At 50.2% G+C, this 126,535-nt stretch overlaps 2 protein-coding genes across 2 annotated transcripts; one reads left to right on the plus strand and one right to left on the minus strand.

Moving 5' to 3' along the window:
* Positions 1–3,030: 3,030 nt before the first annotated feature.
* Positions 3,031–43,469, minus strand: C3H8orf74 (chromosome 3 C8orf74 homolog). Its single transcript, XM_070506531.1, has 4 exons — positions 43,209–43,469; positions 42,280–42,511; positions 21,202–21,605; positions 3,031–18,862 (listed from the first exon to the last, which is right to left on the minus strand). Exons 1-4 carry the CDS (start codon positions 43,467–43,469, stop codon positions 18,608–18,610), a joined length of 1,152 nt encoding a protein of 383 aa, XP_070362632.1. The 3' UTR covers positions 3,031–18,607.
* A 21,764-nt stretch (positions 43,470–65,233) lies between these two features.
* On the plus strand, positions 65,234–114,964 carry RP1L1 (RP1 like 1). The gene is made up of 4 exons (XM_014852089.3): positions 65,234–65,455; positions 100,099–100,723; positions 105,129–105,270; positions 106,821–114,964. The coding sequence occupies exons 2-4, from the start codon at positions 100,118–100,120 to the stop codon at positions 111,971–111,973; spliced, it is 5,901 nt and encodes a 1,966-aa protein (XP_014707575.2). The 5' UTR covers positions 65,234–65,455; positions 100,099–100,117; the 3' UTR covers positions 111,974–114,964.
* The last annotated feature ends 11,571 nt before the right edge of the window (positions 114,965–126,535 follow it).

Genomic DNA, 126,535 nt, shown 5'->3' on the forward strand with positions numbered 1-126,535 from the left:
CGGGGGAGTGTCTGGAGAGAGCCCAGACCTGGGGGCGGGCCTGACCTTACCCCATCACTGGATTTTGACTTGGGCTTGGGGAAATCCCTGGACCTATTCTCTCATCTAGGGAGGTAGTGAATTGGTAGGCACTGGAGAAACTGTAAAGCTTCATGTGCATGTACAGGAAAGCTATTGTCTATTTTAGATTTCTTTGAACAATTTAGATTTTTCTGAGGCCTGGAAGCTGGTACTAGTTTGAAAAAGCTAGAGCCACATGTTCAGCGATTGTCACACTGGGATTGATTGTGTGGGAGAAATGAGGGGAAATGACTCCCTCAACACGGCTAAAGGGACGATAGAGGAGCCCCGTGAGTTCCCTTGTTTGGGCGCTGAGCTGGGAGCGAAGGAGACCATTCGGGTCATTTCGTTCATTCTCCCGCCTCCACTGAGGTCTGCTGTTTCATCATGCCTGGCCGGTGGTTTCTATTTGACTTGAGAATCCTCTAAAAAAGGGACTTTTCTCTCTGTAAGCTAGTCTAACAAGTTCCATTGTCAAAAGTTCTCTCTTCTACTTCACCTAAATCCTTCCTGCTTCAGTCTGTGTCCATGTCCACTTGATGCCATCTGTGGAGAGGTACACACTTAGTCCCCATCTTGCACAGGTTGTCCTCATCGCTGAAGGTGGAGGTCACACTCCTTTCCTTTTCATTATGGGACCATGTTCGAGGTGCAGGTAGGGGTTGTGGTTTCCCCCAGATCCTCTCTCAGGTCTGTGTTCCCCTTAATCAGAGGCTGGATGTGGGATGGGGAGGGAGGGGTAATGGGGAGGGAGGGGGAAGGCCTCGTGATACAAATTGTGAGGGCGGAAGGCGGGAGATTTCATCTGGGAGTGGGGGAGTGGACCCTGTGGGCACTTTTGGAATGTTCTGCATGTGGGTGTAGGGTGTAGTTGTTTCCGAGAGGTTCATACCCCTGGATCCAATGTGGGTCCCCTAGCCCTGCTCACTGTCCTTTCACTGGTCACTCATCTTCCATCCATTCAAGGGGCTGTAGGGTGGCACAGGTCTGAGACAAGGAGAGGACCCTAAAAAAGAAAAATCTTCCACTGGATTCTAGAAAGGCTGCTGGGTTCTGATGGATAAAATGTCTTTACAGCCACCAGGGGCCTCGGGGAGCCGGCTCTTGTGTCTTAGAGGTTGTGATGACGAACCCTTAGAAGTGAGGCTGTGACTCCCATGGGTGAGGAGTCGTGTGAAGAGGGCAGGGAGCGAAGGCATCCGCTTGCTCCCGCCTGTGTCTCTTCACGCTGCTTTGTTCTTATCACGTCAGAGAACCTGAGAGAGCTTCGTAGCTCCTCGGTTCCAATCCCAAGAAGTTCTATAACCCTGTTTTTCTTTGTTCCCTTCCCTGAAAGATAGAAGCACCAGCTCTGGCATCTCAGGGTGCTGCGAAGGTCAAGGCAGGCGTGTAGCATCCTTAAAGTCTGCAAGAGAGAGAATCAGAAGATGGGCTGATTTGTTCTGATGATGACCCTCAGTCTGTGGGGGTGTCCTGATGTGAACAGAGCAGCGACATGTTTGCTGGAAAGTACATTGGGCTTGGAATCAGGAGATTCTTTCCCAGCTCCACGACCTTGAAAAAAAAATCACTGGAGGTCAGAGCTGGAAGAAATGGTTATTTATCACACTGTCAGCCACCAGATTTGATGAAAACAGAAATGGAGGCCCAGAGAGGCCAGGGGATTTGCCTGAGAGCACAAAGCTGAGAACAGAAGCTGGTGGAGGGCAGTGGGTGAAGAGCAGCGAGGGGAGGGGGCCAGGTGAGACCCCTTGGGCCAAGTGGTCAGTCTGCCTTAGCAGCGCCAGCCAAGGCCGGCGGCTGGGACGGGGCTGCATGAGAGGGCCCCCCACAGCTCTCTCTGGTGGGTCGGGGGTCCCAGCTGTGGACAAGGGCTAACGGCACAGGTACAGGGATGTGGGGTGATGGGAAGAAGGGGCCCTGGGGATGCAGATGGGAGGGGAGGCAGGAGCCCTGTGGGTTAGCATGCCTTCAGGAGACTTCCTAAGAAGTTTCTGCTGCTGCTTCTTGAAGTCCAGCTGGTCTTAGTGGGCGCTGGCCCAGGAGAGCATGGCTGGGCAGGAGCTTCCCCGAGGATGCAGAGTCCCAGTGTGCGCCCATGGAGGTGGGCACATGGCCCTAGGGTTCCAAGACACTTCAGGGGACAAGTGGTGGCTTCCGAGGACCAGGATCTGGCACAGAGGGGCCCAAGGAGACCACCCGGACGTCTCTGGGCGTCAGTGCCCCTTTGTTGGGTTTTTGCCATCCCTGCCTGCCCCACCCTGTGACCAGGCTGCCTGGCCCCAGACAGGCGGCAGGCGGTCCAGGGGCACAGAGGGGCTGGGAGGTGGGGCAGCGCTCGAGGCAGCAACCCACAACCACGCTCAGCCTCCTCGTCAGTGACCAGTGGGCCGCTGGAAGACGCAGAGGAGGGCGAAGGCTCGGGAGGGGCTGGGAGGGCGGAGGAGCAGCGGGCTGCTGAGTGTTTTCCTGCCATGGGAGCTGCTGTGACCACGAGGAGGAGGATGTGGCCCGAGCCCAGTGTTTCCTGCCTGATAAGCCAGCCCCTCCCCGGGAGGCCGGGCCGGGCCCACCTTCACGAAGAGCCCTGCCTAGGGAGGGGCTGGCTGAGGAGGAAAATCACTTCTCCAGATTAGCTGGCCCAGGCCGAGCCTTCCTCCCCCACCCCGGCCCCAGCCCTCCGCGCAGCAGCCACAGGAAATGGGGCTGGGGCCCAGCACGCCCAGAGGTCCCCACCTTCAGAGCACTCAGGCTCCAGGCCCAGGCACTCCGGCCCGGCTCGGAGCCCCGGCGTCCAAGTCCCCCAGGAGCGGAAGCCGTCTTGCTCCAAAGTCAACCATTTCCAAGGAGGGCAGGGACTGCAAAGCTTTCATGTGCTTGTCAGATCTCATGCCTGGAGCTGGGGCCTAGAAAACTGGTCACTTTATTTGCATAGTCAGTCCACGCCCCAGCCCCCTCCCACCTGGCCACTGGTCCGAGGGCACAGAGTGCAGAGGGAGGTGGGCTTCGGAGGCCCCATCCCAGGCTGGCACAGAGGGAAGGGCAGGGGCTGGCCCACTGGAGACCCAGCTCCCACCCTACTCTGCCCTAATAGGCTGTGTGGCCCCCGTGAGTCCTGACCCTCTCTAAGTTTCGGCCGCAGCCTGCAACTGGAAGGGTGAGCCACATAGGAGCTAAGGGCCTCCCAGCATTCATGATTGGTGACTCAGGTCATGGACTCAGGGCACTTCTAGGAGCATCAGGGACTGTGGCCATCCCTAAAATAAGGACTGAGTTCCAGAGAAGGTAGAGGGGCTGCTCAGAGACACATTCACAGACACAAGCCCCACCAGGACTGCAGGCCACTGACACTCAGGTGAGCCTCCCGCCACAACAGCATGGCCCTGCACGGGCCCACTGCCCCGGGCATTCCACCCCCAAGCCGTGGGTGCCACCTCTTTCCCACAGCCCAGACCTGCTTCTTGACTCGCTGTAAAGGCACCCCCTCCACCCTCACTGGGGAGCTGGCTCTTGGTAAGAAGCGTGCACAAAGGGAGTATTTAACACCCAGCACAGAGAAGCACGTGCTCACCTGGGAGAAAACATTTGCCTGGGTGTGGACAGGTCCCCGAATGTGCTCAGGTAGTGTGCACGCTCCCATAGAGGAGCAGGCAGCTCCTCTCCCTGTCACAGTGGGGGCGCGTTGCTGTTGACAGAATGCTTTCGCATTTGATATTTCATGTGATCCTTGCAGCAATCCCGATGGAGGTATAATTATGCCCTTTCATGGTGGCGAGGCTGATGTTCAGGTGGGGCAAAGGGGCAGTGTAAGGTCACATCTCTGGGAGGCAGAGACGAGGACCCCGCCCATGGAGCAGAGGCAAGCTTGCTCTCCCCTGGTTCCTGCCCAGGTCCGTGGGCTGACTCCCAGCCTGCTCCTGGGTGAACATCCACCCTCCACAGCTGAGCCTGCACAGCTGGTGGGCGGCTGGGAGGAAGGTGGGGCATTCTCTGGGCAGCGAGACTGCCTGCAGCCCAGCCGATGGCACAAAGCAGCCCTCCCTCGTCGGGAGTCTCCTGGCCACGGGAGGCTTGAATATGGGAGAGGTGGGTAAAGGAAGGAAGATTGGAGTCTAGGCCTTTACATCTTATGTTCTGCAGGGCTGGCCCAGCCACTCGTCTGCTGGGTGACCTTGGGCAAGTCACTTTGCCTCTCTGGGCTTCTGTAAATTAGGAGACCTGACTTGACAGTTTCCAGGGTCTAGAATACCCTAGTTCTCTGAGCCTGTGAAAAGGGAGCAGGGAAAGAGGAGAGTTCCCCTCCTCTCTCCTCCTGGCCTCAGTGTGGGTGTGGTCTCTAGGGAGGTGGCAGAGGTGAGTGTCTCTGGGCGACGGGTCTCCCTGCACAGAGCTGGAGGGTGTGCTGGAGCTTCAGCTCCTGCATCCAGGCCCTGAACACCTCCCCTGCCCATGGCATCATCCACTCCTGCCTGCCGCCCAGCCTCTGTCACTAGGTCAGGGCATGAGGTCTCCAGACACCTGGCCTGGCTCCATTCCCATGTGTCACCATGCCCCCGCTCACCTTCTTGGAGGTCTGCCCCACTTTGCCCGTGTCGCCTGATCTCTCTCCCTCTCCCTACAGTGTGTTGGACTGAATAGGATGGAGCAAGAGGCCTTTGTCATCTGAGTCCACCCTTGGAGGTCCTCACGTAACCTGGACCCCAGGAGCACCCTCCCAGCTGGGCAGGACCTGGTGCGGAGGCAGCAGCTGGTCTCCTGAGGGAGGCTGGGCCTTTGTGGCCCATGGAGACTCCTGGACTCTGTCCTCCCAATGCCACACTACTGTCCACCCCAGGCCCTCACCACAGTCCCTCACTGGCTGTCACCCTGAGCCTCTCCCCCTCCAATCCAGCAAGAGGTTCCATAAGGTCAGCAAATGTCACCCTTTGGCTTTATCTGTTGCCTACTTGGTACTACCAATGAGGCGAAGTTCAAACTTCTCAGAGAGGCATTCAGGTCCCACTCCCCTGGCCGGCCTCTTACCCCTGATTCACTCCCCACAGCACACAGCTGTGTTCTGGACACAGCTAATTTCCAAATAATTCCAAATAGAATTCCAAATTTGTTTCCTCATATCCCAGTGCCTTTGCATAGGCTGTTCCCTTGGGCTTTCCCCAGGGCATTCCCCCACATCTTTACTCTGTGGATTCCTACTCCTGTCTCAGGACCTGGCTCAAGTGCTCCCCTCTCAGAAAGCCTTTGTACACACCCTCCACCCATTTGACCTCCCCTCTCCCAGTTCCCACCCCAAGTGAGTTTGTGGCCCTATTTTCTGCATATTCCCACAACCCTCTCACACAGCACCCAAGTATGATGCAATGTCTCTGTTTGTAAGCCTCTCTCCTCCCACTAGTCTGGGAACATGTTTATGTGGGAAAGGCATCTTATTTATCTTTGATTCTGTGGGGCCAGGCACATAGTAGGTGTCTAATCAATATCTGTGGATGATGGATCAGTTCCTCAGGGCTGGTCCGTCCTCCGCTCCATGTCTGATCTTAGACCAGTCACTTTATTTCTCTGTGACTCCGTTTTTCTGTCGATAAATTGGTACTGGTTTATGTCAAGAGCTTTCAGATTATAGTAATAAATAGAAGCCACGGGAGTAGCTCAGGAGATGATCAATGATGAGATATAAATTCCCGATACACCGCCTTTTGATGATCCCCGGGAAAATTTAACTCTATGCTGGCTCTCTGCCGCCTCCTAGCCTGTGTCCATACTCCACCCTTGGCCATCAGTCAGGAATGAAAACTATCTGTGTCATTGTCCCCACCAGAGCAGATTAGGAAGAAAATTTGTGCTGCATGTGAGAAGATAAATTATATTTAATGTAAATACACACACACACACACACACACACACATGTCATGGCTTTCCAAGGCCTGATATCAAAGCTGTTGGGATCTTGTGCCCGCTGACCCAGCTCGATAGGACAGAGATGGGGGCAGGTGCAATGGTGAGCCTTAGGATTTGTCACAGTGGGAAGCTGGCTGCTGATTCTAAACCAATGGAGATGGTAAGGTCTCTTTGGAGAGAAATTTAGCCCTTTGTTAAGTTCCCTTTTCCAGGCCTAATTTAAAACCTTTTCTTATTTCCTTTATTAAACAAGTTATGTAGGTACATACAGAAAACTTGGAAATACAGAGACGCAACAGAGACAGAGAGACAGAGAGAGGAAGAGATTTCCCTATAATCACACGATGCAAGGATGCCTTCTGTCAACACTGTGTTGTGCTCCTTCTAGACTTTTTCTCCAGGTGTATGTGTGGGCTCACACAAGTATTTTTAAACTTTCATTTTTTAAATTTATTTATTTTTGCTGGCGAAGATTGGCCCTGAGCTAACATCTGTGCCCATCTTCCTCTATTTTGTATGTAGGATGCCACCACAGCATGGCCGCCAAAGAGTGGTGTTGGTCCACGCCCGGGCCACCGAAGCAGAGCACACCGAACTTAACCAATAGGCCAGAGGCCCCTGAACTTTATTTTAGAATATTGGGATTATATTATTTCATAAACTCGCTTTTTAAAAAACTGAAAATGTAACCTGAATATGTTTGTGCATCAAGCCACACCTCTTCCTGGGTGATGAGCATTCTGTTGTGGGCTCTTCTAGAAGTCCCTTTATGTTCCCCATGTGACCAGACCCCACGACCGCCCTGCAGTTTGCCCAAGAAGCCTGAGCTGCCCTCAGTGAGGACGTACCTCTTCTCCTCCAGAGCAGTTCAACTGCTCGTCACCCCTGACAAGAAAAGTCTATGCTCCTGACCTTCCGTGGTTTCTCAGCCTTCAGCTGTGCCCCTTCCAGAAGCACAGCCGCCCCTAGGACTCCCTCCCGTGTATGTTCCAGTCACCCCAGAAGCCTGTGGAGCTCTCTTTTCAGGGGTGCGTACTGTGAAAATAAGCAGGCATTGTGTTCCCGTTCTGCATGTAGGTTATATTCTTCCATTGAATACCAGTTTCACACGGCATGTTCCCTGCTCTGCCGCATCGTCTGGACCCCTTCCCACTCAGCTAGCTGCCAGTCAGCTCTGGGGGACAGGGCCCTCTGGCACAGGTATGGCAGGCTCAGACGCAGGTGGTGAGGGACACAGGGATGCCCACTTTCAATGCCACTCGGAATGGCCAGGAGGGAAGTGACTCGTCTGAGGGTTGCTCGGTGAGTCAGCAGCTTGGCCCGGCTGCCCTGAGAGTGCTGGGAATCCGCCCCGGGCCCAGGGCTGCCAGGCCTCAGCCTCTGACGTGCACTGTCTTGCTCAGGGCGGAAACCTCTCTTCCTGGGAAGGAGGGGCAAAGGTCCTGGGGTGCCTCTGGGCCTGGAGATGCCTCCCTCTGCTAGCCACTGCACAGGGGCTTTTGGGTGGCATTTTCCTGTATGTGTCTCCTGCGTCCAGCCAGACTGTGACTATGCAGGACATGGTCTTCCTGTCTCCTGTACCTTTCCAGGTTGAACCCTTGCCAGCCAACTGCTGCCGGGGACAGAAAGTGTGCACAGAGGGCAGAGACTTGGGCCTTGCTCTCAGGAATCCAGTAGCTAGATGTGAGACCCAGGGTGAGTCACTTCATTTCCTTGAGCCTCAGTTTCCTCAGCTGGAGGGATGGGGCTCCTGAGACCCCCTTCCAGAGTGGATGGCTGGATTGGAATTCCGTGCTGTCATCAAATGACTCAAAGCAGGCTTGATCAATGACCGCTTTTCCTTCTGCTTCATCCTGTCCACACCCATGTGGGAACCACAGGGAATGCAGCTCAGCCTCACCTCCAGGGCTCTCTTCCATATTCCCCTCCCAACCCTTGTCAGAGGGAAGACGGGCTTGGTAGAGGGGCATGGCGCCTCGGCGAACACGCAATTTAAAGAGTGACAGGGCTTGCTGTGCAAATGCAGCTTCAAGCCGGGCTCCTAGTTCCCCTTTGTGAACCTGGAGGACAGGAGACCCCCGGCCTCCTACACAGACATTGTGGGCCCCTGGATTCCAGCAGGCAGCCTCACCTCCCACACTGCCGCCAACTCTACCCATCCCCCCGGCTTCCCAGCAACGAGCCTTTGCTCAGGTTGGTGTTCCTCCAGCTCTGATGCCCTGCCCTCCCCTCCCCCGCTCCAAAGCCTCCCATCCCTGAAGCCTGCCTTCTGGGGATCCTGTGGTCCCTCCTGGGCCCGAGTCCTGCCTCTTCTGTAATGGGTCTGCCTTCGCGTGCCTGTGGGCCGACCGCCTTTTGTTACACGCTGCCCTGTAGACTGAGTATGAGGCGTGTCGACCTCTTGTCTAGATCACACCTCCAAGAGGGAAGGAATCACAGCAGTGTGATGGCCGATCGAGGGCACGTGGTGGAGGGTCAGCGTTAGGTCGGGTGGGCCTCGGTTTGAATCCCAGCAGGTTACTTATTAGCTGGGGAAGCTCCCCGACTCCTCCAAGCCTCAGTTTTCTCATCTGTAAAGTAAGGATAATGAAACGAAGTGCCTTGACAAGTCCTCAGTATTAAGTGAGAGATGATTTTTATTTGCTATTTTTGCAATCTCCTCTGTGCTTGCACCTTCTGGGGGATCCAGAAATGCTTCCGAAATGGGAAGCGACACACATTGATGGGCTGGAGCCCATGTGACTGGCAGGCCGTGCAGCTGGGACAGGCACAAATGTGGTGCAGGCAGAGCTGCCCATTGAGGCCTTACTGGTTCCAGCCTGAGCTCCTCCCCCATGCTGACATCTTCAGCCCTTTCATTGGCTCCCTCTGCTCAGTTTTTGAAGAGTTTCCAACAGCCGCTCAGATTGGAGGGTGGCATTTCCGGGAACAAAGACTCAAAAGACACTGGGAAGGCACTTTCCTATGGAGAAGGCAGCCCTTCCTGTGCTCCTCCAGCCAGCATCGCATGTGGTAAGAGGGTCTGGCCCGGGAATCTGAGCCCTGGGTTGGTGTCTGCCCTGCCACTGACCCTGACGGTGACCTTGGGTAAATCCCTTCCTTTCGCTGGGACTCACTTTCCTCAGCTGTAGTGTGAAGGGGCCGAGGTGACTTACCTCCGGGATCCCTTCAGCTCCAATGTTCTATGACTTTGAGGTCAAAACACCTTCTAGTCTCAAATAAATTAGTATCCAAGTAATATTTTATTCTGAAATTTCAGAGTGACAGCAGCTGTTTGGGTGGATGGAAGATTACTGTTGAGTAATAGCTGGTAGCATTAATTAATTAGCTTGCATAATTAACCACTTATTTAACTCTTCATTTATCTAGTGTTCTGTGCCATTGATGTGGCAGATCAAAGATGGCTAAAAATACTCTGTCACTCCCTGCACTGAGAGGTATGTCTCTTTTCCCACTCCCCTTGATTCTGGGCTGGGCCTAACGCTGCTTTGACCAATAGAATCCAGTCTCTTGCTCAAAGATGCTCTGCCTGTTCTTTCCATTTTAAGACAACTATCAGCTTCTGCTTGCTCCTGCTTGCAACCAGCCTCCATGTTGTGAGGAAGCCCAAGCAGCCATGTGGAGAGGCCCATGTGGAGAATCTAGGCTCCAAGTCAACAGTCTCAGCTGACCTCCCCGTCAACAGCCAGCATCAACTTGCCGGCCATGGAGGTCAAGCATCTTGGAAGTCGATCCTTCAGCCCGACTTGAGCTGTCCTAGCTGATGCCACGTGGCGCAGAGACAAGCTGTCCACAGGAGCCCTGCCCGTACTGCTAAATCATGATTGCTGTTGTTTTAAGCCACTAAGTTTGGGGCCAGTTTGTTATGCAGCAACAGATACCTGAAACAGACAGAGCTAGTGCTGGAACATGGGAACTCAAAGATGGAGACATGTGTCTTAGCCTACGTTCCTCTCAGAAGCAGACCTCAGACAAAGGTTTGCCTGCAGTGTGTGGTTTCTTTGGGAAGCGATCTCAGAGAGCAGGAATGAAGACCAAAGACAGGAAGTTAGAAAAGCCAATTTGAGGTTTGTTCCTGTGTCGTCCACCACTGCAGGTGATTGGTGCTTGATCCCACTGGGGTCTTCTGAGCAGCCCCATAGAGCGAGTCTCAGAACTCTCTGCATGAGGGATGAAAGGGAGAAGCATTCAGGAAGGCGGGCTCCAAACTGCCATTGACCAGGCTGCTTTATGGGATGTTAAACCCCCTGCACTTCTAGGATGTATATGTGTGAATGTCACACTGGTTTCCTGACGGTGCTGCATGCTGTGACATCAGAGAAGTCCCCTCGCAGGAAGCAGAAGTCATCTGGCATATGCTGGAGATGAGGTGTTGTCAGGATGCGGTGGACAAAATCTGCACAAGGACAGTTTTCTGTAGCCTTGGCTGGAGCCAGAGGTGAGGCCGTGAGAATGGGAGGTGGCCCATAAGAGGTATCCAGGATGACATGGACCTTTGAGAAACTGGCCATGTTGCCCCTTGTCAGCATGTGGGCAGTGGCTATTCCATGAAGCTGTCAGGCTATCTTGGTTGTGCTGAAGGCTGGAGTTATTCTAGGCTTTGCATCCCAACCACCAGCAATCTCCTGGTTCAGAGTTTGAAATTGAGTCTCTTCCCCATGCCTAAGACATCCACCTGGTATTGTCCTCAGCATAGTATCTGCTGGCCCAAGTGAGTGCTTGTTGCAGAGAGTTTCGAGCAGCACTGCCCAACTTTCCCCAATAGCTCTGTCCTTGTTAGAAAAGTTCCAAGGCCTTTGTCCACCTGTCTGGCCTAAATCGTTCACAAAAACATTAGAGGCATTTGGAGTCTTCCAAAAGAAAACACCTCAGGCCAGCTTACAGGAGAGCCTCTGGGCAATTTCAAGCTATTCCTCCGTGGCAGGGGTCATGGAGACGGCATTTCCAGATTCGGCTGGAAATCTGAAACTCATAGGAAGGACGACCTCCTGAGAAACTCTTCTGGGATGATGGGGCCTGGAGAACATGGTCTTACTGTATCAGGTTCAGGAAGCTAGGTCCCTGTTCTCTCTCTGGCCCAGGTGCCGTGGAACCTTGGCTGGAAGCCACGTTGCCATGTTCTTAGGATGCTGGAGCAGGAAGGGGCCTCAGAAAGGATACACGGGTTACCTACTCCTTACCTAAAAAATGTCGGCACTGGGAATGGCCTCTGCTTCCTTAGCCTTTTGAGTAGGTATAAAAGAACTTTCCAGAAAATGTCAGAAAGCCCTTTGGGTTCTTTGGAGGACATTTTACAAGTATTACTGTGAAGAACTATAATAATAAAACATTAATGGTGGACAGAAGTTTGGACTGAATGCATTTTATGGGAGACGCCCTATTGAGCGAGTGGGAATGATGACACTGCTGTTGGGTGACATTTTCTCAAGAGGGGATTATGAGGATTGGAAAATTCTGTTTAGCGTCACTCAAATCCTCCATTTGACTCTGTGTGTACAAGTTCCCAGAGGAGAGGTTCTGTCCCCGCGGCCCTAAATAGTCTTCCACCTAAGAGTAGATGCTGTGGTCTGGCTCAGAGTCCAGAATAAAAGGTGTGGTTTATACGCAGCAGCCATCACACATGTGGGCAGGGGCTGTCTTGGCTATGGGGATCATGCCCTTGGGGGTGGTGGATGAGACAAGAGTTCTCATCTAGAGGGTAGAAGTTCTTTTTGCTTCTGTCATGGCTTCACCTCCTATTAGTCAAGTGACCTTGAGCAATCATTTTACCTCTCCGAGCCTCAGTTTCCTCATCTGTCACGGAGGAAGCGTTCCCTGCCCTGCCTGTCTCGTTGACCTCAGTCAGATAATGGGTATGTGCACAGTGGCTCAAACCACTGACGGTGGAGCTCCCTCCCAGGGTGACTGGATTAAGGAGCAATCTCTCCATCAATCTCTCCTCTTTCTCTTCTGCTTCCCTTTGCGTGTTGTCTTCCTTCGCTCAGGCTGGAGTCACAGCTACAGGCTGCTCTAGCCTCTTAGGATTCTTACAGCCTCACAACCAAGAGGGAGACATAGAAAAACCAGCTGATTTTTCTGCCAGCTCTAGGTAGGAAAATCTCTGAATCAATCAGCATGGCTGGGGGTGTGGTGGGTGCGGTGAGGAGAGTTATTTTGATTGGTTCAGGTTGGGTTGTGAGCCCATGCCTGGCCCAATCACTGTGGCCAAGGACAATGGAGTACTATGATTGGTCCACTTGAGGAATGTGCTCACTCTTTAGCCAAGGAGGGAGGCTCTGTGGCTGGGAGTCCCGGTCAGAGCCATCTGATGGGGGCAGCAGAGGGAGAACAGTTCTTCAAGGACGGAGCTGTTGATCTGCGCAGTCAAAACTGTAAATGCCCACCGAGATACATGGCTACTTTGTAAGCCTATCTGTACGCCAAGTACCTGTAAGGTGCCATCAATATTTCTATTGTTAGCCCTGTACCTGAGTTTCTGTGAGGAGGACCAGGGAGGGGACCCTGCTCCACTCTGAGTAGTGTGGCCAAGGAGGATGGGGACTTGATTTCTTACCCATCACAGAAAATTCCAACGCCTGATGATAAAACAGCTGTCCCCTTTGAATCAGAGAACACAGGATGAATTCCCTATCGGGGTTCTCCTTTTCTACTTGATCCATGCAGCCACTCTTTGCTGAACAATTTGCTGAACGAACTGCACGTTTGGCAATGAACTTGAGTCTATGTGCAAGCAATGTCCCCAATACTGTATGAAGCTCTAAAGAAGCACAACAGAGGTACAATGGTTCCTGGCTCTCAAAACTAGTTGCAGGCTAGCAGGCAGTAAGCTGGCAGCCATGGAACAGCGGTGCAAAAAGACGAGTGCTCAGGAGTTGGGGGATAGAGGAGGTGGGAGGCTGGCGGGCTTGGGATTCCTGGACTGGGGAGAGGAAAGGCCCTGCTTTTGGGGACTTCTCCTCCCCACCCCCTACCACTGCCAGGCCACCAGCCCTTGAAAGGCAGTAAAATGTGGAGGCAAAGAGCGTGAGCTCTGTCTAGACTGCCTGATGTTATTCAACCCCTGACCATCAGTTTTCTCATATAAAAAATGGGGATGATAAAAATAATACCTACTTTACAGGATTGTCATGAAATTAGAACTATGTTACTCCATGTCAAGTGCTTAGAAGAGTGCCTGGCACACAGTAGGAGCTCAACTTGTATACCTTCACTGTCTGTTACATCAATCTTCACTTGTTTACTCATTGATTCTCCCTGCCCGCTAGATCAGAAGCTTCCTGAGCAGGGACTTTTCATGATCAGTGCAAAATTGTCAGGGCTCAGAATAGTCGCTGGCACACAGCAGGCACTTATGAAATAGTTGTGTATTGCATAAATGATAGCTAATATTATACTTGGCCTGAATAATTTTAATAGCCTCCTTCCTGGTTTCCCTTCTCCCGGCCTCTATACCTCTGAGCATTTTGCTCCCCTGCCGAAAACCTTTAATGGCGCCCTGTTCCACAAGAGTCCGCGCTCCCTAGCCCTTTCTTGGATGTTGGCCCCACCCTGTGTGCCAGTTCTTTCACCTGCTCTTGCTCCAGTCCCTGTAGTCACCTCCCACAGCCTGCTTCTGTCCCGGCTCCTGCTTTCTCTCCTCCAACCCAGGGCCTTGGCATATGCTTTCTCGTTCTTTCTATATAGCTCACTTTCCCCTATAGCCCCTCAGTTAGAATCCTCACTATCTTTCAAAGTCAATTTCACACTGTCCTTCATTTGAGAATCTCTCCGATTCCTCCCATAGTCCTAAAGGTTGCCTTGTTGTGTGTCTATTGTAGCACTTGTCTCTTTCTTCCTTGCAGCAGCGTCTGGTCGCTGTGTATACACCCACCTCCTATTTCAGATGGTAAGCTCACTGGGGACACTAACTGTGTCTTGTTCATTTCTCTATGTACACGACCTACCCCAGTGTCTGGCATACTGTGGGCACTTCCTATGTGCCTGTCCAATAGCCTCAGTCGTGAAGTTTCTGACACCCCAAAGTGACCTGAGCTTCTTATGGCCTTCATATCACACATCCCAATAGGGAGTGACTCGTTTATTTGTTTACTTGTTTGCACGTGTCTGGCGTTAGAAGGTGAGCTCCTTGAAGGCAGGACCTTGACTGTCCTGTTGACCCTGGGGTCCCTGGTGCCTAACAGAGTCTGCTTGGGACGGCCGGTCAGGTGACATCTGTGAGATGGATGAGTGGCTGCCCTGGCTCCGAAGGACAGCGGCTTCACGGCAGGAGTCTGATGCTGTTCCAAGTTGCCCTCCACCCACTCCTGTCCCTCCTTCACCCGCATTTCTGCTCTGCCCCTCTTGGTGCAGGTCTGACTTCTCACTGCCCACAGCCAGGTCTGGGTCCATGTCTGCTCCGTAGTTTGTCTTTTCAACTTTAGTGAGAACGTTGCTTTGACCAACCTTTACATATTTGAGGTGATAATATTATCACCCCCAAAACAAGTACTTTTACCTTTTGTGTTGAACTCTTAAAAAGTGGATTTCCAGTAGTATTCGCAATATTGAGAGATATTTCACCTTGAACAGGATGAATGTCCAAAAGCCTTACTTTGATTGCCTGAATTAGATGAGAAAAGGGAACTGTCATGGCAATTGACCGTTTTTTCCCCTACTGATACATCTGATTACACTAGTATAAAACTGGCACCATTTAGCCATGAGTGACGTTCTCTCGATGGTGCTGTCAGGTGAACAGCTGTCACTTCACTTGGACCTAGGGTGTGAGAAAACTTGGAACTGACAAATGTACTAGACAGGGTTCTCCAGAGAAACACAACCAATAGGATATAAATATAAAAATATAAATATATTATATACTGTTATATATATACTTATGATAAGGAGTTGGTTCACGTGATTATGGAGGCTGGCAAGTCCAAAATCTTCAGAGCTGATCTCTCAGTTTGAGCCTCAAGGCTGTCAGGCAGGAAGAATTCTCTCTTAGTCCGGGGAAGTCAGTATTTTGTTTCCTTCAGGCCCTCAACTGATTGGATGAGGCCCACCCACATGAGAGAGGGCAATTGCTTTACTCAGTCTACTGACTGAACTATTAATCTCATCCCAAACACCCTCGCAGACACCCCCGGCACACTGTTTAACCAAGATTTTAGACAGTCTTCCTAAAGGTACTGATGACCTTTGAGTTCGATGCTGATGCTTCTTGAGCAGACATGGGTCCTGCCTCTTATATAATCGGTGACACCACAGTGGTTCTCAGGGTGGATGGTAAACACAGACAACTATTTTGTGCATGTTACAGTTCAAGATAAGCATTTTGTGTGCGTTATTATTAACTTTCTTGAAAAAGGGAAAGTTAAGAGACTTACATTTTCATTACTGAGGCACTTTCCTTTGTTGTCGAACTCATTGCTCCTGAGGATTTGTTGAAAAATGAAGATGCCATCGCAAACACAGAGATGAACAGCTGTCTGTTTACGTTGTACAGTAAGTCGCAACGTCGCTGCAGCAGGGCGGCTCCGCCACTGTGAGCTCTTCAGCAAGGTCCCTGCACATGGTGCAGATGCCCTCGCCTGCCACTCCCACCTCCCCTGACCCCGGAGCCTGGGGGCCTGGGGGCTTCATGCATCTCGTGGCACAACTGGCAGGAGCAGCAACACCGAGTCCGTCTCTCAGCCCCGCCCTAAGCGGAGAGTCAGCCGTCTCTTCTTAATGGCCTGCGCGTCTGCATGCATTTACGTCCCAGGGAGAGCCACACACGCTGTCCTTGAGAGGATGACACCGAGTAGGGGAAGGGTTGGGAAGGAGAGGCAGGTCAGCCCTTATTGTCTTCCGGATTTTGCCTGAGTTTAGGTGAAAACTCGCTCATTGCACATGTGGGTCTCACACTGAGAAAGGCAGTTGTGGCAGAAGCTGGAAGCACAAGCGGAGGGTCCCCAACCTATCCTGGCTTCTGTTAAAGCAATTCTTAAGAGGACTCCATTAAACAATGACAAACCAGTCAGGACACCAGGACAATAGGAGTCAACCAGGCCCTCCCGGACAGACCTCACCTATGGGGCACTTCATCCCGGACTCCAAGGGGTGCTCCAATCTCAGCTCAGTTTTGGGGCATTTTTCTCAGTTTGGGGTTTCTATGCCTGGGTCCCTGCCTGAACATGGGGCACAGCAGGGAACCTACATTCGCACAGTAGACCCGGGGTCCCCTAGGAGTTGCTGCAGAAGGCTGCTCAGAGCTGCTTCCTCAGGTGGGTGAGAGGGAGGGGTTCTCAGTGGGACCACCCATTCTCCATTCCCACCTTGATGTAGAAAGCCTAGTTTTTTAAACATCTGCACCTACTGCGTAGCTGAAACTCTAGCTCCAACCCCCGCCTTTGCAAGTTAGGGGGACAAGCCACCCTTGAGGGTGAGGGGGCCCCTGCAGGCTGAGTGTGTGGACTCCAGGATCCAGGGGCTGCCTTCTCCCCCTTTCGGCCCCTGCAATACCCACCCGCTCATTGGCAGCTTGGCTGGTGCTAGGAGGATGCCTCTGGCCCGGTTGGGGCTCCACCCATGAGGGTGGTGACTGGGGGCTCCCATGGCAGGAGTCTTCCTGGGGAAGGCCCAGGTCCAGTGGGGAGGACAATGCCAGTCGTCCATTGCCCACAGGTCAGGGTCCGGATGGTCTGAGTCTGAAAGTGTTAAAAGTCTCAAAGGTCCTGAGGGTCTCTTGGGGCTCTGGCAGAGCAAGACTGGGACACTGGGTGTGGGTGTGGGTGTGGGTGGGATGTTTGAATCTCCCTCAACTTGGGAGAAAGGTGAGGCAAGAGGGAGCTTTCATCCCTTTTTACTTAGTCAATCCAGCCCAGGGTCAACCCAGACTCCCAGTGCCTTCTGGACACTCTAGCAGTGCTCGCAGCCCTGTTTGTTCCTGGGTTGGCCAGTACACCTGATTTTCTCCTCCTCCAGCATGGGGGTCACCGGAATATGGCCTGGGCTGGAGCAGTGCTCACTTGCCCCCTCCACCTCCCCCTAAGCATGCATACACACACACACACACACACACACTCTCCATGCACTCACACAGGCTTCAGGGGTGTTTGGGGTCCTGGTCAGGCCTTGACAGGATAGGATGGCAGCTCTCGCACTTCCCTCTGGGCCATAGCGGTTTCAGCCACACAGGGATGTGGATGCTAAAAAATGTTTATGGAGTCAGGGATGAATCGATGAATGAATGGATGAAAAATTTAAGAAAAACCTGGAACCTCCTTCCTCTGTCTAAAGAGGTATCAGGAAGCTTATCAAACCTCTCGGGGGAGAAACATCCCCCTTGGGCATCAAGGTAGATGGGGAGGGAGAATCTGGAACAGCGCTCCTGCGGGGCCCACTTGCCGGCCAAGGGTCTGCTGTCTCTTGGACTTCTCTCAGAGGGCTCCAGGGCTGGTGACATGCCATGCCCTCTCCGGGGCTTCCTCTCTCTACCTGAATCCAGCCTGGCCTCCAAAAGCAGGCTGACTTTGCCTGGAATCACATAGCCCCGGGCACATCTTAGGTGGCGAGACCCAGAGAGCAGCTGTGGCAAAGGAGAGCTGGGCGTGATAGAGAAGGGAGCCTGAGGGATGGGGGTATCACCCAGTGGCCCATCCCATCATGAGCAGGGAGCATGGGGCAGATGACAGAGCTGGACAGAGCAGGTCACTGGCCTGGGAAGAGGCAGCGAGTGGTAACGTCCTTTCTGCCCTGATCTCAGGGCCACAGTCCCCAGTCAATGCTACGTCTGCAGTAAGTCAATAACTACAGAATTTGTGCTGCTCTTTGCAGGAGGCACAGTGCTGCAGGGGAGCGAGCACAGAACCCAGAGTCCAGAGTTGTAGCCCCAGTTGTTTCACTGCCTCGCTGTGTGACTTTGAGTTGGTCCTCCACCTCCTTGAACCTTGAACTCCTTGCAAAATGGGAGTAGCAAACCTTGCTTTGTCTCTCTCCTAGGATGTTAGAGTAGGAGAGGGGCCTTAGACAGCAGCCAGCAGCTCTTCCACTTGAATAAGAGATAGCTGGGGCCCAGAGACAAAAGGGACACGGGCAAAGTCACGCAGCAGACCAGTGGGAGAGCTGGGTTCAAAGCCAGGTCTCTGAGCGCTCGGACTGCGCTTGTTTCCCTGCCTCCGTCTACACAGTGTCGATTCTCAGAGAAGGAAGAGTTTTCCGGAGGCTCGCGGCTCTGGGTCGTCCAGCAGGAAGACCAGCGTGCACAGAGCAGGCTGCGTGCAGTCAGTCCTGTTGTACGAATCTCAGAAAGGAAACAGAATCTCAGGCCCTGGGGTCTCTCCGTGCCAGCATGGGATACCTCCTGGTGTCTGCTGTCACCCTCGCCCTTACCTGCTTAAACCCACTGGTGGTAGTTCTGTCCTCAGCGTCTAAGCTGAGTCAACAAGGCTGCTTGCCTGCACACTGAGCACAAAGCTCCGTGCTGAGCAGAGAAGGACAGCTTTCTTCCACTGTGTGAGTAAAATCCATCTGCGTTGGATTTTCAGGCAGTAGAAGATGGTTTCCAAAAAGAAGATAGAGAGAAGATGGTGGGTGTTGTTATGCTTCTTTTAATTGTAAGAAATCTCTGATCTCTTGGTGCTGAGCGCATGGCAGGAGGCTTTCCTGGTTGTCAATGGCTCTTCCTCAGTCACAGCCCCAGGGCCTTCTCCTTCTTTGCTTTCGCCTTCTTCTCTTGGTTTGGTTTGGAGAACTGAGGAGACCCCTCTGGCCCCGGCTGAGCAGTGACTGAGAGGGGGAAAGGGATAGGGGCGTTGAGATTTAAAGTCTTCTTCTGAAGTCTCAGGTCCAAAATATCAAAAGTCGTCTGGATCTCATACTGCAGCAGCTCCTTCAGATGCTCCATCTGGATGCGAATGGCCTCGTTGATGAGATTTTCTAACTCCTGGAAGAAACAGGACATGGCTGGTGAACGGGGCTCTGGGGAAAGGCTGAGGCTGTCGCAGACAGAGTTCCTCGACAGGATCCAATTCTCAACTCAGCCCCCTCCTTTTTCTGTGTGCTAGGACCTTCCATGTCCCCCTCCAGGTCTCCTCTGCACCCTACTCTATGCGCTGGGAGGCTGACTTATAAGGGCTGCGTCAACCGGCTACCTTGACCTCTGACACTTCTGATTGAGTTCAGCCAATGGGAGGTCCTGGAGGAGACGGGAGGATGGGAGGAGAGTGAAGCCTCTCACCCTCTTCCCGAACAGCTGTGGGTTGGCCATGACCATGATCTCCTTCTACAGGCATGCCTGCTGTCCCAAGGCCCTCTCCTACAGCTCCTGCTCTCTTTTTAGGTTCCAGTGATGGCTTCTTTCCCTCTCCCTCAGGCCCACTCTGGCAATCACCGTGTTTGACTGTGTCCTTTAGTACTACCTTGTTCTGGGCCCATACAGTTCCAGATCCCCTACTTTCTGGTCAACGCAGGTTCCAGTTGGAGATCAACGCCTTCCTTCCCCTCCTCCCCCATCTCATCCTCACATCTCAAAGTTCTGGGAGCAGGCTCCATCGGACAGACAGGGGAAAGTGCTCCGAGAGTGGGCATGGCCCCCAACTAGTCAGCCACAGGAAGAAGGGAAACTCAGCCACCATCCACCATGTTAAACAGGAGAACCTCTCTGTCATCTTAATCCGGATCATGGCATCATGGAACCCTGGAGCTATGGACCAGGTAACTGCATTTTTCCAAGCTCCCTGCCTGAGCAATCCAACAGCAGAGGAGAGTTCATGCTTGTCCCGAGGACGCCGGGGTACACGCTTCGAGCATCCAGTTGCCTAGAGGACATTTCTTTGAGATCTCATATTTTGACTTAGAGTCTCATACAAAATCTTGCATTTACCTCAGAGCGTCTCCTTGGTTGTTTTTATGTAAAAATAACGTTCTTCCCTTAGGTCCTTGGGAAGGATTGTGTTCCGAGAGGATGCACCATGTTTGTTCTGTGGTGTGAGTGTGCCCAGCTCAGGCACACCACCAGGGGCACATAGCAGAGGGGACTCCAGCCCACAAGCTCCACCAGGCAGGGACCAGCAGCAAAGTAAAGGAAGCCGCAGGGTAGCTGGGGGGCAGCAGGGAAGAGCATCTGTGTGGGGGAGCAGGAGCCGGAGGAGAGGCAGCTCCTCCCACCCCAGGCCTTGCCCACATCTTCCAGAGTAAGGTGCCCCGAAGGAGGTGAAAACAGCCTATTGCTTGTGTTCTGTCAGGTCCCCGCTGGACGTCTTAATGTACTAAGATTATGTAGCAGCCCAATGTGCTTTTCATCTATCTTAGAAGAATATCATTCATTCTATTCTATTAATTGTTCTTTAGAGATTTTTCCAATGTTTTATATGTATTTAAAAGAGAACTTCCCAGTGCCATTCACTCTTTGGCTGACAATTCAGAAGCCAAACCCTTTTGGAACACACAGACCTGCAATGCCGTACCCCCATGCCAGCACCACCCCCTCCCCAACACATGCACACGTGTATACACACACTCGCACATACTTGTTTCTTTGTTCAAGGATGATGCAACAATGATGATATCAGTGCCTATGTATAGTTAAAAAATAAATTTAGACTCAGCCAGGCCCTCGAGAAGTTGGCTGCCCTGGGCCCAGCCAGTCACCATTTACTGAAGAGCTGGCCATGGGAGACTCTGGCTCCTGGAGCCCGAGTCATCCTTGAGACCCATCAAACAGCAGCCCACTTTCTCAGATCCACAGACCAGACTTTTCTAGGTTGACCCTGGACCACTAGCCCTACCCCTTAGCCTACCTCACCATATCACCCACCCTGAGCTGTCCCTCATGGCCCTTCCTTTATCATCCCCCGAGGCCTTGATGGATACTGGCCCTGCAGGCAGACTAAGGGCACAGAGAGACTGTGGTGGAATCTGTCACCAATCGAAGATGCAGTGAAAAGAACTTGGACTTTCGGGTTAGGCAGACCTCAGCCCAAATGTGAATTCTACCACGTGCTAGCTCAGTGACCTTGGGCGGGTTGATTACATTTTCTGAGCCTCAGTTGTCTCATCATTAAAATGGGGACATGAATTATACTCACAGGGACGTTTTGTGAAACGTGCACACAAAGTGTGCAGTAGATCCTCAGTGACTGTCTGTCTCTTTTGCCCCCTCCCTGTGTGCAGACAACTGGATTCTGCCTGTGCATCCGACTCCAGCCTGGACGTTCTCTTGGCAGGAACGGGCGTTTGCACGTGGCAGATGAGCATCCTCCCCCCTCGCCAGCACAGCCTTACCTCTCTCTTCAGAACCCGGCTCCGCTGCCAGGACCTCTCCGAGAACATGCTCTCTAGCAGGTGCTCCTGCTCCAGGTGCAGCGCCTCCTTCAGGAGCAGCACGTTGGTGTGCTTCTGTGCCTCAGCCAGACTGAGCTCGCCCACCTGCTGCTCGTGCTTCCAGGTTTCCCTGTCCACGCCCTCAGCCAGCGGGAGGGGCTGGGGCGGCACACACACCACCAGGTGGGTGACAGTCAGGTTGACTTCCTGGTCCTGGCCCAGGACATACTGGTAGAGTCTGTAGTGGTGGATGAAGGTGTTGTGGAAGTAGTCGCAGAGGTCCACCAGGTGCATGGTGTTGAACTGTCCCTGGTAATCTCTGAGCTTGTTTCCCAAAATTGTCACAGCCTCAGTGATGGAGGAGCCTATGGGCACAGAAGGGCCAGGCATTGAGTGTGAACCAGGGTAAAGCTGCATCAATAGCTGATCAATATAGGCTCTGACCCCAGAGCCCAAGTCCTACCAGCTATTCTATATTACTATTTATTAGCTCCTGAAAGCTATGTAGTGTATCACATTGCCCTTTTTACCTTGGCTTCTAGGAAGCTCAGAGCCAATTTTATGTAGTAATTTACATTTATCCCATTTTTTCTTATATGATTATCCCACTCCTTACCTATATTTTAACTTTTAACTCTTGTTTTAAAGACTTAGTTCATTTGTGCTTTATATTGTTTCCACTTCAAACCCTTTGGGAAGGAGATGAGAGTGTAATAAGGGGATTCTGATAAAAGTGGAGCATGAGATGATGGAGAGACAGAGGTCCAGGTGACCGTTGTACTGAAGACTTGTGTCACCGTCAGGCAAACTTTGTTTATACCGTGTAGACATCAGCTCTGAGGGGAGCCTCACGGGCAAGGATCCTCAGAGGGTGGGCCTTCCTCCCCATCTGCTCCCATTCACTCCTCTTCCCGCCACTCCATCAGAGGCACAGGGTAGTGGGCAGGGAGGCAGGACTCACATATGACTGGGTCTTAACACAGGGGGTGGTTCAGTAAAGGATCAGGGCTAAGCAATGTGCGTGCTCTGGGGAGCAGAACCAAGCAGAGAGAAGGGCGAGACAAGGGACAGAGAGAGAGCATGGTCCCTGTGTGAGGAGACCTGGGTCCTCACCCAGACACCATCCCTGAGGCACACTGTGAACTCATCTGAGGCTCTCTTGTTCCCTGGCTCAGTGTCCACCTCTGCAGGATGGAAGCTTGGGCCAGGGTACCCCCAAGTCACCTGCTTTTGTGGATCCCCCAGTTCCATCTCTGGAGACGGAGACCAAGTGCTGAATGTAGGGAGGCTGGCTTCCCTCCTGGAGTGGAGGCCCACCTGCCTTCAGGTCCCCTCCCTTGTCTCCCCTGCATGAGTCTCTCACCCCCCTCTCCCCCGCCCTGGCAGCTAGGGTGCTCCCTGCTGCTTCAGGAGTGGCTGTCTCAGGGTCGCCCACACGGTTGTTTTTCAAGTCTTTCCCACCCCCATCCTATGTTCACTTTGGCTCCTCGCTCTTGGCCTTGAGTGGGAGCATTTACCGTAAATCTCCCCAGGGTACCAAGAGGGTAGAGGCATCGCTGTCTCAGAGAAATATCAGCACATGGAGCATCACTCCACTTTGAGCTTTGTGAGAGTATGCTGGAAAGTGTCCTTTGGATTTAGGCTTCAGTCTCCTGAGGGAGGGAAGAATGGAGGCCTCTGTGTCGTGCAGAATTAAAGGGGGGTGGGCTGCGCTTTCCCTTTCTTTCAAGGGAAATCAGCAGGCTCAGAGGCCTGAGAGGGTGCTCCAGTCTCAGGGTAGCATAGGGGAAGGGCACTGGGTTGGGAGGCCTCAGATAGCCCTGTCCCTTCCTAGCCTTGACACTTGGGCCTTCGCTCCCTCAAATGTAAAATGGGGGATGATTGTACATACTTTGTAGGATTGTTGGGAGGATCAAGAGGGATGACATATCCAAGTGCCTTGTACAGAGCCTGCTACAAGGTAATAATCAATAAATTCTGGAGGAGAAGGAGTTTGTTTCTGCCCTGTGAGAAAAGTCTCTCCTGGCCCATCTATCCTTCCTTCCTTCCATCTCTCCATCAATCTGTTCATCCATCTATCTCTCCATCCATCCATTGATCCATCATTCATGCATCCACCTCTTCATCCATTCATTCATCCATCATCTATCCAACCATCCATCCATCCACCTCCATCCATCCATCCATCACTCCATCCATCCATTGATCCATCCATACATCCATCCAAGATTAATTTGTCAAACTCTTACTGAGCATCTGTTAATTACTAGGCACTATGCTAGGTTCTGGCAATACAATGATAAATAAGACACATCCTTTGCCCTCAAAGTGCTTACAGGAGAGACACGCAAGCAGATGTTACAGTACATGGGTAAAGAGGAACAGAATCAGGTGAAAGACAATGCTCCGTTGAGGATAGGGGTTTTTTTGGAGAAGATGACACATGAGCTGTATCTCAGGAGCTGAGTGAGACTGAGCCAGAAAAGACAGTGGGGGAGGCACTTCATGGGTACAGCATGAGTGAGAGCAGAGAGGCAAGAAGCTGCATGGCATGGGTGGGGAACAAGACAGGGTTTGTTGTTGTTGGCGCCTAAAGATGGAGGCAGAAAATGGCAAGCTTTGAGGGGAGAGGTGGGTGGAAGACAGATGGGAGGGCCTTGAATGCTGCGTTCAGAAGCCAGGGCCTTGAATCCTTGGCAGTGCAGGGCCTGCCCAGGGGTGTAGGCAGGTTGTAGACGTGGTTATGCTTGCCTTGAGCTCAGTCACATTGACGGTCATGTGGTGGCCTGTGGGGAGACAGTGACCCAGTCCAGGTGGGAGTTGCCGTGGTCTGAGAGTGCCAGGCCAGCAGGCGTGGGCGGAAGGAGCAGAATGAGAGGCAGGACTGAGGGTCAGATGTGGGGCGTGATGGAGACCTGCACGACTCCTGGGTTCTTATGAAGGACACGTGGGGAGTGGTGGGGCTGCCAACAGAATACAATACAGGTGGACGTTCACCTCCAACTTGACCCCTGCCCTCAGAGAGCTTCTGATCTGGGGAAGAGGAGACAGTTGGACAGATGACATCCACCTCTTAATCTCAGCCCCAGCTCAGGGCTCTGTGCACTGTCGGAGCCGACAGATAGTGAGTGAGTAAAGGAACACATTCTGATACGTTAAGTGCAGTGAAGGGGCTGTTCATTTATCCACTCAACAGATATTTTTTTAGGGGCTTTCCATGTGCGCAGAACTCTTCCAGGTCCCAGGGAGGCAGGGAAGGGATAGGGAGAAAGCACACAGCTGGTGTAACTCTGCTCAGTGCCACACAGGGCTGGGCGGGCACCCAAGAGGAGGAAGTGACCTTCTCAGGGAAGTCAGGGAGTGGTTCCCTGAGGAAGTGATGAAGGGGCTGAGACGGGCAGTATCAGAGGAGTTACTGGGCAAAGAGAGGTGAGAAAGAGTGAAGCAGGCAGGGAGGACAGCGTGTGCAAAGGCCCCGCGGTTGGAGAAAGCATTGCACATTTGAGGAACTGAAAAGTTAGGATGGTGAGTTGGCATGCTAGAGAGCAACCAGTGTGGGGGCCGCCTCGTTCTCAATGAGGCTGGGAGGTGAACAGGGACTGGGCAGTGCAGGGCCACATAAGCCCCTATGGGAGGAATTTGGTCTTCATCCTAAGATGCTATTAAAACAATGACCCTTTCACGACATGAGTCAGATCATGATCTGCCTGTCATACTTCACACTGTGAAAGCTTAAGTTGTCCAGAGGCCCATCCATCCCTTCTTTCTGACTCAGTTTCTCCTCTCCCCCTCTCCCTCTGCTCCTGGCACACTGGCCTCAGCCCAGGATGCTGTTCCCTACACAGGATTCTCTCCTCACCCCCAGGAGTGCCACGATCCCACAAAAGCCTCTCCAGCCACCCCACCCCACACCCCCTAGAAACTAGTTATTTTTCCATATCAAGCAAAAGTTGAAAGTTACGTTTAATGAAAATAATTTTTAAGAAATTAATTTTGTCAATTGTTTTGCTAGGAAAACGACAGATTTGAATGATCTTTTAAGATTTGATTGCATTGCTATGATCATTATATATTTATATAAATTGCTTATGGAATTTGACATATGTAATTTTTGCATGTGTTATTTGACAATTACAATTTATGTAAGTAAACAAATTACATTAAAAGTTACTCAGAGAGTGCAGTTATAATGTTAAGTTAGATGGTGATAGCTTTTTAATTTTTAATTTAACTTAAAAATTTTAGTCATCTTTAACCCTGCATCGAATACAAAAAGCTTCATATATGTATAAAATAGATATACATAGAGTATATAATTAGATATACAGAATTTAATAGGGGTGGGAGATTAGAGAAAAGTGTCTTAAACAGCTTCTCAATATGATCCAGCAATGCCAATCCTGAGTGTACACCCAAAGGAGATGAAACCAGGATCCTGAAGAGGTATCTTCAAGGCAGCATCGTTTACTGTAGCCAAGATATGGAGACAACAAAAGCATCTGTCGATGGACGAATGGTTAAAGAAATTGTTCTCTCTATAGATAGACAGACAAGTAGACAGATACACACACATACACAATGGAATATTATTCAGCCTTAAAAAAGAAGGAAATCTTGTTTGCGACAGCATGGATGGACCTGGAGGACATTATGCTAATTGAAACAAGCAAGACACAGAAAGACAAATACTGCATGATCCCATTTATATGTGGAATCTACAAAAGTGGAACTCACAGAAGCAGGGAGCAGAATGGTGTTGCTAGGGGCTGGGGGAGAGGAATGGGGAGATGGTCAGAAGGCATGAACTTGCAGCTGTGCAAGATGAGTAAGTTCTGGAGATCTAATGCACAGCGTGGTGCCTGTAGCTAATGATACTGTTTTGTATACTTGAAATTAAGAGAGTAGATCTTAAATGTTTTCACTACAAATAAATGTGGTAACTGTGTGACGCGGTGGATGTGTTAATTAGTCTGATCGTGGTAATCATTTCACAACGTATATGTATATCAAAACATTATGTGCATTTAAATACTTATTTTCAATTACTGACAAATTGTCAAATTTTTGCTTGTCAGTTATACCTCAGTAAAGCTGGCCGTGCATTTTGGCCAGTCAGGCCATTGATCCCAGGAACCCGTCCACCCCTGAACCTGGGTCCCAGGTTGGCAGTGGGGAGGGGACTGAGGCCAGAGGGAGCCCTGTGTTCCAGAATCACCCAGAGCTTTCTAAAAATACAAATCCACCTTTACACCACCATCTCAAAAAAGCCTGGTTCCAGGTTTGAAAATTGCTGCCTCTGGACTCTGATGGGAGTTATAAGCCAGACGGAGCCAAGAGAACTCAGATGTTGACATACACGGGCCGCTGAATCAGGAAACAAACAACGGGCAGAAGGATGGAGCCAAAGCCCCAAACTCCCTGCTGCTCCACCGAGTGACCGCGCCATGTGGCGCCTGCCCTCAGGACCCCGGTCCCCTCACCTGTGACACGGCTGCTGAGTCCCTTCCTGCGCACGGGTGAGCCTCGGATTCGGTGGGCATTTGGTTTTACTCCTTTTTGCTTTTGGAGAGGGGTGGTTTAAAATGACACAGAGTATATAGTTTCGTTTTATTTTATGGCGCTCGTGTACATTACGTAACTACATAACAAGAGTTGAGGACTCCTCCAACAGCAACACGGAAGTGAGTGCCCAGACGTAGGGCACAACCGGCGCAGGAGTTGGGGGGCGGGGGTGGGGGACAATACCACAGAGGGCGGGCAGGTGCCCGCATGGGGGAGGGGAGGTGCGTTGACCGGGATGCTGGCGGCGGGGAGCGGAGGAAAGTTTCCTGCAGAGCCGACGCCGGAGCCCAGTGTAGAAGGCCACAGAGTAGTTTGGAAGAAGACAGTGGGAAGGGGCACCCGGGAGGAGGCATAGCAGAGACGAAGGCGGGAGGCGAGCGGTGAGACTACGGCGTGCGCAGGCGCATGGAGCCACGTGGTTGGCAGTTTCTGGGAGGCAGAGCTGGAGTCTGGGGGACTGGCTGGCGGCACAGAAGGACTTGAGGTCTTCAGTTTGCAAAGGGCGGGCTCATGTGTGCCACGTGAAAGAGTGAGACTTCATCCCAGAAGCTGGACTCTCTAACTGGAATGCATGAAACCTGAGGACATCCAAGGATGGGCTTCTGGACCCGCGGGGGCATCCTGGAACTGCATTCAGAATTTGGCACGCGCATTTTTTTCTGCAGAGAGTGTGCGTAGAGAGAATCATCAAATTCCTGAAAGCAGAGTGGAGAAGCGCGCAGGGAGCTGTGGAGCCGCTCAGGGGTGTTGAGCAGAGAAGCGGGAGGTCACACAAGTATTTCAGAGGAATGGTGGTGGGGCCTGGAGGAGGGCAGGGACGACCCGTAAAGGAATCCCAGAGGGTTGGGGAGCAGGGTGAGGTCATCCGTTTCTGTTTCTGGTGGTCAGAGCTGGACTCCAGGCCTGTGGGGAGGCGACTCCAGGCCCCAGGTGAGCTTCCTGAGGTGAGTCATCCCAGCTCCTCTTATCCAGAGGTCTTGCAGGTCGGTGCTCTGCACCCCCTCCAGCCTGGCCTGGCAGCGCATGGGGCTTGGGTCACCTGCCTCTTTTCGGGTCACTTTGGGTGGCCATGACTGCCTCGTTTGCCAAGGCCAGCCCCTGGTCTGCAGCCATGCACAGAGCCCAGGTTTGAGTCAAGAAGTCTGCGGGCCCAGTCCTGCTGAGTGCCCTCAGCCAACGTGTACAGGTGCTGCCAGCTGCCTGCCATCCTGCCAGACGTCCTACAACAGGCATGAGCTATGGCCTCAGCCTAGACGTCATAAAACACAGTGTGAACCTTGTCACAGGTCAAGAGGGAAGGGGGCCCGGGGCTGAATGCTAACTTTCAGCCCCAAGACACTCCTTCAACCAGATCTAGGTTTCAGCTAAGATGGCACCCAGCTGGCTCCCGAGACCCTTTCTTGGCCCCCAGACCACTCTCCCGTTTGCCGCAGGTCGAGAAGTCCTGGATGACTCAGAAAGCCGAGGATTAAGTCTCAGGGAGAAGCCTGTGGCTGTGGGAGACAGATCTGTACCTGCAAGTTGCTCTTCAATAACAGGGAGTGGCCTTCATTTGCATTGGCTGCTGGGAACTTCCTGAAGACAGTCCCCAAGCCCCTGGAGGCCAGCACCTGTGCAGGGATGTGCTCGAGGGTGGAGGAGGAGAGCAAGCAGGAGGGGAAGAGCGGGGGTGGGATGGCAGCACCAGATGCCCCAGAATCAGGGCAAAAAGGCACTGGGCTTGGACCAGACACTCTGGGCGCCTCCCACCGCCCTCGCCTGCGGGGTCTGGAGCTGGGTGAGAGCAAGGCAGATGCCCCACATCCTGGTGAGGCTGGGCACGGTGAAGAGGGGCTGTTCCTTTTGGGTGGGTGTGAGGGGAGGCTCCAGGGGCCACTGGTGCCACAGACAAACCAGTTTCCTTGTCCCTGCCTTGGCTCCAAGGGGAGAGATCAAGTCAGACAGCAGCCTGGCCCAGCTTACCTTTCCAAATACCTGAGCGCCTACCAGGGCTGGCTGGGATAGTGGGAAGATGATGAGGTACAAGACCCATGACCTCCACCCCCATCCTGAGCCCTGAACGCTGCCCCTGCCCACCTTTCTGTTCTTGGGAAGGCTGCCAAACTAGTTCACCCCGCGGCACTGAGGACAGCGCAGCTCAGAAGACAGGCTGTGCTTTCCTTGAAGCACAGAGGACTCTTGTCTAGGGAGCTCCCCCCGTGCTCCACATGTCCTGGGTCACCTCAGGCTCCGCCCAACCCCCCGCCAGCTCTGTGGGACAGGTGGAGGCACCATCCCCACTTCACCTGTGAGAGAAACTGAGGCTCAAAGAGGTCAAGGGATTTACTCAAGGGCACACAGCTGGTGAGTGGCAGAGCTGCTGTCAGCCATCCAGCGCCAGGCGCCTTGGGGCTCTCTTTGTAGACCCTTGGAGGTGGACACTGGAAGATCCCCCAACCCTCTCAGTTACAGGTTTCCAAAGGATGTTCTGCAATAGTATTACACAGAAATAAATGTTCCACGACCAGAGACTGTGAAGACATGTTGGATCAAGAGAGATTAAACAGAACCCTTAATATGCTAACGGACTCAGTAAAATCTGCTAATGGGCTCAGCAAATGGCCAAAAAGGTTGAACATTTTGAGCTAGTCTAGTCCTTTAGAGGCCCAGAGAAAGGAAGGGACTTTGCCTAAGGCTCGCTGTGGTGAAGTCAGGATCAAAGTCAGGAGCTCCAACCAGGGGTCAGGGGTCTGGGACATGGCAGTGGGGTTGCACCCCTGTCACCATTGCCGTGTGGGGAAAGAGACTCGTTCTGCTTCCCGTCATTGCCCACCTGGCCCTAGAGTTTCTTGCTGGGTCAGAAACTTCTCAGAAGGGTGGGCTGGGGCAGCGCCTGCCCGGGGAAGGGATGAGCAGGGCCAGGAGACAGGGGTCTTGGGAGTTTGCTCTGTGGCTGCCCTGCTGACTGCTGGCCCTGGGATGGCAGGAATCTAGGGTGAGAGCCCGGGAGCTTCCCCTTTGCTTGAGACCGCTCCCTATGGCTCCTGCCTGTCCCGAGCTCTCTGGGCTGTGGGCCTGCCCTCCTCCCAGCGCAGACCAAGCAATTCCTTTGGGAGCACTCCTTTCCAGGGGAGTCCAGTGGTGGAGCTGCCTGGTGATCTGCAGGGAGAGGAGAGAGGGCCATCTGCTTTGGCCTGACAGCCCCCATCTTGGGAGGAGGGCCAGCAGCACCCCTGCAGACCTCATCAGATCCCCTGGGATTGGTCAGAGGGCCACCAAATGGTTGGAGATGGACCTTCCTTGCTGCCCTATGATCACAGGACCAAGGACCTGATAGCACTGCGGCTCCCTGGCCATGAGCCCTGTTCCCCACCAAGGTTCACAGTCACGTGGCCACCAGTGAGCCTAGGGCAGCCCTTGAACTGAAGACTTGTTGACGCTGGGGTCGTTCCTGAGAGCTCGGCCCCTCCATGAGGGGCAATGCGGCGTGCCAGGTGGGAGCACGGCCTGGGCGTTCAGACCGATGTGGGCTCACATCTGGCTTCTCTTTCTTAATCACTTGCACGGGCTATTTGGCCTCTCTGGCATCAGTGTTCTTTTTTATTTTCTTCTTCTTCTCTCCAAAGCCTCCTGGTACATAGTTGTATATTCTAGTTGTGAGTGCCTCTGGTTGTGCGACGTCAGTATTCTTATCCACAAAATGGAGGCATTAAAAATGCCCACCTCATAGCGTTAGATGAGGGCGCATGTGTGCAGTGCTTCCCACAGTGCCTGGTGCTCAGTGAGCACTCAGTAAATAACGTGGTCATCATCATGAAGACTCTTCTGGCATTCCAGCTCCCTGGGGCCTGCAAGCTCTTCCACTCTGGCTTTCCAGAGGGCGCAGCATGGCCCTCAGGCAGTGCATCCTACAGACTGGATTTCCTCAGTCCAGACTCTCTGAGGTCCTTACCTTGCAGCTCTCTTTACCTTGCTGGGGGGTGGGGCATGGGATGCAGGTGTGCTTTCTTTCCTGGTCACGTGTCTGATGAGAGGGAAGGATGGCTGCAAGTCAGCTGGGTCCCCAGTTACCGGGTTGCAGAGGACCGGGGAAGGAGCAGCCCTCCCAGTCAGACCATTGACTGAATAAATTGACAGTTCATAGCTCTCCCCAGCATCTCTTGGGCATCCTCTTCTCTTCCCTCTATTGTGAGCTCCTCAGTGGCAGGAGCCTGCTAGAATAGACTAGATTTCCCAAACCCAAAGGATCTTTCCAGAAAGCTCTGAACACGTGGTTACTGCCCAATGCTAAGCTCACCAACCTGCACCAGCGTGCTACTTTACAGTTTTAAAGCATTTTAATTATCTATCAATTTATTTAATTGATGACAGTCAACCCATGAAATAGGTGATTGCTGCCATTTAACAGATGAGGAAGCTGAGGCTTAGAAATCTTATATAAAATCAGGACTCAAACCCAGATTCTCTATCTCCAGGGTGAGTAGACCACAGCTCTTGCAGCATTTTTGAGGAGCAAATGGAAGATATATGGGATAAACAGAACTATAGTACTTCCACTAGGGCTTTCCAATTTTAATTTTATTGCGGTAAAATATACACAACATAAAACTTACCATTTTCACCATTTTTAAGTGTACATTTCAGTGGCATTAGGTCCATCCGCCTTGTTGTACAACCATCACCACCGTCCACCTCCAGGACTTTTCTCATCTTGTAAAACTGAAACTCTGGACCTCTTAAACACTAACTCCCTCTGAGCCCCTCCTCCTAGCCTGACAACCACCGTTCTACTGTCTCTGTGACTTTGACTACTCTAGGTACTTCATACTGTTGGAATCATACGGTATTTGTCCTTTTGTGACTGGCTTATTTCATTTGGCATTGTGTCTTCAAGGGTCATCCACGCTGCAGCACATGTCAGAACTTCCTTTCTTTGTAAGGCTGAATAATATTCCATTGTATGGATAGACCACATTTGGTTTATCCATTCCTCTGTTGCTGGACGCGGGGTGCGTCCACCTTTTTGCTGTTGTGAATACTGCTGCCGCGAACATGGGTATTTATCTCTGAGGCTCTGCTTTCAGTTCTTTTGGGTGTGTACCCAGAAGTGGAATTGCTGGATCATATGTAATTCTAGATCTAATTTTTTGAGGAACACCCTACTGTTTTGCCATCCACTAGGTTTTCATTTTTGTTTTTAAGATAAACCAATAGTCACATTAAAAGAAAAGTTTGCCCAAACACTAGGATTAGAAAGATTTTGTTGTCTTTTACAGGTTTCCTCTCTAGGACTCAAAGGGCAAACACAGGGCCGTATACTTTAAAGGTTGTCCTGGGCTTTTTCCCAAGTTGTTCTCTTTGCCCATGGTGGACCCCCTACTTGTCTGCTTAGCAGATGCACCCCTCACTGTTCCTCACCCCCCTTCCTCAAGAAGTTGCATGGTTAGTGCCAAAGAACTTTTGCAGGAAGGACAGATTCTGGGGCCAGAAGGTCTCAGGGTTAATGTTGGTCCTGCCCTTTTCTGTGTGACAATTTGCAAGTTACCTAACCTCTCTGAAACTCACTTGCATCATCGTGAAATGGGGACAATAGTACCCACCCACCCAAGATTGCTGAGAACATTAAATGAGGTGATCCACTCAAAGAGCTTAGCCCATTGTGACTGCTGAGTGGATGACCTCTCTTCCCCACCACATAGCCCAGTGCTCTGGCCGTGCTTGCTGGAGAATGTCTGAATGAGTGGGGCAGTGTTCAGAGGACAGAACAGGAGCTATCATTTGGATGGCTCAGAGAAACAGATTTCAGTTTAGCAGCAGGAAGAACTTTCTAGAAGCAAGAGCTTTATCAGTGGAGTGGGTCTTGTCTTGAGGCGTGAGGAGGCATCTGGCTGGTGTCCTGAGTAACGTGTGTGTGGTGGTGGTGATGGGGGACGGCTTGGATCAGGTGACTTCTTGGGTCCCTTTTGATGCTAAGAAGCTACGGTGATTTCCACGGAGCTGACAATCCCCTGTAGCCACATCTGGGGTGCTGCGGGCACCTCCTGGCCAAGCTCTGCAGCTGTCTCAGGTTTGGTGAGGGGAGTGCTGACTTTGGATCCTCCTCGTCATCCTTGTCACCATCATTCTTGAGATGAGAATGACCAAGCAGTCCCGCGTCTCAGGGACATGGCACTGTACCGAGACAGAATCAGCCGCGGCATACCCATGCCTTGTCCTCTCTGATGTGGAGGGGCTCTGAAACTGAGCAGCAAGTCCAGCTGACCAAGGAAGGACATGGGAAGTTAGAGGTAGGGCATGGGGTCACTCCAAAGGGCCGGAGGTCTCAAGGGCACCAGTACCATCTGGCCACACACAGGTGACACATCCAGGCCAGAACACATTAGCCAACATGCACAGCTCACCCTCTCAGCTGGGCCTGGGCCACATGCCAGACTGGAGCCGGCCTGCTGGGGGCCAGGATCCCAGGCCCAGGCTGTGAGTAAGTAACAGGTGACCCAGTTAGGAACCCAGCCCCAAGGTGTTCACCTGGTTCTTCCAGGTGCTCAGCTCTTCCTGCATACCAGCAGCCTCAGTCCACTCACCGCAGGGTGCTCTCCCTGGCTTCATGCTTCTTGAGCCCTTGAGTGCCCTGTGTACAGATCTCTCTGATCAAGATAGAAGGTCTCATGGTGGGGTGTGTGCTCTGCCATCAGACGGGCCTGGGTTCAAATCCTAACCCACTTCCTAGAGGTGCAACCTGGGGCAAGTTACTTAAACTCTCTAGGCCCTAGTTTCTTCATCTTTAGAAGAGTGGCTGAGATGCAAGGTCACGGTGAGGATTACAGACACTGCATGTGAAAATGCCAGGATCGCGGAGCCCTCCCTGTTCCTCCCTCTGCAGGATGCATGGTCCCTCAGGGAAGGTTGGGGGGGTTTCTATGGCACAGTCTCACCTGGTCAGCTGGGACTGCACTCCGTGTTACAGGCTGGATTAACACGCTGTTCTCTGCGCTCGCTTTCCCCCTAAGCCAGTTCATCTATTGAAGTCCTAACCCCCAGGATCTCAGAATGTGACTGTGCTTAGAGATAGGGTCTTTCAAGAGGTAGTTACGGTTAAATGAGGTCATGTGGGTGGGCCCTAAGCTGATGTGACTGATGTCTTTATACGAGATGAGGACACAGACGCACAGAGGAAAGACCATGTGAGGACACAGTGGGAAGACGGCCGTCTGCACGCCAAGGAGAGAGGCCTCGTGAGAAATCAACCCTGCCAACACCTTCATCTTGGACTTCCAGACCCAGAACCGTGAGAAAATAAATCTCTGTTGTTGGAAACAGCCAGTTTGCGGTACTTTATCACGGCCGCCTGAGCAGACCGGTACGCTCCGGGAGGTATCTCTGAAGTGACAGTTGCTCAGTTGCCCCAAGAAATGCTCTTCCAAGATGTCAGTCAGTGGCCTCTGTGGAAACTTCCACTCTCCATCAATAAAGAGGTTGCCTCCAAAGGCCCCTTCTCCAGTTTAGTCTGAGGGGTGTCAGGTTCAGGCAGCCCTGGAGAAGGCCACAGGAGCAGCCACCTTGCTCACGTGAAGGCGTGCCTGCTGTCTGCTCCAGCTGGTCCTGAGTCGCTGGAGGCTCCCGCACGCAGTGGGGGGCCCTTGGGGGCTGGCGGGGTAGACCCTGGACATGGCCATGAGTGTGCTGGGAGGAAGAGTTCGTGCAGGAGGGCATATTTGCCTCCTGCCAGCCCCAGGCCATGGGGGGCGGGAGGGGTGGCTGCCTCCCATCCTACGGCTGCCTGGATGACATTTCCTAGAGAATTGGGAGTGGCCATGGGTGGAACCACAGATACCAGTGATGTATCGCACTTCATCGGGCACTCGCCTGGTCGCCTCATGCCTGCACTGATGGGTCATCAAGGCCCACTTCCTCTCAACCCCAGTGTTTGGGGGCCAGGCCAGCAGGAAAGGCATTCTGCCCAGCTCAGAAGTCTAGGTGGAGCATCAGAGAGAGGCCAGTGCCCGCCAGACATTGATGATGACAAGAGGCAGAAGCTGCAAAGTGGCTGACACAGAAGGCTCCGCAGGTGAGCAGGTGGTGCAGGAGGTTGGTGCAGAAGGCTTTGCAGGTGAGCAGGTAGGTGTGGGCCCTGGGCAAGTACATGCGCTGGCTCGCAAGCCTCTGGCCCTCAACTTTCCACTAAGTGAGGCCTGAGGCTGGGGAGGCTGTGCAGTCAGAAAGAAGAAGTGCAGGGCCTCCTGGGCACCCTAACTCTCTGCAGCTCCCAAAGGCGAAGGAGAAGACCTCAGGGTCCCCATTGTGCCCCAACATCTCTCCTGTCTCCTCTCCAGGAGCCTCAGCAAGGGGATGCAGAATTTGCCCCTTCCTGTGACTTCCTCCCTCCAAGACAGAGCTGGCAGTCTTCTATCCCTCTGTGCTGTGCTGATGACTTCACCCTCGACCCCAAGGACACAGCAGGATGGGACCGGCCCAGCGCTTCCTGGAGGCTGGCAGAGGCGGTGCCGACGAAAGGACTCTTTCGTCTGGCGTGGAGTTGAGACGGGAATGTCCTGGTGAGCCGTTTGCCAGGACAGAGTCGGCCTCTACCTTTGCTCAGGCCGCCCTTTCCCTCCCAGGACTGAGGCTCGATTGGGCCAGAGATGAGCCGAGCTGGGGCTGTCCTGGCAGAGCTCTGAATCATTGTGCAAATACGACCCTCCTTAAATGCTGTCTGCCAACTTTGTTATCCAGTATGCAAACAGAACTCAGTCAGCTTAGCCCCCAGTTAAACAAACAAACAAAAAATCCCTGGAGAGGTACCGGCCCAGTGGTGCAGCGGTTAAGTGCGGACGTTCCTCTTTGGAGGCCGGGGTTCACTGGTTCGGATCCCGGGTGTAGACATGGCACTGCTTGGCATGACATGCTTTGGTAGGTGTCCCACAAATAAAGTAGAGGAAGATGGGCATGGATGTTAGCTCAGGACCAGTCTTCCTCAGCAAAAAGAGGAGGATTTGCAGCAGATGTTAGCTCAGGGCTAATCTTCCTCAAAAAAGAAAAATCCCTGGACAAACTACCTTTCAAAAATGACAGACCAGAGTGAACTTTAGCCGAAATATCTGCAGTCCTGCCTGAGGGTGAGGGGAAGACAAAAAAGAGCACAGACAGCGAGGCCCCTGAGGCGCAGCATACAGCAACTTCTTGTCCTGGACCATTAGCATTGTGTTCATAGCCCACCTCACCTCCCTGAGGGGTGGACATGTGGGAGCGAACACTTGTCGAGCACTTATTCTGTACCTGTCACTCTGCTGTGTGTTTTGTATGCCCTTCTCTTTGAACCCTTCCACCTGCCCTGGCAGTTGGAATTATTATTTCCCTCATTTTACAGGTGAGGAAACAAAGGCACAGAGAGGTAAAGTTAAGTTTTCAAGGTTACACAGTAATAAGTGATGGAGGTGGGATTTGAACCCAGATCTCCTGACTGCAGAGTCTGGTGAATCACTGTACCATGCTGCCTCTCACGTCACCTGGACGTGCAGCCCTCAAGGAAGGAACCCTGGGATGAGGCAGGTCCTGTACCTGCCTCTCTGCATACAGAATGTACCATCTCCATGGTCCTCAAGAACCTACCCATTCATTCATTCATTCATTCATTCAGTTGTTTCTTCGTGCAACACTCACTGTGTGCCACATGTGTTGTCTGGCACTGGGGGGATGGGTAGAGGGGACAAAAGTGAAGACGGTGAAGACTCCGCTCCAGGAGTTCATGCCTCCCCATGGTCCCGCCTTCCGTGCTGTCCAATCGTAGGTCTTTGGGGAGGAGTTTAGATTTGAAGAGAAGGAAGGAGGACGGCTCGAGGGAAACCAGTTTGAGAAGGAAGAACGAGGCAGCCATGGCAGGCAGGAGGACAGTGAGCATGTGTGCGGGAACCCAGAGAGGATGTAGCTGCAGAAATCCAGGTGCCAGGTGCTCATAAAAGGCACTGAGGATGTCTAGTCTAGATGTGAAGCCATGACAGTCGCATCATATAAGACTCATTAAATGTCAGCGGGGCCTGCACTCTGCTAGAGGACAGACTCTGAGCATTCAGTATGAGGTACGAAAGGCAGATGGAACTGGATAGAACAAGCAGCTTCCTAGTAACGAGAGTGATTGTACAACGGAATGAATTGCCTCAGGAGGAGGGAACTCCCTGTCACCTGGACATGTCAGCAGAGGCTGGAAGAACCTCGTTGGCTGGTTGAGGGGATCCCTGAAGCAGAGGGAGTTTTCTGATCACCAAGTCTCCTACCTGCTCTAGGGTTTTAGGAGTCTCCGAGACGTAGATAGGCTGTGTTGGCAAGGTGCGTGATAACCAGAGAGGCCGAAAACTCCAGAGCAATCTGATCTCCTCGGCATGGAGTTGGCTTGCATCATCGTCGAATGTTTTTCAAGGGCTCGGCTGAGGAAGGCTCTGATGGAAACTTGAAAGAGCCCAAGTTCCCACCTGCTTGGGGCTGACATTCTTCTTCCCGCTCGTCAGTGTTTGTTCTGGCCATGAGCCACTGCAGAGCTCACCCGATGGGGTTGAACTCTGGTACGCATGCGTTGCTGTGAGCAGGGGACCCAGAAGGATGCCAGTAAGACCTCGGGGGTGGGGGCTGGGGGTGACTGGGGGGGAATGAAATTTCCTCAGGATCTCTGAAAACAAGCCATGAGCAATGCCATGTCTTGCTCAAGGCTTCAAGACTGGGCCCACTGGGTGGGAACGCTGGCCTGGAGGAGAGAAGTGGAAGGGCACACGGGCAGCGTGGAAATAAAAAGAGGCTGATCTGAGTGCACACAAGAAGTGCGATGGGAACATGGAGTGGCTGGAAGCAGGGGAGTGATGGAATTTTATCTGTGTCTGAAAAAATCATTGTGCCATTTGGCGAATGGTGCAGAAGTACAAGATTTGAAAGCAGTGGACGAGTCAAGGATGGAGGTGGGTTAGAAAGGGTGATGGACGAGGAGATGGTGAAAGTGGTGAGATCAGAGAAGGACACAGATGTGCTGCTGATGTGACTGGTGGGTGAGCTCTGGGTGCATCGGGGCTGGGGACATCATGCGTCAGGGGCAGGGCACCCTGCATCCTGTTTGCTTGGTCAGAAGGACAGAGGAGGGCCTCAAATGTGCCACACATTAAAAAAAATAGTATACTTAAAAAAATGATTTCAAAATAAAGAAAAGTTTCAAAAAGAGTATACAATCAGGACAGTGTGGTATTGGCAAAAGAATAGACAAATGGATCAATGGAGCATAATAGAGAGCTCAGAAATAGACCCACATTAATATAGTCAACTGATCTTTGATGAAGAAGCAAAGGCAATTCAATGGAGTAAAGATAATCTTTTCACCAAGTAGTGCCAGAACAATTGGACATCCACGTGCAAAAGACTAAATGTAGACACAGACCTTACACTCATCACAATAATTAACTCAAAATGGGTCAAATATCTAAATGTAAAATACAAAACTATTAAATCTCTAGAAGGTAGCATAGGAGAAAATCTAGATGACCTTGGGTGTGGTAATGACTTGTTAGCTACAACATCAAAGGTGTGGTCCATGAAAGAAGAATTGATGATCTGGAGTTCATTAAGTTTCACAACTCTGCTTTGCAAAAGCACTGTCAGGAGAATGAGAAGACAGGCCACAGACTGAGAGAGAATATTTGCAAAAAACACATCTGATAAAGGACTGTTAAGCAAAATATATAAAGAACTCTTAATAAGAAAACAACCTGATTAAAAAGTGGGTAAAGACCTTAACAGACACCTCACCAAAGAAGAAATCCTGATGGCAAAGGAGCACATGCAAAGATCCTTCACGTTTGTCATCAGGGAGATGCAAATTAAAACAATGAGATACCACTACATACCAATGGCTGAAATCCAGAAGACGGACAACAGTGAATGCTGGTGAGGATGTGGAGCAGCGGGAGCTCTCATGCTGTGCTGGTGGGGATGCAGAATGGCACAGCCACTTTGGAAGACAGTTTGACAGTTTCTTACAAAACTAAACCTACTCTTAGCATATGATCCAGCAATCTCACTCCTTGGTATTTACGCAAAGGATCTGGAAACTTATGTCCACACAAAAATGTGCACACAAATATTTATTGCAGCTTTATTCATGATTGCAAAAACTTGGAAGCAACCAAGGTGCCCTTTGGTGGGTGAATGAATACATAAACCATGGCACATCCAGACAATGGAATGTTGCTCAGTGCCAAAAAGAAATGAGCTGTCAAGCCATGTAAAGACATGAAGGAAACTTAAGTGCATGTTACTAAGTGAAAGAAGCCAACCTGAAAGGGCTACACATTGTATGATTCCACCTCTATGACATTCTGGAAAAGGCAAAACTATGGAGACAGTAAAAAGATCAGTGGTTGCCAGGGGTTGGGGGGGAGGAAGGGATGAATAGGGGGAGCACAGAGGTTTTTAGGGCAGTGAAACTGTTCTACAGTCATTATACATTTGCCCAAACCCATAGGATGTATAACACCAAGCAGGAACCCTAATGTAACCCATGGACTCTGGGTGATAATGACTTGTCAGTGTAGGTTCATCAGTGGTGACAATGGTGAAAGATGCTGATGATGGGGCAGGCTGTGCATGTGTTCAGGGCAAGGTTTCTGTGGGAAATCTCTGTGCTTTCTGCTCTGTTTTGCTGTGAACTTAAAACTGCTCTAAAAATTAAAGTCTATGAAAAAATAATACAATCTGAAACCATAAAACTCCCAGAAGAAGACAGGGAAAATCTTGACATTGGTCTTGGGAATGATTTTTTGGATATGACACCTAAAGCACAGACAACAAAAGCAAAAAGAAACAAGTGGAACTACATGAAACTAAAAAGCTCCTGTACAGCAAAAGGAATGATCAACAAAATGAAAAGGCAACCTGTGGACTGAAAGAAAATATTTGCAAACCACATATCTGATAAAGGGTTAATATACAGAATACATGAGGAACTCATACAACTCAATAGCAAAAATCCAAATAGTCCAATTAAAAAATGGGCAAAGTACCTGAATAGACATTTTCCCAAGGAAGATGTTCAAATAGTCAACAGGTACAGGAAAAGATGCTCAATGTCACTAGTCATCAGGGAAATGCAAATCAAAACCACAATGAGGTATCATCTCACACCTGTTAGAATGGCCATCGTCAAAAAGACAAGCAATAACAAGTGTTGGCGAGGATGTGGAGAAAAGGGAACCCTCGTGCACTGTTGGTGGGAATGTAAATTGGTGCGGCCACTATGGAAAACAGTATGGAGTTTCCTCAAGAAGTTAAAAATAGAGCTACCATGTGATATAGCAAACCCACGTCTGGGTATATATCCCAAAGAAATGAAATCACTGTCTTGAAGGGATGTCTGCAGCCTGTGTTCACTGCAGCATTGTTCACAGTTGTCACAGCCGAGACATGGAAACAACCTGCATGTCCACTGACGGATGGATGGAGAAAATGTAGGACACACACACACACACACACACACACACACACACACACACACACACACAGGAATATTATTCAGCCATGAAAAAGAAAGGAATCCTACCATTTGTGACATGATAAACCTTGAGAACATAATGCTAAGTAAGAGAAGTCAGAAAGAGAAAGACAAATACCATCTAATCTCACTTACCTGTGGAATCTGAAAAGCTGAACTCATGGAAACAGAAAACCGACTGGTGGTTGCCAGAGGTGGGTGGGGGATGGGCAAAATGGATGAACAGGGGCAAAATGTACAAACTTCCGGCAATAAGATATATAAGTCCTGGGGATGTCATGTACAGCATGGTGACTACAGTTAACAACACATATTGTGTATTTGAAAGTTGCTAAGAGAGTAGACCTTAAAAGTCCTCATCACAAGAAAAACTCTTTGTAACTGGGTGAGGTGATGGATGTTAGCTAAACTCGCTGTGGTAATCATTTCGCAATATGTATGTGTATCAATTCATTATGTTGTATACCTTAAACTTACACATCGTTATATGTCAATTATATCTCAATAAAACTGGAAAAAAAATAGTACAAGGAAATTTCTGCCAAACTACTTGAAGAATAAGTGGCCTGCATGACGCCTCGTCATCCTAGAATCCTTCCGTGTGCCTTTCCTGACACAAGGACATTCGTCACCACGACCATCAGACCCGGGGGATCACCCTTGACACATCACTCCTGTCTGATCCCCAGGCCTCATTCAGGTTTCTCCAGTTGTCCCAATAATGTTCTTTATAGCAAAAGAACCCAAATGGGGGCCACATGTCACATTTCATGGCTGCGTCTCCTCAGTATCTTTCAATTGAGAACAGTTCCTGTCTTTCCTTGGTTCTCATGACCTTAATGTCTTTGAAGCTTACCGGAGAGGGACTTTGTTCAGTGCGCCTAATTTGACGTTTTCTCATGGTTAGATCAGGTTCTGCGTCTTCGCTAGAACCGTCACAGAAGGATGCTGGGTGGTCCTTTTGCATCCTGCCAAGGGGCAGGGTTTTCTCAGTGTGTTCTCTCACTCATGGAGCATTTTATCAAGGAGGTGTCTGCCAGACTCCCTCGCTGTAAAAGTCTTCTTTTCCCCTTTGTGATCAGTAAGGATGTGTGGGGAGCTTCTCAGGAAGTATGTAAACATCCCATTTCTCATCAAGCATTCACCTGCTGGCTTTAGCACCTATTGGTGATTCTTGGCCAAGTATTATTATGATGGTGGCCATAGGGGGGCTGCTCCATATATTTGCTTATGAATGAACCTGCACCTCACAGCCCAAGGGGTGGACGAATGTGACCACATCCCCTCGTGCCATGGAGTCCCAGGGAGAGAGAGATGCTCATCTTCTTCTCATGAACCCCAAGACGGAGCAGGGGTGGAGAGAGGGTCCCTCTGTAAACTCACCTGATTGTTATTCCCCCATCCCTGCCAGCAAGCTGATGCTCATGAAGGATTCCTCCAAAATATCCAGCAGAGCAAACCCTGATACCAGGAACAATTTTCAGTCTTTCAGGAGTACAATGGGAAGTCAATGAAGTATTTTAAGCAGAGGAGTGATATGTTTGATTTATGTTAAGCAGAAACAAAACAAAAATTCTGAATCATGCTCCCTCCTCTGTCCTCCCTAAAACAAAATTTTACTTCCCTGTGAGACTACCCTCAACTACCTATCCCAAAGGTATTGAGCTGATGATGAAATTCATACTAAACTGTAAATGACTGACCGAGAGGCAAACACCCCGGCTGCTGTGTGAACAGCTTGGAGTGGTGCAAGATTTTTAGCCAGGGAGATTAGTGTAAAGGCTCAGCAAGGATATTCTGTTTGCTCCACTTTCCAGAAAGCCTGGACAGGGACCCTGTTTATGAGCATGTGAGGAGGCTAAATGCCAGGGAAAGAAAGGAAGGGGCTCCAGGCTCCTCAGAGGGCTCCTGGGGCTGTGGGTTGCAGAGGGGTCCTGTGCGTCCCCCACCCCCTGCAAGCTCCCTTGGATGCCTTGTACCTTTGGTTTCCCTGAGCAGCTCTTCTGTGAACTTGACCACCTTGGCCACCTCCACCCACGGGAAGCCTTTGCCCACGGCAAAGATGATGCTCTCGTAGAGGATATCCAGCAGGATGCTCCTGCGGGCGTCTCTCAGCTCGTCAAACTGTTCCCAGTGCAGCAGTCTCCGGAGGTGCTCCCGACCTTCTGGTTTCTGCAAGGCATGAGACGGGGTGGAGGGCGTGACCAAGAACTAGGTTGCCATCATCACTGGGCAAGACACTGCTGGGGGCCCCGCATGGGCTCCCCACCAGCCTGCAGACTGGGAATGTGGATGCCCCTAGGCAGAAGGAAGCTTTGGTTCCCGGACGGTTTCCCCTCCCCTTTCTGGGAATGTGCTTTCCTTTCTGGCACTGCTCCTTCCTCTGAGAGTTCTCATGCTAGCCATGCATGTGTTTGTGTCTCTCCAGCAGGCCTCAAGTGCTGAATTATGGTCCCTTCTTCCTCGTCCCTAAAACTTACTTCCCTCTGAGCCTACTCTCAACTAGCTATCACAGAGGTATTGATGTGATGATGAAATTCATACTAAAATGTAAATGACTGACTCAGAAGAGGCTTGGTGAAGCAGTGCTTTAGCAGAAGAAACGTATCTTGCTTGGTGAAAACTCAGGCACTTTGGCAGGCCAGGGGGTAAAGACTGGTCAGTGTACCTTTTCTCCTATCTATAGGTAAGAACTCGTTGTACTTGAGAGTTCACTTGGCCTTTCAGAAATGCTCTTGTAGATCACCAATGTTCTTGTAGGTAGGAGGAGCAAGCGCCTTTAAAGGAGAGTGTAAGAGAAGGTGTGGCATGAAGTGGAGACCCCCTGAACACAGGAGTGTTTCTCCCCTGGGGGAAAGGGAGGCTCTGGCTGTGGAGACCTTGGGGGGACAGATGGCAGACTGGGTACCAGAAGGAGGCCCAGAGTCCTGTCCTCAGCCTCCAGGGACACCTGCAGCTTCTCTTGCACCACCGTTTTCTGCCTGACCCCAGCAACCCTGACCTCACGATCCCCAGGGTGGCATCTGATGGGACTGCTGTTGGAAGATCTAGAGAAGGTGGTGAGCACGTGTCCTGTGCTGGGGAGGGGGCCTGGGGCAGCCTTCATCTGCTGCCTGCCCGTCAGCTCGTCGCTGCAGGCCGGAAGCCGGCCTGTGTGCACAGTTGGCATGGGGTCCTCTTGCTGAGGTCTGCAGCTGTGCCCTGATCCACTCTGTGGATGCCCTGTTCTGGAAGGAGCTTGCAAGAGGTCCAGGCCCTGCAGGTTGGCTCCTCATCCCTCTACAGGCCCCTCCTTGCTTACGCCTTTCAGCTTCACGATGGGTTCTGAGAAACCGATAAAATCTCTCCCTCGTCCCTGCCCCAAAGCAACAGTCCCCCCCCCCCCACACACACACATACACAACCACACACACTCCCTACACATGTTGGCATGCAATCCCAAAGGGGCCCTTGGGAGAGGTGGTCCCGGGGTGACCAGCCCCAGGGCCCCCCAGCCCTTCTTGGAGTGGAGGTGCCCACTCCCTCCGTGCCTGCCTCCTCCTTCCTCCAGGTGGGCTCTGCTGCATCAGGGGCTTCACTGCAGGCCCAGAAAACAGCCCAAGCTTCAAGGCTGGGAGGCCTTTGGCCTGGCATTGCGCACCGGTCGTGGGCCTCAGACGCGGTGTGTGGGAAGGGGTGCTGTCCAAGGTGTCCATCCTGAGAGGCGCCCTCGATCGCCGCTTCCCTCACACACCTCACTGTTAGACGGATCCCAGCCAACTTCCTTGGAGAAGCCACATTTGTTCTTTACCTGGCATTGGAAGACTGTTTTCAATCCCTGGGGTGTGAGGAGTGCCATGGCCCCTGCATCCAGCTCCAGGAGACCTGGCCAGGACTGACTCAGAGTTCCTGGAACCCCGGGAGTGAGCGTGCCGGCTTTGTGAGGTCATGAAGACCTGCTGCGAGGTGGCTGTTTCCAGGTCCCTTTCCTCCCGGCCCCTCCCCTCTGGCTGGGCTCTGTGTGTCACCCCCCCACCAGCTCAGGGACCTTGATCCCTTCCCCCCTCCAGCCTCTCCCTCCAGCTGTCCGCCTCCAGGAAAGAGTCTCAGGTCTTCCTGTGAACACTCACATGTCCCCCCATCCTGCATATCCTTCTAACCCAAGCCCCATAGCTCTCCTTTCTTCTACAGTCAAGGATTTGTCTCCATGAAAAGATTGATTCTGTCGGCTGTCTTCACTTCCTCACTGACTCCTCGTCCTGCTCAGATCTGGCTTCCACCCCACTTCTTTACTGGCCCGTGGCAGCCATGACTCCCTGTTTCCAGCGTCCTGACTTTGCTTTGGGGTTCAGAAAACAGTTCTGTGGGGGTGTCCCCAGGTGCAGTGCCCAAGCACCTCCACGGGAGATTTGTAGGGCTCCAGTCTCTCTCTCCCGGCTAGCTTTGCCCTTCTCTGTCCCAGAATTCCTGGTGCCTGCTTGTCACCTGAGAGGCAAGTCCTGCCCTCCCCTGCCTGTAAGCCCCAGCTCACGGGAGTCCCACCCCGGAGCCCCAGTGAGGAAAGTTTAGGATGCTGGTTGGGGTTGGTGGCTGAGCCATCTGGTCCTGGGGCTGCCTCCGCTGAAGCACAGCCTGCCCTCGGCTCTTTGGGTTTGGGACTGGCCAGGGGGCTCCTGGCCAGGTGAGAGAGCTCCCACATTACAGCTCTTCCCACAGTGGGGGAAGGGGTAGGAACTCCCAGGTTTGCAGCATCTGCCACCTCAACCACTCAGAGCCTCATCCCCATCAGCCATGTTGCTCCATCAAGGCTGGTTCCACAGCCCCCCTCCCTTACCCTCACCGTCCTATTACTTCTGGGCCCTCCTGCCCTTCCCACCTCCAGGAAGACCTTGGTTGCGGCCACTCTCCTACACCCCTGCAGATTACTAGGGACAGGGGGATGGGGAAGGGGTGTCTCTTCCCTCCCATGAGACCCTCGGGCTCTTCATGCAAACTTACCCATTCTCTCTTCATCAAACTTCACACTCTTGTTTACCACATGGAGGGAATGAATGTATGAAGTGTGCCCCTTGCAACATGTGGTTGGGATCCCTTTTTGTCCTTGTCATCTTTAGCTGATGCCTCTATTGAACATTTGTTTACTTCTTGGCTCCTAACAAGCTACTCTCTCCTGTATGGCTTTCTATCTCTCCATCCATTCCTTCTCTGCCTCCTCTGAAGACTTCTCTTCCTGTCGGTCTCTTACATGTTGGTACACACCAGGCCTCTGTCCATGCCCTCTCCTCTTTCTAGGCCACATATTCTTTATTTTATTATGGTAAGAACACTCAACACGGGATCTACCCCCAATACGTTCTAAGTGTACAATACACTATTGTTAACGACAGGCACGATGTTGCACAGCAGGTCTCTAGAACTTATCCCTCTCATCTAACTGAAACTTTACACCTGGTGATTAGCTACTGTCCAGCCTCCTCTCCCCCCAGCCTTGGCAACCACCATGCTACTCCCTGATTCTATGAGTTTGACTGTTTCAGATACGCATAAAAGTGCAACCATGCAGTATTTGTCCTTCTGTGACTGGCTTATTTTGCTTAGCATAATGTCATCAAGATTCATCCCACATATACTTTTTTATTTTCTAAATTTATTTCTTCTGTTGGGGTAAAATGTAACATAAGAAATTAAAAGGTAACCTACTGAATGGGAGAAAATGTTTGCAAATCATATATCTCTTAAGGAGATAATATCCAAAATATATAAAGAACTCTTTCAACTCAACAGCAAAGAACCCAAACAATCCGATTGAAAAATGGGCAGAGGAGCTGAATGGTCTTTTTTCCAAAGAAGACATACAGATAGCCCACAGGTATATGAAAAGATGTTCAACATCATTACTCATCAGGGAAATGCAAATCAAAACCGCAATGAGATATCACCTCATATCTGTTAGAATGGCTTTATCAAAAAGACAAGAAATAACAAGTGCTGACGAGGATGTGGAGAAAAGGGAACACTTGCGCACTGTTAGTGGGAATGTAAATTGGTACAGCCATTATAGAAGACGGTACGGAGGTTCCTCAAAAAATTAGGAATATAGCTGCATGAGATCCAGTTATTCTACTTCAGGGTATTTATCCAAAGAAAATGAAAACGCTAACTCGAAAAGATACCTGCATCTCTATGTTCATTGTAGTGTTATCTACGGTAGCCAAGACATGGAAACAATCTGTGTCCATAGATGGATGAGTGGATGAAGAAGATGAGGTATATATATATAATGGAATATTATTCAGCCATAAAAAGTGAAATCTTGCCATTTATGACAACATGGATAGACCTTAAGGGCATTATGCTAAGTGAAATGTCAGACAGAAAAAGATGAATACTGTATGATCTCTTTTATATGTGGAATCTAAAAAAACAAAACAAAAACTGAGCTAACAGATTGGCAATTGCCAGAAGTAGGGCGGTGGGGGGTTGGTAGGGGAAATGGGCGAAGGGGGTCAATATGAGAAAAAAAGTAGAATCAGCTGTGTTTGTTCCCAATTCTGTCTTACCAGTTGCACCTGCTATTAGAATTATGCAATTTAATAAATATTACATAAATAATTATATTGCTAGCAAGTATTTATAGAGTGGTGACTATGTTCCTGGCAGTGTTCTATATCCACTATTACACTTTATATAAATTAACCCACTCAACAACCATGCTGGGTGACAGATACTCTTATTATCCCCTTTTTGTAGGTGAGAAACTGAGGCCCAGAAGGGGTAGGAAACTTTTCCAGTCACACAAAGAGTGAATTGCAGACTTGAGCACAGTCTAGCTCCAGAATCCACGCATGCTCTTAACCACCACACAAATAAGAGTGTAAGAAAAAAAAATATCTTTTGCAAGACAATTTTTCCCCCCAAACATGGTCTATACCATGGCCTGAGGACCACTGCAACAGCATCACGTGAAAGCTTTGTAGAAATGCAGATTCTCTGACCTAAGGACTCTCTGGTGGCGGGCAGAATTTGTGTATTCCCAAGTCTTCCGGGTAATTTGCACAGCTGCGGAAGTTTGGGGAGCCTTAAGCTGTACAATAGATCAGTTGTACGTTGTGGGTGGTTCAGAGTGTGGACTGTGGAGTTGGACTGCCTGAGTTCGAATTCTGTTTGGGAGTCTTGTGAAGCTGTGTGAACTTGGCTAAGTTACCGCTCTGTACCTCATGTTTTCTGATAAAAAGAAATGTTATTGAATATCTTCCCTATGCAAGGCAATGTGTATGTGCTGTTGGGCCTTGGAACTCAGAGCGTGGTCGGAGGAACCAGAGGTGTTGTTGAAAATGCGGAACCCCGCCTAGACGGACTAAGCCAGAATCCTGTCTTCACGATAATAAGATCCCTGGGTGATTCGAGGTAGGGAAGCTCTGTGGAGGGCACAAACCTGAGCCAGTCGTCAGACTTGCCCTTGTAGAGTCCATTGACTGACAGCAAAGGGTTAAATAATCAAGGCGGGAGGAGTAGCAACAGTTTCCTGGGCGGGAGATGTAAAGGGAGAGAAAATCAGAACCAAATGCAATCACAACTATTAATGCTGTGCAGTACTGTCAATAATAATACATGCTTACTTGCTGATTCTAGTGTACTTGCTTGGTCCCACGCTGGGCATTTAAGACGCCTTGCTTCCAGTCTCCACGATGATCATGTCATGTCAGTAGCCTCATTTCATATATGAAAAATAAAAGCATTCGAAAGGTTATATACGAGCCAATTATTGTCCATGTCAGGATTTAAATGTGTCTGTTTTCTCCTTTCTTTCAATTTTTTGAAATTCCCATGCCAAAGCTTAGCAAAAAAAATTCATTGCATGTACTCCTTTATATATTTAAAATTTATTTCTTCCATTGGGGTAAAATATACATAAGATTTACTGTTTAAACCATTTCTAAGTTCAGTGGCATTAAGCACGTTCACACTGTTGTGCAACCATCACCCCCATCTGTCTCCAGAACTTTCCCAGCTTCCCAAACTGATACTCTTTCCCCTTAACCCCTGCCACTCCATTCTCCCCTCCCCGGCCCCCCGCCGCCATTCTCCTTCCTGTCACCATGAATTTGACCCCTCCAGGTATCTCATGTAAGTGGAATCACAGTGCCTGCCCTTTTCCAATGGGCTTCTTTCACTGACCCTAACGTCCTCAAGGGCCACATGCTCTGGAGGATTTCATCCCATCGCATAACTTCAATGTCCGTCCACAGCAAATGGCTCCCAGCTGTAGGTAAGGGAAGTGTCCACTCTCCTCTGTCCCCAGCGTGGGGTGTGCTGATGTGCCTGGCTCTGCCCAGAGAATGGACGATTGAGGAGCTATGCTACTTGTTGGGTTTCCAGGGGTCCCTGGGGCTCAAGAGTGTTTGGGGTGTGTTGATGGTGGGAGTCCTTAAGCAGTGGTCTGAGCTGGTGGGCTTCAAGTCCAGGTCCACCCACTGGGGAGCTGTCCCTGCCGCTGTACTGGGCTTGGTCCTGCAGGCTGGCCACTGTGCCTAGACACCCAGATGATGCCTCTTACTAGAATTTTCTCCCAAGTTTCTGGTCCCAGGCACTTCCCAGGACACAAAGACATTTGAGAACCAGAGTTGGGATGGCTCAATACCCCAGACCTAGAGTTTTTTCTCACCTTCCCCATCTGTTTCAACTTTCTCCTCAGGGTCTTATTAGTCACAACTCTTTCTTGCCTCAGAAACTCAAACTGGCCTAGACCAAAGGAGAATTTGTTGTCTCGCATAACTCAAATGTCTTGCGTTATGCCTTAGGCAAGGCTTGATCCAGGTGCTCAAGTAGGTATTCATTCCTATAATTTTCCCAGAGATTGTCCTTTACCACCCCCTTCCTAAAATGCCTTCTAACATCCCTCACCTGGATAACTCTTATTGATTCTGCAAAATCCAGCCTGCATGTTAGCTCTTCTGGAAAGACTTCCAGATCCTTCTTCTCTCTCAGGCTCACTGGGTGTCCCTCCACCTGCTCAAGCCACCACCCTGCCAGTTATTCTTGACTGCTCCTCCCATCCTTCTTCCCAGCCCCTCCAAGATCTACCAACTTTACCTCCTAAATGTTTATCTAGTCCCTTCTCTCTGTCCCCAACACTACTACCCAAGGATGGTCCTCCATCATTTCTTGCCTCCATACTGCCATATTCCCACCCCAACCACCCATGCTTCCCACTGTTGCCAAAGTAAACTCCCCTCCCCCGCAAACCTGATTATGGACTGGAAATTGGCAAGGGGGAACTTACTAGGGTGAAGGGTGATCATAACGTTCTGCATCTTGTTTTGGGGGTTGGTTACTCTGATATATATTCTCACTTAAGATGTCTGATTTTTATTTTATGTAAATTATACCTTCCCCTCTTTCTACACACACAAATACATACACATGCAAAATTGGACTGCGTCAATTTCTTGCTTCCAAACTTTCAGTGCTTGCTCACAGAGTAGGCACCAAGGCCTTTGTGGGGCTTCCAAGGCCCCATATGATCTGGATCCTTGTCTCTTCTCCAGCCCATCCCAGCCGCTCTGCCCACTGCCTCTCAGCTTCACCATCAGCACTTCTCCAGTCCTCCACTCTCTTCCTCCAGAGCTTTGCACGTGCTGTCTTCTCTTCTAGAATGTTCTCTCCTCCCTCGCTCTGCCTACATCATTCTGTTGCCTCATGCTTAATCATCTCTTTCTTAGGGAAAACTTTCCCCAGTCTCTGTCACATGGTCTGGTAGCACTAAATACGACACCAGCAGCACTTTGCACATGGTCATTTTTCACTTAACCTTTTCAATGATTTGTTTTAATTCTGTTTCCCCTTAGATTGTAAGACACAAGGGCCTATCATTTTATTGATGGCTATTTTGCTCCCTGCTCTACATGCCATGGTAGACACAGCCATTCGACTGTGACTACCTTTATCACAACCCTCATGACATGGCATTTCACCCATCTGTTGAACGCTTGCCTCTCCCTCTAGTCTGCTTGTCCCAAGGGTAGGGACAATGTCCTCTTCCCCTCTGCGGCCCTGGTGCCTAGTGCAGGACCTGGATGATGGCTGGCACTCTGTAAAAGTTTGCTAGTTGAATAATTAGAAGCAACCTAAGGTAATATTGGCAGGAGGAAGATAGGGTATGGACCATAGAGCCTTCCTGCGCCTGTGAGTCACTTTGGCCACACTCAATGTGCTTATGTTAAGCACGGATATTCACAAATCTCCCTTGAAATCCATACAAAAGCCACATAGTTGGGCCATTTGAACTTAATGACATTTGTGGTGTCTTTTCCTATTTACTGTTTGTGGAATGAATATGAATATCTCATCTTACCTGTCCTACAGGCCTGTTTGGTCATAAAAACAAAACAACACAAAAACTTCAAAGAATTACCTAACAATGCCAAAGAGTGTTTTTAGTTTGTAAATAATGAGAGTGACATTCCATGAGCTTGCAGTAATTGTGTAAGTTGGATGTAATAATTATCATTCCCATTTGACTTATGAGGAAACTGAGGCTTAAAGAGATTAAATATCTTGTACAAGATCACAAAACAAGTGTTGGAACCCTGATCTCAACAATTGGCCATACTGACTACTATTGCAGGATTTAAGAGCTTTTGAGATAAGGCCCGGACATTTAGGCTTCATAGATTCTAGTTAACCGGCAAGTAAAGTTGCTTAACTGCTGGCTTCAGGCTACAGTATACACTATAGCTGAGAGATTTTGACTGTCCTTGAATGATTCAGGACAGATTTGGCCAGTATTTGTTTCTTTCTATCCTTTATCATCACCAACAACATTTTTTTTTATAGTCACCATATTATACATCAGATCCTCGGACCTTGTTCGTCTTACAACTGAGAATTTGCACCCTTTTACCAACCTCTCCCTATTTCCCCCGCTCTCACCCCCTGGCAACCATTTTTCTCTGTTTCTATGAACTTGATCTTTTTTAGATTCCACCTATAAGTGGTCCCTTGCAGTATCCAGCTCTCTCTATCTGGCTTTTTTCACTTAGCGCAATGCCCTCCAGTTTCATCCATGTTGTCACAGACAGCAGGCTCTCCTTCTTTCTCACCACATGTGTATCTACATTTTCTCTATCCATTTATCTGTGGATGTATCTTTAAGTTGTTTCTTTGTCTTGGCTGTTGTGAATAACGCTGCAGTGAACGTGGAGTACAGCTCTCTCTTCAATATCCTATTTCATTTCCTTTGGGTACATACTCAGACGTGGGATTGCTGGATCATATGGTACTTCTATTTTTAATTTTTTGAGGAACCTCCATACTCCATCATGTTGATCAACATAGTTTTTATCACCTTCATCATCATAATTGAGCCGCTACTGAGACATGACTGTGAATGCTAGAAATACAAAATGGTACATGGAACGGTGAAGCTATTTAAAAATATTCTATCTGAAAAGAAACACAGAGATGTTTCCATCTAAGCCATTAACTTTCGATAATGGAATGAGGCCCAGAGCAAAGAGGGCGTCCCTGTTAGAGATCAGAGTCTGAACTGGAACCCAACTTCTGACCCGTATTCATGCTATTCCATCTACATCATGTGACCTGCCCATGATGGTCAGTTTTAAGTGTCACCTTGACTGGGCTGTAGTCTCCAGTTATTTAATCAAATACTAATCTATGTGTTGCTATGAAGGTATTTTGTAGGGGTGATTAACACCTACAATCAGTTGACTTTAAGTAAAGGAGATTACTCTTGATATTGTTGATGGAACTCTTCCAGTCAGTTGAAGGTCTTAAGAGAAAAACTGAGGTTTCCTGAAAAGGAAGAAATTCTGCCTCGAGACTGTAGCCTGTCCTACACATTTTGGGCTTACCAGCCCTCATGATCACATAAGCCAATTCCTTAAAAATAAACCTCTTAATGTCTGTCTACCTATTTATCTATCTATCATCTATCAATCTATTATCTGTCAATCATCTATCAGTTTATCAGTCTATCATCGATCTATCAACAATCTATCTACCCGTCTATGTATCACCTATCTATCTACTCTCTCTCTTTCTCTCTTCTTGGTTCTGTTTCTCTGGAGAACCCTGACTGATACTGTGCCCTAAAGGGACGTACACGGTACACACAACTTTTGTTCACATATATATAGTATACGTAAATTTAAAGAATATACATATTATAATAAAATTATCTAAAAAACACTTTCTCCCTATTAAGAATGCCCAGGGAAAGCTGCAGGCAGTCCAATAGGACAGCTGACAGATTGCCTGGGAGATGCTGGCTTATGGTATCAAGAGAACTGGAGTTTTTCATTACAGATGCAGAGAATGCTGGCTTTTCCCCAATATTTATTCTCCCCCTTTGCCTTAGTAATGGAACTCTCGTGTTTGCGGGGAGGGGCAGCAATGTGTTCAACTAAAAGCTACATTTGTCACCTTCTGTCTCACTTAGAGGTGGCCATATGATAAAGTTTTCCCTAATAGGATATAAGCAGACGTTTCCAGGTGGAATATCACGGAAGGATTTGGGGAGGAGCATACCCAGCTGGAAAACACATTTTCGTCTTTTTTTCTCCTTCATTCTTCCTGCCTAGAATGTGGTGCCATGGCTAAGGGCTTAGAAGCATGTTGGACCAGGAGGAAAAGGCCAACCAAATCAGAGAAGTCTTGACCTCAACACATCAAACCAGCATCATCAGTTACCTACTTCTGGACAGTTCATTAGATGACAAAAACACACCCTTTTGTGTTTAAGCCACCATAATTGGGTCTCTGGTATTCACAGCTCTAACAATTCCTAACTGATGAAGACTATGGTACCAGGAGTGGGTGCTACACACAACAGAACCTAATGTTTGAAAGTGAGTGAATGAAGAAAGTAGAGATATTAATGTCAGATATTACAGACTAAAAGCTAGTGATCTTGTGATGCATCTGAAAACATTTGTTAAAACTGTCATCTGGGGGCCTGCCCCGTGGCTGAGTGGTTAAGTTTGTGCACTTTGCTTTGGTGGCCGAGGGTTTTGCTGGTTCAGATCCTGGACGCAAATATGGCACCAATCATCAAGCCGTGCTGAGGCAGCGTCCCACATACCACAACTAGAAGGACCCACAACTAAAAATATACGACTGTGTACTGGGGGGTTTTGGGGAGAAAAAGGAAAAATAAAATCTTTTTAAAAACCCCAAAAAACAAAAACTGTCATCTGCTGACCTTGAAACATATACCACTTGCCAACCAAGGCTGTAGCATCAGGGAATACAGTAAGAAGAATCCAGATTTCTGGCAGCAAAGTTCAGAGAGAGACATGAATTCAGACTAGAGTGGGACAGTTTGCAAGCAGAGATGAGTGGAAGTACTTCTTTCCTTAGCAATACGTCCTCTGCTTACGGTCTATAATCTACATTAGTTGACAGCCCTGCAATTTTTTTGTTTATATGTTTATTAAAGATGATTTTTAGAAAATTGTGGTAAAATGAACATAACATAGAATTTACCATTTTAACCATTTTTAAGTGTGCAGTTCAATGGCATTAAGTACACTCACGTTATTATGCAAACTTTACCACCATCCATCTCTAGAACCTTTTAATATTCCCAAACTGAAACTCTGTCTCCATTAAACAATAGCTCTGCATTCCCCCTCCCCTCAGCCCCTGGCAACCACCGTTCTACTGTCTGTCTGTATGAATTTGACTACTCTGGGTACTTCATGTCATTGGAATCATACAGTATTTGTCCTTTTGTGATTGGCTTATTTCAATTAGCATATGTCCTCAAGGTTCATCCATGCTGTAGCATGTATGGGAATTTCCTCCCTTTTTAAGGCAGGATAATATTCCATTGTATGTCTATGTCACACATTGTATGTCTATATCAATGTCTATAGACATTGTATGTCTATGAATAGACGGATATCTATTTATCCATTGACGGACACTTGGGTTGCTTCCACCATTTGGCTTTTGAGAATGTGCTGCTATGAACATGGTGTCTAAAGAGATCACTGTAATTTGGAGTCTGACAGGATTAAAAAAATCCAGCTGCTTCTCTACTTCAAAGTGGATAATTTATAAGTGGTGGCTTCAAAATGGCATCCACTGTGGGATGACACTGCTATTCCAAGTATCTCCTAATAAAGATAGGATAACACCTTCCACCTGAAGCTTATTGTTAGAAATCACCTCAAACCAGTAGCCATATCTTAAGGGGGAAGGGATTACACAGCGGCAAGTAGAAAAAGGCAAGCAGCTTTAGCCCTAAAAAGTAAGTCTAGATAGAATCCTTGGTTCTGAGCGGTTACTTGCACATTGAGTTGACTGGAAGCAATTAGAACCAAAGTCAACAAAGTTTTGGTTTTTGAGGAAGATTAGCCCTGAGCTAACATCTGCCGCCAATCCCACTTTTTGCTGAGGAAGACTGGCCCTGAGCTAACCACGGTGCCCATCTTCCTCTACTCTGTATGTAGGGTGCCCACCAGAGCATGGCTTGACAGAGGACGCACCCGGGATCTGAACTGGTGAGCCCCAGGCTGCCCAAGCAGAACTTGTGAATTTAACTGCTGTGTCACCGGGCCAGCCCCCAAAGTCAATTAAATTTTCAGATAACCACGTTGCCATCACAAGCCCAAGCTGATCTGCAACATTCCGTGACTCTTAAATCCTTAAAACTATTCCAGAGCCTCCAAACCCAAACAAACAGGAAGTGGCCTTTAAGGATGTGAATTTCTAAGGAAAATCATTCTCCTAAACACCATTCTGAGATGGAGCTGAGGGCATAATGGATGAGGAGGGAACTTCCAGAGGGGAGAACAATAAGGAAAATGCTTAAGGGAGATTCTTCCAGAGGCTGAAGCAACTGGCCAGGAGTGTAGTCCATGCCAAGACCAAGAGCCCGCACTGGTTCTGTTCCAGAGTATTGCATAATTGCTATGGGCCAATGACTGCTGTGGGTTTCCCATTATTCTTTTCTCTTCATGGGAGTTTTCATGACCGTTATCTTCCTTTTCTGTCATTGCAGATGTGGTGTGCTGCGGCAGACTCTTGACTTTTAGTTTTTAGAGCTTTGTGCCACAGGGACCACATCTAGACAAGAAAGAAAGGAGAGCATCACTCTTAGTGGACACAAATATGAATATGAAGAAAAGTATTTATGGATGATGGGTAGCTCAAGGGGAGCGGGGTCGTAGCAGATACTCTTCACAGTCTGTCTGCTATTTATTCTCTTAGTCTTATCAACAGGACCCCGATTTTCCCAGGGGTAGCAAAGTACGCAGCTGAAAAACATTCTGCTGCCTCCCTTGCAGATTGGAGCCATCATGTGACATAGTCCCTGGATATGTTTTCCCGGCTTTAGAAAGTCCATTTGCTTTTTATTCTTTTCATTCTACCAATTGGGAATGCAGAGATGATTGCTGGAGCACCAGCAGTTATATTGCAAGCATGTGAATGAGAATCCCATCCTGGGGTCCCTGATGATAGCCAAGGCCTGCTGCATCAGCCGCTGACTACTGAGCTCTAGACTTTTTGTGGTATGAGAGAAAAAAACACCCACATCTTGTTTAAGCCACTGTTATTTAGGATTAGAGTTATACATAGCTACACTTAATCTCTCAGGGCCCTAGGGACTAATTTCTGAGGCTCGGGTTGGGTCAAATCAGGTCATGAGATGGACCAGGCATTGAGGGGTTCTTGTTCATAGAAGTAAAGCGATTTGCCAGAACCAGGAAGTGGGGGCGTTTCGGTTGCAGGATATCTCCCCTGGTCACCAATGCGAGCTGCACGTCCTACTTCCTGTCAGGACCCTGAGAAAGGGACAATCAGTCAGTATCTTGGGAGACTTTTCCGGCATGGGGTGGAGGAACATGAAAAGTCTGCTCATTAACATAAAAGAAGCCCATCAAGGTCAAATCATGATGAAACAAGACTCTACGCTTTTGTGGACGCTTCTCAGAAGGTGAATTTGGGCTTTGTGAGCATGCAGCCTGTTAAACAGGTGGGAACCCTTAGTTTCCCTGGGGAAGGACCCCTGGAGGTGCAGGGGGGAGATACACAGTGGAGAAAGGTCATTTTTAGGACATTGTAAACCTCAGCATGTTTCTAAGCAATCACTCATTCATTCAGTCAAAAAATGTTTATTGAGCACTTCAGACTAGCCATTCTGCTAAAAGCATGAGATGCAGAGATGGCCTGTAAAGTCTGCTGTGACGCGGCCCCTGACTTCCTCTTCCAACCCATTCCTAGCACTGCCCCTCACTCGTTCTTCTGTATTTGTCTACACTGCTGGACTATCTATGCCTTGGAGCACACTCCTTCTAGAGGCTTTTGAACCTTTTCTTGCCTCTGTCCAGGCCTTGACCACATGTCACACCCTCAGAGATGCTTCCCCCGACCACGCCTCTAACATGCCAGCCCCTTCCTCAGTCCCTATCCTCTCATCCTGCTTTATTTTCCTTCACAACACTTGTGACCACATGACATGTGTGTATTTGCTATATATTTGTTTCCCTCGACTAGGACAGAATCTCCATGACAGCAGAACAGTTTCTGGCAGGAGCAGACACTCCACATGTCCTAGCTGAAGGAATGAACATGGGTCTCCACCCTCAGGATGCTCCTAGTCTAGGGGAGGAGCAGCCACGTCACAAACAGTCTGTCTAAATGTAATGGCAGAGCACTCAGGGGGCTGTGCGGAAGGAGAGGAGGGGCCCGGGTCTAGATGGAAAAGGCTTCCTGGAGAAAATTACTCTGCTGGAGACAGAGCAGGGCTCACTGGGGACTGAGGGTCAGCGCAGAGAGAGAGAGAAGATGAGGTGCGGTAAATTAGCCATGTGGGGCAGGCTGGGGACCCCCCTTCCGCTAAGTCAGGGGCAGTAGGTGGATGATGAGAAGATGGTGAGGCGCAGGTGTGGGGTTGTGATGGAAGGTTGAGAAGGGCTGTCACACAACGTGACCCTAACTTCAACCTGGGAAAGAGAAATGTGGGAGTCAGCTTTAGACTTAGGGGTAAGTTTCCTTTTAGGGAGAGATTTTTCTTTTTTTAATAGCTTAACGGGCCTCTTTGGTTGTGGCAAGATGGCTCTCAGGGAATACTGGAGCAGAGGGTGGAAGGCTACATGATTGCTAAAGGGCTCTGCATAAGAACTGGTGGGACACTGGACATTCAACTGAAAAAGTGGGGTTCTGCTGGCGCTGCAAAAAGTAGGCTCAGCAATTAGGTAGACAGTCAACCCCACCTGCCCAGCTACAGCCTTTCTGCTGGGGGCTAATAACACATTGGCTGAGGAAAGAAGTGGCAGGTCCTTAGGGGTAGGAAGAGTGAGGGATCTAGGGGCTCCAGAGAGAAGGCAGGAGGAGAGGGCACAGTGGAGGAAGCTGGGGTCTGAGGGCGGGGGCACTGTGAGAAGTCCTCAGTAGTGGGGAGGGAGTGAGGACCAAGTGCTTTGGCATATAGGGGGGTGTCAATCACTTTAAAATGTCCTCCCTTGCTGGTCTGGGAGGTCACTCCAACTGCCCTTCCTTAGCCTTAAAATCACAGACATCAATTATGCACAATGGTCTGGTAATGGAGAAATCTAGATTAACGTGGGGCAGAGAATGGCAGCAACTCAAGAGCCATTCTGTGAAAGACTGGGAATTTGGCAGCAATAAATACAACTCAGATGCAATGAGATGAAAGTTCTCGCCCCCCCCAGTCACTCGAGAGATGTAGGGAGGGGTGCTGCATTTCCCACCCATGTGGGGTAGGGTTGGAGCCAGTTCAACTGCTTCTCTGAGCAGAGAGTGACCCCACTCTGATTTTCACTTTACGATAGTAGGGCACAGATGATGTTGTCACAGAGGGCGAGGGGCAGGGAAGGGGTTGAGGCTTGTAGGTCAGCAGAGGTTTGGAAGAGCAGCTGTAGAGAGCAGGATGGTGATGGATACAAGATAGCCCTCATCCCCCAGACCCAGAGTTTGGAAAACTTAATTCAATCCAAGTCTTTACCACACGGGGTGGGGGGCTATGTAAATGTGCCCAGTCAAGGTCTACAGCTCCCCTGCGGGCCTCTCTTGGAGAGGAGAGTGCGGCAGGGAGGCCAGAAGCACCAGGAACCCAAAGCTGGCAAGGAGTAAGCCAGGGAGCCTGAGAGGTGAAAGAGAAGGTCAGACACCCAAAACATCAGCCCCTGCGAACACTGTTTTTTTATTTGGCATCTTGTGCCTAGAACAGTATCAGACACATAATAAGGACTAGATCAATATTTGTTGAATTAATGAAAGACAGAAGTTCCCTGGATGACAGTAATTTTGCTGCCAGTGGTCTTGTTGGTTTCTAGTTTACAACTGGCCAGATACTTCAAAACTGAGCCAAGGTCCTCAAAATCCTGCCATATCTGCTGTTCTGTTATGACTGACGAGCTGAGGTGTTGGCTAGTGTTGGGAATAGGATGGAGAAGATCAAAGGGTGGAAGGACCGGGCCCTACCTGTATGACTTCGTTAATATTATGGGCTGAATTGTGTCCCCTGCAAAGTCCTATGCTGAAGCCCTAACCCCCCAAACTTCACAATGTGACTGCATTTGGAGATGGGCCCTTTAAGGAGGTGATTAAGGTTCAATGAAGTTGTAAAGTGGGTCCCAATCCAATATGACTGGTGTCCTTATAAGAAGAGAATAGGACACACACACACACAGACGGGGGACCATATGAAAACATAGAGAAGATAGCCGTCTACAAGGCAAGGACAGAGGCCTCGTGAGAAACCAACCCTGCCAGCACCTTGATCTTGGTCTTCCAGCCTCCAGAACTGTGAGAAAATAAATTTCTGTTGTATAAGCCCCCTGTCTGTGGTACCTTGTTATGGCCGCCCAAGCAGGCTAATACAACGTGGATACCAGCCCTTAGTGGGTGAATGTGGTGAACTATGCAAAATTCCAAGTAGGTTCCTGCTGTTCAGAGAAAGGAGAAGGATGCTATGACTTCTAGAGCAGGGAAGCGCTCCTCAAGCAAATAACCTTTAGGGAAGAACCTGTTTGCTTGTTGAATTTCCAATATGTCGCATGTCAATATGTAAAAGAAACAATAACATGAATTAGAAAACATATTAGACACACAAAATACAAGTCAACCATTTTCACACTTGGATAGCACCACAAGGTCGAATTGCTGTAAGTTTCTAAATGCTCACTCTCAATATCTGTCTTATCTCACTTTGTACAGGGCCTGCGGTTCAGGACCTCACTTCTAGCTGCCCTCACTTTTGGTAGCACTGGGCCAAGGCAATCCCCCTCATTCTTAAAGTCTGGCTTCAAAGGTCAAACACATGGCTGTGTCCAGCCAGGAGCTCCTGAGTCACACAGCCAGCCAGCCAACCCTCCAGCAGTGGGGCCCTGCAGAGGTGGCCACTGGTGGCCTGGCTGCCTGTAGCTGCGAGGCCCTTCTCTGCAGTGAGGAGAAAGGAAGAGGGCTCCCCTCCCTCCCAGGAGTAGCAAGGAGTGAAGAGGCGGAGGGAGGAGGAGGATCCAGATGACGACAAGAAGACGTTTATCCAACCAGAGCAGCCCTCTCAGATCTGAGGTCAGGGTCTAAGGTGAATTTCCTGTCGTAGCCAATCTGAACCCCACAGGACAGCAGAACGCTGCCTGCTGAGGACGTGAGTAAAGGCAGTCATGGAGATGAACCCGCAACAGGACACCCAGCAACTTCTTTCAAGGGGCTTTTCTATTCTTCTGCAAGAGGCCAAGGGATACTTTAACCCTAGCTCCTACTAGCCTGGTCAGAGGTCTGTTAACAGTGACTCAGGGAAATGGGTGATGGTTTGGAATAGCTCCAGTGAGGACTGGGCCTGACCAGGGAGTGGTAGAAGCATTGAGGGGTAGCACTGGAGGCTCAGTCAGTGTTGAGACCATGAATTTGAAGAAACTTCAGTCCGCAGGAAGGAGTGAATTCCTCCAGAACCTTCCAACCCCTGGAGGTAGACAAGAGGAAGGAGGTGTCTGGACTGATCAATAAAAGAGTTGCTGAGGCAGTGTCCCGTGGGCACTAGGCTGGGGCAGAGTGATCTCAAGACAAGAAGGGGACAAAGAGATCTGAGGAGGATGACTAAGGTCAGCCGAAGGTGAAGAACAGATGTGGTGGGAGGAAGAGAGGAAGAGAGTCAGAGACAGAAGGCCTTGGCCTGAGACCGAGCTCCTGCAGTCTGGGTGATAAGGCCTGGGGGACGGAGAGGGGAGTGAGTTGGTGAGATCGGGTATAAACAAAGGATGTTGAGTCAAGGAGATTTGAAGCCAGATTGTGGGCTGCGTGCCACACAGACGTCGCAGTCTTGGGGAATGGTGGCTGGATGGAAGCGGGAAGGGAGACTCTGCGTTGCCAGGTGCCAGCTCCCCCTGACTGAGGAAGAGAGTGCATGAGTGTGTGAGATGGCAGCAATGCGGCATGGCGGCTGGGGGCCGAGCTCTATGGTGAGCACTTCAAAGAGAGAAGAGACTGCAGAAAGTGAGAAGTGGTGGTCCGGAGGCAGGAGTTTTCCAGAAAACCAGCCCCAGCCCTGGGAATGTATATGTGAGTGGGGATGACACAGTGTTCCCTGAGGGCTGCAGAGGAAGCGATGCGATTAGGAGGGCCAGGCTTCAGTTATAGCAAGGAGGTGGAGGCCACTTTCCATGAAAAATCTGATCATGTAGAGGAGTTTATAATCAGCATTTCAGAGGACCTAGTGCAAAGGCCAGGGCAGTGAAAGCTGAGAAAGAGAGAGTGTGAAAGGGAACACAGAGTGGCATGTGCGATGCCAGGGAGTGGAAGAAGCGTTGCCCAGAGTCTCAGATTTCGTCTGGTTGGGGGATGACAGGAGCAAGGCACAGAGGAGGAGGGACTGTCCAGAGGCTGCAGCAGGCCCAGTCCCAGGTGCTGCTGAAAGCTGCTGAAGCCTGTCCTCAGCGTCTGAAAGGTCAGCAGCAGAATTTACATGCTGGCCCCAGGTCCCAGGAAAGAGCCATGATCCCTCCTCTCCCCTCCTCTCATTGTCCCCTCTCTGCTGCATCCTCAGTTTTTCCCCTTCACTGGCTGTCCCTTCTGTCTTCAGGCACACACAGGCTGTCCCCTCTGGTTGCCATCTTATTTCTTTCCTGCCTTTCACTGGCAAACTTCCCAAGAAATTGTTTGTAGCCGCCATCTCTATTTTCCTACCACGCTCTCAACCACAGTCTGTCTTCTGCCATCATCCCTCTGTGGAAGTGGGTCTCGAAAAGTCCACTAAGACTCTCTGCGCTGCCAGCAAGCAGGGCCCTTCATTTCCCCACCTCTCCTCTCCCTGGTGTCTCAACAGTCTTCTTGGCCGGATTACTGGTCCTTCACTCTGGAAACTCTCTGCTCTTGGTTTTCACAATGCCACACCTTCCTGCTTCCCCATTCCGTTTTGGACACTTCGCTCTGTTTCTTATTCCTTTAATAAGACTGTCCCTTCTGGGGCCTATGCCATTGTCTCTCCAAAAGACCTGACGTAGTGGTTAGGTGTGTGGAGGCTGGTGCCAACCTGCCTGGATCCAAATTCTGGCTCCACCGTATACCAGCCAAATGACCTTGGGAACTTTGGTTAACTTTTCCATGACTCAGTTTCCCCATCCATAAAGTGGCACAATAATAATATCTACCTCATAGAGTTTTTTGTGGAATTTAATAAATTAATATGCATGAAGTTCTAGAACAGTGGCTGCTAGATAATAAGCATAGAGCCTCTCTTCTTTGGTGCTCTCTCCTCTGCTGCTTCAGCTCCAGATAGTGCTGATTTTATAGTCTTTGTCAGACCGTTCCATGGAATTTGTTTCATCTGGGCTGAATTCGTGTTCCAGTGGGTGATTTTGTTGGCTGTCTTTCCTTAACTCTATTTCTCATGTGCTTTTCAGTTTTGGTTTGCAGATTTGAGAGGGAGATTAGGTTTTGTTTGTTTTCTCTCCCTCTCTCTTTGTCACCGCTCCCTGTGTAGTAGTTTTGTGGTTGTTTTCATGTGGTTTCTAGGTCTCCAGTCAGAATCAGTCCCCATAAGGACACTTTTAGAGTTCTTGTTCTACAATGATATTGGGGATTTCCCAGACTCAGTCACCAGTAATGAGGTCCCTCCTCTCTCCACTTATTAGGCCAATCAATGGCTTCTCAACCTCAGCACCACTTCATTGTTTTGGGGGCTATCCTGTACATTGTAGGATGCTTAGCAGCATCTCTGGTCTAACTCACTAGATGCCAGTAGTACTTTCCTTCCAGTTGTGACAACCAAAAATATCTCCAACTTTTGCCACATGTCCCCTAGCAGCAACCCCTGCTCTACCAGTTGAGATCCAGTGTCACAAAGTCATACCCATATGCAGTGGGTCAGCATTACCTTTCATAGCTTCTATTTCTGAGAGGAGTGGGGGTACCCAGCCAGCCTACAGTTTCAGCCCTACTCACTGCCTTGAGTTTTTCTTCTAGTTTGGGGCAATGGAAATGTTTCTGTACATATATATATTTCTTTTTTTTAGTAAACTTAGCTCTAGCTTTTTGGTTTTCATTGTTTTTATTTCATCTCTCATGGCTATGAACTTGGAGTGGAGCAAGCAAATTCACGAATATACCGCCTCATTTAGATCAGAATTTCCTCTCCTTTCTACGCTTTAAGAATGGTGTCCTCCTTTGTGACAACCTTTCCAATCATGGCATTCTTTCTAGTTTTTTGAGCTCTTACAGAACTTACTAAATCTGACACTCTCTTGGTGTGCTCTGCTTTGGGCCAGTCTAGTGGTTGTCAAACTCTGGGACTGACATTTAGATTTTACTTGCTTCTCGCTTGCCTCTACAATTTGGTGTTAGATTATCTGAGATTTCTTTGCATCTTCAATAGTGGCTAAGAAGGCAGCTGGAATATATAGTAGATGTATTAGAAGCATTGAGTGGTGAGTCTCTTATCGACTGACACAAGGGCTTCTGAGGGTCGGGCTCAAAAGTTCTAATTACGCTTTTAGAGCTTTGAGTAATTTAAATAGGCTCTCTGTAGAATAAAGCCTACTTGACCAGGAGACTCACCGAATCATAGACATTTACTCACGGTCATTCTTAGAGGTGGGCAGCTCTAGGTCCAGATTGCCTGGGGCAGTCTTGGGTTACTCCTGTTGTGCCGAAGTAATTGAAAACGTCCTGTTTCACTCCCAAAAGTGTCCCAGTTTGGCTGATAAAATATATGGTCTCTCCCCTTAGAGGTCAGTTGGTTCACTGCCCTCATTTCACAGATGTGGGCATTGAACAGATTACATTTTCCCTTTACTTGCAATGATTTCCCCACATTCCTCTGGGGGAAAAAGAGCTAGTGAAAGTTTTGATTGTCCTTGTGTACTTACGCATATGTTCAATGAGGTCGTATTTATTGGGTACCATGAATGTTGAAGATTTTGTAGATGCTCCATAAGTGTGAACCAACATATACCATCTGAAATTTCTTGCGCTGCCCATGTTCTGCACTTTGCATGAAGAATCTGGATGTCAGCCCATGACTATTGTGTTTGACAATGTTCTAACTTATTAAAATTACTTGGGCAAACCCAGTGTAATGACTAATTTTATGTGTCAACTTGACTGGGCTAAGGGGTGTCTAGATAGCTGGTAAAACATTATTTCTGAGTGTGTTTGTGAGGATGTTTCTGGAAGAGATTAGCATTTGAATTGGTAGACTGAGTAAAGCAGATGGTCCTCACTGCTGTGGGTGAGAATGATCCCATCCTTGAGGACCTGAATAAAACAAAAGTTAGGAGAAGAAAGAATTCGCTCTCTCTGCCTGAGCTAGGACATCCTGCTTCTCTTGCCCTTGGACATCAACCCACCTGGTTCTTGGGCTTTTGGACTCAGACTGGACTTACACCATCAGCTGCCCTGGTTCTCAGACCTTCAGGGCAGGAACGGAACTAGACCACCGGTTCTCCTTGTTCTCCAGCTTACAGATAGCAGATTGTGGGACTTCTCAGCCTCCGTAACTGCATGAACAATCCCTCATAATCTCTTCCTGTATATCTCCATATGTTCTATTGATGTCATTTCTCTGGAAAATCTTGACTACTACATGCAGCTTTCACATACAAAGTGATCTCTGCTCTGTAGCCCACATCCATGCACATCTGATCGTTTGGACGAAATTGCTGTATCTGCCAGCCAGAAGGAAGCCTTGAGTGATTCCGATTGTGGAATTAATCAGTCATATCCATGTTAAACATACATTGGTTAAGTCTTTGCCTCTTGATGGCAACACACTCTCAGACTAGTAGTTTCCACAAAAGGCTGTTTAACCTAATTAATTTCCAGTGAGGAAACCACCAGGCTTCACGTTACATAGTTCATCCTTGCCTCCATGCAACCCTGCACCTAAGCACGGAATATTCTAAGAAAGGAGTTTTCTGCCTTCAGAGAATGGATTTGATAATTCCAGTCTTCAATAGTTCCCCCAAAGCATTGCCAGCATAAAGCCAAAATGATCAATTTGATCTAAAATGAGTAAGGAGGGTCCTCCAAGCGGGAAGCTGGTTATTCAGCACCGGTAGCGACAACAGCCGATGGACAGCTTTATTCGGAGAGGTGGCAACAGGCAGCCACCTTTCCCCCACGGTGTCCCCTACTCAGGACTTGTCTCCGTGGGGCACCCCTGGGGGCGGCGGGGGTGGGGTGCACCCTGCCAGCACAAGCTGCTTGTGGCCCACCCAGGCGGCTGGAATTGGGTGGGAGGCCCTGGTGCTCAGAGGGCTCCCCTGCAAGCCCATGGGGCTGTGTTTAACAGTCTTGAAGAGTGTACCCTTGGGCAGAGGGCCAGGAACAATCTGTAACTCACTAATCTAATTACTGTCTCTGCAGATGGCGTCCCCCACTAATCCTCTCCCAGTTTGTCATAATCCAGCTCTGTTCTGAGGACAGCAGCCGGGTGGCTGGCCTTTGTGCAAATGGGCCGTCTGCTTGAGCACAGGAGGCAGGGCGCCTGCTCTGTGGGGCTGGGGCTCTGGGCTCTTGAGCCAAGGAGAGCAGCCCCAGGACGGCCCAGAGGCGGGCTGTCAGTCCCGCAGCCCCGGGAGGCTGAACCAGCTACGGGGAGAGGGGCAGCATCCACATTGGCCTGACTTCCCTCCACTGGACGTTCCCCTGGGGCTGCAGCCATGCCCTTGTGTTCTCCAGAGGATGGTAAGTCAACACTTGTCTGTGTCCCTTGGACACAGCCAACGGGGAGGCGTTTCAGCCTGAGACTCTGGGGAGGGATGTCTTAAGCAGGATGCTCGTGGTGATGCAAGACTGGGTCCCTTCCCCAAGGCTGCCGGGCTGTTTGGCAGTAGGTCATGTTTAAACACGGTGCTGCTGAGCTTCAGGTTTCTGCTCGTTGATTTATGGCATGTGAATATTATAGCCTGTCTGGTTCTCCCACCTGGACCTGGAGGGTGAGCAATGCAGCTGCTGGAGCCAGAGAGGGAGAAATCCTTCCTGAGGACCCTCCTTGGGCTCCTGGAGTAGGGGGACTGCCCCTCTACTCCTGCAGGGTAAGGATGGCCCGTGAGGGAGTTTGGGGAGCACTTCTGCTTCTCAGAGGATCAAGACTTCTAGAGAAGGCTATAAAGAGCCAGGGCGAACATAGAGAGTGGCAAGGAATGGGGTTGAGGGTCCCTAGGAATTACCCTATTGAATTTTCTCTACTCAGCTTCAAGGTTAGCCTCACTGTGCCCATTTCTACAGAAGAAGGCGAGGTGCCAAGAGATTAAGTCAGGAAAGAACCACAGAGTCACCCCGGGTCTGCCGCAAACCTCCTTCCTCCTCAGTGCTGTTTATGGTCATCCCTGGGTGAGGCAAGTGCTGTCCTGTCCTGGGTTTACCGACAAAGGGACTGAGGCTTGGGGCAGTTGGCTGATTCACAGAGGGCACTTGGCCGGTGAGGGCAGATCTGCGGCCAAGTCCAGTGTAACGTCCCCGTGCCTCTGTTCTGCACCTTCCCACGGGGCCGCAGCCCGCCACCGGTGCACCTCCTCTGAAGGCTGCCTCCATAGAGGAGAAAGCCTGCTCCGTGGAGATGGGGAAGGGGGCAAAAGCCCCTGCCTCCCAGTGGTTTAACCATGGAGGCGGCCCCAGGAGGGCGTCTGGTCTGTCCTGCAGCCCAGAAGTGCACCTCAGACAGAGGAACACCCTCTGCTTTTGGGGCAGCCTCCAGAGAAGTATAGCACACATTGTTCTCTATTTAACCTCTTAGATATGTAAACATCATTCAGAAATCCTCTTATCAGTTGTGGTGACCTCAGACAGGCCTGTACTGCTCCTCTAACCTTGGGGAGAAGAGAACAGCTGGCGGCCATTTTCAGCACTCCACTGCTCAGCGTATGTTTGTGGATGAGTATGGGGGTGTGCATGCCTGCGTGTGGGCGTTTGTGCATGTGTATGTGTGTATGTGTACACGGGTGTTTGTGTGTGTGCACACGCTGGCTGGGGAGACCTGGTGTCATGGAGAGACCACTGGACCAGCAGTCACAAATCTTAGCCCCACTCTGACCGGCTGAGCGGGACCCCTGCTCTCTGAGCCTTGGTCTCCCAGGTGGAGAGCGAGTGGGTTGGACTAAACAAGCCGTCGCTTCTTTCCAGTGTGATAGCCTGTGCATGCAGCGTTCAGCAGCTTCCTCAGCTCCAAGTTAAATAACCCTAGTCCCTATAACCTTTCCCTGTAAAGCACATTTTCCAATCCTTTAATCATCTTGGTTACTTTCCTCTGAACTCCCTCCAAGATACTTATGTCATTGGATCAGTATGTCGTATAAATTAGTCAGTAAATCAATCTGTCAACAATATCGCTTGAGCAATCACCCTGTGGCTTGCAAGAGGTGCTGGGTTGATACAACCCAACCACACGGGAACAAAAAGAGTGTTCACTCTGCCTCAGACCAAGGGTTCATTTGTCCAGCAGTGGCTTGAGGCACTGGGACCGTGTTGGGAGGACATCATTCCTTTTAATGCCATCATCCCCCAAAGATTAGGGCCTTCCTCCAACATCAAGGTCTGAACGTTTTAAGCAAACATTTCAGGCACCTGCTCTGCTCAGAGCACTGTGCTAGGCAGGCACTGTGAGGGTTAAAAAATCAGCGTGATGTGGTCCCTGACCCCTCCCCGTGTTAGATGGGGGCTGGTTTGAAAGCTTTTCTCCCAAATTCAGCATGATAAATAAAGCAAAGTGGCCCAAAGAATTGAGAATTTGGAGAAAACCAGACCTTTATTTGAGTAGTGATTTCACCACTCAATAGCTAGGTGAAACTTGGGCGAGTTATTTAAGCTTTCTGAGCCTTGGGTTCTTTAAGGATAATGTGGTGGCTTAGACCTACCAGGAAAGATTGTCAGAGCTTAGATGACATCACATTTGTAAAGCGTCTGGTGCATAGTAGGCAGTCTGTATGTGTAGTCTCTCTTCTTAGCAACAAATTACAGATGAGTTTCTGAAGAGTCTTTGACTTTTCTAGATGGATCTATGTTGTTGGCCGTTCCACTAGTTGGGGTGCTAAGTTCTGTTAGTCAACTGTGTGATGTGTACAATAGCATCATCTCTGCTTATCAATCCTTAAGTAATTTTCTTCAAGCTTGAAGGACAATCTTTTATTTATAGTACAGCATAGGCTTCATGATTTTACAGTCTTAGATCAACAGCTGTGATCCTAGCTTTTATCCTTAGGGTTGGGGATCCATCTTCTTTTTTAGTTCAGTCTCAGTTTTCCGTGTTAGAAACAGCACTTGGCCCTTGACTGAGACTTCTGGTTGACCTGGAAGCATGACTTCGGATAAGTCACTGAAGAGACAGCTTTGGTGTAAAGCAAATGCTTCTGGAACATGAGTGAGCATCAGAGTCACCTCGGGGGCTCTTAGTAAGACCCAGATTGCTGGGATGCACCGGAGTTTCTGATTCAGGGAGCCTGGGTGTGGCCCAACAATTTGTATTTCTGAAAGTTCCCTGGTGATGCTGAGGCTGCTGGTCCAGCACCTGCATCGTGAGAACCACTGACGCGGCAGCCCTGGAGCTCAGTGGAGCTCGGCCAAGTGAGTTGACCCTTGTGAGCCTACTTCTTTGCTTGTAAACTTTTACCTTACAGATTAGATTTAAAGGTAATAATTGGACAAATTATGATGCACAAAGCTCTTTATAAACTATAAAACACAATTTAGCTATTAATAGCTTAATATTCCCCATTGGCTTTAGCTTACTCACCCATAAAATGGGGATAATAACAGTAATTTATCTAAAGATTAAGTGAGATGACCCATAAAAAAGCACTTTGTAAAATATAAAGAACTATGGAGTCTTGTTCTTAAACTTCCCTAAGCCTCAATTTCCTCATCCATAATATGACAGGATGGCCTATGGGCTCGTCCTGTGTGCCAACCTTGATCATGTGGCAATTCATTACTCTAGACGCAGATAATGCAAGTTTGCATTTAATGCCCTGGCTGATGCTGTTCCATGTCCTCTTGGGCCCCCTGGTCAAATTGCATGTTGGGCCACTATTACCAGTTAGGAGGCTTCTGTCTGCAAGAAACAGAATTCCCAGCTGAAAGTGGCTTTAAGATACGGGCTTCGTCGCCTCATCTAACAAGAAGTCCAGAGTCAGGATGATTTCAGGGTTGATTAATTCAACAACTTGACCAAGTTAAGACTCTGGAATTCTCTTGGCTTTCCCCTCGTGGTTACACGGAGGCTGCAGCAGTGCCAAGCATCACATCCGCATAAGACAATAATCAAAAAGCAGGAAGAGATGAATCCCTGACTTGTATTCCTTTTAATGCATAAAAAAAAAACTTTCTTAGAACCTTCTTATTGGCCAGGGTTGTATCACATGCCCTATAACAAAGAAAATCGAATTACATGATTGGCTTAGAATAGTCAATATTCAACCCCTGTGGCTGGGAAAAGGCCCATGAAACACATGGTCACTCAATCAGGTCTCTGTCAGCAAGTGAGAAAGTGGGGTGGGACTGGCTGTGGGGAGGCAGCCAGCAGTGTCTGCCACACTTCACCATCTCCTCCCAATAAGACTCACGTCCGCAAGGGCTGTGCTTGCACATCTACCACACAACCTTGTGAGACCTTCCGGTACTTGGGAGCATGGCTAGAATGGGCCCCCAGCAGAATCTTGATAAGCTGTTTAAAAAGGTGTTTTTGAACCTTCACAAGAGAAACTGAGCTGTGGGAGCCAGGTGCAGCCATTCAGCCCCCCGGCCTGGCAGGGCGGGTTCCTGGTCTAAAGGGTCAGAGCGAGTCAACAGCCTGGTGGACTCAGAGGCCACACAGGGTCTTTCCCAGGCAAAGTGCTTGACCCTGAGGAGTCCTGTCTCAGTGTCACTGCTGTGTGCGGTGTTTCCTCTGGATCTAATGTAGTGCTAGTACTGGATCAGGTGCCCGACAGACACCTAAGGACTTCTTTCTTGAGAAAGAAGCTCTAACTGCCATAATGGAAGTTGTTTGGGCAGCAGCGGGCATGCGAGAGTGAAGGAAGCTTTTATGGTGGGATAGGTTTTGCCGTATTCTAAGAAAGTCGTGTCTGGGGGTTACCACAATCTCATTCTTCCTCCTTGGTAAGAGCTGTGTGAACTTACAGGAGTGGTGGATTCGGCGGTTTTCTATGGGAAGGAAGTGGAAGACCCACACCAGGTTTTTATTCTAAGGAGCAGGCTCCTGTCTGGGCTCAGGGATGGTCCCGCAGCTCTGAAAGGAAGCAGGGCTAGAAGGGGACCTGATGGCTGTAGCTCGACTGCCCTGGCCCCTCCTGCCTGCTGGGCAGATGTCCTTGGCTCTGAAGCCCCCTCCTAGCACCTATTAAGTGTTGTGGAAAGCTGTGATGTTGAGACCTTGGGGGTGTCCCTAGGGGAGGTACATGCAGGATGGAAAAGGATAAACGCTGAGAAGGTGGAAAATTGTGTCTGATTTCCCTGTGTGTTTGGTGACTGTCCAAACTCAGCAGAAGTGATTTATCTAAATGCGGTCCTAGCTGAGTCTCACACCTAGTGCAAGAGTCAGAGAATGGCAAAGCCAAACGGACATTCTTTCTCTCCTCTTCGAAGCTTCCATTTTACTGGCAAAGATGTGAAGTCCTTTTCAAAGGAAGTGAAGAACCCAGGGCTTGGACGTCGGGGTTCCAGGCCTGTCCCACCATTTCTTGTGATACTTGCTTTAAAAACTTGGAAACGCGCATCAGAGCGGAGCAGGAGCGGGCTGCTGTGACTGCTGGATTTCAGAGCTGTGCATCTCAAACCTGTTTGTGTGTCAGATCTGCCTTGGGCGCTTAAAAGATGCAGCACCTCTGGGAGGGGGCCTGGGAATCTACACTGAAAAACAAGAGTAGCATTAGGGTGGCTACTATCAAAAACATAGAAAATAACAAAGGTTGTTTAGGATGTGAAGAAATTGGAACCCTTGTGCGCTGTTGGCACAAATGCAAAATGGTGCAGCCACTATGGAAAACAGTATGGCGGTTCCACAAAAAATGAAACATAGGATTATCACATGGTCCAGCAATTCCACTTCTAAGTATATGCCCCAAAGAATTGAAAGTAGGGTCTCAAACAGATATTTGTGCCCCAATGTTCATAGCAGCATTATTCACAATAACCAAAAGGTGCAAGTACCTCAAGTGTCTATTGATGGATGAATGGATAAAGAAAACATGGTATATAGACATACAAGGAAACTGTGACACATGCCACAACATGGGTGAACCTTGGGGGCATTATGCTCAGTGCAATAAACTAGTCACAAAAAGACGAATACTGTATGATTTTACTTAAATGAGGTAACTAGAGTAGTCAAGTTCATAGAGGGAGAAAGTAGAACAGTGGTTGCCAAGGGTTGGGTTGCGGGGCAGGTGGACCAGGGAGTTAGGGTTTAATGGGGACAAAATTTCAGTTTTGCAAGATGAAGAGTTTTGGGGATGGATGGTAGTGAGCATAGCACAACGATGTAAAATGTGCATTTAAAAATGGTTAAGATGGTAAATTTTACATTATGTGCACCTTACCACAATTGAAAAAAAAACAATAAAAGCACCTTCTCAGTTGTCACAAATTGGTTTCTCCAGGAAGCAGACTCTGAGAGGGAGGTTAAGGTGCCGAGGTTTATTAGGGGGTGCCCTTGGGACCAAACCCCATGGAGGGGAGAGAAAGAAGCCCAGCTGACAGAGGGAGAAGCCAGCCTGCCATGTAGTTTCAGTGGAGCCTCAACCAATTTTCCAATGAGTTCTGTGGGCCGGACGGCTCTTTACTGCTGTCCCAACTTGGGGTGAGATGACCAGGCCTTTGGAGCCAGGCAGGGATCCATCACTGGATGGGTGCTGCCTTGCCAGGGGTGTGGCCTTGAGCAAGGCTGTCTTCTGCTGAAGCCATCCCTAACAGGGCTGTCCTCTGAGAAAAATGGATGCAAAGTGCCTAAGAGCACGAGCACGTAAGAGGCCTTCCATACCCATCCCTCTGTCTCCACGATGATCTTCCCAGTGCTCTCCAAGGAAAGCAGCATGTCCTTGTTTGGTAGGTAAGGCACTGAGCAGTCAGGTCGCTTGCCTAGTCACATAGCTAGTAAGTTGCTGAGCTGGTTTAGAACGTTAATTTTCCTGTCTGAGTCCAGGGCTCTGTCCATGCCTGCCACCCTTAGGTGCCAGCAACAGAGGCTGTGCCTTGGGCCCTGGACATTAGAGGGGTGGCTCTGGCCTCCTCACCTACACCCCTTCTTAGAGAATGAGGAGTACCAGAGGGACAAGGGGATGTGCCCCACCAGGAGCACATATCCTTCCCTCCCTTCTTGACCACACACAGGGGATCTGGAATTCTCTGGAAGCTTCTAGGGCCTGCATCACCTCTTCTTGGGGTCCATCCTCCAAAGGGCCCTGGTAAGGTATGAGAAATCCTACAATGGCTCATAAATGAAAGATAAGGTCTTAATATAGCACACAAGGCACCTAGCCTTTCAGAAACCAGCACTGGTGCCCACGCCTCTGGACTCCTCAGCTGCTGCCTGCCTCTAGGCAATTTAAATCTCCGAGCCCCCATTTTCTCCACCATAAAATGGAGGGGATACCAGTGGGTCTTGCAGGGTGTGTGGGGATTAGGCTGGCAGGGTAGGTGTCGGCGAACAGACACTGCTATTGAGACCGTCATCACAGCAGGCTCTCTCAGCAACCTCGCTGGGTCTGATGCCCATCAGTGCTGCTCCCATAGCACGGTCTGCTTTTCCTGACACGGCCTGGTCCTCGCCTGCCTCCCAGAATAGACTCTAAGCTCCGAGGTTCAGGGATGGGTTCTGTTGTGCTCTCTGCGGCAGCCCCAGAGCTGGACATGGAGCTCAGTCTATATCTGCTGAGTGAAGGGAGGAAGACGGGACAGGGCAGCCCACAGGTGTTGAAGGAACAAGGCTTTCTGAATGAGACAAAGGACAAGCAGGAGCGGGGAGAAAGCCATTGTCAGCAAGTGCCTCCCGTATCCACAGTGCGGAATCTGAGTTCACTGGTGGCCGATGGATGAACGTGTCCTCCGCCTGGCCTGGTTGTGACTTGGGGACTGCACTCCCTCGCGTGACGAGAAAGAGCCTGTGGGTTATGTCTCCAAGCATCTCCAGAGCCCATCATTTACTGGTGTCCCATTCCACAGCTGGGAACGTGGAGCCCCAATAAGCAGAAGCCAAAGGCTCGAGGTCACAGGACTGCTTTGCTCCCCGGAGGCTGTCTTTCCCAGCAGAATGTGCCCATCCCGGAATGCGTTCGCAGTCATTCTCCCACCTGGCTGGGCTTCAGAATCACCTGCAGCGACGGCTCATACCCGTTCCCACCCTCAGAGGTTGGATTCAGTTCTATGCAGTCGTGTTTGGAAAATCTGTGACTTCAGCCAAAACCTCTGGTGGTTTGGCTGTATGTGGTGTTGAACCACCGGTTTGGACGAGATCTTTACAGAAATTAATTTAAGATTTTATTTTTTCTATTTGTTTGTTTCCTCCTTCCCACAGAATCTGAAGCATTACAGAAATCCAAGAGAGTACCGTGTGGGGTCACTCAATGTTATGTCAAACAACGTTAAAATAAGCAGTCACTGGTACAAAAATTGGTCACACTGGTTGTTAGTGTCATAAACGAAATAACTGCTTGGCTGAATTTTTCACCTTTATTGGCGATAACAGCCCCTATACTTATGCAGAATTGGGAAGAAGTGTTTCTCATCCCTGGCTACCCACTAGAATCCCACAGGGAATGTTAGGAAAGTGCCAGTTCAGTCGGGATCTCTGAGGAGTCCTCTAGTGGATTCCAACATGCAGCCAGGTTTGAGAACTGCTGCCACGGCCTCGCCAGAGCTCCCTGAGTCACCAGCCTCATGGCATCCTCAGAGAAGCCTGTGAAGTAGGCAGGGATTTTGTTTTTATTTTATTGATGAAAAAGGTTGAAGAGGCTGAGGCCCAGAGAAGTAAATGGCCCAAAAACTAGAGAGGGAAGAGGCTGGCTTCATGTCTCTGTCCACGGATGTCTTAACAGCACCTTGACTCAGTCAATTCACAGTTCCCTGCAGAGTTGAGAGCAGGGCTGAATCAGACCTGTGCGGCCTCGTGTGCACCTTCAAAGGGCAGAGGTGGGACAGGGATGGACGGCCATGGGCTGCCCTACTCTGGAAGGTGCAATTCAGGAGCACCACCGGCTTCCGGTGGAACCACAGACTTTCAGGGTGGACTGCTTCTTTAGGAGCCACCTTGTCTAGCCTCCTCACTATTTTGGAGAAGAAATCAGAGGTCCTGAGATGTGGTGTGAAATCCCTGAGTCCCCACTGCCCCAGTGAGACAGCATCTGGGTCTCCAGGCCCCAGTCCTGAGCGCTCCCTGTGATGCCAGGTGCCAGTCCTTGAATGGATCTTGGGGCATCTGGGAAAAGAGGGCCAGGGAGCAGACGCAAGCTGTCCCATAGGGCAGAATTGAGCTGGAGGCACTCAGGACCCAACAGGGCCTCCTTCCATCTCAAACCAGTCCCTGGCAACATACCCCCTTGTTGACAGATGCTGGGAGGTTCTGCCACCCTCCCTGACTGCATCCCAATCTGCTTCCACCCACCCCTGGCCATGTTTGCCAGAATGACACAGACTGCACCCAGTTTTATTGCTCTGGTCTTGTAAATCAGTTTCTTGTAACAATCCAGTTGCTTCTAGTCTCTGAATTTCCGTGGATCTATCAACACGTTCCTGAAACCGAAGGCTCTGCCATACACCATCACCTGCCCCGGTAAGAGGGAGCTGGCAAGCCCCCCCCCACCCCCGGCGAGGAAGGAGGGTTTTTCCAGCGCCCACATGAGGTTGTTGGCTGAAGCAGGGTCTTCTCTTTCCTGGTACAGGGATTAGCTTTCCTTCCCCTGGCAAGAAAGACCACATTCCAGCTTTTTCCAGGCTCTTTGTTACCTGGCAAAAGAGACAGATGGGAAGACATTGTCGCTTTTTTCCAAGACATTAATATAAATGCTTTCCTCTCCTTTCTGAGAAGCTGAGAATGTGTCTCTCTGATCCCCAAGTGTCACTGATCCCAAGTGTTGGAGGCAGCTCAGAGTGGATTGGCCATCCTGTGGAAGAAGTCAGATTAGGAGAGACCAGAAGAAGGGAAGAACTCATCTTGAGTGCCTACCATGTGCCGGGCATCTTCAAATACAGGCTCTTCTTATAGAATGGGGGGTAGTTTTTATTTTCTTTTGCAGATGATGAAACTGAGGGTTGGAGTACTAGTTAACTTACCCCAAATTACATAACTAGTAAGTGGGGAAAAAACAAAATTTGACTGGGCCTGTGCAACTCTGAGCTTCACTGTGCCTTGTTTGAAGCTCCACACTAAAAAAAAATTGAGAAAAATAACTTCCCTCATCTTCTTCTTAAAAATGATTTTTTTGGACTTTTTAAAAGTTGATCATCCTTTTGCTAGAGCAGATGTTCTGCTCGTGCCTCCTAAAAGTGTCTTGCTTTCTTCTTGTCTTCACTTACGTTCCTGAGCACGGAGCTCAGGAGACCCTGAGCGCGTAGACCTGGGCAGCCTGGGGCACATCTCAGCGTGCTGCCAGGGTCAAAGAAACACCGTTCTGATATTCAAAACAGTTTTTAAGAGCCAAGCCTTTATTGAAACCTCCCTAAAATGCTCCACAAGTCTAACTTCACAGCAGAACAGCCAACAGAGCTTCTTCATCAAACTTTTCTCCCAGATTTTCTTAGAAGCTTCTCAAAAATTTTTCTCTCTGGATCTTAGCCAGTACTATTCATTATTCTCTCCTCTTTTCCATCATTTTCAACTTCCCAGCTATTTTTGTTTTTCTTAAGTTTCCTGAGACCCTTCTAACGTAAAGGAACCAAGGCCTTCTCTGCTCCTTTAATTCTGCAGACTTACTCATTGCCCCTTAAGCACAACTAAATCCCAGACCAGCAATGGCCTTTCGTGTGTGAAGGGTGGGGACGGTTGGGATAGGGCAGAGAGAGATGAGGCAGAGAGAAATACGGTGAATTAGATGGTAATCAATCAACATTAGATTTGACTGCAGGTAATGGAAATTCAAATTTCAGTGGCTCACATGAGAAACTCAGAGGTAGTCCAGGGCTGGTAAGGTGTCTCCATGGCCATTGGCATCAAAGCTCCTTCTATCTTTTATCCTTAGTACTGAATTCCACTGTGGTGGCAAAATGGTGTCTGTAGCTCCAGCCATTGTGTATGTGTTCCAGGCATCTGTAAGGAGAAAAGAACAAGGGGAAAAGGGTTTAGCATATCTTGAAGGAGGTTTCCTAGAAGCCTTTCAAATGAGTTCTACTTAAAACTCATTGGTCATCCCCCATCAAAAAAGAATTTGGGAAATGTAGTTTTCTTAACTGGATATTTTGCAGCCCCCAGTGTATAGGACTTCTGTGAGTAAGAGAAAAAGGGAGAATGGATATTAGTAGTCTTTGCTGCACATGGTAATAACTTTATCTGTCATTCTTGGGACTTTTTAAAAAAAAATCCTTTTAAAAAAATTAAACATTCCATTTCGAGATACATCATTGTAGATTTATATGCAGGTATAAGAAATAATACAGAGAGATTTCCTGTACCCTTTACTCCATTCCCACTGGGGGAAATGGAGTAAAACTATATATAAAACTATAGTAGTAGCTTTATAGTATAAAACTATAGTAGAGTATCACAACCAAGATATTGACGTTGACATTGATGCAGTCAACATACTGGACATTTCTATCACCAGAAGCATCCCTCATTTTGCCCTTTTATAGCCACACCCACCTCTCTCCTTAACCCTGGCAACCATTCATCTGCTCTCCATTTCTATAATTTTGTCATTTCAAGAATGTTATATGAATGGAATCATGGAGTATACAACATTTTGCCTCACAATTTATTGTGTGACTCAGTAGTTTTTTCCTTTTTATTGTTGAGTAGTATTCCACTCTGTGGATGTACCTTGGTTTGTTTAAGCATTCAATCATTGAAGGACATCTGGGTTGTTTCCAGTCTTTGGCCATTACAAATACAGCTGCTCTGAACACTTGTGCACAGGTTTTTGTGTGAACCTAAGTTTTCACTTCTCTGGGATAAACGTCCAGTAGCACAACTGCTGAGTCGTATGATAGTTGCATGTTTAGTTTTATAGGAAATTGCCAAACTGTTTTCCAAAGTGGCTGTACCATTTTATATTCCCACCAACAACATCCATTCCTTCTCTGCCTCCTCACCAGCATTTGACCGGGTCACTATTTTTCATTTTAGCCATTCTGGTAAGTAAAGATATCTTGTGATTCTACTTTGCGTTTCCCAGTGGCTAATGATGTTGAACATCCTTTCACGTGCTTCTCTGCCATCCATACTTCCTCCTTGATGAAGTGTCTGCTCGCGTCTTTTGCCCATTTTCTAATCCGATTCTGTGTTGCCTATTGAGTCTTGAGAGTTCTTTATATATTGTAGATACCAATTCTTTGTTGGATAGGTGGCTTGTAAATATTTTCTCCCACTCTGCATCTTCTCTTTTCATCCTCTTACAGGGTCTTTTGCTGAAGAAAAGTTTTAGATTTTGATAAGGTCCAATTTAATCAATTTTTCTTTATCTGGATCGTGAGTTTGAGTCTAAGAACTTTCTTCAAGCCCTAGATCCTGACGATTTTCTCCCATATTTTTTTCCTGAACATTTTATTGTTTTATGTTCTACATTAAATCTGTGATTCATTTCGACTTAATTTTTGTATAAGATATGAGGTTTAGGTTAAGATTATATCTTTTTTGACTGCAGATGTCCAATTGCTCCAGCACCATTTTTTGAAAGCTATCCTTTCTCATTGTGCATCTTTGTCAAAATCAGTTGAACCTATTTCTGTAAGTCTATTTTTGGGTTCTCTACTCTGTTCCACTCATCTATGTGTCTATATCGCCAACAATAACTTTTGGGGCTTTTAAAAGAAAATTATTTTTTCCATTCAGAGTAATATATTACATTACAGATTATTGAAAATATATAAAAAAGCTTGTTTTTAAATTACCTGTAGGTACCATCATCTAAAAACACAATCATAAACATTTGGGAATGTCTTCTCCACACAACTTTTAAAAATGTGTGTTTTTATTTTTGTTGGTCTTATGTTTATGTTATGTGTTAGTGTGGACAGGCTGGGTTATGTTGCAGTGACAAATCTCAGTGGCTTAATCAATGCAAGTTTATTCTCCTTACACAGGATCGTTGTCAATCCAGGCAACTCTCTGGCGCTATTTTCCTATAAGTGCTGACTCAGGGATCCAAGCTGCTTTAATTGGCTCTGTTATTCCAACGTGAGGCCTCCATATTCACTGCCCAGCGTAGTAATGACATGCGTCATGTCTGTTCACATGTCATTAGCAAGAGCTGGTACAGGGCCCACCTAACTACAAGGGACTGAAGGTGTGGTTATACACTAGGAAAGGGGAATATAACACAGGATTTGGTGAGCCATGGCATTGCATCTGCTACATATTGCATGAAAAATGCTGTATTTTATTTTATAGGTTAACGTTATAGCACAATCTCTTTCCTACTTACAAATTCTTCAAAAAACTTTTAGAATGATTTACAGCATAGAAAAAATTTTGGTATTTTATGGAGTAAAACTTTTGTTGCCTGGAAAGCTGATCTGTGTAAAATGGCTCCTTCTCTAAGTGTGAGATCTCCAAGGCCTCAGTTTCAGAACGGAATCATGGCTAAGACAAAAGGGACAGAATTAGGCATTTGGATCATGCAGCTTTAGTCCCTGGGCCGATCTAAGGCTCCTGTCAATCCTTCTCTCAAGTCTTCCAGTTTCCACACTTTCTTCTCGATGGCTGGTATCATTCCAAGCTAGCTCTGTTTTTTGTTTTGTTTTTAGCTAAAGACAAATAACAAAAAACCTGACTATTCAAAACCCTTTAATAAACACATCCCATGCAGCATTCTGCCAACACCGTTCTCTCTAAGGAGGGAAATGCCACAGGGCCTTTGCCTATGTTGTTCTTTCTACTTGAAATGCTTTTCACTCCATCCTTGCCAAATGACATTCATCTTTCAGATGTGTTGTGTGGGGATATCTTGATGCATTGGTAGTCTGACTACAGTTCAACCAAGCTTTCCCTGGGGTCGTGAAACAGAAAGGCTCACAAGATGCTCAAATTGCATGGTTTATTAAATAAATTGGAAACATCAGCAAGAAGCAAAGGGAAAAATGTGGGACAAGTTAAGACCTGTAGGATAGAACTGTGCTACCTGAATCCCTGGTTATACAATGTCCGTGTCTCCTCTCTCTCTCTCTCTCTCTCTCGCTCTCTCTCTCTCCCTTTGCTGCATCACCCTTCCTGCTGATGATAGGGTTACAAGGACCAGAAATGATGGTGAGCCGAGGGCCTCAGTAGAAGCAATGAGTGCTTACTCTGTCAGAGAACGGAGGCAAGACCGTTCAGCCCCAGCTGCCCAGCTGTAGCTCCCCCATTAATCTGTTGAACAGGTAATTGTTTTTATTGAAATCTTTCTCTCTGAACCCCCTTATTTGTCCTCAGCTTTGGTTTCAATTATTCCAACCCTCAAACAATTTGAGTAGAAATTTTTAATCTAATTTTGTAAGGAAAAAAACCGAGGGAACGAATTATTGCAATGCTTCCTTCAATTTTTTTTTCCCGCATGGAACTGTCTCAAATTCCTCTTTAAGTCTGCAGTATCCCTGAGAAGTTTCCATTTCATCCTTCCATCGTACTTTTATCACCAAGGCTAACCAAACTGATTTACGATTCGGTAAGTCCTTGGTGAGAATCACAAGTACCTGTGGCTAAATGAAAATGGATTTGATTGGGTGTTTAATTAGCATAGGCAAGCTTAGCCAATATTTTTGTGTTCGCATGTGTAATTGGCATAAGCCATACCTGAAACTAACAAAATATTACAAAGCAGGTATTTTCCAATTGTTTTTTCCTAAGGTGGACTTAGAGCATGTTCCCCAGGCCTATGTCTGTATCGCCTAAGCTGCTCTGGCTTTTCAGGCCACCAGCTCCAGGAGTGGGTGCCATTGGCTGCTCTTGCTCTAAAGGGGACCCGGTCCTGGGGTTGCAGACAGGTGGGTGGGGCCATCCTAAGAATTCATTCCTTATCAGGAGGATACAGAGTCCTGAAAATCCCCCCACCCCCGGAGCTTGTATTTCCTTTTGGATCTCTGAGCATCTTTTGATCTTGAAACTAATCCACTTTTCCTCTCTCTCTTCCTATTTCCCCCCTCTCTTTCCCCTCCTGTCTCAACCAACTTAGGGAAATAAGCGCCAAGGTGGGAGATAAGTTACCACAAATAACAGCTAGATTAACTATTTCCTTGCAGGAAAGCTCAGCTGAGTTGTCATTAACTAGAGCATGTGGCATACATCAAGCGGGCTTGCTGACTAAAACAGTTCTTTGGACTGTATTTTTTATTGATATGTTTATTCCTCCATTTAATACCAAAAAAACCTACAAAAGTCTTCTGGTCCCCACATAACATCACACACAGTAAGTGCTCCTTAAATTTATCACCTGATTGGCTTGATTTCAGTGCATTAAGGACATTCTGAAGGAGATGGTGGGCTCTCCTCAGGGCAAGAGGGCCCTGTCACTCGGGGGATCCTGTGACAAGCCTGGAGGGTTGGGGAATGCGAAGCTGATGCCTCCGACTGTGCGAGAACTGAATGTGGGTTTAGAAGCTGACCCAGAACATTCTGCTCTCTCCTCACTTGTTCTGTGGGCCCTGAGCAGCCCTTTCTCCTCTCTGGGCCTCATGATCTTTTGCTTTAAATGCTCTACCTGTCTGTCTTCCTCACAAGGCTGCTGCAAGGATCAGCTGAAAGTGGGGGAAAGTGCTTTGTAAAGAGCTTCCCCAAATAGGGCCTTTTGTCACCGCCGCAGGTCCCCAGGCAGGGCTAGCTTGGGAGCTGTCTCAAGGATCAGGAGCGGCTGACCTGTGCTCTGTTCACTCTGTTCTGTCTGGGTGTGTGGCAGCTTCCCGAGGGGCATCTGCACCCAAGCAGCCTCGGTGACGGCGGGAGAGGACCTGTTGGTTCTGACCTGCTGTGGGCATCAGGCCCGGCTTTGAATTACCTAATCCCCATTAAGAGCATTTCTGATTGCTTGACCGCTGACCTCCTGCAGCTGGATTATCAGATGTGGCTTTGGGGAATAGGCTTGTTTATAATGCTGGAGACAAAGGGAGGAAACGCAGAGCAGTTAAAACAACAGTCCTTCCTGTTGCCCCAGCGCCTTTTATCCAAGGAGGTCATTACGAAGCAGGCTCCTCGGGGCTGGCAGGGCCCTGAGATGTGGTTCCATGGGGAAGGGGAAGAAGGAAGGCATTGACCGTGCAGGAAGGGCACAGGTAATCCCACCGCAGCCCTGCAGGGCACGTGTTGATGTCTCCACTTTACACAAGAGCAGTGACCGGGCTCAGACAGGTTCATTCATTAGTCCCAGTTCAAGGCTTTATGGCTGCCAAAGGGTGGCACTGAGACTTTGAGGGGGTCTGGCTGACTCCAAACTTGCTGCTCTTCCCTTTGCCTCATGTTGCCATCTTCATGCTGAACAAAGCAGGCCTTAACCTACCCGGAATGTCCCTAGCACCCCCCTTCAAGGTCCAGACATGAGGCATCCCAGAGCCTTTGTTACAGACTCAGAAAGGCCCAGAGAGGTGGAGCAACTCGTCCACACCCACAAACTCACTCAACACCAAACCTGGCAGAAGGCAGGTCATCCACAGAGAGTTGTTGAGTAAATGATGGGATTAGTGGCAGAGCTGGACATGAGCCCAAGCACCCTCTCACAGTCTAGCTCTCTCAGCCTATGCCAGCCTCTTCAGTGGGAATGGTTTGGCCACAGGTCAATGTGGTGGCCAGACCTGGGGGATCATCTTGTGCCTGCTGCCTCCAACCATTCCACCCACAGGCCTCCGGCTGATCCTGAGTCCCCACTATTCATGCTCTTCAGGTAACTACCATTTATTTTGAAGTAGTTCCAAACCTATGAAGAGTTGCAAGAATAGTACAAAGTGGTCCCACATCCTCCACCATCTCCGCAAGCACCCATCACCCTCACCTACCGCTTCTTGACCAACAGCTCTGTGCCAGGAGGGGAAGGGAAGAGGACAGTGGAGGAGATGGGAAACTCTTAGTGTTGTTTAAATCAAAGGTTTTTCCCTTTCTCAGTTGCATAGTTGCCCAGAGAGTAGCATATTAAAGAACTCTGTCCTGAGAAGTCTTAATCCTAGATAGTGCCCAGGACTTAGTAAATGTCAGTAGGTGATTGTGGCATGAATTGGTCTCATATGGTAACATGATTTTTATTAGTTATGTTCCTTTAGGACACTCAAGAGAGAACAGAGAGAACGTGAGGCATGGGGTCTTTGGGATGGGTTGAGGGTAACAAGGCATGGAAGGGTGAAGAGAACAAGAGGTTAATGTGAGGGAGTTGCTGGATGCCTGGAAGGGCCTCCTCTTGGAGGATGTAACGGAATCACGGGCCTCTGAGGCTCAGGGGTCACTTAGAAAGCACCGGGGCCTCCATCTCCTCCCCAACTTTCCCAGTGATGCAAAGTGTCTTCCTCAAGGACGAGCATTGGTCCTGGCAGAATTTGGATGAAGACCTAGTCTTCTGACTCCCCTAGTTCAGGTGCTTTGTGCATTTATTATTATTGGCCCATGCTAATGTAGCAAAGAGGAGACAAAAAGCTCACAAACACTCTACACACTTTCACCCAAGCATGGCAATAAAAAAGTGACTAAGAGGGCTCCACAGTACCTAGTGCCTGGGTGGATGAATTCCTGAGGGAGGTGGGCCCCTAATTCCTGGGGAAGAGGGTCCCAAGGTGACTGGAGAGGCTATGCCTATTGGTGTCCCTTGAGAATGGGGACTCTCAGTTGGGGTTGGGTGGGCTCATGCCAAGTAGAAGAGCCATAATGCCAGGTGGGGTGGGGGTCCTTAACCTGGTGGATTCTATGTGGGGGCTCCAGTAATGCTAGAAGTAGCAGCCACTGCAGCAGCTGCCACCATGCCTGTAGATTTGATGCCTTTTGGGATGTCTCCCAACCCCTTGGATGACCTTCTAATCCAGCAAGAGCCCAGAGACTTGATACTCTTCTGCCAGCTGCTCTGCCAAACCCAGAACCTCCTTCAGCTCCAGCACGTGGTACCTGAGCAATTCCAATGACTGTGGGGGTAGCCCTGGACAGTCGTGAGAACCAAGTTCTCCCCATGCAGCAACACCAAACCCAACACCCTCCTTCTATGCTTTCTTTGATTTGATCTTCCTCAACTTGTCACAATCACAGAGGATCAGTTCATATGCTTGTGGAAGCCTCAAAGATGCCAATGAAGATGGGGTCGTCCTGTAGAGTGCATCTTGTCCTGTGGTCTGTGTGCTGAGCATCTTGCTGCTCTTGCCCACAGCCATGGTTGCTGCTCCTTCTTGGATCCCAAGAGAGCAGGATGTATTCTGAACTGTTTGCAGAAGAGAGGGGTAGATACGTGGTTGAGCTCATGTAGGAGATGAGTGAGTGAGGTGCTGTCAGAGAGGAGCCAAGGACACCTTCCCCCCTCGATAGATGTTCTACAACAGGAGTACTCCACACCATTTCCCGTGCCCATCCTCTCTTCCTGCTCAGACAGCTATGGTGTGGTCCAGTCTGACCCTCTGAGCCCTGTCTGCTCTGCTTCAGGAGCCTGAGGCTGTCTCAGGCCTGCAGTTGGGGAGCAGGGTGGATTTGGGAGCCTGGTCAGGCCCTCAGCCACCCTTCTTCACAGGCCAAGAGAGGGCAAGGTTTCTAGAGCCATGAAGCCTGGGTTCCCCTCATATCCGTTAATCAGTTTTCTCATCTGAAAAAGCGTCGGGAGGGTGGAAAGGGATATTAGTTCTTGTATCCCTCATGGGACTATGTGGGGATTTAACATGAAAATGCCTCGTAAACGGTGATGCACCATGAATTAGTGGTTACTGAAGTTCACAAGGTCTTGGTGTAGATCTGAAGAACTTTTCAGAGTAACTTGGGTCACAGTCCACAGGTTTGGAGCTCTGGTGCTCTAGGCTGACACCAGGTTCAGGAAGAATAAAAAAGACGACACTTTACTTCTTTCTCAGGACTGTGGGGTCCTCTGGACAGGCTTACGACTCGCCCGGCACGTAGAAGCGTGGTGGGGAGTGTTTACGGAGCTGAAATACACTCAAGGTCCCAGGGACGTGACTGGCGCCCCTGCCCAGGATTTCCTTTGGCTGGAAGCTGATCTTATTTGGGGTGTTTGGCTTGTTAAATCTCCGACTGCCCCTCCAGATCTATTCTTAGTCCTTTGACCTAGGAGTTTGACTTCTATAGATTGCCTCATGGGCTCCCGTGCCCTCTGGCTTTGGGCTGGGTTTGGCCAATGGGAGGCAGCAGCAGGAGATCAGGGGGTGAGAGGAGAGAGGGTGGGGTATTTGTTTCCCCATCCTCTGCCAGGCCATAACTCTGGCAATGTCTGCGTTCCTCTATTCAAGGCCATTGGGTGGCTGGCTGGTCCATAGCTTCAGCTCTCACTGGTCCAGCAATGCTAATTCTTCCCCTCATCCCTTCAGGCACAGGAGCAGTCACAGCTTTCCGCTGCTGCTATCTCTTTGGCACATCTCTGTTCCTTGTTGGACACAGAGTGTTGGACACTCTACCCGTGTTTCTTCCCTAAACTCTCTTCAGTTAGCCCTTTGACTGTGCCCTGTGTTTCCCACAGGGACCCTGAATGACATAGGTGGGTACCAGCAGATGCTGACCTTCGCTCTCAGGGCAACTCCTTGGATACAGTGGCTCCAGGCCCTGAGCTTCTGCAGGGGCCAGCATAACAGACAAGGGAGGGCAGTGGCTGGGATACCACTCATTGTACATTACAGTCTCAGCTCAAGGAGGAGTGAGTAGCGACTGATGGCTCTGATGGATGGGCTGAGCAGTTTCAAAGGGTAAGTCATTCTTGACTCTGAATAGTGTCAGAACCATGAGAGGATCCTTAAGTGTGTTTAAATCCTGACATTGACCTAAGTATCCTATATCAGGTCAACCTCATAGTGAGAATCTCATGGCCACTCTGTCCGAATGTTCATCCATTTACTATGCAGGCACTCTGCGAACATTTCCTGAACACTACAATGTGCTCTTCACTGTGCTATGCGCCGGGGACCCCAAAATAAATGGCCAAGTTCTCACCCCCAGACCATCTCCTACTATAGTGGGAGCAATAAGCTGTGACACACATGACAATTATGAGTCAGCATGGGAATGAGACAGGAAGAGGTAAAGTGCTGTCAGAGTTCAGGGGAGAAAGAGAGAATCAGGATGAGACAGGGCCTCCCCTCCCCTGAATTTTGGGTGGAGATGACCGCATAAATCAATAAATCAGATTGTATAGCCAGGAGCTGATTGTTTGCCAATGAGCTAAACCAAAAAGGAGACTTAATCTTTATTGATGTCCTACTATGTGCTGGGTGCTCTGTAACCATCAGCTCAAAGCTCCCGGTAAATACTTTTATCCCCACTGTTCAGGGAAGGAAACAACTTTGAAGATTGGATGGTTTCCAGCGAGCTCCAGATTCAAGGTCTATCTCTCCACTGTCTCTTATACATTCATACATTACAGACAAACTTCTTCCATCCATTTCCCCTGGGGAGAAAAGGCTGAAGCGGAATGTTCTGTCTCCATCCCAATGAAGGACCACAGAGTAGAGTGCTAGCGGGTTGTGACTAAACCTGAGCAGGGGAAACAGGGATTTCCCACCACTCTCACATCCTAGGGTTGCCCTGGGTTATTTTACGTCATTTGTTAGAACCAGTGTCTGATGGTAAACTTTATGTGTCAGCTTGACTGGGCTAAGGGGTGCCCAGAGAGCTGGTAAAACATCATTTCTGGGTGTGTCTGTGAGGGTGTTTCCAGAAGAGACTAGTATTTGAATTAGTAAACTGAGTAAAGCAGATGGCCCTCACCAATGCCAGTGGGCATCGTCTCATCCATTGAGGGCCTGAATAGAACAAAAAGGTGGAGGAAGAGAGAAGCGGTGCTCTGCTTGAGCTGAGATGGCCGTCTTCTCCTGCCCTTGGACAGTGGTGCTCCTGGTTCTTGGGCCTTCAGACTCTACTGGGACTTATACCATCTGCTTCCCTGGTCCTCAGGCCTTCAAATTTGAACAGAATTACACCCCCGGCTCTCCTGGGCCTCCAGCTTACAGACAGCAGACCGTGGGCCTTCTCAGGCTCCATAATTGAGTGTACCAAACACTCACAAAAAAAATCTCTGTGCCTCTACACATATCCTTTTGGTGCTGGTTCTCTGGAGAACCCTGTCTAATACACAGTGACAGAACTGTGAAAACAGAGCCCTCCCAGCCTACACCCCTAAGCCTCCTCCTTGGGCTGGGTCTGGCCCCCATCTTTGCTCCCTTTCCTTCCCCAATAGGTCCTGTCCTCTGGTGGCCCCTCACAGGCCCCCTCCCCCACCATCTCCCACTGTGTGAAACATGGTGACAAAATGACAAAAACATTCTCAAGGAAATGAGCTGCCCCCACTCACCGAGGCCACTGTAAGTGTCAGAGAAAGCAGGATTTGGAGTCATTCATTCTACTTCCATGGAATGAGTCCAAATCTGCTCTGGGCTGGTTTCCCCCTTCCTGTTTTTGAATCCAGACACTTGTGGTGGCAGTGTCTTCCCTGTGATGCAGAATCTTTAAGGGCCAGTCGTCCTTGGTTTTCATTTTATCGAGAATGGGCTACTTCTCTTTTGCCTCCAATGGCCCCTCATCAGTGGACTGGGTAGCCCTGTGGGAGGAGAGCGAGGCGCCTGCAGTCTCCAGGCCGGCTGGGCCTTGCTCTGTTGCTCACGACCCCAAGGCCCAGACAAAGCCTGGAACTGTGCCAGGCCTCCGATTTCACCTTTGTTCTGGGGGTTTCCCGGCCTCCCCTCTCCTTGTAGGTTACTGCAGGAACAGTGAGGTCATATGTATGTGTATACATATATTTACACTATATAAATATTATTGTATTTATGTAGTATTGATATACTTGTATACACGTAAATATTAATTTATATGTATGTATTTTTATATATAATCAGTATGTAAACTGAAAAAAGCTTTACATGTGTTGGCTTAAAGCGTTCTTTTTTAAAAAAAATTTATGTTTACAGGGGTGTTTATTTCAGTGTCACGTATAATAACCACAGTGGGAAATGCCTACCCATAGGGTATTGGTTAAACATATTTGGTAAATCCATTCTATGGGATATCATGAAGCTTTTTTAAAAATTAAGCTGTATTTTTATTGAAGTATAATGTACACACAAAAATACATATCAGTCAGGACTGTAGAGCTGGATGAGGGATCCCTGAGTGAGCCAATAAACCAAAACTACAAATTAGGAATCAGAACAGGACCCGCGTTCCAGAGCCGTCCCCAAGTGCACTCCCAGCCTTTAATCCCTCCCTCTCCGGTGAATAGACCCCTGTCCCCTCCTCTAACAGCCTAGATCGGTTACACCTGCTCTGAACTACAGACAAGATGCCACGCTGTATGCTTTCTCACGCAGAGACGGATTCCTTAGGTTCTGTGAACTCTTGCTGATGTGTGGTTGTACATTCATTCTGTACTTTAAAGAAGCGCCTCCTCCCCATTGTGTGTGTGTGTGTGTGTGTGTGGGTGTGTGTGTTTAGGTGCTGTTGCCATCACAGCATCCCCACCCTAGGGGGTTACTCCCCACAGGCCCTCCAGTCCATCCTGCTGGTTGATCGTGTGTGATCACCACTTTCACGACATCACGTCCCTGCTCAGAAGTCTACTGTGGCTCCTGACTGTGGTGGCTGCTTTATACACAACCCCTCGAGACTCCTAAATGAGGCATGCCCTCCCTCCTGAGAGTGGCTCTTCGCCCCATCAAAGCTGCTGCAGACCTTGTCCTGCCGTGTCAATGCGCATCTTCCCATACCCCAAGGGCCCACCCGGAAGCCTCAGTCACATTCTCTGGCTGCGATGACCAGTCTCTCCTCTTATGAACCTCTCTTGTACTTAGACTTAACACCACATGGGTCGTCAGCATGCAATTTGCATCCAGTTGTGTCCGGGTGTTGTTTTAGCTCAGTGGTTTTCAACGCTGCCTGAGAATCAGCTGGGGAGGTTTTTTAAAAAAAGACACTGAAAACCTTTTTAAATACTAAAAAATTGTTTGGGCCTCAGGCCAAACCAAAGGCTGTAAATCTCTGAAGGTAGAGTCTGGGTGTCAGTACTTTCAGAAGCTGTCCAGGAGGCACGGACTGAACTGTGTCCCTGCTGTACCCCTGCCCCCGCCACATCTCTATGTTGAAGCCCTGACCCCCATGCCCCAGAACATGACTGCATTTGCACAGAGGGCCTTTAAAGAGGTAATTAAGTTAAACAAGGTAATTAATTAAGGTGGGCCCTAGTCCCATCTGACTGTGTCTGGACAAGAGGAGGAGTTTAGGACACAGACACACACACAGAGGGAAGACAATGTGAAGACACAGGGAGAAGTTGGCCATGTGCAAGCCAAGGAGAGAGGCCTCAGAAGAAACCAGCCCTGCCGACACCTGGATCTTGGACTCCCAGCCTCCAGAACTGTGAGAATATAGACTTCCATCGCTGAAGCCGCCCAGTCTGTGGTACTTCATCCTGGCAGCCAGGGCCGACAGACGCCAGGTGATCCTACTGCCCCCCCAGGGTGAGCCCTCCTGCTAGCCACCGCCATCTCCCCCACCCCACCTCCCTGGCTGCTCATAATCTCCCTGAGGCCAGGGGTGGAGCTGTAGCTTTTGATTCCCTTAATATATAGCTGGCTGTTGACCCTTCAGTCAATAACAGCACACTGTGCCACAGGACATGGCCTCCATGCGTTACCCTCCACGGTGCTTTACTCCTTACGCCCCCATCATACATGAAGATGCTTTGGACTTTTTTATACAGTGTTTTTAGGCTCCTCATCTTGGCCAGTTTTACTTCACAAACAACTTCTATCATTTTTCGTTAAAGGCCTTTTTCTATTCTGTTAAAGGCCTTTGCTGGCATCTTTACTATTTACTCTTACTTTGGGGAAACATCTGAGACCTCCGGCCCTCTTTATGTGGTGCACCTGGCCCACGGGCACTGGTAATTGCCACTTCCACCAACAACTTATCCTGTCCAGTAGGAGTTTAAATCCTATTTTGGTGAAGCCACCGGCCTCGCCTATCTCCCATCTCTCTGGGGTCATCATTCTGCTCACTTCTCCGCGTTGTACATGCAGGAGAGAACCTTGCCAAAGAGCTCTGCCACCTCCACACGCCTTGTGTGGCTCAAGACCACCACACCCAGGAGAGCTCCTCTTTTCAGAAACTGGACTGCACTGAAAACCACCCGGCTTGGGGTTTGGAAGTGAACTTAGAGGTCATTTCACTGACGGGAAACTGAGGCCCAGAGGTGGAAAGTGCTTTGTCCATGATCACAGAGCTAGGCAGTGGCCAAGCCTGTGCTGGAGGCCGCCTGCCAGACAGTGAGAGCTCTTTCCTCCGACCCACGTTGCTGCGCTGGAGACAGGATCGCTTCTCCTGGGAGACAGCGTGGGCATAAAAGGAAAGCAAACCCTCCATTCTCCAGAATTTTTCTGGAAGTTTTCTCTCAATCTGTCCTTCATACCCCTCAAACTTTATGCCACTTTCTCTTTTCTCTACTCGAATGCCAACAATGGCCAGAGTGGCCATCACTGCCATACCTCATCTCCTGGCCTGCTGTTGTGGTCCTTTCTAGCTTCCTGTGCAAAGAGTGATGGCTGTGTAAGGAAGTTCTGCAGTGGGATGTGGACAGAAGTCGTTAGATGAAAGTTTCATGTCAACTTTCATCTCAGTGAGTTCAACAGCTCAGTAAGTGCCTGTGCCTCCCCTCGTTCCTCCTGCCTGGAATATGGATGGATGGCAAAGAGAATGAGGGCACAGAGCTGGAAGAAAGCAAGACAGGGTTCTGGTTCCCAGCTTTCCGCTCTCCACTCCCAGCTCGAGGTCAACTGGGGAAGTACAGGTGGTGGGAGAGAAACATCTAAATAAGATGAGAGACACTCCAACAGCAAGGGGCTTTTGTCCGGCCAAGGCCCAAGACTGAGCTCTAAAGGAGACCTCCTTTTGGGCTCCCCTTCCCACTCCCACTTTGGATGGGGCCTCATCAAGGTAAGTTTGGAGGAATGAATTGGAGGAGACTCTGAAGTTCAGCTTTCCTGAGCCACTTGGGTGCCATGGGGTGTGGACAGAACTATGCAGGAGCTGAGGGGCTGGCTGTGAATCTGTGGTAGGTAGTCTTGGTAAGCACAGAGACTGAGGAGGCAGATCATTAGTCCCAGGCTGAATGGATCCCAGTCGAACTCAGGGCATGGAGCAGCCATCTTGTGACTATGAGGAAACTTGAAGAGGGAAGTCAACAGTAAGGCTAACAGGGCAGAAATATGGAAGGGGCCAGAAATTTCAATGATGCCTGGGAGCTTCTGTAACAGCTCGAGAGTGTCTATCTCTAGACTGCTTTTATATGAGACAAAAATAAACTTATACCTGGTTTAAGTCATTTTGGGAGGGGGATCTCTGTCACTTGCAGCCAAAGGCAATTTCTGATACTGCTGTCATCTTGAGATCACTCCAGTTGATTAAGACTTGTTTCCTAAGTTGAGCCGAGATCAGCCTCAGTGTCTTGGCCATTCTTAGCTCCAAGCTCTGCCCTCTAGGGTTACCCCAAAGAAATCTAGTCCCTTTCTTCTCTCCAGCATCTCCCCTGTTCCTTCCCATTGACTTTTTCAGCTTTATATTCTTTACTCCATCTCTTTTACCTTGCAGTTGTGTGTTTGTTGGACCACAGGCCCCTTTAGTTGCTCTCTCAGCTGCTTAGAGCCATGGGCAGCCTGAGGGTGTGTGTCCTGTCTGTGCATGTCGCAGACCCTCCCAGCTCCCTCCAGCCCCTGGCAGCCACTGGATCTGCACTTTCCTTGGCCATTTATGTGTTCTCTCCATGCACTGGCCCATGGTCAGGCAAGAGATCTTTCTGCCCTTGGGCTATCCTGCCACCATTTTATTATTCTCTTATTCTTTGCTGACTGTGCTCCTCACCCCGTTGTTACCGCTGCATGGTTTCTCAAGCATCATTTATTCCGCAAACAAGCGCTTACGATGTGCCAAGCACTGCCCTAGGCAGCAGGGACAGAACCAGAAGCACTTCCTGCCTTCAAGGAGCTCAGACATCCCACTTTGCACATTCCACTTTGCGTTTTAAGCCTTGTAAATCCAGGCCATCTCATTAGCCTACTTCCCGTGTTGACAAGCTGTCTAGAGAATATTAGCAAGTGGGGGGTGGGGGGTGGAAGGTGCTCTAATGCTCTTCTTTTTTTCAGACTTTTTCCAAGGATTTTCCTTCCTGTGTCAATATGAGGGTTCTCCCAGTCCTAAGTATCTTTTCCTGAGTTGTCATGGATGTGTCCTTCCTCTATCACCAAAAAGAAAGGGCACCATTTCTGAGAAAACTTTTCCCAGTTATTACAGGTTGAACAAGAGAGTCTATTTTCATATACACGATGTCTTGCCTTCTTTCTGTGTCACACCATCAGCAGACGCCTGTCAGCCCAGAGCTGCGCGGGCCTTGTCTCTGTTGTCCCTCCTCCTCTCAGCTTCCTCTTCTCCAAGGACTACATCAAAGGTTCTTTGTTGTTCTTGTTTTTGAGAACATTTAAGTTCTCCTCTCTTAGCAAATTTCTATTACACAGTACAGTGTTACCAGCTATAGTCACCATGTTTTCCGTTAGATCCTCAGACCTAGATCAAGGTTCTGAACCTGGGCTGTGTGGATCCCTGGGGGGCTTCGGTGGGTGGGATTCAGAGGCCCATGAAGTCGTATGCAATATTTTGTGCATAAGGGAATGTGCTCATTTTTCTGGAGGGGGGCGCTGTTCATGGTTTTTACATCACAATTTTGAAAGGGGTGGGTCTTACCTGGAAAATTTTAAGAACTAATGCCTTGGATATTTTCTCAAGAGGTCTTCCAGATTCAAGGGTAATCATTTACAACACAGCATCACGTATTATCTTTTCCTACAAACTCCTAGTGTAACTTCAGTGGCCCTTTAGTTTAGTATCTTCATTTTATGATTAAAATAACTGAAGCTCAGAGAAATCAAGTAGCTTGCCCACAGCCATCAGCTGGTTACTGAAAGAGCCAAGGTGGGCTCACGAGCCTGGGGCCCTCCAGAAGCAGCAGGGACATTCAGGTGCCCAAGGGTGAGGACCCGGGTGTGGAAGTTCTGTCCTCTTTCCTGGATTATAAATTCTGTGAGGCATGAGCCTGTCTCACCGCACTGTGCCTCATTCTCTGTGCCTCACCAAACGTTGGGCACATAGCAGGTCTCACAGTGTTTGCTGCTAGATTGCTTTATGCCTGTTAGTCAAAGTCCTACTCTCATTAGACCCCCTTTCTCTCTCACTGTGTTCATTCTCTTCCCGAATCCACCACTCAGAGCCTTGAGTGCGGGGGCGGGGCGCCTGTTCTGCTGTGTGGAGCCGACATGGTGCTCCCCACACCCCTCGCCACCTCAGCACCCAGCTTTGGGACGTCTTCACCCACCACTCGCCTTTCTTAAGGGATAATTCATCCCACCCCCTCGTGTTTCATTTTTCTATTATTTTATTTTACATTTTTTCTTGTGGGAAAATACACATAACATAAAGTTTACCATTTCAACCATTTTTAAGTCTACAGTCCGGTGGCATTAACTTCATTCACATCCTCTGCAACCATCACCACCAACCATCTCCAGAACTTTCTTTATCTTCCCAAAGTGAAACTCTGTCCCGTTAAACACTAAGTCCCCACTTCCTCTCCCCCAGCCCCTGGCAAACCCCGTGCTGCTCTCTGTCTCTATGAATTTGACTACTTTAGATGCCTCACATAAGTGGAATCACACCGTATTTGCCCCTTTGTGTCTGGCTTATTTCATTAGCACAATGTCTTTAAGGTTTATCCATGTTGTAGCATGTGTCAAATTTCCTTCCTTTCTAAGACTGAATAATATTCATTTGTGTGGATAGACCGCATTTGGTCCATCCATTCTTCTGTCAATAGACACTTGGGTTGTCTTCACCTTTTGGCTATCGTAAATAATGCTGCTATGAACAGGAGTGTACAGATATCTCTTCAAGTCCGTGCTTTTAATTATTTGAGGTATTCTGGGTATATACCCAGAAGTGAAATTGCTGGATTGTAGGGTAATTGTATCTCTAATTTTCTGAGGAACTGTCATACTATTCTCCACAGCGGCTGTACCATTTTTTATTCCCATCAGCGAATTCTCCACCTCCTTGTCAATACTTGCTTTCTGTTTTTTTGATCATAGCCATCCTAATGGCTGTGAAGTGGTGTCTCATTGTGGTCCCCTTTGTTTTACGAGTCACACGTACCCATCTGATCATGATGGCGTGACTATCAGTTTGTAGTGCGCTGCCTACCTGATGCTGTTATCACCCAAAACTCAATTGAAATCAAACTTGGATAAGTGCCCTGGCTTTGTCATGGCTACGTATACAAGCTATGTGTGCCTCTTTGTCATACTGTATTTAATACTGACTTTAATACACACAGATTTCACCCCCCATGTTTTAATATCTCTGAAATCAGGTTAATAGCATATCTTGTCTTAATTTGCTGCCATATCTTTCTTTCTTTCTTCTTGTCTCATGAAACAATGGTGCTCCTTGGCCAATTGAAGTCACTGGAAGGTGGTGTTGAAAATGGCCCCATCCAGCGTGTGTAGACCCATGTGGTAGTAGAGGACCCCATTCAGGGCTCAGCTGCCTGCTGAGTGACAGTGGTTTCTGTTCTCTCTGGAGGCTAAGTGCTGTAAGCATTTTTCTCTGGGGACATGTACTGTTCACATCACGGTCATGTCTTTCAGCTGAGCATGTGTGATATCAGTCAGCCCTCAGGGTTTCAGCCACAGCAACCCCCTCCTCCTGCTCCCTCTTCACTCACTCCCTCCTGGGTCTAACTTTGGTGTCATTGCCACCTGCAGTTTCTCTTCTGCAAAGCCCAGCCTGCGTCCTGCCTGCAGACTTCTCTCCCTTTATTTATTCGCTTCCTGAATCCATCACTCTTGCTGCCTGCTCCCCCTCCAGCCCTTCGCCCTGGCCTAGCCCACTTCCAGACCCTCCGACAAAACTGCTTCCTCCCGGGCAGGCCCACCCTGCCCGATTCCTCCACCAGGGCTGTCACCTTTTTGAGAATTTCCTGTGACTTCTATTTTTTTCTCCTTTTGCCCCTTAATCTGTTTTTCTCTGCTTCGCTCCCCCACCCACACACAGCTGGAATGCCTCCTCTGCTTTCTTGCCCTGCTTCCTCCTGAAATCCCCTGGCACCCCTCCCCCAACCTTCGCTGTCCTGAACCCATCCCACAGTTGCTCTGCCTGGGGCTGTGGGCTCTGGGGTTTGCTGGGACCCATTTTGCACTAGTGGTTCACTCCTCAGTCTCTGTGCTCACCAAGACCACCTGGCACAGATGGATAGCCAGACCCTGAGCTCCTGCGTGGTCCTGTCCACTCCCGTTGCACCCAGGTGGCTCAGGAGAGCTGAACCTCAGGGCCTCGTCCAATGCTCTGCCTGTCCTGAGGGGAGTGGGGTGGGGAATCCAAAACGAGGTCTCCCTCAGAGCTCAGCCACAGCCCCCAGCGGCACCAAAGCCCTCTGCTGTTGGACTGTCTCTCACCTCTAGGTTCTCTCCCACTCAGGACTCCCCACTTGACCCCCAGCTGGGAGTGGAGAGTGGAGAGCTGGGAACCAGACCCTACTGGCTGCCCTCCCGCTCTGCACCCTTCTCCTCTTTGCCCCTTCTCCTCAACAATTCCTCGCCCCCAGAAGGGTCAGGCTCCTCCCTTCCTTCCCAGCCTCCTCTTACTGCCTTCAGCCCCGGTGAGGGTTATCGGGGAGGGCCGTCTTCTCTCCACTGAGTGCAGGTTCATGCTCATGTGGCCGCCTGGTCCATGATCTGGCAAAGAGGCGCTAAGGGACTCAGGGCGCCCTCTACCTGGGCCAGGCCTGGTATCCTACCTAGCTTGTCACGTTAAAGACGTCAAGTCCTCTCCTGCTCCTGCTTAGTGAGAGAAACTTCATGATTTTAAAAGGAGGAAAGCAGTGAGGGAAAAACTGATGTATGTGACTTCATGTGTCAGCTGACCGTTAACCCTTTGTCCCACAACTGAGGGCCGGTGTTGCATTCTCTCCCCCTACCCTTGAGGCATGTAAGAATGGGACAGTTGTCCCCTATTGGGAACAAAGTGGGAGGACCTGGCAGTGGCCTCAGAGCTGCCCCCCACCTTCACCCCAGCCCCCTCAGGGGCCTTCCTAACTCAGAAATCCAGCTTCAGAATTCTGGAAGGTGGGACCGTCACTGGTGCTGCTCCCTGGAGGGTCCAGGTCCCTTTCCATTTCAAATGACAGAAACCCCACCTCAGATCCACTAAGCTAAGCAGAGGATTGTCGGCTCCTGTAAGTGAAGAGTCCAGTTTTCCTGCTGGGGTGTGGTTTCAGGCCTTACAGCATCCAGGGGCTCAACTAGGTCATCAGGACTTGGTTTCCCTTCCTTCGTGGTGGCATCATTTTCTGGCTCCATGAGGCTACCCCTGGCAGAGTCAGCTTATCTTGGCCTCACTACCAGCAGGACCAGTGCCAGGAAGAGGCCACCTGATCCTGGGGAACTGCCCGGGCCCCACACTGAAGGCAGCAGCTGGACAGGGTGACCAGTGGTCCCAGTCAGCTGGGGACAGGAGGTGGTGGGGGAGAGTTAGGTCCCAGCGTGGCCTTTCAGTGCTAAAACTGGGGCAGTCCTGGGTAAACTGGGAGGGCAGCCCCCTTAGCCTGCAGTGATGCCTGCTTCTAGTTTCTCCCCTTGTTTCTGCCAGCCTCTGCTACCCTCCTCCTCCTCTTTATTTACCTGTTCTTGGCTCTAATGCACGAACACCATGAGTTTCCTTTTGCCAGCCGTTCCCCTCTCAGACTTCAGTGGAGAAGGGCTTTTGGTTCTGCTGCTGAGGGACCTGGGGCCAGAGCTGATCTTCCTGTGTCTGTGCTGTGCTGTTTCATCCTCGCAGAGGCATTGCCCGCTCCCTTAATAAAGCCGTGTCAGAGGCGCTCCTGTGCAGAGCACCTGCTCCTGAGAGGACGGCCCCTCCCACTGCTCCCTCAACCCTCCCTCCAAAACTGCTCCTCCCTCTACTCCCTCGCTGGGTGAGGAGAGAGGGCCACCTCCCACCAGGTCCCAGAGCCTGAAACCTGAGAACCAGGTGGGACCTCGTCCTCCCCTGCAGCACCCCCCACAGACGGTTGGTCAGTGGGTCACCCAGTCCTGCTGGTCCCTTCTTCTCAGACTCTGCTGGATCAGTCCCCGTGTCGTTCCCCTGCTGTTGCTCTCATTCACCAATCACTTTCCCCGTTCTCCAGGCCCCATCCTCCCTGCCACCGCCAGAGAGGCCTTTCCAAAACAGCAGGATGACATCCATCCAAGGCCCTTCCAGAATGCCCAAACTTTCTCCCTGCACGCACGTTTGCACATGCTCTCCTGGCTCAAACGTCCTGAGCAGAGCAGGGGTGGCAAGTGTCCTGCCCTTGTATGGCCCTTCTCTACTCTGATGCTATGACAGCACTGCTGGCTGATCAGAGTGTGCAGTGCAGGAAGCTGTGCGCCTTCTCCTCTCGTCCTTCCAACCGCCCGCCCCACTGGGTCAGAGTGGGCACCAAGGCCATATTCATCTTCCATGCTGCTTCTAACATCTTCCTTCTCTGGCTAATTCCTAAGTTGTCCTTTAGGTCTCAGCTCAGGAGGCTCCAGTCACCTCTTCTAGGAAGCCTTCCCTGACTTGCCATTCCTCTTAATCTGCTTTCGGTCACATCCTGTACATATTATATATCTGTATCTCAGAACACTTCTTATGCTGCACTTTAATAATGTACCTACTTGTCACACTAGAACATAAAGGTTTTGTAGATTGGTGCTATGCCTTAGTAATCTTTGTATTCCCACGACGCAGCATAGAGTCTGGTATACAACAGATGCTCAGAGATCTTTGTTGTATACATGAATGAATGAACAAATGAATAACCTGGTGGGACCAGTTGTTTCAAAGGTGAGAGAATCAAAATTCATTATGCCTCTTTAAAAAAGAAAGTAGATATGCTTCTCCCTCTCCTGTGGCCACAAGAGGAGGTCATGCTTCTCAAAGACTCGTCTTAAAGATGGAGTTGAACCTGTTGGTTTTTTTCTTTTTGAGGAAGACTGGCCCTGAGCTAACATCCATGCCCATCTTCCTCTACTTTATATGTGGGACCCCTGCCACAGCATGGCTTGCCAAGCGGTATGTAGGTTCGCACCTGGGATCCAAACCGGCAAACCTCAGGCCGCCAAAGCAGAATGTGCAAACTTAACCACTGGGCCAGCACCTGAACTTGTTGTTTTTACTCATGAGGCTGGAGAGCAGGCAGTGGTCTCGGCTCCCTGGAGGAGTGGGGTGAGGTTTGTGTCTTACATGCCCTCACCTTTCACCATCCAAAGGCCCAGGCCACCCCTGCTTCTTTCAGCTCATTCTCCCAGGTCCTAAATGTTTTCTGACTTGTCCGTGTGTGTGTGCCCCTGAATATGAGTGTGTATGTGTGTGTGTGTATGCTTGTGTATGAGCCGCCTGCGGTTACATGTAGGACCTTGTCGGTTGTATAAGTGTGAGTACCTTTAGCGGTGGATGATAGTAATTCCCCTCAGCTTTTCTGGGGCCCGAGGGCTTGGTCTCACATTGGGAAGGAGCCTTTGTGTGAACTCCAGCTGCTCTTGGCCTGATCTTTGCTTCTTAGGACCGCTTGGTTCACGTTTCTCTTTTTATTTCAAAAATCTAGTTGGAGATTGAGAATTCCAGCTCAGAAAGAGGTTATTTTCTAGAAGAAGGCCAGAAGATAGGGGTGGTCAGCCGCTTGAGCGCATGTTGTGATGTCACACTTTTGCCTGGGTCCTCCAGGCCACGGCATGGTCTTTGCCTTTGCTCCAGGCCAGATTTCTGCTTTCCCCTTGGACGTGCCCCTTGGCCTGCAGGGCTGCTGTCAGGAGGGCTCTAGAGAGGCCCTCTTTGCAGAGAAATGGGCTGCAAGGAGCAGAGCCCCTGGAGGCAGTGGGGATGCTGCAGGGACATGGTGATGCTGGGAGACACAGTGACACTAGGGGATGTGGTGACATTGAGGACATGGTGATGCTAGGGGGACATGGTGGCTCCAGAGGACACAGTGACCCTTCCTTCCCCTCTCAGTCCCCGAGTGAAGGCCAAGAGGGATGCTCATTGTCACAAGTGAAAATGAAAATCAAGTAGGAAGAAAAGTCAGTCCTTCGGGAAGGCAGGCCCGAGTCACAGCCTATGGCAGCCGCAGGGATGTTAGCGGGAGGGCTAAGAAAGCGGCTTACTGCGATTAGTTGGGAGGGAGGAATCTGAAGAAGCTAATTATAAAGTTTGTGCCAGAGATGAGAGAGGATTACAAGGCCTTTTTGTGCACTGAGATTTTGAAAATGGGAGGAGAGTTCCTTCTTCTAAAATGAATGGAGATAAATAGAGAGACCAGGTAAGAAAGGGCGATGTGGCCCTGGCTGAACCATCAGGAGGGGTTAACAGCAGGCTGGAAGACCATGGTTACCTGCAGTGTGTACATTAACATGGGTCCTGCTATGGTCTGAACCACATGTGAGCGGGGAAGACTCCTCACCTGATTGCAATTGCTCAAATGTCAGCTTACTGTCAGGCCCGGGCTCTGTGAAACAGCGGTGTTATTCATCGCTACGTATTTCCCGGGCCCCTGCTCTGTGCCAAGCATGGGGCTGGGAATCCTGGGGAGTACAGGTTTTGCCTCCCAGGCCTTGGAGTAGTTGGCCAGAAAGGATACAGGCCTGGGATGTGGGAAATGTCAGGGGAGATGCATGAAAATGGGGGTTGCCCTGGACTAGGTGGCTGGGGAAGTCCCCGCAAAAGAGGGAAGCCAAGGCAGGATGCAGAAGGATGGGGACCACCATGCAGGGAGAGCCTCTGAGTCAGGCAGCCTGATGGGAGTGGAGAATTCCTGCAGAAAACAGCAGGAGTTGAGGTTCGAGGGGGCGGCCAGGAGCAAGCTTGAGAGGCCCTTGAATTGTGGCATAAAGGGCCTGCGCTCTTCTGCAGACACTGAGAATGACGTAAAGGGCTTGGAGCAAAGGAAATGTCCGGGTGAAAATGGTTTCAGGTCAACTTGGCTGGTGCATAGAACCGAGCGCCAGGCAGTGACCTGGACAGGGAGAGCCTGTGAGATGCTTTTACAAGAATCCTGGGTGAGGCAACAGGGCTCCCCCACAGTGGGAATAGAAATGAACAGTTGGAGGAACAGCCTTGACCCTACCACGGCTAGCATGAGCCCCCAGTTTCCAATGTCAGTGTCAGTGGGCTGGGGCACTCACCCACAGGATTCATCACACATCTTCCAAAGACTTTGGAGGGATGCGAGGAGAAGCATTCTTTTTATATTAAAGCAAACAGCACTACATAATGAGAAAACATGGCATGGAGTGGTGACATCCTCTTTGAGTTACAACTCTCCTTGTCTGCACTCCCATCCCTGAGGGGCTTGGGACGAAAGGATTCTGCTCTGGCCCTCTCATCTGCCAGCTGGAGGATGTAAGTCCAGAGAGCTGGGAACCCCGGGGGTCACACATGTGACTTTGAACTGAAAGTGGGCAAGGTATCCAGGTCTCCTGACGGCTTGTGCGGCTTGTGCGGTGTTCTTAATGTCTGCGTTACGTGGTCTCTATTTACCCACCTCTTTAGGAGATAAACTCTAAAATAGTCAAAGGAGCTCAAAGTGGTAGAAGAGGGTAAGAGAAATGGCCAGAGGAAGGAAAGGAACAAAGACTTACTGATACTTGCTCTGTGTCAGGTGCTCCATATGGGTAGCTCACTTACTCATTATAGCCACTACGCAGGGTGAAGCTGGCTGCATTTTACAGGTGGGTCCATCAAACACAGATTACATCATTAACCTCCTGGGTCATACAGGAAGTAAGTGGAGGCCGGTGGGATTTGAACTCAGATACGTTAGATGCCAAACCTTTGGCCTTCCTCCTATTCCATCAAAATGGATTAACCTGCCTCTACGTAGCTGAGTGGAGAAAATGTGCGGAGGGCAGGAAGCACCCCTATAACAAACAGGAGGGAGAAACGCAACATCCCACGGGCTGTTCTCTGACTCTGCTCCTCCTTTGATCCCTTTCAGCTGCCTGGGCCTCCACACCATGAACGGCACCCCGAAGGATGCCCAGGCCCCGAGCCACCGCGGGTGCCTCCTGCCTTCTGTGGCCCGAACCCCCTCTGTCACCCAGATCACACCAGCCAAGAAGATAACCTTCCTCAAGCGAGGGGACCCGCGGTTTGCTGGGGTTCGCCTGGCTGTTCACCAGCGCAACTTCAAGAGCTTCGGCTCTCTGATGGATGAACTTTCTCAGCGCGTGCCTCTCTCCTTTGGAGTGCGCTCTGTCACCACACCCCGGGGCCTGCACGGCCTCAGTGCCCTGGAGCAACTGGAGGACGGTGGCTGCTACCTCTGCTCTGATAAAAAGCCCCCCAAGACTCCTAATGGGCCAGGCCAACCACAGGGGAGAAGCCCTTCTCAGCAGTTGCAGGATTTCGAAGGCCGTTGTGAGGTACCAGGAACGTCTTCTTCCTGCAGTGGTCTCAAGGCCCCAAGGAGGATAATACTGGTTAAGAATGGGGACCCTAGAGTCCAGCAGACAGTAGTTCTCAGCCACAGAAATACGAGGAACCTGATGGCTTTTCTCAGCAAAGCATCCAGTCTTCTGCACTTTCCCGTGAAGCAGGTGTACACAACCAGTGGGAAAAAGGTAGGCTGTTGGGGTTTGATCTTTCCTTAAAAAAGTTCCCTGGACCTGAGATCGGCATAGTTCGGTGGAATGGAGAGGTTCTTCTTTAAAAAGGGGCGCTGAATGCACTGCTACCAATTAGAGGTGAATAGAGTGGGGACAGTCAGTCAGTCAATCAAACAAGCCATTGTGATTCATATTTTTAGCTACCATTTAGCAAGCACTTAGTAAGTGCCAGACACTGGGCCTCGCACATTTTCATTATGTTCTTCTCCAATCCTCTTAATACCCTATCTTGGTGAGAGTTCAGTGCAGGAAACAGAAACTGCTCGCAGTACCTTAGGCAGAAAGCAGTTTAATACAGGGCATTAAGGGGCCTCCAAATCTTTAGAAAGCTGGGGGAATGGCTCCCAGCATCCTTCAGAAAGCTATACTTCTGCTCAAAGCTACTGTGATGATTGTAGTCAAGAACACTTCTGTAGTGGCATCCAAGCTTGTAAAGCTGGGAACAGGAAACTGCCGCAGCTGCATCTTGACCCCCAGGAACAGTGGGGTGCTGGGTCTCCCACTGCTGCCTGAGCCACCGTTGCCTCCTGACACCTACACACTTGCTTCGCAGCAACAACGGCCAGAAGCAAGAGAAGGTGGTGTCTGCCTCACTTGCCTTCCCAGTCTTGAGGAAGTGCATCTAATTGATGGAGAACCCAATCTGCATCCAGCCCTAACTGGAAAGAAGGCTCGTGAATGTAATTTTTGCCTTCCTAGGTTCTGCAGAACATGAATGTACATCCTAGGAGGGCAGGATGGAGGATGGGGTTGGGTGATCTAAGCCATAGTCTCCCTGTAATCTAATCCTATGGCGGTTTAACACCTATATACACCATTCTACCAATACTTAAATTTACAAACAGCAGCTGCAGCAGTGTGTGCCCACTGAATAAAGTAGCTATCCCTCCTACCATCAGAACATATTTACCTGCTCCCCCAAAGTCGCGCTAGTACCATCCGTCTTCTAGTTCAGTTGCAATTCCACCTTTATAGCCTCTGTCTTAAGATTTAACTGTCAGGTCCACGACGACTAAAATACCTTGTAAAAGTAGCAGAGGAAAGAGAGGGCAGAGCATAGGAAACTGGTTCATTTATATGCCTAGCAGAGCTGTGAGGAAAATTAGGCTGTCCACTTCAAGGCCATTGTTGGTTATTAGTTTCCTCCTACTGTCCATTCCGTGTTCCCTCTGCCAGCACCTCAGCTGATGTGGTTATAGACCTGATAGGGTGACTGGGCATTTCTGCCATCTAAATTATGGTGCATTTACTGTGTGCTAGCATGTGCTACATCATTCCTCCAGCCTCTGAGCACTTGGAGGTCCTTCTTGAGCATCTGTGGTCTTGTGTGCACTTTTATCACTGAACATGGCAGCCAAAGAAAAACCCAAGGAGTTCCCTGGGCAAGAGACGACTTCCTACCTGACCCCATTGCATAACAGCAGCCCTATTCCCCCTTGATAATCAGAACCAATCACTCCAACCCACACAGAATCCCCCTTGTTGCCTGTTTGTTCATTGTCACAAGGAGCCCCATATGGCCAGGTGACTGTCTCAACCTTCAGCTCCACTGACCCACTGTTGTGTCTTGTGGTGGGAACATTTTCCCTAGGATCCTGAGACCTCCAAACCAGCAGAGCCCAAAGTTGCTAGGGTGGGAAGCAAAATGTTTGCAGCTATGTCATAGGTGTAATAGTGAGAGGAGCCACTCTCATTTCCACCCCTTAATTTCCAGGTATCTGTTGTCTATGGAGAAACAGCACCAAATATTGGTTGCCAGTTCAGAGCACATATTACATCCTGTAAGACAACACCTCAGCATCACCAAGTGATGCCTTCCATGTCCTTTGGCTATTCTTGAACTGAGAGTTTAGACTTTGAGCTTGCCATTTTCTTGAAGTCAGAGAAGCCAGCCTAATCCATAGTCCTTGCTGTTCTCATTCTCATTTTAAGAGTCTATCATGGCAGCTAGTGATAGTCAAAGCCTTGCACTCAGTAAGCACTACATTCTACTATCAGGGATGATCATTCAAGAACCTGTTTTATCTTTCCGCCATGGGCTACCAGTGTCCCATTGTAACCAGGTTATCTCTGCCTTCAAACCCAACCAGCTTAGATAATTAATCCCAGATTCCCATCCGTGAGGGTCTATTGCCTGCAAGCACCTCTGATACTGTACACTGTATCAGTCATAATTCAGTACAGGAAATAAGAACCTCTCCAGGTGTCTCCAGCATGAAGGAATTATACACAGAGAGTTTCACACTTAAAGATTCATTGACAGGAGGAGCATAGGCTGAGTTCCCAGAAATGATTCCTGGAACATCACAGAATTAAGCTCTCTGGGTAGACACCTCTAGCGCAATCAAGAAAGCAGGTTGTTGGGGGGACGTCACTGGGATGATGGAGTTCAGTATTGCCCCACCATTGCTGTGATCCAGAATGAGGAAGGTGATGTACCACTACTGTCTGCTGATATCCAGGAAGTTGGCGACTGGGTACTGGAACAATGAAGTGGCTTTTGCCATCGCAGCTGCACCTGCACCTTTTTTTTGCTTATGGCAACAGTAAAAGCAAAAGGAAGAGGGCCTCTGCCTCACTGTCATTTTCCACATCTTGTGCAGGTGCATCTAACTGGTGGAAACCACTTCACGGTTAGAACTCTAGCTGCAAGGGAGTCCAGGGAATGTGTTTAGAGCTGTCTAAGCTCTGCAGCACTGGAAAGCACACCAGAAAGAGAGTAGAATAGAGGTTGACTAATCAAGGGCATAGCATCCACCACACAAACTCATGGGGCAGTTAATATTACGCCTCTGTATAGATAAGAAAACCGAGGCACAGAGGTTAAGTAATTTGTTTCTAGTTACATGGTTGGCAAATGATAGAGCCAGCAATAATGATTTCAGAATCATAATGCAAGAGTACTTCTAAATGATGGTGCATTTACATGTATTAGCATGTACTGCAGGCAGAATACACAGACAAATAAGACTAGGCCCCTACCTCCGATTAGCAAGTTTAGTGGGTGTGGTGAGAGGGAAAGAGTAGGCACAAAATAAGTTAATCGGAGAAAAGAATATTAGTATGTTTTCATATAGACTTACTGCAGAGCTATTAGAGTTTCTGTAAGCAGAAGGATCTCCTTGCTCCCCAGGACAGGCCATGTCACATGTCACGATTATCAGTTCACAGGTCCTCGCCTGGATGGACACTCTCAATAATGCTCTTTTTTTCATAGATCCTAGACCTCTACCTCTTTCTAGGATGGGAGTGTCATGTAGCCCTCACTTCTTTCTTCTTCCTTGGAAAAGTCTGATTTCCTAGAAGCATGGCTACATCTATAAACTGATAGACTTTGGCCCTGTCTGTACTTTTGCTATGGACTGGAAATCTGATCAAACAGAAATGTAGCTAGGAGTTTCAAATGAACTTCTAATTAACTGGATTGAAAGATTTGGTGTACAGCAAACAATATTATTTTGTGGCGAGAAGATGCAAGAGTTCTCTTTTTTTCAGTTCCTTGTTCATGAACATACCCACCTCACTGAGAAAATGAAAAAGAACAGATTCAGCACTTTAAAGATGGAACTAAATCCCCCAAGACTGCCAGTTACAATGCGATGCTAGAAATAGTGCAAACCCTCAGTATGCAGCGTCCTCGGGGCCGGGTGAGAGTTCCCTAAGAGCAGGACCCTCTTTCCTGGAATGCCATCCAGCACTGATGCTCCTCCTCATCTCCCACCAGTCCTGCTGCTGGGAGTGGAGGTGGCTGCAGAGAGGATGACAGGAGAATCGGGGCAGGACCCAGAGACCCATTGGAGGAGTCTGAGAGGGAAGGGCCACCTGTGGAGAGAATGGTGCCATGCCCTTCTCCACTCCACTAGGGACAGGAGCAGAGGCGATGGCCTCAGACTGCACTGGAAAATAGAGATCAGACCCAAGGGAGGGCTCTGTCTGGGGAAAGGGCCAGATGGTGAATCAGGTCTCCATATGCAAGCTGGAGAACTTTCGATTCTGGTTGCTTTAAAAAATACATATTCTGAAGGGTGCAAATGTGGACAAGGAAGCAGATCAAAGGCTTCTGGAAGTCTTTTCCACCGGAGGCATCCAGAATAACCTCTAAACCATAGGCCTCAGACCAGGTAGAGGGAGGAATGTAGGTAGAGAGGAAGATCATGGTGGTGGGACCTCAGCCCCCAGCCTGTTAGGGAGGTATTATGGCGAGTGGATGGGATCCTTCCCTTGGATCAGAAATCTGGGGTGAGATGTGCAAACATCATGAAAGGGCCGCAGTGAGTGGATCCTTCCTCTGTCTGTGTCTGCCTGGGCAGAAGGGGGCTCTGCAGACCAGGCTTCCTGACTCAACGCCCTCCTCCTTCAGGTGGATTCACTGAGGGGTCTGCTATGCAGCTCCTCAGTGCTGGTGTGTGCCGGCCACGAGTCCTTCAGACCTCTGGCAATGGAAGATGCCAGAAGAAATGGGACTGAAACTTTACCTGGGCAGACATCAAGGAACAAAAACGGTGAGTTGGTTTGGGGGTTTCCCCAATCTTATTTACTCTGGATAGTGGTTCAGCAGGGCTGGGCAGACACCCTCTATGGATAATTTAGGAAACCTGTCTTGGCCCCAATTCATGGGCATCCCAGTTGTTTTGGGTCTCTCTCGCGTATTCCTCCTTCTTCTCATCGCCACGGACCTTAACTAGGTTGAACATTTGACTGGGGTATGAGAGAGGGGAGTCTGCTATTTAAAGAGAACAGGAATTAGGAGATCTTGAACTCTAAGTTTCTAGGATCTAAAATAAGCTTTAGTAAGGACCATGGTGGGCATGCCTTTATGGAGGCAATGAAGCATGAATATGTGGCATTTGCATCTTTCAAGAGTCATGACTCTCTTAGGCAACAATGGGGGCCGAACCGACTAAAACTAATGATAGTCATCCATTCATCAATCTACACATCCAACCATATATCCATCCAAAAAGCCTACCATGTACCAGGATCTAGGCTTTGTTCTTTAAAAAAACATATTATTTTAAAAACACAGCTAACAATTGCAGAATAAATTTTCAGCAAAATTATTGGAATGACAATGGGCAAATTTTGGTGAATAAATGAAACATTATCCTTTATGAAAAGCTGTTGAGAAATGACAATGATGGTTTCGGTGATTGCTGTGCACCAGGTACTGGAAGGACAAAGACCTATTAGCCATAGCCCCCAGGCTCATTTGGTGCTTATGCCAGGGCAGAGCTTGGCAAAACCTTCTCTCTCAAGGGGAGTTTGTTCCTTTGCTGGCCGTAGGCTCAGCCTCCACTAGCCCGTTCCTCTTCCCAAGCATTAGCTCAGGAGATGGAATGAGAGAGTGCTAGGGGCTTCCTTCTTTCCTGGGTCACTTCTTTCTATCCCCAGAGGCCCCTTCTTCTCTTTTTCATGGCTGGGGTACAGGCTTGACTATCAGAACCTGCAATTGTGTGTCCAGGTCCTTCCTTGCAATCATTTATCAACCCCAAAGCTTGATAAGTGTTAGGATGATAAATCACCCCTAATAATTGCAAAGCATTTTACAGTTTACAATCAGGTACATATGCAGCAGCTTATTGATTTTGCTGCCTGTGCTGGGGGTCAGTGGGAGCAGGGCTGGGGGCTAGCTCTGCCCACTGCTGTTCTGCCTGCCAACCCTGCTGTCCTTCCAGAACCTACTTTGTGCTACCAAGTCCGCAGGAAATTTTATATACATTGCCTTGCATTGTCAAAACAAACCTACCAAATAGATATTGTTATTCTTATTTTATAGCTCAGAGAAGGGGCTCTGCCAAAAGCTACAGAGCTAGGAAGTGGCAGGGTTGAGACTGCATTCAGACTTCAAATTCAGCTCACTAGGCTGTGCTGGTTCACAGGCTGTGGACTGTGCATACTCATTCTAACATGGTTTCTGCCCTTACTGCATGGTTTTGGAGGGCGGCAGGGTGTTTAGTTGGCGAAAGGCTCGTGACCAGCCTTTCTTCTCCTGAAGCGTCCCCGGTAGCTCACTGTCTTTTCCTCCTGTCTCTTACTCTTCACTGGGCGCCAGGGAGCTGGGGGCCAAAGGCCAAGCAGAGCGTGATCCACTCGAGGGCCAGGTCGGGCAGCAGACGGTTTTCCTTGCTGTCGGAGAAGTCTGGTCTCAGCGACCCCGCCGTGTCCCTGCATCATGCCTGGATGGGCCTTGCCCCCGACAGACACCCTCAGGACACACCTGCCCAGCTGGGCCCGTGGGTGGCTGGTGACGACGTGGAGAAGAAGGTCCGCATGAACGAGGATGGCAGCCTGTCTGTGGAGATGAAAGTGCGCTTCCACCTGCTCGGGGAGGACATGCTCCGGTGGTCCAGGAGGGTCGGGAGGGCCAGTCCCCTCACGGCAGCCGGTGGGGAGGGCCCTGTCCTGGGGGAGGTGGACTCCCTTCACCGCGTGTGGGAGGGCCACCCTGGGGGGTGCTCAGAGCCTGGGGCACGGCCACTGGGGCCCTGCAAGACAGGATGCAAGGAAACCTCTGACCGAGGCCGGTGGCAGCCGGGGTCCAGATATGAGATCTGGACGAACCCCCTGTACACCTCCCAGGGAGAGAGGACAGCCTCTCGGAGGAGGACCAGGCTGACCCCGCACTCCCACTCCAGGAGCCCCTGGAGCCAAGGGGTCACCGGCAGGAAGAGAAGCAGCAAGGACAGCTTCAGCCCTGCCTCTAGTGACAGACACCCTGAAGACTCCGAGCCAAATTCCTCTTGCTGCTCCAGCTCCCTGGAGGGCAGCAAGGGCAGCTGTGGCCTGCATCCGGCCTCTGGGGCTGCCTCCCCGAGAGGAGCAGGCCAGGGAGCCGGCAGCAGGCCCCGGGCTGCGGGGGGCCCAGGCCAGGGAGCCAGCCCGGGGCCAGAGGGAGCAGGCCCGGGCAGCAGGGCCCGGGGTGCGGCAGGGGCTCTTTCGGACTCTTCAGCAAGTTCAGGGCCTCACGAGGAGTCCAGTGAGAAGGATGAGTGGCCCCAGGGCCACCCAAGCAAGACGAAGGCTGTGACTTCCCCGCAAAAGGCCACCCAGCGGGGAGGCCCCCGTTCACCCACCATGAGTCCATCGTCTCTAAGGAATGAGGACCCACAGGCAGAGGAGTGTGGACAGAGCAGAGGGCACCGTCAGGCCAGGGCTGGATCTGGGATGAGGTTGTCCCCAGCGCTGGGCCTTCCTGGCTCTGGGGATGCTGCAGGAGGCTGTTCCCCACCTTCCTCTTGTATCTCAGCCCTGGGCGGGAGAAGAAAGCAGGAGAGCAGAGCCAGGGCTGTGTCCTCATCCAGCATTTCTGGCCTCAGTGAAGGTGCCCAGAGAGGCCGCCCCAGGCAGCGTGGCAACCAGAGGGCCACCCACTGCCCGCTCGACTCACCTGTGTCCAGACAGGTGCTGGGGCCTCCCAGCGGAGGCAGGGCCTGTCCAGCTGGCCCAACACCATGCCTTTCTGAAAGCGCATCCAGTGCCAGGAATCAGGCCTCCTGGAACCCAGGGCCACCCCCCTCTGCCTCTTTTCATTCCCAGGAAGCACGAGGGATCAGCAGTGCCCCCATTACCCCTGTGAGCAACTCTGACTGTACTTCCAATTTCTACCCCCCATACTCTCCCTCTGCTGAGACGGAAGGGGACCCTGAATTCAGGGCACATTCACCAGCTCCCATACCTTCCAACATATCCGACTCTTTGAGCTCCCGAGCTGATGGCCTGGGTGAAAAGGCAGGGGGTGATGTCCCCAAGCCTTCCTGGCCTTTGGTTCTGCCAGTTCAACAGCCTGAGGGAAGGAAGCCAGGAGCCCACCGAGGTGGCTGCTGCTCTCATATCGGCACATCCCCGGTGCCTGGGACCCCTGGTGGTAAGACACAGACCCTGCAGGGCTCCCAACCACGGGGCCACGGGGAACCCTTCTCTGAGGCCTGCTTGGTGTGCAGCAGGTACTGTCCCACTCCCCCGAGGGCCCAGCCCTCTGTCAAGAAACACCCCCCACACAGCAGCAGCCACAGCGATGGTGACCGTAGTGCTGACTGGGTGCCGGGTGGTGATCAGCGGGGGGAGGAAAAGCTTGACTCACGCCACCCACGGCCTCCCAGCTCTCAGTCGGGGGCCATGAGAAGAGGCAGCCCCAGCCTAGGTTCCAGGCCTGGGAGAATGTTCCAAGGGAAGGCTGCCGGTGGAGGGGAAAGCCTGGAGGAGCATGAGGAAGGCAGCGGCATGATGCCAGGCGCTCTGCCCCGAGTCTCACCGGAAGCCGTGGTCCGCGAGTGGCTGAGCAACATCCCAGAGGAACCCCTGCCCATGAAATATGAAATGGTAGAGGAGAGCACGGATGTGGCTGGGGACTGCTTGGAAGGTTCCATGGAGGACCCTGTTGACAAACATTCCCCAGAAGGCCTGGAAGGATCAACTCAGGCCGGACAAGCACTCCTGGAAGAGGCTGCCAGTGAGAAAGCAGAACCAGATGGATCCCCTCCAGTGACTGGAGATGCTGGTCCTGAGTCAGGAGAGGGTCTTTCTGGCAGTGGAGTTTCAGAAGTCACCAAAGAGGCTGGAGCAGGCAAAGGAGTGGCTGTGGACTGTGGTGCAGGCCAGTGTATGCTTCCCCGCAGGGTCTCTGCCTCCATCCAGATCATGAAGGCGCTGATGGGCTCCAAGCAGGGCCGGCCCAGCAGCCTGCCCGAAGTGTCCAGCACGGTGGGCAGGAGGCGCAGCCACTCCGCCCAGGCCCTCATCACCTGTCTTGCCAGTCTCCACTTCTTTGATGACGACCTTGGGTCTCCCACGGGCAAAGTGAGGTTCATAGACTCTCCACGGTACCAGGAGCTCCTGAGCACCTTCCGGGCCCTGTGCCCTGGGTGTGGCCTCCGGCGAGGCGAGCTGGACTCAGGCCTCCAGGAGCTCGGCTGGTGCCAGGTTCTGCCGGGCCTCAGGTCCCAGGCCGTGACTGAGGACTTCACGCCAACATCATCGTCTGGCGTGGATGTCGGCAGCGGCTCTGGAGGCTCAGGGGAGGGCAGTGGACCTGGTGCCGTGGACTGCACCCTGGTTCCTGAGAGGATGGAGCTGCCCTTGAAGATCCCCTCTGAGGATTCCAGGACCCCAGAGAACCCAGAGGATCTGGGAAACCAACAGCTGAGTGGTTCCGAGGCCTCCTCAAACTCCCAAGCATTGGCTTGTGCCGCCAGGAACGAAGGGGCAGAAAGAAGCAGCGTGGAGCAGACAGTGGGCAGTGACCTGGACCAAGCAGTTGAAAGTACCATGCAAGAAGAGGGAGTGCCATCAGAACAGGTAAAAGAAGAAAAAGAAAGAGCAGAACTGCAACAAGAGGGTGTCGAAGGATTTCCAGAAGAGGCAAGAGTCACGGGACAGGAACTGTCAGGGGCTGGCTCTCAGGATGGGGAGCGGACACAGGAAGATAAGAGCTTGCAGGAAGAGGAAGCAGGAAGAGACCCTCCCTCTGCAGTACTGCACCCTCCAGAGAGGAGAGAGAAACCGACAGGGCCCCCTAGGAGCCTCAGAGAGAGGGACCCAAATGCCAGTGGGAGTCCAAGTGGCCCCATGGCTGAGCCTGGTTGGGAGAAGCTGCCCAGAGCAGCTGAGGCAGGCCCTGAGCAAAGCCAGGCCAAGTCCACCCAGGGGACTGGGGAGAAAGGCACTTCTACAGCCCGTAGAGCATCTCTGGACCCTGACGCCCTCTGGGTGTCCACGTTGTTGAGGAAGATGGAGAAGGCCTTCATGGCCCACCTTGCCAGTGCCACAGCTGAACTCCGAGCCCGATGGAGCCTGCAGAGCAATGACCTGCTGGACCAGATGGTGGCCGAGCTGCAGCAGGACATTGGCCAGCGGCTCCAAAACAGCACTGAGAAAGAGCTCCTGAAGCTCCATAGCTGGGCCGGGGGGAAGTCGCCGGGAACGCACAGGGAAGCTGTCAGGCGGGAGACGTCCCTGCAGACAGAGCAGCGCAGGCATCGCCTCCAGGGCCTGCGCAACCTCTCAGCCTTCACCGAGCAGACCCGAAGCTGGGGGCCCCCCTCCCTGTTTCTTGAGGACATGTCGACCCTCAGTGGAGCCCCGGGGATCCGGCTGGGTGGGGAGGCCACTGGGGAGGAATTCTGCCCCTGCGAGGCCTGCATGAGGAAGAAAGTGGTTCCTACGTCCCCAAAGGACGTCACGGGGGTAGCCAGCGCACCTATCAAAGAGGCCTTTGACTTGCAGCAAATTCTGCAGAAGAAGAAAGGAAGATGTGCTAGTGGGAACACAGCAGAGACAGCCCCTGAGAAAAGAGGGTTGGAGCCACTTCAGAGGGACCCCTCGGGGACGGGGACTGTCCAGAGAGCTGATGGAGGCCTGGAGCTGGGCTCAGGCCAGAGCCCTGGGGCGGAGGGGCAGGAGGAGGGTGAGGGCAGCCAGACCCTCGGCAGAGATGAAGATCCCCCAGGGGGAAGAGAGGAGGCAGCTGCTCAGAAGGGAGAAGGGAAAACAGATTCCTGTGTAGGCAGCGACCCCGAGGGAGCTGGGTGGGAGGAGCAGGGCATGGATGAGAAGGGAGAAACCATGGAGGAGCGCTCTGGGGCTGAGGACTGTTCGGAGGGTGAAGCCTCAGGAGGAGGTGACAAAAGTCCAGGCCGACAGGATGATGGTGCCGAAACCGTGGAGGCCCAGGAAGCTGCAGGGCAGAGACAGCCAGAGTCAGGAGGAGGAAATCAAGGTGAGAAAGAAGGGAGCCCACCGGGTAGCCCGGGGCAGGGCCAGTCGGGTGAGGCTTCTGGAAACAGCAGCTCAGGCCAAGAGGGGAGGCCAACGCCACCCCCCACCCCAGGTGGGGACACCCCCTGCCGAAGATCCGGCCCAAAACCAGGCCTGTCCTCCTCCAGCACTGCATCTCTGGGAAACTGCTCTCAGCTCTCTCAGAACGGCTCTGAAGAAGAGCCTTCGAACGGAGACACGAGGAGCACTGAAGACGAGAGCAAGGGAGACCCTGGTCAAGAGAGAAAAGTCACAGGAGTGCATCCAGAAAGCTCCACTTCTGAGCAAGATGGGGTCCCCTCGGGCTCCAGGACTCCAGAGCCGGGGGCAGGCGGGGGCTCTGACTTAGAAATGGAGAAGGTAGGGAAAAGTCTCGCTTTCCCAGAGGTGAGCGTTGAAAACTTCCCCACGGACAGGACAGGCGGCTTTGGCCAAGACGACTTAGATTTCTAGAGATCGAGCTGCGAGATGGTCATGAGTCTACGCCACTGTTTTTATTAATGTTTTGTCCACAAACCTACAAAGAGCGTGGGAAATATCAAGGATTCACCAAGGACCCCGCCACAGCGCAGTGTCCCTGAGTTCCAAATTCTGGAGCTTCCAAGGGCCCGTCCCACGTGCTGTGTGAAGGAGGGTTATCTCACATCTGCCCTCTTATCGGAGGCCACCAGCCCCTCCACCTGCCTGCTGAGCCCCGCAGCAGGGAACTGACGGGAAATGTCCCTGGAGTGGTTTTGTTCGTGTGTTTGCTTTTTGCTAGCAAGTGTTTCTCTCGCTCTTTTGCCTATTGATCTCCTGTTATTTCTCTCCTTGGCCTCTCTTGGCACTCACCTCGTTCGACTTTGAAGTGCTTTTTTTCTTGTCTTGAGTATATTTGATGACTCTGCAGATGTGAATACTTGGGAGAACTGGATAAATTCAGGGTCATTGGACAGAATTTGTTCTCAGCCCAAAAGTCCAAATGCTTTTCCTTATATTTTTTTGTGATGGAAAAAGTTGGAAAGTGCAAAAAAGCAGGAAGAAGGAAAAGTATTCATCCATAATCCATCACTCAGAGATAACTTGGGTTGGCAATTTGATGTATTTCCTTCCCATCGTCTTTCTAACCATTTGAGAGTTAAGCTCATCCTTATGTATTTCTTCTCTTTTTTTTTTTTAAAGATTGGCACCTGCGCTAACAACTTTTTGCCAATCCTCTTCTTTTTTTTTCTGCTTTTTCTTCCCCAAATCCCCCCAATACATAGTTGTATATTTTTAGTTGTGGGTCACTCTAGTTGTGGCATGTAGGATGCCACCTCAGCGTGGCCTGATGAGCAGTGCCATGTCCCCACCCAGGATCCGAACCAGCAAAACCCTGGGCCACTGAAGCAGAGTGCACGAACTTAACCACTCGGCCACGGGGCCGGCCCCTATATACTTCTTTTTTAACTTAACAATATAAAAATTTCCCTCATTTGTCTCAAAATCTTCATAAACTCATTTTTAATTCCTGAATAGTGTTTTTAATACCTGGATAATATATTACGGGAATATGAAACACTTTACTTCACCATTTCCCTATTGTGGACCATGTAGATGATTTCCACTATTTTTTTCTTTAAACCTTTTTCCCCTGAACTGCAGATGATTTCTTAGGAGAGATTCCCAGGCAAGGAATTCCTGGGTCAAAGGATATGGACTTTTTAAAGGCTCTTCATATCTTGCTGCCAAATTGTTTTTCTAAAGATCTAAACTAATTTACATCACCTGGCCAGCCACACACTCATCAGTCTTTGAAACTGGCATCAAAAACAAGATGTCTTTTGCTAATTTTATGGGCAAAAAAAAGGACCTCACTTTAGATAAATTTGATTGCTAATGAGACCAAAGAGTTTTCCAGTTTTTTTGAAAAGCTATTTGCATAAAATATGTGTGTATGCCTTTTGCCCATGTTTCCACTGAGATCCTAGCTTCTTTTGATGAAGTGATTGACATGAGTCCTTTATAATTTTTTAAAGATTTTATTCATCATTTTTGAGATTTAAAAACTGCCCTTTCTCTGCATCCTTCTACAGCAAGCCTCGGGCTGTGCTCTGTCTGGGTGGGGAGATCCTTGACGGGGCAGAACTTCTGGGCCTGTTTCTTCCCAGCGTTCCTGCTCATAGGAGACTATTTTGTGGTATTCAGAATTGTTAAAAAGGAAGTCTTTGCTACAAGGTCTGCTACTGTTCACTGACTGTTTGAATGTAAATGTTAATAATAAAAAATAAGTAATAATTAAAAATAAAGCAAATGCCAGGTTTAAGCTGTGTCTTCACCCCAGCGGTCATCTGTTCTGCTCTGTTTCTGAGTGCTGAAGATGTTCTTAAAATTTGACATGGTTTTAAAATTTCCGTGGAACTGATTCTTTCAAGTTTTTACATTAAAAGTTTACATGTAAATATGAACTGGTATCTTAGCCAGAAGCCCCCAGTGGGACAGATTGTATTGTGGGCTTCGTTCAGATATGGTGATATGCAGGGTTGTCCAGATTTTGTCACTATTAGTTGATATGGAACATTCACTGAGCACCTTTTCTGTGACTTGAGGTCCCCAGTCATCCCCTAAGAGATCTTCCAACCTCTTTGTTTCACAATCTGCTAACTCCTCAAATGACAGAGACAGCCGTCCCAGGCACCTACTGACCCGCTGCTTCATTAAAATGGCCTTGTCCGTCTCTGGTCAACAGAATGCAATGGAAAGAGCATGGGCTTTGAAGGTGGATGAATTCCCAGTGATAGCGCCTCAGTTTCATCACCTGTGAAATGGGCGAAGTAATGTTTTCCTCACTGCGTGTTGAGAAGTAGATAAGATAACATACGAAACTTCATTACACCTCTGTGGGGAAAATATCAACATTTTAATTAGAATGGCTACGTTTTGAATGCCTATTACGTGTCAGGGCCCATATTAGACCTATGTGATCCCATTTAATCTTCCCAGCATGTCTGTGAAGCAGCAAGTTGATACTGCTTTCCGCACTGCACAAATGAAGCAGCCGCGGCAGAGAAGGCTTACACAAACCCGTCCAAGCCCACACAACTAGTTAGGAGCAAAGCCAGGATTTAAACTCAGGTATTTTGGACTCTAAAGTCCATGTCCTTTTCCATCGTATCGTATTTTCTTCACTTTGATTCAGGCCTCATCAATAAATAACTAAAGGTGACCAACACTGTTGAATCAATTTACTGCAAAATAGTTCAGACTTAGGAAAGTAAATTAGGTGGGTTTTTGCTCAACTGATTGCATTCTGTCCTTAGTAATGTTCTACTTATGTACAGATATGGGGAGCTGGCGATAACCTGGTTTTATAAAGCCGAGGGTTAAACTGAAAAGTTATCTACAGGATTCTCCTTTTAGTTACAAACTCACCTGCTTTAAGCCCTCAACTATTTCTGCCCTTTATATTAAAAAAAATTTACTGTTAATGGAAAACTCTGTGTTTTCTTCTGACTTGGAGATAAAGAACTTCAGGGCCGTCAGCTAAGGTGGGGATTTCTGTGTCTCCTCCCCCACCCCTTTTCTAGAGCAACCATATCACACAGCATTGCTCAGGCCTCGGAAATTCAGCACCTTTTGAAAATGTTGGCCTGCAGCCTCAGCCCGTCTCTGATTCAAAACTTGACTTGTTCGTCATTCAAAGTGTTGCCAGAGTCCATACAGCACCAGTGGCAATGCAAACGTTTTCACCAGCGGGGTTTCTCCTTGAAGTAAGTGGGAGAGGGAAGTGAGTGGCGGTAAGAACCCAAGCTCTTCTTTCCTGTCCTTTTGTCCAGCTGGTGGGCATCAGAGATTCCAGCTCCAATGGACCATCTTTCGGTGGCCCCATGCCCAGGTCCCAGGCCGGGAGATTCTGACATTATTGGTCTGAGTTAGGGCTCCAGCACAGTGACTTCGTTAAGCTCCCAGATGCACACACTGCTCAGTCGAGGTGGCCCATCGCTGATGTAGTCCAGCTTCCTTTTCCCAGGTGAGAAGGCTGAGACCCATCTTGAAAATGTGATTGCCTAAATCCCACAGCTGGAGAAGTGGCCCCGCTGAGACCAGATACCAGGTCTTCTTCCACATCCCACTTCACAGTCCCCGGTCCCAGAGCTGAGAGAGGCCCGGCAGAGGACGGCAACGAGCAGAAACCTGCTCCCTTTAATCCAGACCCATGCCCATCACCTGCCGCCCACCCACCTTCCGTTTCACCTCAGTTCCCTGGGTCTGAATCCATGCCTGAGACCCAGGCTTTGCCTCCACGACGGCCCTCCTAGGGTGTCCAGGGGAGAAGGAGGCTTGTCCGTAGTCTGTGAAGCCCTCCGTATAAATGCAGCTTGGAAGAGGACACGTCCTGAGAGCCTCCAAACAAATCATCAGCCAGGGTGCCTTCCTTCGCTTTAGTAAACATGTCAGCCACCCAGGGAGCTTCATTAACTGGACAGTCCACTCAGGAGACTGATGCGGTGGTTGAGGGTGGGCTGGGAAGGTGCATTTCAACAAGCACCTAGAGGAAACCGACAGACCCCCTGCCCCCAGGGGCCTGCATTCTATGGTCCCACCATCCCACCAGGACTAGGGGTCCTCAGAGAGGCTGAGCACCTCTCACCAGCCCCGCCTGCCCCACCCCAGACACTTGCTCGCTCACATATGTGCACAGGTGCACACACACACACAGTTAGCTTCCCTGCTCTCCCTCATTAGGTAGTCTCCCCAAGGGACAGTGTGGGTCAGTCACAGTCAATCTCTCTCTCTTCCTCTCTCCTGAGAGGCAATTAGGGTGGGTAGAGAGAAGTCTCCCTCCACCGGCCCTCCACCCACCCCCAGTGTCCAGAGGCACAGCCGGCACCCTGCCCCTGGCTGTCAATGGGACACACTGGGCAGTCATAGACCCGGGCTGCAAAGGCCCTCCAGCTCATGCCCTCTCCTAACCGAGCCACCCTAGGCAGCGACCCAAACTTGATTCATGACTTCCGTTGGAACAAGCCAGGCGTGGCTTCCTGGAGTTATCCGCCCAGGGTCTCCAACCCTCCATCTGGCAACTCTTCCTGGCGTCTGAGCTGAGCCCCAGCATCCAGGGGGAGAAGGCGACTGCCTCTTGATGCTCCTTCTCTGGGCCAGGTCTCCACCCTCCCACTGCTTCCACATCCTCACTGGAGGGGCGCATCCCGACCCCCACCTGTGCACTCACTCCAGAGGTGCTTTCAGACCCCCACCTGTGCTTTCATTCCTTAGGGTTTACGGAACCCTACCTCGGTCCTCTTGGATTCTAAATTTTTAGACCTGGTTGGGTGTGTGATCATAGCTCAGGGTACCCAGGATGTTGATGAGAACACTGATGGAAGCCACCAGAGGGCAGGAGAATGCCCTGCCCTCCACCCCTGCTTCCCTCCCTCCTCCACCTTCATCTATATCCCGCCTCCCATCTCAACTCACTGTCCCTCTCAACCTCTGGGCCCTAAAATCACTACTGGCTGTCTATTTTCCCAACATTGGGACATTTTTTGGTCATGATCTCCCTGGATGGTGGTGACCCACATTCCTAACGACGCTCCCCAATCTCCATAACAACTTCTCCTTCTCACGGCCCTCACTAGCCCAGCTCTGGCTCTTCTTCCTTGGCCTCACTTTGGACCTGAAATGCTGGCGTCTCCCCATCCTCAGCCCATTGCTCTGCTCTCCCTTTCATCTCCCTGGATGATTTCACCCACTCGTGCTGTTTCTGCTCCTACTTCAGGGCTTAGGACTTCCAGATGCAAGGTATCAGCCCAGGCCTCTCCCTGAGATTCCAGCCACTACATTTTCCTCAGAGCAACATACTCAAGCAGAACTTCTCCCACTTCCTCAGCCTGTTCCTCTCCCCACACGCTCAGACCTGGTACCACCAGCATCCATTCTAGACTCATCTCTCCCCCTACCAAGCCCATGGCACCACCATCCATCCACCCTAGACTCATCTCTCCTCCCACTACACCCATAGCACCACCACTATCCACCCTAGACTCATCTCTCCCACACTACACTCATAGCACCACCACCATCTACCCTAGACTCATCACTCCTCCCACTACACCCAAAGCACCACCACCATCCACCCTAGACTCATCTCTCCCACACTACACCCATAGCACCACCACCATCCACCCTAGACTCATCTCTCCCACACTACACCCATAGCACCACCACCATCCACCCTAGACTCATCTCTCCCACACTACACCCATAGCACCACCACCAACCACCCTTGACTCATCACTCCTCCCACTACACCCAAAGCACCACCACCATCCACCCTAGACTCATCTCTCCCACACTACACCCATAGCACCACCACCATCCACCCTAGACTCATCTCTCCTCCCACTACACCCAAAGCACCACCACCATCCACCCTAGACTCATCTCTCCCACACTACACCCATAGCACCACCACCATCCACCCTAGACTCATCTCTCCCACACCCTTCAAGTCCATTCCTTTTAATCGACTAAAACTGCCCCAGGCCTGGTGATTCAGTCCCCACCACTACCACCAGCTACCACCTAAGGAGGTCTTCCCACTTCTAGCCTTGTTCCACTCAAGTTTATCCTCACCACAGCCACAGATCTCATATCTAAAGGATAAACCTCAGCGTGCTACTTCTAGTTACAACTAGTCAAGTGCTCCTCATCACCCAGAATCAAGGCCAAGCCCCTTGAATGGACTTACCATGCAGCCCACAGGCTTGGTTCTGCCCAGTTTCATTTCCTTCTCTCTCCCTCTTTCCCTCCCCTTCCACTTTCTTTCCCTCTGTCCCCCACTTACTCTCCCCCTTTCCCTCCCATCCTTATGCTCCAGCCTTTTAGCAGCACGGGGGATACAGTTCTCAGTCCTCGAGAAGGTCCCTCTCCAGCAGAGAAGTCTGGGCTATAGGGCCTTCACTTTGCGAAGCATCCCTGCCTCTTCCCAGCTCAGTACCGCCAGGCCACACCGTCATCTTGGAGGTCAGCCTCCTGCTCCCGACCTGCTCATAAATCACCCTGCAGATCACAGACTTATCTACCAAAGGCATCTTTGTTAATGACTTGGAAAAATCCCAAGTTTTTACAAAATATTTTGCTGAAGCTTTGGGAAGAGGCCATTTTCTTCCTAATTGCTTTTCCCAGGATTGTGGCCCCAGCACAGTCTTTGCCCAAACTCTCCTGGAGGTGGCACTGGAGAAACGGCAGGCAGAGCATAGTTGTTAGGGGCCCAAGCTCTGGAGGTGAACCCCGGGGTTCCAACCTCCCTGCACCATCAGCTGCCATTTACTTAACATCCTTTGTCTGAAAAATGAGGAAATTATTATGCACCTCCTGGAGTTGCTGAGGTGCTTCAGAGATAATGCACAGGAAGCAATCAGCAGGGTGCCCGCTTACCTAGCAAGTCCTCAATAAAGACCATCAGTTGTCGTCGTCATTTTGTTCTCATTATTTAGCAGAGTCAGCGATGTCAGTCAGAGAAAAACAACTTGGGGCATTTTCATTTGGGGGCTGAGGGAGCTTCCCCTAACACAGAGGCTGACATCGTCCAGTTAGAGGCGAGTGCGCTGTGGATAAAACATTATGGACACTCGAAACGGGCAAGGGTCCCTCCCAGCAGGGCTGTCCAGGAACACACCAGGCGGACAGCGCACTCAGCCTGGTCTTGCGCGATGAGCTTTGGTGTGGAGAGACAAGGAGAAGAGTGTTCCAGGTGGAGGTGATGACAGGAGCAAAGAAACAGAGAGGTTAATCATGGTCTTGGATGGTGAACAGTGAATTGTCCGGGTCTCTGAAGCCAAGAGTGTGTGAACAGAGAGAGCGTGGACATGTGCAGGGTCCCGTAGCGGAGGCCACTTGAGGCCCCGGGCTCCCGGAAAGCCCTGACCTTTGGCCAGAAGCACTGAAACAGCTATCAGATCAGTTTGGGCCTGCTCTAGGTCTGTGTTCCGGTGACGAATTGCTGCCTTTCCACTGGGCTCGAGTCCTTGCCTTGGGAATTCAGCTCTGTCTGGGCGCATTCCATGGAGGGGTCCCCTGTTTCTGAGGGTGTAATCCTGGCCCCTTGAGAAAACCTGTGATCCTTTATTGTCCTCCCAATGTGTAGCAGGAAGGAGATTTTATGCACATTGTCACCTTTAAGCCTTGCTGCAATCCTGCAAGGTTGTCTTATCGTCACTTCAGGGATGAAGAAACCAGCTCAGAAGTGAGTCGCCCAAGGATGTATGGCTGGTAGGTGCTGAAGCCAGGATTTGAACCCAAACCTGACTCTCCCAGGCCTGGGTTCCCTCTTCCACACAGCCCACCTCCAAGCCCCACACTCTGGGAGTCCTCTTGCCTTGCACCCCTGGGCTGGGCTTCAAGCCCCATCACCTCACCTTGGAGTCCTATAGCCAGAGGCTGGCCTCGTGGCTGTGCTCTGCTGGGCTGCACCTCTGGCCACCTTGCAGTCCTGCCCTTGGTCTGCTGGGCTAGCCTTCCAGGTTCTTGCATCTTGTGCCAGCTGATGTCTCCCCACCCCAGGGCCCACCCTCCTCTGTGGCATCCCTGACACCCCCACTGGCCTGATAGGGAACAGGGAACTGTGGGCAGCCTTGGAAAAGTATTGGATGTTTCTGCCACAACAACTGGGGGCACCAGTGACGTTCGGTGTACAGGGACCAGGCTGCTGAATGCCCTGCAACACGTGGGCCAGCCCCTCCCAAGGACAGGTAGTCCCACCCCAAATGCCGCAGGTGTCATCACTGCTACACTTTACAGTTGAGGAGACTGAAGTTCCAGAGCACAGTGACTTCCCCAGCGGCACAGGGCTAGGAGCGGATGAGCATCCCTCTCCTGATTTCTGACTCTTCTCACTGTACCCTAGAAGGAATGAGATCGCTTCCCAATGTTCCAGGTTGGCCTGGGAGCACACTGCCTCAAGGCAAAGAGATGAACTGGGTGACCCCTCAAAGCTCCATCAATCAGAGTAGTTCCAGGAAACGACAAACCCAGGGACAGACCCGCTGGGTGCAATGGATGGAAGGGTGGGAAGAGCCAGCATTGGAAAGTGACTCATTTGGGAAGGATGAGCCCCACATCCTTTTTGCTCTGCCCCAGCATGGTGAGTTTTCCTTGCCCTCCAGAAGACAGGCCCCGACAGGATAGGCATCTCCAGAAAATTTTGAGGACCTAGGGGTAAAGAGCTTTACAGCATTTTTGTTCTGCTCTCAAGGAACAATTGTCTCTCCTCCCCACTTTGACCTCAGCCTTCCAAGCACACTTGACCTTCCCAAATGCACATCAGAATCAAACGCACAGAAAGTTCTGAATTGAAGGGATGAGGGCGAGGAAAGGAAATGTCTCCAGGATAAACTGAGTTTATTTCCTCCTGGGTCCAGGGTTCTTTGCCCCCACCATGAAGCTGGGTAGTGTCCAGCTCATCCTGGTCCTGCAGGAGGAGATTCATTTCCGCCAGTGGGTTCCTTGCAATCGGACGTCACAGCAGCGCTGCAAGGCTTGTTGTGACAAGGTTTCACTCCATTACTTGGACCTGCATTTCAGGCCACACTACACACCAGGATGACTGGCATTTGTTAGTTCTGTCATCCAACACACAATGAGCAGCTGTTCCATGGCAGGCCATGTGCCAGCTGCTGAGGATGCAGAGATGAAACCACTGCCCCCCATGTGCCCCACACCCTCTTCCTGACTGTGAACCCCTCCCTGGGGCTCACTGGTCAGCAGTGCTACGCTCCTGATGTGTAAGTGGAATAACAGAGCACTGTTCCTGTTTCACGTGCCCATTGGTGACAGTGACAGCAGACAATCCAGATGGTGGCTGAGAAAACTGGGATGTGCAGTGTGAGGGGCCTCAACAGCAACCACAGCAGCCAAAAGGCCAGGCCGCAGGTGTTATTTTGACTGGTGGCCACAGGGGTCTGGGTTTTCTCCAGGAAGAAAGGACTGGAGCCAGGAGGAGGTAAGTTTGTCACGAACTGAGGCTGGGGGTCAGGAGCCTGTAGGATGGGATGACAGCAATGAGGGGAAACTGCAGAGTCATATGGTGTGTAGGGGTGGTCTGTGAGTAGTGAGTAGAGGGCAAAAAGGGAGCTGAGAGGCACAGAAATGCTGCTCATTGGGAAGGGGGCTCTGATGACCCCAGGCCAGTGACCTGAGAGACACCCGCTCTGGAAGGCAAAAGAGTGCTGTTAGACTGAGAGGGGTGGGAGTGGGGATTTTGGAACCTCCTCAGGCACTGACAGAGAGAGAGGGCGGGGATCTGGCCTGTGTAAGGGCAGGCCTCTCCCCGTGCTTCCAGGAGGCCCAGGCTTCAGCCAGCCCAGCTGGCAGCTCACAGACCTGTCCAACCACCAGCTCCCCAAACACAGACCCAGGAAGGAGTGACTGAGCATCCAAGAGAGGTGGGGGTCCTGATGGGCTGGGGAGCAGCCAAATGAGGCAGACAGAAGCCAGACTATCAGGACCTGAGCGAGGGGGTCCAGGCCACCACTGTGGGTCTTCTCTGTTCCAGATCTTTCCACCTGAGCCCATGCACTCTGACAGTCAAGAACGCCTTCCTCACTGTACTTAGCCTCTAGTCCTGGTTCTGTCCTGAAGCAGCAGAAAGACCCAAGGCACCTATGTCCTTGGAGGGTCCAGCCTTCCCTTCCCAGCTCGGGGAGCCCAGGATTTGGAAGGTCCTCCCTGTGGTTAGCATCCACAACAGGGGAGCCAGAACCAGAAATGATGACTTCCCATCTTACGCAGAGACAGCTAGCTTCTAGGGCTGGTGACAGTGAGCTGTCGGAAAAGCATTGCTGTTTCCCACTCTCCATGTCAGAGAAGCATGAGGCTTTTGGACCAGGAGGGCCGTATACCTGCTGCACTGTGGCTCTGCCATTTATACCTCAGTGTCCCTGGAGCTTGTGTAGCCCAGCAACCTCACTTGAGAGGTAAGAGCACAGAGGTCCAGAGAGGTTGTACCCTGGTCCAAAGGCACACGGCAAGTCAAAGCAGAGTCAGGCCTAGGAACTGGGTTCCCTGATTTGCAAGCCTGCTTTGGCTCCACAGCCCAAGAACCTAAGCCTCAGAGCCGGGGCTGCCTCCTCTGCTCGTGGGCAGACAGCACGGACAGGGAGGGCAGCGTCCTCCTAATTAGTAGCTGTAGAGGAGCCGGGACATGGGGGGCCATGCTCGTAGATTAGTGCCCCCTCCATAGATCATAGGCGCGCCAGGGACATAATAAATAATCCGCCCAAAGGTTTTAAAGGTAAAAATCAGCAAACCATTAATAATGTCCCGGGTACCATACATCACGCTGAAATCTTCCCATTAAGCCGCTCCACCAGCCGATCCGCGTTTTCTAGGCTGTTTTTTTCCCTCCCTTCCAGTGTGTTCTGCTGTAGCTTTGAAGCCCCTCCCCCGCAGCCTGCTTGGGTTGGGGGGGCTTGGGGTGAGCAGGGTGATGCAAGTGTGAAACCAATTCGGGCACATGGAAGAGTGTGCAAAGGGGAGCAAAGGATGAGCCCTCTTCCCTTTCTTGGGACCCCATGTTTCTGCCTCCACTTTTCCTTTTGATGGATGGGATGGAGGTTGCCTACCTAGCCCACCCCCTCCACCCCCAGCTCTCAGTAGGAATAACTCTGAGCCTCTCTCTCTGAGAGGCCAAGGAGGTTTAATTAATTAATGCAACAGGGTCACTTTAAATAAGACAGGTGCTGATGGCTGCACTTTCCAGTCCCTGGTGTCCCTGTGCTCTGCAGGAGGCCGCAGGGGAGGCTGCAGGGAGCTCAGGGCCCAGGTTCCAGGATTTGGGGGCATAGGACCCGTTTTATAATTTGAAGATAACCTGCGGTATCCAGTGAATCAAGAGCCAGAATGAGGAAAATTAGGAAGAGAGAAGCTAAGCCAGCAGACGGATGGCCTGTGACGTGGGGTGACACGGGGACGTGGTGACAATGCCGTGGAGACCCAGGGAATTGCACTTGAGTCTCCTTGGCCTCAGCTGCCTCAGCTTTGAAGCAGATGGATAGAAAAGATAGTCCCTTGCAGCGGCCACACGCCACCCTCCATGAATTCTCTGAAGGGCATGTGGATTGAGTAGCTCCTAAAGCTGCCACAGTTGAGCGGTTTCTTGGATGCAGGATCTACACTGAATACGGAAGAAGAACTCTGTGTAAGCTGACTGTTGCCTTCTAGGAGGGTCTCCCTTGTGGGAGCGTAGGAAGGTGGCTCCCGTATCCGTTCTTTCCTCAGAGCTGGGTGACCTTAGACCGGTCCCTTCACTCCTCTGGGCCTGTTTCCTCATCTGCAACCTTCCAGCATCCCTTCTAGCTCTGAACTCCCGGGCTGAGTCACGTCCCTGAAATTTCCCTCACCGAGCCAGCGCCACGTGCTGGTGGGTTCGTGAGTAACAGTTCTGGGTTAGGGACTAGTATCCACCAGTCTCAGCCATTCTCAACCTTGGCCAAGACCTCTACCTCTCCACGGCTCAGGGTTCTGTTCCCGTCCCCCCCCCCCAGTCCCACAAAGTAGAGAGTAGGAATCCGCCAGACCACGCTCCACGTGTGAGTGGCACTGCACATTTCACAGTGCACAGCCTGGTTTCCCTCGGCCCTCAGAAGGGCCCGGTGAACGTCTGCTGGACCCACTTGCTGGCTGGGGAAACTGATAGGGAAAGACGAACAGGAGGACTGGAGAAATCCTCCAGTAAAGGCCTCTTGTGGAGAGAAGCTCAGGTCGCTCAGCCAGCAGCCCGAGGAGATGCAGGCCTGCTGGACAAAGGCAGCTCCTTCTCGCGGACGAAGTGGCTTTCCCTAGGACATCTTGGGGTTTGGTGCAAAGCACACACACACCGTGAGCGGGCTCCCAAATGGGAATTCCATTTTACAAGAAAGACTCGAACTCCCTAGACCTGTGAGTGGCATCACCAGCCGCCCCCTCAGGGGTGACTTGGATCAGAGCCCCAGCAGCCAAAAAGGAGATTGGGTCCTGCGACCACCAAACGTGCTCTGGCTTCTCTTTCCCCTGGCAGGTACTCCTGAAGGCCCAGCGTCCTCCTGAGGCTGGTGGACTTCCAGGCCCAGAGCATCTCAGCCACCTGTGTCCTGAGGGGAGCCTCCATCGACTGCAGAGTCCCCACGGGTACATCGGTAGCTCTCACAAGCTCTGCTGGCAGACGCCCTCTGTCATGCCTTCTTTCATACCTGCTGTTTGCCCATCTGCCACACTCTACTTAACAACTGTGTGATTTGGAGCAAGTTACCAATGTCTCTAAGCCTCAGTTTACCCATCGATCAAAATGGGCCTAATACCCACCTGACTGAGGGGTTGTGAGAATTAGATGGTGCAATAGATGTGGCCGTGCCACAACAAATATTTAATAAATTAGTTATCAGCGTGACAAGTTGGAAATTATTTGTCCTAAGAGATAGGGAATGTGACTGGAGTTCAGCCGGGGAAGAGAATGCATTCACCCTGGAGGGAGTGAATCAGGAAAGGCTTCACCAAAGAGATAGTGACTGATTGGCGCTTTGAAGAAAGAGCAGGGTTTTGATGGGAGGAGCTGGGAGCTGGGGTGGGGGAGATTCCGGGCGGGGGCGTGGGGAACAGAACAGTCAAAAGCCCAGAGATTTAGGAGGCAGGGAGGGTCCAGACACAGGTGTGGGGACAGGTGGGCATTTTGGCCTGGATGCCTGGCTCTGAAAGGCCTCGTCCCCCACACCTGGCTGTGCTCCGCTGCCGAGGTGTCAATTCTGATGATAGAATGCACTTTGCCAACCCGCTGTCCTGAGACTCTGGCTTCCTTCAACTCCCTGTCACCGTGACAGACCCTCGGCCCCCTCAGCCCTTGATGAATGGCCCCAGGGCTGGATTTCATACATCTCCGTCTTCCCCACAAGCTGTGACACAAGTAATTGGTGTCACCTCTGTTGATTGCATGCCAAGTGCTGACAAAACAGTCCATAACAGGCGGCTCCTGCGCACTGTCCTTGATTGTATGGGCGAGGAGCCGGCCAGTGGCTGGCCCCCCCAGCTCTCTGGGGGTAACCCAGGGAGAGGCACCTGGCCCAGCTGGACCAGTTGGGAGCAAATACAAAGCTATCCTGGCCCCAACCCAGAGAATGTGCTAGAATCCTTCTAAACTGGTGCAGCTTGATGTTTGGGAGCCATGATTTGCCCCCAAGGCTGCACGTGGATTCTGACACGCACTCTGATCAATGAGGTCTGTGGCTGCTAGGCATCCTGGGGACGCGGTGGTGGAGACCCTCAGGAGGTCCCCTGGCTGCTGCCCACAGAGCTGCTCTCCTTCCCCTGTAGAGATGATGAATCCAAGCGTAAATGAGTTTCACCTACAAGTAGAGAATGAGGTGTTGACAAGGGAAACTGTTGGGGTGGGGCTGGGCCAGGTTACCTGCTCACAACCAGGTAGACCTCGCATTAGACTGGATTCAATCTGGCTGTGCTGGGGCCTTGGCCTTTCCGACCTCCAGGCCGGACAGGGGTGGAGGGGCCTCTCAAACATCTCATCTTTCATAAGAGGATGACAGCCCCCCACCCCTACCCCACAGCACACAGCTTAGCAGAGAGTCCTGTACTGAACCAGGAACACACACAAGGGTCCTCCCGGGTGTTGCTGGGGAAACACCTTGTACTCCGTGCTACCCGACCCCTAAGAGCTCAACGAGAGAAACAGGTTGAGAATGACCTGGAGGTGGTGTGAAGCATTCACTTCTCTCCATACACTAGAATCTGCCTCTTAAAATTTTGCCTTAAAATTAAACCAAAATGGCAGACAGCTGGATACCAGGCCATATCACAGTGGCCTCCTTCTAGGGCCTGTCGTGAGCAGAAGGTGTCCGTTGCCTTCCTTGGAGTTCTCTCCACGAAGACTTTGGGCAAGAATTGGGCTTTGGTGTTAGTATCAGAAATAACATTTTGCTGTTTCGCTTTTCTTTTTGCTCCTCCCAGACAACAGCTTGTGACAGCTCACGTTTCTCTCCCGGTGACTGCTGCCCCCCGTGCTTCCTCCAG

The sequence above is a fragment of the Equus asinus genome, chromosome 3 (assembly GCF_041296235.1).
Source record: "Equus asinus isolate D_3611 breed Donkey chromosome 3, EquAss-T2T_v2, whole genome shotgun sequence".
NCBI lineage: Eukaryota > Metazoa > Chordata > Mammalia > Perissodactyla > Equidae > Equus > Equus asinus.

Bases quoted from the DNA above. Each gene is read 5' to 3' on its own strand.
- C3H8orf74 (XM_070506531.1), bottom strand. From the start codon at position 43,469: ATGCCAACTGTGCACACAGGCCGGCTTCCGGCCTGCAGCGACGAGCTG. The intron at 42,512-43,208 runs GTACCCAGTCTG...ATGGCAACCTAG, and splicing joins GGACTCTGGGCCTCCTTCTG to TTCTTGGTCACGCCCTCCAC. The intron at 21,606-42,279 runs GTACAAGGCATC...CTGTGCCCATAG, and splicing joins GCTGCTCAGGGAAACCAAAG to GCTCCTCCATCACTGAGGCT.
- RP1L1 (XM_014852089.3), top strand. From the start codon at position 100,118: ATGAACGGCACCCCGAAGGATGCCCAGGCCCCGAGCCACCGCGGGTGC. The intron at 100,724-105,128 runs GTAGGCTGTTGG...CTCCTCCTTCAG, and splicing joins ACACAACCAGTGGGAAAAAG to GTGGATTCACTGAGGGGTCT. The intron at 105,271-106,820 runs GTGAGTTGGTTT...ACTGGGCGCCAG, and splicing joins GACATCAAGGAACAAAAACG to GGAGCTGGGGGCCAAAGGCC.